At 34.6% G+C, this 121,896-nt stretch overlaps 7 protein-coding genes and 4 pseudogenes across 10 annotated transcripts; 10 read left to right on the top strand and 1 right to left on the bottom strand.

The window, feature by feature from the left end:
* The first annotated feature begins 437 nt into the window (after positions 1 to 437).
* LOC117916384 (ruBisCO large subunit-binding protein subunit beta, chloroplastic) lies at positions 438 to 6,120 on the top strand. The gene is made up of 15 exons (XM_034832351.1): positions 438 to 541; positions 1,705 to 1,958; positions 2,079 to 2,204; positions 2,677 to 2,806; positions 2,917 to 3,020; positions 3,165 to 3,407; positions 3,502 to 3,736; positions 3,986 to 4,155; positions 4,251 to 4,328; positions 4,421 to 4,492; positions 4,602 to 4,706; positions 4,864 to 4,956; positions 5,048 to 5,140; positions 5,691 to 5,814; positions 5,922 to 6,120. The coding sequence occupies exons 2-15, from the start codon at positions 1,719 to 1,721 to the stop codon at positions 5,933 to 5,935; spliced, it is 1,827 nt and encodes a 608-aa protein (XP_034688242.1). The 5' UTR covers positions 438 to 541; positions 1,705 to 1,718; the 3' UTR covers positions 5,936 to 6,120.
* A 2,679-nt stretch (positions 6,121 to 8,799) lies between these two features.
* Positions 8,800 to 16,787, top strand: LOC117915631 (pumilio homolog 12). Of its 2 annotated transcripts, none has more exons than XM_034831242.1 (7): positions 8,800 to 9,127; positions 9,750 to 11,420; positions 11,536 to 11,698; positions 12,342 to 12,505; positions 15,109 to 15,361; positions 15,954 to 16,068; positions 16,175 to 16,787. In XM_034831242.1, the coding sequence occupies exons 2-6, from the start codon at positions 9,850 to 9,852 to the stop codon at positions 16,059 to 16,061; spliced, it is 2,259 nt and encodes a 752-aa protein (XP_034687133.1). In that variant the 5' UTR covers positions 8,800 to 9,127; positions 9,750 to 9,849; the 3' UTR covers positions 16,062 to 16,068; positions 16,175 to 16,787. The 2 variants fall into 2 exon arrangements, with proteins under 2 accessions (XP_034687133.1, XP_034687134.1); XM_034831243.1 differs by lacking the exon at positions 8,800 to 9,127 and adding an exon at positions 9,139 to 9,502.
* Positions 16,788 to 17,891: 1,104 nt separating this feature from the next.
* Positions 17,892 to 20,900, top strand: LOC117915593 (protein MET1, chloroplastic). Its single transcript, XM_034831189.1, has 7 exons — positions 17,892 to 18,432; positions 19,115 to 19,221; positions 19,407 to 19,501; positions 19,633 to 19,709; positions 20,057 to 20,177; positions 20,348 to 20,407; positions 20,493 to 20,900. Exons 1-7 carry the CDS (start codon positions 18,047 to 18,049, stop codon positions 20,634 to 20,636), a joined length of 990 nt encoding a protein of 329 aa, XP_034687080.1. The 5' UTR covers positions 17,892 to 18,046; the 3' UTR covers positions 20,637 to 20,900.
* A 687-nt stretch (positions 20,901 to 21,587) lies between these two features.
* On the bottom strand, positions 21,588 to 23,816 carry LOC117917114 (annotated as a pseudogene).
* Positions 23,817 to 25,016: 1,200 nt separating this feature from the next.
* LOC117915861 (receptor-like protein 46) lies at positions 25,017 to 27,943 on the top strand. Its single transcript, XM_034831592.1, has one exon. The coding sequence runs from the start codon at positions 25,200 to 25,202 to the stop codon at positions 27,645 to 27,647; it is 2,448 nt and encodes an 815-aa protein (XP_034687483.1). The 5' UTR covers positions 25,017 to 25,199; the 3' UTR covers positions 27,648 to 27,943.
* Positions 27,944 to 30,468: 2,525 nt separating this feature from the next.
* LOC117917113 lies at positions 30,469 to 33,291 on the top strand (annotated as a pseudogene).
* A 6,478-nt stretch (positions 33,292 to 39,769) lies between these two features.
* On the top strand, positions 39,770 to 42,975 carry LOC117915916 (receptor-like protein 46). The gene is made up of 2 exons (XM_034831662.1): positions 39,770 to 40,359; positions 40,827 to 42,975. The coding sequence occupies exons 1-2, from the start codon at positions 39,792 to 39,794 to the stop codon at positions 42,809 to 42,811; spliced, it is 2,553 nt and encodes an 850-aa protein (XP_034687553.1). The 5' UTR covers positions 39,770 to 39,791; the 3' UTR covers positions 42,812 to 42,975.
* Positions 42,976 to 76,876: 33,901 nt separating this feature from the next.
* Positions 76,877 to 82,454, top strand: LOC117916701 (annotated as a pseudogene).
* An 8,499-nt stretch (positions 82,455 to 90,953) lies between these two features.
* LOC117916032 (receptor-like protein 46) lies at positions 90,954 to 94,135 on the top strand. Its single transcript, XM_034831836.1, has 2 exons — positions 90,954 to 91,533; positions 92,001 to 94,135. Exons 1-2 carry the CDS (start codon positions 91,209 to 91,211, stop codon positions 93,977 to 93,979), a joined length of 2,304 nt encoding a protein of 767 aa, XP_034687727.1. The 5' UTR covers positions 90,954 to 91,208; the 3' UTR covers positions 93,980 to 94,135.
* A 7,020-nt stretch (positions 94,136 to 101,155) lies between these two features.
* LOC117916030 (receptor-like protein 46) lies at positions 101,156 to 114,108 on the top strand. Of its 3 annotated transcripts, XM_034831833.1 has the most exons (3): positions 101,156 to 101,739; positions 102,208 to 104,119; positions 113,863 to 114,108. In XM_034831833.1, exons 1-3 carry the CDS (start codon positions 101,172 to 101,174, stop codon positions 113,930 to 113,932), a joined length of 2,550 nt encoding a protein of 849 aa, XP_034687724.1. In that variant the 5' UTR covers positions 101,156 to 101,171; the 3' UTR covers positions 113,933 to 114,108. The 3 variants fall into 3 exon arrangements, with proteins under 3 accessions (XP_034687724.1, XP_034687726.1, XP_034687725.1); XM_034831835.1 differs by lacking the exons at positions 101,156 to 101,739; positions 102,208 to 104,119 and adding an exon at positions 110,912 to 111,332 and having other exon boundaries at positions 111,944 to 114,108; XM_034831834.1 differs by lacking the exons at positions 101,156 to 101,739; positions 102,208 to 104,119 and adding an exon at positions 110,912 to 111,495 and having other exon boundaries at positions 111,963 to 114,108.
* A 7,674-nt stretch (positions 114,109 to 121,782) lies between these two features.
* Positions 121,783 to 121,896, top strand: part of LOC117916031 — a 2,645-nt pseudogene continuing 2,531 nt past the window's right edge.

Raw genomic sequence — 121,896 nt, 5'->3', positions numbered from 1 at the left:
ATCCATTTTTAAATTATATAATCTTTATATAGAAGAGGAAAAATAAACTAAATAAGTGTGAAGAAATATGTCATTTTAGGTAACTTTTCTAAGGAAATTTATGAGATATTGGTTGAACATGGTAAAAGAAAAAGAAAAACATTAGGATATAAAAAATATACTACCATTGGGATATATATATATATATATACACACAATCAATTTGAGTGGACCTACCCTAGAAGTGAAGGCCCATGCTGGTCAGGCCCACAAACCTCCTAATGTGAATGGGCCTGTAACCCAATCGGGCATCAGGATTACAGTTACAGTTGTAACCAAACAACCACATTCTTCCATTGCGCCAATGTTCTAGAGTGTTCTATTATTTGAATCCAACGGCTGAGATTAATCAGAAGCTTCAAGAGCAAAAAGGGCCGTTTCCTTATATCAAAAGGGTAAACCTAACGCTAGGTCGCTAACTTCATAGTAGTCGCTTCAGATATACCTACGCACCCCCGGCGCCCCTTATCCATACCCCTCTTAAACCCTAGCTTCTCTTCCGGTAACGCTTTCTTAAACCCTAATTCCATCACTCGTCCTCTTTTTCTGCTTTTCAATCTTTATTTTCTCTTTTTTATGTTAAGGCACTGTTTGTTTCGTACGAAAATCATTTTCACGGAAAATCTTCGTGTATGCTTGTTCATTTTCGTGCATTTTATCGGGGAAGTGGTGCTTTCTAGTCTTGCAGTTGTAAAGGACCTAAGCGGAAGTGAATTTAAAGAGGAAAAAGTGGAATTTCTGATTTTGTGTCATTTGTTGTCTAGGTCCTAGAAATATTTGGTTTGGGGTAGTTATTCTTGTGGATTCTAATGGTGATTTTAGCAAATTTATCGGGTTTTAATATGTAATAGTTAGATTACTAGATTTGTGGATTTTCACTGTGTTTTTTAGTTTTTTTTTTTGTGAAGTGAGTTCATTGATCATGTTGAATCATGTTACCATAGAACATTATGGTGAAGTGGGTTTGGCTAAGTTTAAGCGTTTAAAAATGTAATATCTTCATGATGCTGACGAGAAGGCATCATTTAGTTGCAATTTTCTAACTTAGTTTTCTTGTTTTCGAGTGAAAATTTTTTTTTGCTGGTTTTTTGTGGTTTGGTTGTGAAATAATTGAGGATGAATTTTTTATGTCCTGTTGTAAGAGACAAAGGCTCTATTCTATTTCATTTTGGGTTTTAATTCAGAAGCTTGACTTTTGTAAGTTTGAGCTAGCAGCTGTTGAACTCAGGACTGAATTACAGGTTGCAAGGTTCCTACAGCTATTAGTGGAGCTTTTGCAGAGTTGGTTTAATTGAACCCCTCCCCCTTTAATTTGGGAGGAAGTTTTGGTTGAAATATGCATGTCTGTCTCCTCATTCATCTAATATTAGATAAGTACTTCAATGACTAGGCATACCAACATCACTAAGCAGCTTATCAAGATTTGGGTTTTTGATAAAATAAGCAAAGAACATGGGAAATTTTTTTGGGATAGAACAATCAAAGTAGCTGTTACTGATAGGGTGCAGAAGACAAGTTTATTATAATAAATAAGGGGTTATTAATAAATAAATAAAAATTAGAATCGTTTCTCAGTAGTTGATTTTCATCTCTGTCTTCTCTTTCATTTCTTCCCTTTCTGATGTTGAGATTATTAAAGGGAAAATATATTGAATTTGTTGTCAGTTTTTAAGGAGTAAATGGCATCGGCTTTCACTACCATGTCTTCTGTTGGCTCCTTGGCTGCTCCTGGTGGTCGTGGGATGGAAAAGAAACTTGCAACTTCATCAGACAGATTATCATCTTTTGCTTCCATATCTTCAAGCTCATTTGGTAGGAGACAAAATGTTGTTCTACGAAGGACACGATCTCCCAGGATCAATGCTATGGCAAAGGATTTGTATTTCAACAAAGATGGCTCTGCTATCAAGAAGCTGCAGGTGAGTTTGTGTGTAAAACACTTTTGATCAATATGTTCTGAACATTTTGTTGATTCCTATGTATTAGACTTTCTGATCATTATCTCTTAAGTCCTAACATCTTTCAATTTCCTTTTTCAGACTGGAGTAAATAAACTTGCTGATCTAGTGGGAGTTACACTTGGTCCAAAAGGCAGGAATGTTGTCCTAGAGAGCAAGTATGGCTCCCCAAAAATTGTTAATGATGGTGTAACTGTGGCCAAAGAGGTATGTTAAGTTCTATTAATTTTTTTAAGTTCTAGTTTTGCTTTTATAAGTTGAATATGGAACAAAGCCAGCAGGCTATAAGTTTTGTCAATGTCTCTTTATTTACCCTTTAGTGAATGGTTTGATTTCTTAGTCTCTCAAAATGGGAATGAAAATAATTAGGCAATGGGCTTTATAATAAGGAGGATCCTAGCATTGATTTTTAACTTATATGCGTAATATGTATTACAAAATCGTATGGTGTAAAATCTTTTTCTGCTTGTTCGCTTAAAGAGCTGCAGCTCAAATGTAAGTTTTCACATATTCTTCCATGATTCCAATTGTTCAATCTCAATAGCATTCCATTAGTTCAATCTATATATATATATATATATGTCTACCATCTGTCCTTGACGTTGAGATTGTCTCCAGTGAATATCTCAACACAAATTTGTCTGTGAGGCACTTATTGATGTTTTGTTATCACCCATAGGTTGAGTTGGAGGATCCTGTTGAGAATATTGGTGCTAAATTAGTGAGACAAGCAGCTGCCAAGACCAACGACTTGGCTGGGGATGGGACAACAACATCTGTTGTTCTTGCACAAGGGCTTATTGCTGAAGGTGTCAAGGTCTGTTTTTGCTTAACTCTTTTGTTTGGTAAACATGAAGAACATAGTAATCTAAGGAAATGATAACACTGTGTTTGTTGCTAACTAAGATCATTCATTCAGGTGTCAAGGTGGTAGCAGCTGGTGCAAACCCTGTTCTAATCACTCGAGGCATTGAGAAGACCACAAAATCTCTAGTGGCTGAGCTTAAGCTGATGTCAAAAGAGGTAACTGAGAAATACTATTTTAAGGTCTTGCGTTGATTGAGAATTATGTCTCTAGTCTAGTCTTAAGTTCATTTGAAATTTTAAAAGTTCATTTTTACTTTCATCTAGAATGTCTAGGATCTAAACAGTAATATGGTATCACAGGTTGAAGACAGTGAGCTAGCAGATGTTGCAGCTGTTAGTGCAGGAAACAACCATGAAGTGGGAAATATGATTGCCGAAGCAATGAGTAAAGTGGGTCGAAAGGGTGTGGTGACCCTTGAAGAGGGAAAAAGTGCAGAGAACAGCTTGTATGTTGTTGAAGGAATGCAATTTGACCGTGGTTATATCTCACCTTACTTTGTCACCGATAGTGAGAAAATGGCAGTTGAATTTGAGAACTGCAAGGTTTGCATTTCTCTTATAATTTAGGAGAGTTAATATGGTACTTCTGCAAGTTGGTTCTTTCTGGCTTTCTAACTGACAAATTTTGTTCATGTAGTTGCTTCTTGTAGACAAGAAGATAACAAATGCAAGAGATCTCATTAATGTTCTGGAAGACGCTATTAGGGGTGGATACCCAATCTTGATAATTGCAGAAGATATTGAGCAGGAAGCTTTGGCAACACTGGTTGTGAATAAGCTTAGAGGGTCATTGAAGATTGCTGCACTTAAAGCCCCTGGATTTGGAGAGCGCAAGAGCCAGTACCTGGATGACATTGCAATTCTGACTGGAGGTTAGCATAGATAACATTTTCACTATTTTTTTTTCTTCTTCTAAATTTCATTTTACTTGAGAGTTTTATTCTAATATTCTGTCATTATTATATTTGCACATTTTTTTCTTTTATTTACATTTGTCTGTTATTATACTATTGTTAAAATTTATTGCCCTTTTAATAGTGGATTAGTGGTCTTATTTATTTGGTTGTTTTCGGCTTCATATATATTCACAATGCTGACATTTTACTCTAATGAGCTTGTAGGAACTGTAATTAGAGATGAGGTGGGGCTCACCCTAGACAAAGCTGAGAAGGAGGTTTTAGGCCATGCTGCAAAGGTGGTGCTTACCAAGGATACAACCACCATTGTTGGAGATGGGAGCACCCAGGAAGCAGTAAATAAGCGAGTTGCACAAATTAGAAACCTCATTGAGGTATCTCTCTGTCTCTCTCACTCGCTCACACACACACAGAGTAAATATGTGTTTGCTGAACTTTGTTGATCTTTCTTACATATGTGTTGATTCAGGCAGCAGAGCAAGAATATGAGAAGGAAAAACTTAATGAAAGAATTGCAAAATTGTCAGGTGGTGTTGCTGTGATTCAGGTAAATTCTTAGTTAGTCCAGTTAAAATTTATAAATGATTTCATCATTGCAGGTTCTTAGTATCTATTAATTATTCATTGAACTTTTTGAAGGTTGGAGCACAAACTGAGACAGAGCTTAAAGAAAAGAAACTGAGAGTAGAAGACGCTCTCAATGCAACAAAGGTAATTTCTTTCATGAAATTTTGGCACTGAATTGCTAGTTGCTAATATTCAAGAGTGATGGCACAGCCAGAACAGTGTTAAGTAGTATGGCATTTTCAATGATTTTCAGGCAGCTGTTGAGGAAGGGATTGTTGTAGGTGGTGGGTGCACTCTCCTGAGACTTGCCTCAAAGGTGGATGCCATCAAGGACACGCTTGATAATGATGAGGAAAAGGTGATACTTGTGGCTGTGTTCAATATGGGATTTGTCCAATACCTTGAGTTTTGGTTTTCCCAATAGTTTGAATCATGCTGAATGTGTTCAAAATGTGTCAATATATTGGTCAGGATATAGTGTTTATCCTCTTAAAGTGGACTTGAATTGATTGCAGGTTGGAGCTGATATTGTCAAGAGAGCTTTGAGTTACCCTCTGAAGTTAATTGCCAAAAATGCTGGTGTTAATGGAAGTGTGGTCAGTGAGAAGGTATATTGATTATACAATCAATGAGTTTCCAGGAGGTCCATGATCTCTGTTTCATGATGTATATGTGTTGACCAAATGGGAGCTTTTTCAGGTGCTCTCCAGTGACAATCCAAAATATGGGTTCAATGCTGCAACAGGAAAATATGAAGATCTAATGGCTGCTGGAATAATTGACCCTACTAAGGTGAGTAGTTGCTCTTATTTGGTGGTACATGACATGTGGTTGACCTCTAGTTATTGAATTTTAATGCTGATGCTTTTTCCTGCTTTAAGAGCTATGCAGTTTGGAAATTAAAACTGTACCCCAAATCTATTGAAAATATAAACGCACCTTTGTCCTTTGGCAATCACAAATCATTAGAACAAGCTAGGGGAAAACCTCAAGAAACAACCTTGATTGTATGATGATGTACAGCAGCTCTTTTTCATGCCTTGTCTCACCCTGGAGGACCATGGATGACGACTTAAGCAAAATGTTTCTCCCATAAAACAAAAAATGAGATAGAAGTTGGTATCTACAGATTTCATTGTTTGTTAAAGTCGAGATGCTAAATAGATCCAGACAAACGTGTGTTTGGATTTGTTCATTCAAATGTCTGTTTGTTGGTTAACCACTTCGGGTACATATTTGTTGAACATATTTGTTGAACCATCCACCATTTTTTCAGGGTTCCAAATCCTACTCATTAGGTGAATCTGAAAAACATGTTTCTTTTTACGTTTTCCCGTTGCAGGTGGTGAGGTGTTGCCTGGAGCATGCATCATCAGTGGCCAAAACTTTCTTGATGTCAGATTGTGTAGTGGTGGAAATCAAAGAGCCTGAACCAGTGGTTGCAGGAAATCCCATGGACAATTCAGGTTTGTAGCTGGAAAACAATGTTTTATTCCTGTACAGGGGTTAGGAGCTGGAGACAAATTCAATAATTATCAAACACTTGGAACTCATTTGTCTTCATTTGTTACAGGTTATGGATACTAGGTTGACAACCCAGCAGAATGATGATAGGCACTTGGTTTTAATTTTTCACCTCTTTATTTTTGGGGTAGAATTGAATGGTTTTATGGTGGTAGAAAATATAACTCCAGGTGAGATTGGGTCGCCGGAGTTCGGCTTGTATCGACTTGCAATTCAGTGTATAAGGTTATAAAAACCATTTTTGCATATGCTTTTTGTCAAGTATTTTTAGAAATGGAAAATATAAGATTTATACTGAGAACCAGGACTTGTGAAAGAAATTAAATTCAGGCGAAATTAAACCTGAAGAAATAATAATTCACAGAATTTGACTATATATTAATTTTACAAATGTTTTTACTCCTATAAAAAATATTAACATTATAGTGAGGTTTAAGCGTCAAATATTTAATATTGTGGTCTCTCCTGAAAAAACGACATAAAGCCGGGCAAGTATGAACACTAAAGAGTCGGTGTTTCTTTCCGTTTGTTTCGCTCAGATTTCCGACATAATCGGTCTGAGCCTGAGGGTTGAATATTTCTTTATACAATATTCATAAAATTCCAATAAAATAAAATTCGCTTAAAAGAGTGCTTTTAATAATAATAATAATTTAAATAAATTTTTAAAAAAAAACTTTTTCATATATTTTATTTATATAAGAACTTCTACTTAAGCATAGGAAAATTGTAAATTTATAAATTGCATATTATTCCAAATATAATCCACAATTGCTCAATGCCTGCCATATAAGATTAAGATTCTAAAAAGAGAAAAAAGTATTAAAATTTGTTAATAATAAGATGCATCCAAATATGAAATAGATTCATTTTGAGAATTTTAAGTCATAATACACTACATTTGTGACATTCTTGTACTAACTAAATTGTTAACGAGTTATTTGGAATCATTCATTATAGGAAATAATGCTAAAATAGCTTGCAATGGTGTACTAAGACACTTTTAATCTTTAGTTTTTTCTTAATTGCACTCTAAAAATAAATATTCGCTTAGGTGACGGTTGCATGTATTTATTATTTGTTATTTTTAAAAATTTATATAACATCTAGGAAGTCAAATATAAAAATAAATAAATAAATAAAAATAAGATTTGATTCACTAATATAAAAATATATGAAAAAAAGAATCTCAAAAATTTTAAATCAGTATTATATTCATCTATTTAAATATAATTTGAAATATATATGTACTTTTTAATGATTCATCTAATTATTCTCAAAAATGTTATTTTACTTGTCATGTTATTCAAATCAATTGACAATTATACTCTTTCTTATAAATGTTTTCCTTTATTTTATATATTTTATTATCTCGTATGATTCTTATTTTAGTTTCTTAAAAGTTTAGGAAATATTATGAAAAAAAAAATCATATTTAAATAAGATTAATATTTTTTTATTTCCTAAAATTTTAAGAGGAAATATTGTTAAAAAAATCCTATTTAATCATAATTACTAATTCAAAAAGTAATAAGGTTGTTTATTAAATAATAAATTTAGTAATATATAATTATTTTAATTATGACTAATTTATTTAATATAAAATAATTATTTATTTATTTTTATACTTATATATCAAAGTACAACCATATTGTAAATCATTTTATATCCGAAAAACTCTTACAACAAATTTTATTCGGTATTATATTAAACAATTATTAATATTACATAATAAATATAAATTTGTTATTGGTTTATTTATTATCGGGAATATGGATTTATTTTTAACTTATTAATGCTAGAATAAACTCTTTTTTTTCCCCCAAATTCTTACTTGATAATGTTTCTAGAGAAAAAAAATTCCCAAATAATAAAATATCTGAAAGAAATGAAACATATATATGGAGGAGTCTAGTTATTAATTGATTTGGATGACATGGTAAGTAAATAAATATTTTTGAGAATAATCGAATGAATCATTAAAAAGTGCATGTATTTCAAATTATTTTTAAATAGATGAAGATAATACTAATTTAAAATATTTGAGGTTATTTTTTCTAAATGTTTTCATGTTAGTGAATCAAATCTCACATTTCAAAAAAATAAAAAATAAAAATCAACTTACCTTCATACTTAACAATTACTTGTAAAACATATTTTATTTTTAAAATTATTATCTTTCTAAAACTTATATTTTATAAATAGGATTTCTTCCTATGTTGTGTTTTAAAATTTTGATAAAAAAAATAAAATATATGTAAAGCTTTATTTGATAACTATTTTCAAAAACAGTTCTCTTATATTTTGTAGAACAAATGACTGTTTTGATATTTTTCTATATTTTAAAAATAACTTTTATATATAATACTTTATTTTTAATCATTTTTCATAAAAATAAGCCATTTAAAAAATTTAAGAAAAAAAATTAAAAAATCACTTACAATGTTTTCAAAAAAAGTTTTGATGAATCTTTTAAAAATATTAAAAAAAAAAAACATTTTTACTAAAAGCATTTCAAATGGAAAACACCGCTATGTGCATTCTAAAATATTTGAATATAAATTAAAATTTTGATAATGTTTTTGATATGTAATATAACAATAAAAAATAAAAAAAAAATAGTTTCTCTTAAAATTACTCCCAAGATTGAACTAGAATAATAAATAAAAGAATAAAAAGTAGAACAGACCTTTTTACAAGGAATAGAAAAAGAAGGAGATAAAAATATAATAAAATTAAAGGGAAGTATACTTACTATTTTAATAGTGGATTAATTAAGGGGAAAGGGGAATTAGAATAAAGTTTTTATAAGGAATGAAAGGAGGAAAGAAACAAAAAGGAAAGAGAGGAGAGAGAAAAAGGAAAAGGAAAAAAAAATGCATAGAGCATTTCATGCATGGGGGGTTATATGATGATGATATGGTGGATTTGGGTATTGTGGAGTTGGTTTGGTTTGGTGTTTGGAGTTTATGTGAATGTGGAAAATGCCAATGCCCAATGCAAATCCCCTTTGACATATTGATTCATTTCATTCATCCCATTCATCCACTCCTTGCTTTCCTTCTTTCTTTCTCTCCTTTGAAAACCTCTCCTTCTTCTTCACGCCTCCTCAACTCATGACCTCACCAACAACAACACCTACACTCCCACTCCCTTTGCATTTCTCTTGATTTTCACCAAAACCCCACCTCCTAAATCCTCCCTTTTCCATGTTCCCCTGCCCATTACTCTTTGGTTTTCTGATTTCATCACTGGGTATGTCTTCATTTGCCATTGCTTTCTCTGTCACTGCTCTTTGGATTTCTTGTGTGCTGTTTCCCGTTTTGCCCTTTTTGTTGTTGGGAATCTGGGGTATGGCTCTTTTGATGATCAGTGCTCATCCGATCACCTGATTGTACCCGATTTGGTTTGTTTTCTGTGTTGGACGTGGAATTCGAGGAACTACAGTGTCATAGCCTTAGAAGAGTCTGATGATGATGAAAATGGCGTCGAGTCTTCTTTTGGGGTTTTTTTGACATTGGGGTTTTAGCAATGTGTGATTTCTTGATGGTGTTTGATCAAGTTGGACAAATGGGTTTTCATTATGAAAATGATATTTTGTTTCTTCAATCTTCTTTTCTAAGAATTCTGGTATGATTAATTGATCAATTGATTTTAGAGTTTGGCTGCATTGATAATGTGTTTGGAGCAATTGATATTGTGAGATTTGGTATCAATGGTGTTTTTCTCTTTGAGAATTGATTTTGCCTAGAAATTAATGATTTTGCGAAGTTTTGCTAGTCGAGAATTAATTTTGATAGAACTTGTCAAGTTTGGAACCATGGTTAATAGATTTGATAAAAATTAGTTTAATATTTATTGAGTTTTTGGATTGTAGGTGAGGTTTCGGGATATGGAACTGTGTTGCATTGAAGTGTATTTCTGTTGATCTGCATTGCCTGCTAGATTTTGCTTTTTGCTCGGTTTGCAATTACAAAATGGAAGGAAGAACTGAACTTGATGAAATTGAGAAGCTTCTTGGTGAAATACCTAATGCTACTTCGGGGCATCAACATTTCGAGGAATTTGGACAATGCAATTCTGATTTAAAAAGACAGTCTTTGGGTGGTAGCTTTCCCATTGAGCCATCCATACCCGTATGTGTGAATTTCCCTAAAAGGTCTCTCAATGAGAAATTCCAAAATTATGGGAGTTTGGATGAGGGGAAATTATCAGTGAATAAAAGCATTGAATCAGAGGAACCGAGTCTACCTGATGACCAGCTCTGGATATCTGCCTTTGCAGAATTAAGCTTTAAGGATGGGGTGAGAATGGAAGCTGTGTGTTCTCCTTTGGTTAATTATAAAGCCTTACCAAATCAAACTATTTTATTTCAAGGGCAATGCCCTAATAGTTTAAAGAGAACCTCTTCCAATTTGGATCCTCAGGTGATGGTTGTTCCCTCTTCCCAATCACCAAATCCTCCATCTAGTGGTTTCAATAATTTTGATGTGAAAAATAATAGCCAAGAAAGTTCAAATTTGCTAAAACTCAATGTACCTGAACTCAAGAAGCAGCAATTTGGTAATTACCCACCAATTGAAAATTTTTCCAATACAGAGCCATTACCTCATGGAGTGCGAGGTTTTCCGTTCTTTCCAAATGTGCCCGTTCCTGGTGCTGGGTTTCCTGCTTATTTACATCCACAACAGTTAGGCCAGCATAAATTTGATTGGATGCATGTAGAAAAGGAACATTACCATAAGTTGCATCAGCAGTACCGTTACCAGGTTCAGAATATGGGGCGGGGAGCACAGCATCCTATTCAAGCAAATGGGAATGTCGCAACTAGGTTAGTGAGTCAGGAGATGAGGCAACCATATTTTGAAACCCCCCACCAATTTGAAAAATCTCATCAAGAGTCATTTTGGAACAAATATAGAATAGTGAAAGGTTTAAATGAATCCAATCCTGGTCTTTCCTCCACAGATTTTAATGCAATCCATGTTTTGGACAAAGTTGGGAAAATGACTATTCCTGAAAAGATTCTAACAAGATCAAATGGATTGAACTCTCTTAGAACCATAAAATTTGGGTCCATCAGAGAAAATGAAGCTGGTACCCATGTCAATCAAAATGGAAGAGTTATACCAAATGGCCATTTCCGCCAGAGGTTATCCTCTCCAACTGCAGGGCACTTACAGTTAGATAGCTTGTGCACTTGGAGTTTGTCAACTGATACTGCACACCTGAAGACTAATATTTTGAGGCCACAGCCTCAAAAATATAATTCTGTGGATGAAGTTGTTGGTAGGATATATCACATGTCAAAGGATCAAAATGGATGCCGCTTTCTACAAAGAAAATTCACAGATGGTTCTCCTGAGGATGTGCAAAAGATTTTTCTGGAGATTATTGATCACATTGTTGAGCTCATGACAGATCCTTTTGGAAATTATCTTGTTCAGAAGCTGCTTGAAGTGTGTACTGAAGATCAGCAGATGCAGATACTTCATGCAATCACTAGAAGAGCTGGAGACTTGGTTAGGATTTCATGCAACATGCACGGGTTTGGTCTCTATCTTCACATGCACTCTCTTCACATAAACACGTTGAGACATTTTTGGTCACTTTATTCTTGTAATATGTTTAGTTATCTTGTGAACTTTTATTTCCAAATGCAGGACACGGGCTGTTCAGAAGGTTATTGAAACCCTTAGGACTTCAGAGCAGTTTTCCATGATTGTTTCCTCCCTCAAGCCCGGTATAGTGACTTTGATAAAAGACATGAATGGTAACCATGTTGCCCAATGCTGCTTGCAGAACTTAATGCCTGAATATAGGGAGGTAAGGAATGATCATGTCGCTTTATGCATGTTTCTTGGAAGTTTAAACATGATAAAATATTGAACAGGTCAAAGAGGGATTTTAGTTCCATAAATTAGTAGGTTGAACAGTGATAGAGCTTCATGCAGCTTGTCTCAGGTTTGTTGCATTTGAGGAGTGTTTGGATTTAACTCTCTTTTGTGTATTTGAGAAGGGTATCTTGGAATAAGATCCTTGATGTGCGATTGAACATTGTATAAAAATCAAATCCTAATAAAACATAATATATAAATTCATATCCATGTAGCCAAAATTGAAACCATTTTAGTATGGATCAAGCTCATGAATGTAACAGAGCCTCCAATAGGGCTTGGGCTGAGTTCCCGAGCCTAAAACCCATATATATATGTAGCAATTCCTCTCTAATTATCTGTTTGTGCTTTCAATTGCTATGGAGAGCAAAATGGAACCATATCATTGCTTGTGATTTCCAGATAGCTTTTAACTGAAGAAATTATATTTTCACCATTTTCTTACCTACATGTTGAATTTTACAGTGTATTAAAATTATAAACTAAACCAAGTTGTAACATTGAATTTCACACTCTCAATATTTTCTTCAGTGATGATTGAAATTTGACGCTCATGATGGTTTCTTCTGCAGTTCCTTTTTGAAGCTGCAATTACCAATTGTGTTGAGCTTGCGACAGACCGTCATGGCTGTTGTGTGCTTCAGAAATGCCTTGGCCATTCTGCTGTTGAACAAAGAGATCGTATAATCTATGAGATTACTTCAAATGCTCTGATTCTTTCCCAGGATCCATTCGGGTACTTATTTTCTTTCAAAATTCTCCTATGCTATCTCATAGAGAGATTGCTCATGTGTTTACGGAGCTGTGTGATTGTTTCCATATCACTCCTTGTCTGGGTGTTTGGATGCACGGTCTACACATCCATCACTCTAAGACATGGATTAATGTGACTGTCCATGATGAAGGGCAGATATGGCCATGTATAGGGTAAATTGGCTGAAAAGGTATTCCTTTCCCCAGACAGATGGTGTAAAGCATTTTTCAGTTGAGTTGATTTGAGTTACTTGAGCACAGTCAGACCATTTATTCTTTTATAGCATTTAAATTTAATTGTGTTTTTTGACATTTGTCCAAAATGTTCCTGCCTGAGAATAAGAAGTCTTCTGTTTCAAGACACAAGTTGGGAACAAGTTCATGTTGTCGATTGTCCATAAGTCTTTACACTTAATTGATAAAGCTTTTCAATTCATTCTTACAACTTGTTCTGGTTACAAGGGTACATTTTTGTGGCAATATCTAGGATTACATTCTGGGTTCTGTGTTACTATAGGATATCCACATCCATCAACCAAAAGGATGGGTGGTGAATGATGATATGGAAGGAAAATCTGGTTTTAGACTCAATTGAAGCTTTTAACTCTTCAACAGTAGTACATGAAGTTGCTAGTGATATCTCCTGTGATGGTTTCAGTGGATGGCATGTTGCTTACTGTTGTTTCCAGATGCTTGTCTCATAATTCTCTTGTATGTAAATGATATGCTTGTTGCAGGTTTGAGCATGCCTCATTTTTTGAATCTCATACAATAGTGGTCTAAGTAATATATAATGAAGGATTTGGATGTTTCAATGTAAATTCCAAGTATAATAATCAGCAAAGACAAGGTAAACCAAAAGTTAAAATTGTCATTGGAAGTATGTTGCTGAGATACTTAAAGATCAACATGAAAGGTGCTGGGCTGATTAACACTTCATAGCAAGCCACTTCAAACTTCTGAAGGAACAGTGCACAGTCATGTTGGTGGATTGGGATACATGAATAGTGTACCATGTGCCTCAGGTGCACGTAGTTAATGTATGGGGCAGGGGTTGGGCTGTGGTGGAAGGGGGAATTTAGATATTGTTCAAGCAAAAGGGTTGTTAGCAGATTTCTCTAGAATCCATTCACCTTCATCTATACCAGATTGAATATTACAAGCAGTGGGGTTTGTTTGCAGATCTGTGAATAATTATGGCAAAGAGCTTTAGAAAGTGGTTAAGTGGATTTTCAGATAGCTTAGTGATACTGCAGTTTTGGTGCTGTGTTTTGGTGGATAAACAGAATTAGAATACATTAATACGTTGATTTAAACATGTTAGGGGATGTTAGTGCACAAAAAGCATTAGAAGGTATCTATTTCTTCTGGGCATTTTAGTATTGACCAAATAGAGGGCTCAAGGTTGCAATGTGCCAGACATAAGATGTCAAAAAGGAGTGGTTTAGTTTTCCTTTTTTTTTTTGGAAAACTTAGATTACTAATCCCTCTTCTGGAATGAAAATCTCCCTCTTTTATACCCATAGTGGAGTATGCCCATTCTTACATTTTAAGTGACAATGGGGGTGAAGGGTGTCATGGGTCACTAGATACTCTTACTAATAAAGGTGCTTTTCTTATGAAAGAACAATAATTCCCATTGGGGGAAAACTTGTTTCACAGGACTGCCTAAAAGAGACTTCTAGTATTAAAAATATGATGTAACTTAATCAAGGACCATGGCAGAAAATCCTGACAGAAGTGAGTGTGTTGCTGCAAGAGAAGCATGCTAGGCAATGGTATGGGTTACAGCTCTCATGATAGAGTTAGGTGAGCAACAAGAAAATTGGAAACTATTCAGTGAGATTTGGAGTGCAATTCATGTGGTGAGGACTCAGTTTTTCTTCAGAATATGAAATATATAGACATCATGTACACTTTTATGATCATTTGGAGGGTGGAAAAGATTCATACAAGTCAAAACCCTGCAGATACATTAATGAAGGTGGTTATAGTGAAAAAACTGAAGCCTTGTTTAGCTTATTCAATCCAATTTGTGATATTTGATTTAGAATATGTCCAGATTTAGGTAGACTTCATCTAGTTGGGATCAAGTCCTTTTTCGCCTATTGTGTATAATAGGTTTCTATCCATATCCTTCACTTCTTGAAGAGATTCTCTTGATAATCTGAACCAAGGATTATATAAAATGAAATATCCATTTTGAAATTGATAATTGAAATTGAACTTAGATAAACTTATTCAGGATTCTTTTGATTGGGATCAAGTTTCAATCCTGACATATATAATTGGATTCAAACTCAGACCTTGCAAGGATAGCAACCAATCTAACTGTTTACAGCTCTAAGCTAATTCTATGGTGAGGGAGCTTAAGAACCTCTGCTTTGGGTATGAGGGATGAAGTGTATATCGCTCTCCTTTCAGGGATGTCTTTGATATTTTGGCAAAGATCGTGTAATAAGAAATACAGACCATATATCATTTTGAATTTGATTTATAATGCATCTTAATGAGGCATCCAAATACCAAATTCCATAAGCATGATTGGATCTCTTGGGCTTAGAAATATTGATTTCTTTTGTGCAGGAACTATGTTGTGCAATATGTTTTTGAGTTTCCATGGGCGATAGTGGATGTTCTTGATCAATTGGAGGGTAACTACGGGGACCTGTCCTTACAGAAATATAGCAGTAATGTGGTTGAGAAATGCCTGCAACATGCGGGAGATGAACATTGCCATTGTATTATCCAGGAGCTAATAAATAACCCTCGAATAGATCAAATAATGCAAGATCCATATGGCAATTATGTTATCCAAGCAGCATTGAATAATTCAAAGGTCAGTATCCCTTTGCAAGTAGAAAATTAGGATGGCATCATATAATTTCAGATCAGTTAATTGTTTCTTCTTCTTTTTTTTTTTCATTTTATTTTATGTGGATGTGTGTATTTATATCTTTTTTTCACATGTGTCATATGAGTCAAAAAATTATCTCTATAATCCTTTTTTTTTTTCATAATAATGATATCCCATTTGTTCTAAAAATCCCAGTGGAAGTTGTGGTATGTTTCATTTTTGTTGTTTTATAGTTCCTGATGGAACCCTGTTCTGGTTTCGAGGCTTAGATGGAAGCAAGATTTAAGACAGTTACAGTTTGCAGTCTGGAGAGTCATTGCAGGAGATGGAAACAGGAAGAAAATATGTTGTGTTATATGAAAAAAAAAATCCGTTTTCATTGATGGTTACATCAGTCTGAGAAACAGGTTTCCTTAAATGTCAGAGTTGTTTTTAATTTCCAAATGTAGGAAACCCAGGAAGTTCTTTAAATGTAGATGTTTACCATAAAAATTAAACAACCAGCTGATGTTGGGAAAAATTGAATCTTACCAGTTCTGAATTTGCCTTGATGGTATGTTCTCTTGTTGAGCAGGGAGCCATTCATGCTGCACTTATCGAGGTCATAAGGTCTCATGTTCATGTTCTTCGCACCAGTCCATATGGGAAGAAAGTCCTCTCATGCACTAGTCTGAAGAAATAATTTATTTGTATGATCCTAACTATCCTTCCTAACATAGTTTTCAAGCTTTGTCATATTTATGGGGTCAGTGCAGCCAAATCTTTCTTTTAACTCTAGTTTCTTTTGTTCCATAGGTTCCTGTAAATTTTGTAATAAACAGGTAAAGGATTGCATTGAACTCTTCTCCTTCGAGATTCCAAGGTTTTGAAGATTGAACTTGAAAAGAAAGAAGTTCGAAGATGCCTCAATAGATTCATCTGAATGGACAGAAGGTGCCATTTTATTTGTTTGTCCCCTTTGGAATTCAGATTCCCTTAGAACTATTTCAGAGCAATTTTTCTGTTGCATAGACCAGCATTTTTTTTTCTTTTTCTCTTTTGCCATAGAAATAAGTGAGATGCGAGGAAATGTAGAGTTCTAACTTATGAGGAAACTGTTTGTATCATGCTGGGGGGCTTTTCAAATGAAGCTCTTGGCTTTTGGCAGATGGTTGCAGGCTAGTCTGGCCTTCATGCCAGACATTCACTCTATTGATATGTACATCCCATGTTTATAGGTTGCTTTGTTTAAGTTCTCCTAAATACGCTTCTATTATTTAAGCTTGTACCCTCCATTTGGTTCTTTGGATGGTCATTCCTCAACAAATGAGGTGATTCATTTGTTCTTTTACTTGAAGAGACTTTGGAAGTCTGTAAGCAACTGGTGATGCAGAAGCAATGGGTGGTTATGAACTTGTGAGTTGCACTATGGGGTGTTTGGTCCTCTTTGTGGGGGCTTGCTCTGATGGGGTTTTGGGTGGTGGTCTAACGAATGTGGATTATGGTTTTTGTTTGAAGGTTTATATTGAAATGATGAGTGGATCGAGCTCTTTGAGTAGGCATAATTTTTGGGTAGTTTAAAATGAGCATAATGCAGGTAATTTTGGGGCCAATCACTCTGATCTACAACATTGTCATAAGAAGGCAACTCATGAATTGAGTGCAGGTTTGGTTGAGAAATAATAATGCTAGCACAACTTATAAAAATTGCATATCAGTGATGTGTTATCTGCTGATATGGCTAAGCATTTAGAGAGAAAGTAGAGAAAGCATCTTTTTTGAACATTTAGCCTATGTTTGGAGGGAAAACATGAAAGGAAAGGTCACAGAAAGGAAATAAAAAGAAGATTTAAATTAATAAAATATGTTTGAATGTTATATTTAATTAATTAATTAATATATACATATTTTTTTTATATTTTTCCTGATAAATCAAATATGAGAAATAATTTTTTTAATACATATTTTTTTTTTCTTCTTTTAGTATTTTCCAGATCAAAACAGAGTCACAGGAAAATGCCACTCAGTAGTTTAGGTGAAGTGGGGTAAAATTACAAAGAAATGTGATTTGAGCACAAGGTCCAAACAAATGAAGCCTTCACCCAGGTGAAGGGACAAGTAAATGAGGCTTATTTTGATTGGTCATCACTATTTTGTATGGTACCAAAAAATGGTGTTTTGATGCCATAGAATAATCCTAAAATTTATTAAACTGTGTTTTAACAATGAGGATTAATATGCTCAAGGTAGTTGCTTTCATTTTTTGCTTACCTCATTCTTCAATAATGTTTTTGGCAAGCCTAACAATGGTCGATATTTTGCAAGAATTTTTTCTTTTTTTAATTTAAATTTTAATGACTGAGGAGAATCTAAGTATTCCAAAAAAAAAGAATAAAAGAATTTCATAGGGATGCTCCAAACAGTTTGAAGTTTCCAGTCACTCATACAATGAAACGTGGCAACACAACACAAGACTCCCTCAGAGCCACTAGTGATTTACCTGTAATCTAAGCCTATGGCTCATGCCTCTTCTCTCCCTCCTTCTCTCTCTTCCAAAAAGTCTCCCCCCAACTGCCCAACTCACTCACCACTCACCACTCACTCATCTACATATTCTTCATCATCTCTCACCTCTGAACGCTACACGAAAACCCCACTTTCAGCAACTCAATTTTGATCACATACACCATGTCTTTAGCTCCTAGTAGTTATGCATCTCTCTATTCTTCGCCACCATTGCCTAGAACAGTACCCATGAGGCAGAGCTCATTTTGTAAGCTTCCTTGTTCCAACCATTCTTCAATCCCCACTGGTTTGATCAGTTTTTGCAATACCCACTTGGTGAAACCCTCCATTTTGGTGGTTAGAGCATCAGAGACTGAGCCTTCACAGACCTCCAAATCTGAGAGTGAGGAAGAGAAGTATGAAGAGTATGAGGTGGAATTGGTGCAGCCTTATGGGTTGAAGTTTGCAAAGGGCAGAGATGGTGGGACTTATATTGATGCCATTGCTCCTGGGGGATCTGCTGACAAGACTAAGATGTTCACTGTTGGAGATAAAGTACTTGCCACCAGGTTTTGTTTTTCCTCTCTTGCCATTTCAATTTATTCTTTCAAAAGCTATAAAATGGTTCAAAATTTGTCTAAAATTGGCTTCAAAATGAGCATAAAAAGGGATCCTTTAGACAATGGAGAGGAATGAAAAGCAGAAAAGTTGTCTGGGTTCAATTACTTATCAGTATTCTATGAATTCTGTACGAGAATTATGGACTTATATAGGGGTGAAGTTGCTGGACTAAGTAAAGAAAATCAAGGGTGTGGTGTGTTGGTCACAAATTTGGTCTGTCCTTAGAGAATTTCTGGGTTTTCAGTGTTCAGGATGATAATTGGCATTAGGGAAGAAATGAGCAGGGGCATACCATTTAATAAGATGGAACTTGTTTCTTTTAAGAAGCAAGAAGGGAGCTGAATTGAGACCATAGGAATTTGGGATTAAGGATTTGTTGTGTGAGCTGAGAATGGCTTAGGGGTGCAAAATTTAGGTCTTGTAGCTACTTCTCTAGATATTTCGTCTTGTCAGAAATTTCTAAAAGCTCAAAATTATGGATACATCGGCTTTCATTTACGTTTCATTTTCTTGATGGTTTTTTTTTTTTTCTCTGTGTTTTCTTATAATTATCTTCCTTTTTCTATTTATGCTTGTTTGTCATGGATCCATGGTTGAGACTGTGATTAAGAAGTTGTAGAATGCATGCAGTGCAGTATTTGGAACGGAAATTTGGCCTGCTGCTGAATATGGGAGGACGATGTACACCATCCGCCAGAGAATTGGCCCATTACTCATGAAAATGCAGAAGAGATATGGTGAGCCCATGATAATTCCTGATTTTCTGTACAATAATCTTCAATTCAAGACTCATTCAGGAGAACACGCATATGCACAAGCAGAAGCATAAGAACAAGATCATTTAGAATTTGAACTGTAATAAATTTGAAGAAAATTTTTGTCTGAAACTTATAGCTTATTGATCATGTCACATTGTTTCCAGGGAAGATGGATAATACAGGTGAGTTGACAGAAAAGGAGATTATCAGAGCTGAGAGGAACTCTGGTGTAATAAGCAATAGAGTGAGGGAAATCCAAGTGAGTGTCGGCCTTTTCAATTCAGCAATGTAAAATCCTATTGAAGATGATACAATTTCTGTCCTTTGTTTCGTCTTCTTTGGGTGAAAGTAATATGCCAATATGGCACTTGAAACTTGGAATAATGGCAGATGCAAAATTACCAAAAGAAAATGGAACAGAAGGAACGCAGAGCAAAGGATCTACGTGAAGGTCTTCAGCTTTACAGGTGAGACTCTGGAAATTTAAATCGACTCTTTTCTAGTCTTGTTTTGTTGTGTTTGGATTTCTTCCCTTCATTTTCTTTTTCTTTTTGTTCTGCTCTATAATTATGCATATCACTAGGAGGTCAGACCGCAGCTTTTGTCACAAATTTCAATCTGAAACTGTTAGTCATTCTAAGTGTCTGAAACTTTCCGTGACAACAAGATTTCATTTTTGGTGACCCAGGAAGCATTTTTGGGCTTATCCTTCCTCTTTCAAGGGGCTCTTGATGTATGGTAGTTTTCGGGATTATAGGTGGTTGAAGTTTCATGCATTCTAACAGTACTGTTTTTTCTTTGATTACAATAAAAGGAGTGCCAAATATGAAGAAGCACTTGATAAATTTGAGTCAGTATTGGGATCAAAACCAGACCCAAATGAAGCTTCTGCAGCAAGTTATAATGTCGCCTGTTGTTACTCTAAGCTTAATCAGGTACAATTCATTTTCTTGTTCTAATTTTTATTTTGTCATGCCAGTATCACGGAGCAGGAAAAATCTGGGACAGTTCATATGTTGTTTTCCTATTATTTATGCAAGTCCATGCTGTTTCTTAGATATTCTTCAGTCAGAATCCATTCATTTTCCTTGCTTTTTTTCGACAGATACAAGCTGGGCTCTCTGCTCTTGAAGATGCCCTGGAAGCAGGATACGAAGATTTCAAGGTAATTAAAAGAATAATAAAAAGTATTGTGATTTGTTTACACCGTAATGCTTATAAAACTATCTCAACTGCTGCTGCCATTACAGACAATCCGGACAGATCCTGACCTTGCCAACATAAGAAAATCTGAGGAGTTTGAGCCTTTGCTCAAAAGGTTTGATGAATCATTTATCAACGAGAATGCCATCAATGCCATTAAATCCCTGTTCGGCTTGCTCAAGAAGGAATAAAGACATGAATGAGCTTCACCGATTTAAAGGGCTGCTTTGATGCTTGCATTGGAGTGCACAACAATGCTGACACAGAGAAGGAACCAACCATCTGGTACTTAAAATTGGTGGTTTCTTCTGTTCATTTCTGTCTATAGCTTTAGATCAGGATGATTTTTGAAAGAAGAATTTGCTTATTTCAATTGTTTCTCATTAGCCTATTATCTGTAATTTTCTTCATGGAAAGGTTAAAGGAATTTATAAACAAAATTTTTTGATCATCAAGATCCAATGCTTCGAATTCACATACAAGCAAGCACATTCACATACTCACTCGTTCACAAACTTACAACGGTTGGTTTGATCCTACCATCCATGTTTCATTTATTGTAGGACAGATACCTTTGGATATGAGTATGTATTCTGACAGGGCAAAATACTACTATACACATGGCTCATAGATCCTACTATACGCACTTGTCTTTATACATGTTTCATTGTACTGGATACCAGAGAGGGAACAAGGGTAACTGGCATGAATTAGAGTGGAAACTTTACACCCTATGTGCGCTAGGACCCAACCTTGGTCTGGCTCGTGCCTGCCTGTCCTTGACCTGCTTTACATTCCTAGTCACTGCCACTAGTGATATGTGGCATGTCCTGTACATATATAGAAGAGGAAACCATAGTTGCCTGGGATATAAGAAAAACTTTTACCAACAGAATCATTATTAAGATAATGGCATCATATTATATAACTCGTGAACAATTTTTATTAGTTTTTACAGTGTCATCTGCAGATTGAATGATCCATTACTCTAAAAATGCCGATTCTGAATATGTAAAGGGCTACAATCCTACTAACCAATTTGAGGCATACTGATTTAATAAACTTGTGGAAGTGGTACCAAATACAATCATAATAAGGTAATGTACATAAGCTTTTTGCTGACTCATATCTCAAGCCTAGTATCAATGAGGATGAAGACGGATAGGAAGTCCTTCCAATGGTGCAAGCATGGGACTGTGCCCAATTTTCTCATCAGGATTCAGTAAATCCCAAGTGAACCTTTTCGCTATGTTGTGCATAAACACAAGTATTTGTAGCCGAGCAAACTCTTGTCCCAAACACATCCTAGGCCCCCCTCCAAATGGAACATATGAAAATGGGGCAGATCCTGCTCCTTCAAACCTTGAAGCATCAAAGTTATCTGGATTTCGGAAGAAAGCTGGATCCCTCTGTGTTGAACCAGTACCCCAGTAGAGCTGCCCAGCAAAGCAAGAAAACCAGTTGTTTAAAACACTAAAACACACAATCAGTAGAAAATTCCATGAAGAGCAATTCCACAAGGAAGGAAAATGTGGTTCTTGACATCACTCAAACCTTATTTTCTCATCTTCCTGGTTTCAGAATAGAATTCAGTTGTAAATCCTATTTAAAGATCCAGAAGAGTGAGAGGACCTTCCATCCCTTGGGAATGTTATAACCAGCATAGGAAAAATCAACTAGAGCCTCTCTGAAAGCGCCGCTTGCTGGTGGTCATAGACGCATTACTTCTGATGCAACATGCCATGAGTACCTCATCTTCTGTATGTCCTTCCATTGCAACAACTCCCCTGGTTCTTTTGACTCTGAAATATCAATTTGCTCTGCATGGAAACCACATAACTCAAAAATTTATCCATAAACTTTGTTTAAATTGTTCAGGAATGTTGGATCATGTTTGTTATTGGACTTATAATTCTGTGATATTTGCTTCATTAAGAAAGATCAATTCAATCCTTTACTGACCTCTCAACACCTTAGCATATACTTCGGGCAATTCTCCTAGATACTTGATGAGTAATGTTATGGCAGAGGCAGTAGTGTCGTGTCCTGCAAAGAGCAGTAGCAGTATATATCAATAATCTCCATCTCGGTCAAAAACCTTCAACTTGCATCTGCAGTTACAAGCAAATGTGACAACAGGTCTTGTGTAGCTGATGCCGTTTTCTCTTCCAAGGCCACTCTTCTTTCCATGGCCATGACTCGAAGCTCCTCCCTAATTGCATTTGCAGCTTTTGTTGCATAGTAAAATTTTGTGCCTGGGAAGTTGATGGGGAAATCAATGACCCCTTTGAGAAACACATTGAAGTGAGCTGCTAGCTTTGAAATATCTCCTGGGTCATCCATGCTTGCAAATAAGCGACATGCCAACTCAAATGTGTAGAGCTTGATAATTGGGTACACTTGCATCTCCTCGTTTCCTTCCCAGTGAGTCCTGATATGGTGTTGGGTCACCAAAATCCATTGTTTCCACATACCTCTTGAGTGCATCAGGATTCAGAAAAGTCAGCAGCATCCTTCTCATCCTCTTGGCTTCATCACCTGTTGCAGTAACCAAACATGACCTGAACAGCTTCCTCACTGAGGTCGGCCACCAAACTGAGACCAGCTTATTCTCATTCCCAAACAAAAACTTGTTCCCACCTGGTCCACAGAACACCATCATGGGCTCTCCAAGCAGTGAGGTCTTAAAGACCCCAGAGTCGTATTTATCCATTCTTTCCCTTATGAATCTTTGGGGTTCTCCATCCTCACCTGAGTGGAGAAACACTAGTGTCTCACCTATAAGAGGCCATCCCAAGCTTCCTGGAGGAAGGTTTGAAAACTTTCCTGCTTTGAGGATCTTGGCAATGAAATGAAGAGAGAAAAGAGTGAGAATTACTGCTGCAATGAGTGCAAACTCCACGGTTGTTGAATGGTTGAAGAAGCAAAGCTGCTTTTATATCATTCATTACCATGCATATCTAGATCTTTTTTCCCTACAACCTTTCACATTCTGAACCTTTACCCTCAAGGGATAATGTACAAATTCAATTTGAATGGTAGTACTATATTGAATTTGATTAAAAATTCTTAGGATTCATAGAATTGTATGAGACACTGATGAATAAAATTATTCAAATAATAGTTTCTGAATTTTATTTCAATATTCATACCATAGGTTTTAACCCTTGAGTCTTGACAGCTACATTACTAAATAAATAAGGAGCCCATTGAAGTCTACTATTTTTCCTCGTATACCACAGAAGTTGAAGAATATCATTTATAGCATATAGGTCCAAATGCCGGGTCAAAATGGGCTTTGGCACATGTTGCTGCTTGGGGCAATATGGACAGACAATGAGACCAACCACAAGCATTCTGCCATAACTCATCAGATATTGGGGTTCAGTAGGCCTAAGAGAGGGTGAAAACATTAGTTTGGTCATGGGGTTTGCAGTTCAACATTGACCTGAGCCACCAGCCTCCCCAAGCAAGTACTAGGCAGAAGGAAGATCAAAGTTACAGGCAAGGAAAAGCGATGTAAATTGAATATGAAGCAAGTTCTCGGCATAAGTTTTGAATGGACTTCATTTGAATACTAATGCCGTGGAATATAAATAAAGGCTTGCTGATTTTGCTGTATTTAGGAAAAAGCTTTGCTTCTCTTGAGGTTTTGTACCATAGTTGGGTGGGCTTTATCCTCTACGGAAACAAACAGCAGACAATGTGGGGTGAGTGGTGGTGAAAACATTAGTTTAGTAAAGTGGCTCTGCATTTTCCATATTGACCTGATCAGATTACCCTTCCTAAGGTAGAACCAAGGTTACAGGAAAGAGAAAGATATAAAAAACATATAGTGCTAGAGGTATAGGTCCAGTGGAAAATCCATTAGCGAATCAGCCAGGATAAGTACATTACAACGTTTAAGGAGACAATTGAAACCTACTATATTTCTTGTCAGACAAGGCAATCCTATTTATAATATAAATTGAGTGTCTGTCTTTCTGGGTAGTCCTGGAATATGAAGAAACAAACAAAAAACAACTCGCAATTAGCAGTCAGAATATTGAGGTAACGTGTCTCCTTCATGAAGCTTAACATTAGTTTAGTAACAGGGTACTTGTATTTCCATATTGACAAGACCAAATGATCATTTCTAGGCAAGTATTAGGCAAAAGGAAGATGAAAGTTACAGGAAGGGGAAAGGGAAAGTGATGCAAATTGTATAATATAGGACTAGGAGTATAGGTCCAAAGGAAAATTGAGCAGCAAATCAGCCTACATTATTAAATAATTATTTGCTTCTAGAACCACTTATGGCCCACACGCTATATATCTATATATATATATTGGAACTAAGAAGAGTTATAAACAGAAATATGAGTTTTTCCATGGGTAAAGGTTTGAACAAATAAAGGTAGATTGGCAGTATTATACCCACCTACCAGGCTACCACCCCCAAGAATGAAAATTTAATGTAATTAAAAACATTAAGAAAAGATATGAAATTTTGTCAGCTCATATCTCCAGTCAGCCTTGTTGAATCATTTTCTGTTAAAGAAAAAAGGAAGTCAAAGATCTCGGAACATGCTAGCCAGTGTGCCTTCCCATCTCTTTCCCTCTCCACCGATTTCTGTTCATTGACTTTCAGTCCATGGAATTGACATCTCAGTGAGTAGCCTGGCTTTAAGAATCGATATATTCATGATCACACTCACTCATCCGCCCAACTTTATTACCATTCATTCAACAGCCAAAGGAAAAAAAACCCAACTATGGCCAACCTAGGTCTGCTGCTTGGATCTATCTTTCTCTCCATCTTCATCCTGCCCTGTCTCTCTTGTCCTGAATACCAAAAGCAAGCTCTTCTCCAGTTCAAATCCTCCATCCTTGCCAGTAATTCTTCATTTAACAGTTCCACCTTTGGCCTGGAGTCATGGAACTCAAGTTCGAGTTGTTGTCAATGGGATCAAGTCACTTGCAGTTCCCCTTCAAATTCAACTTCAAGGGTTGTGACTGGTCTCTATCTCTCTGCCCTTTACACCATGCTGCCTCCACGGCCCCAACTGCCTTCCACTGTCTTAGCACCCCTCTTTCAGATCAGAAGCTTGATGCTGCTTGACATCTCATCCAACAACATATATGGTGAAATTTCATCTGGGTTTGCTAATCTCAGCAAGTTGGTTCATCTTGACATGATGCTGAATAACTTCAATGGTTTCATTCCTCCTCATTTCTTTCACCTCCGACATCTTCAGTATCTTGATTTGACTAACAATTCCCTCCATGGTAGCCTAAGTCCTGATGTGGGCTCTCTCCAAAACTTGATGGTATTGAAGTTGGATGAGAATTTTCTCAGTGGAAAAGTTCCTGAAGAGATTGGAAACCTCACAAAGTTGCAGCAGTTGTCCCTTAGCAGCAACCAATTTTCAGATGGTATTCCTTCTTCAGTTTTGTATTTGAAGGAGCTGCAGACATTGGACTTGAGCTACAATAAGTTATCCATGGAGATTCCAATTGACATTGGAAATTTACCCAACATCTCCACTTTGACATTGAATGACAACCAGTTAACCGGTGGAATCCCCTCTTCAATCCAGAAACTGAGCAAGTTGGAAACACTTCGCTTGGAAAACAACTTGCTCACAGGGGAAATTTCATCCTGGTTGTTCGATTTGAAGGGCCTGAAGAACTTGTATCTTGGAAGCAATAGTCTGACTTGGAACAACAGTGTGAAGATTGTACCGAAGTGCATTCTTTCTCGATTATCTCTGAAGTCTTGTGGTGTTGCAGGAGAAATTCCAGAATGGATTTCTACGCAAAAAACTCTTGACTTTCTGGATTTGAGTGAGAACGAGCTCCAAGGGACATTTCCACAATGGCTTGCTGAAATGGAAGTTGGAAGTATAATTCTATCGGATAACAAACTTACAGGTTCTCTTCCACCTGCTCTCTTTCAATCTCTAAGTTTATCGGTCCTTGCTCTCTCCCGAAACAATTTCTCTGGGGAATTGCCGAAGAACATTGGAGATGCAGGTGGCCTCATGATTCTTATGTTGGCTGAAAACAACTTTTCAGGGCCAATTCCTCAGTCCATCTCTCAGATATACCGCCTATTGTTGTTGGACCTCTCCAGCAACAGATTTTCTGGGAAGACTTTCCCAATATTTGACCCTGAGGGATTTCTTGCTTTCATTGATTTCTCTTCCAATGAATTCTCAGGAGAGATTCCAATGAGCTTTTCGCAAGAAACCATGATTCTTGCATTGGGTGGAAATAAGTTTTCAGGGTCCTTGCCTTCGAACTTGTCTAGCTTGAGCAAACTAGAACACCTCGATCTCCATGACAACAACCTTAAAGGTAATTTACCAGAATCTCTCTTCCAAATCTCTACTTTGCAAGTTCTGAGCTTGCGGAACAATTCCCTTCAAGGTTCAATCCCTGAAACTATTTCCAACCTTAGTAGCCTCCGAATTCTTGATGTTTCAAACAACAACCTCATTGGAGAAATCCCCAAAGGGTGTGGTAATCTTGTTGGAATGATTGAAACTCCAAATCTGTTATCTTCAGTCTCTGACATATTTACCTTCTCAATTGAGTTCAAAGACTTGATAGTGAACTGGAAGAAATCAAAGCAGGGTCTCTCAAGCCGCTACCTTGATATCTACACTCTGTTCGACTTGTCGAAGAATCATCTCTCAGGTGAAATTCCAGCTTCTATAGGTGCTCTTAAAGCTCTGAAGCTACTCAACGTTTCTTACAACAAACTGTCTGGCAAGATACCAGTAAGTTTTGGTGATTTAGAGAATGTAGAGAGTCTGGACTTGTCGCACAACCAACTTTCTGGTTCAATTCCTCAGACGCTAGTAAAGTTGCAACAGCTTAGCAATTTAGATGTGAGTAACAACCAGTTGACAGGTCGGATTCCAGTAGGTGGTCAGATGAACACCATGGCAGATCCAATCTACTATGCCAACAACAGTGGGTTGTGTGGTATGCAGATTCGTGTGCCATGTCCTGAAGATGAGCCACCACCATCAGGGTCGCCAGAACATCATTCCAGGGATCCATGGTTTTTATGGGAAGGTGTGGGGATTGGGTACCCAGTTGGCTTCCTGTTAGCAATAGGAATCATATTCCTTACAGGCTATTTTACCCCACCACCATCAACAAACAGCAGGCATCGTCGACGCCAACAACGTCCAATCAGGCGAAGAATTTAAACCAGACTGTTCCAGGTCTTGACCATCTTTGATGTCCATATTGAAAGCTCTGTTTCTTAGGATAGTGAAGAACTTTGGTGACTAGCATTAGAAAACAACTTTCTTAGTGAATGTGGAATAAACTTGAAAGAGAACTGAAGAAGTGATGGAATATTATAGTGAGTCATAAATGAAGTGTAATATGTATAGTTTCATTATGAAGTTTGAGAGAAGTACCATATATTGCATTATCTCAAAGAGAAGGATCCCACTTACCAATTATGCAGGGCAGTGGTATTCCACCAAACTCTTCTTAATTGCCTGATGTTTTTTTCGGTTCCTATTTATTTTTTGTTATCACTCCAACCCATGTGGAAAGAAAATGTCCTATTTCTTCTCATAGTCTGTTTCTAAGCAGAGAGGAAAATACCAAGTCATGAATGCTCTGCTGAACATTGCTTCAAACTGGAAATAGGACGAGGTTTCATTAGTAGATGGGCAGGGAGAAATTAGTCAGAATCAGTTCTCAGTTCTCAGTTCTAACAGGACAGTTTTCCTAATAAGGGTGAGCTGCAGAATTGATATTCATATCCATATCTACAAGCTACACCAGGGAATGTACTGTTGTCAAATTGCTAGGGCCCAAATTGTTGGGTAAAAGGTCGGTTCAACGAATGAACAGATCATCTGATTCTCAGATTTTCAGTTGATTACATCTTTATGAACTGAAAATGAGAATGTGAGGGGAATTTTCTAGTCCTAAATTTCCACTGCAATTTGGGACATCGCGTATTTTCAAATAGCATTTCTAAGCATGCTTTGGGCAAGGTAAACTTGAAGCTCTTATAACACAGACTCACTCTCCCTCTTGGTGGTTCCTCTCTTCTCCTACTTCCTCTTCACTATTCTCTTGAGTTTTCTCTCCTCCCAGACATGCCCAAATGTAAAGGAATGCACAGATTCATCACAAATGAGTTTAACCCTCAATTTCTAGACTCTACCCAATGGTTAAGAGTCCATGCTATAATTGAACATTTTTTTAAACTTCCTCCCTGCATATAAATTTACCAGCTACAATATTGAGATGAAGGTTTAAATTTGTACAAGATTTCATAAAGGTCTTCTTTATGAAAATTAAACCTCAGGCATGATTGATGCCAACAACGTCCAATCAGGTGAAGAATTTAAATTGGACTGTTCCAAGTCTTGACCATCTTTGATGTTCATATTGAAAGCTCTGTTTCTTAGGATAGTGAAGAACTTTGGTGACTAGCATTAGCAAACAACTTTCTTAGTGAATGTGGAATAAACTTGAAAGAGACAACTGAAGAAGTGAATGGAATACTATAGTCAAGTCATAAATGAAGTGTAATATGTATAGTTTCATTATGAAGTTTGAGAAAAGTACCAATATTCCATTGAAAAAATTGAGAGTGTAGGAAGTTGAGGAGACAGTGGAACAACAAGGTCAGCTACAACTGTTGCATAATCTCAAAAATTTGAGAAGGATCCCACTTTCCAATTATGCAAGGCAGTGGTATTCCACCAAACTCTGCTTAATTGCCTGATATTTTGTTTAGTCATAACCAGTTTTCAGCTATAACAGGACATTTTTCCTAATAAGGGCAAGCTGCAGAATTGATACTCATATCCGTATCTTCAGGCTACACCAGGGAATGTACTGTTGTCAAATTGTTAGGGCCCAAATTATTGGGTAAAGGGTCGATTCAACGAATGAACAGAGCATCTGGTTCTCAGATTTTCTGTTGATTACACATCTTTATGAACCGAAAATGAGAATGTGGGGAATTTTCTAGTCCTACTGGAATTTGGGACATTGCATATTTTCAAATAGCATTTCTAAGCATGCTTTGAAGTTTGGCCAATATAAACTTGAGGCCCTTATAGCACAGACTCGCTCTACCTCTTGGCAGTTCCTCTCTTCTCCTACTTCCTCTTCACTTTTCTCTCCTCCCAAACATGGCCAAATGTAGAGAAATGCACAAATTCATCACAAATGAGTTGAACCCTCAATTTATAGACTCTACCCAATGATTAAGAGGCCATGGTATAATTGAACATTTTTTTAAACTTCCTCCCCACATTTAAATTTCCCAGCTACAATATTCAAAAGAAGGTTTAAATTTGTACAAAATTTTGTAAAGAACTTTATTACCGTACGAAAAAGAATCAGGGTTGTTACAGTGTTGGAGAAAACTGAATATAAATTGAACACAATGGAAGCTAAAGAAGAAACATGTAGGAAACCTGGAAGTGCTTAAGACATTATTTATGCTCATCAATAGTGTGATGTACTGAGAACAAAAATAAGGCACTGATAACTTATTTTGCAAAAAGCTTTTACTGTCTTGAAAGCTTGTGCCATAGGAAATAGGACTGAGAAAGAATGAGTTTCTGGGTAGCCTGGTAATATGATAACACAAACAACAAACAATGTGTGATGTGCCCAACTTATCAGAATATTGAGTTGGTTTGCTCGTCTCCTTCTGGAGGAGTAAGCAATGTTGAAAACATAAGTTTACAAAAGAGGCCGGCATTTTCCATATTGGCATGACCAAATGAGCCTTTCCAAGCAAGCATTAGGCGTAAGGAAGATCAAAGTTACAGGAAAGGGAAAGCTCTGACATTGGATGAGTCGATATGCTTAAGCCGGCCTTGTTATATGATTTTCTGGTCGAGTAGAAGGAAAATTAAAAACCTGGGAAGATGCCAAGCAATTGACAATTGACATTTGAGAGCCCAACATCTATGATTTGATTAAGCATATTCTCCCCAGTAGTTAATACTATTTCACTGGACAAGGAAGGAAACGAACCCAGCAATGGCCAAGCCAAGTCCACTGCTTCAGTTCTACATCTTCACCTTCTTCTTCCTCTTCTTCAAGTTGACTTGTCTCTCCTGTCCTGATCACCAAAAACAGGCACTTCTCCAATTCAAGTCCTCCATCCTTGCTATTGGTTATACACTTCAGGACTTCGACTCATGGAACGACTCTAGTTCAAGTTGTTGTCTTTGGAATCGAGTCACCTGCAGCTCCCTTACAAATTCAATTTCAAGACCTATTACTGGCCTCTATCTCTCCTTTTTCATATCTGTGTCTCCAAAGTACCTGGTGCCTTCCACTGTCTTGGCCCCGCTCTTTTGGATTACAAGCTTGATGGAGCTTGACATCTCCCTAAATGGCATACAAGGTCAAATCCCAGCACTTGGGTCTGCTAATCTCAGCAAATTGGTTTACCCCAATATGATGGAGAACAAATTCAATGGACCCATTCCTCCTCAAATATTTCACTTAGAATATCTTCAGCATCTGGATTTGAGTACTAATTCCCTTGGAAGGTAGCCTAGCTCCTGAAGTGGGCTCTTTTTCGGAACTTACAGGTACTGAGGTTGAATAACAATTTTCTCTATGGAAAAGTCCCTGAACAGATTGGAAACCTCACAAAGTTGCAAGAGTTGTCACTCGCAGGTAACAAATTTTCGGATGGTATTCCTTTTTCCATTTTGTATTTGAAAGAATTGGTAGTATTAGACTTGCGTGACAATGTTTTGTCCATGGAAATTCCCACCGACATTGGAAATTTATCCAACATCTCTGTTTTGAAATTGAGTAACAACCAGTTGACTGGTGGAATCCCCTCATCAATGCAAAAACTGAGCAAGTTGGAAACACTTTACTTGGAAAACAACATGCTCACTGGAGACATTCCATCCTGGTTGTTCCATTTTGAAGGCTTGAAGGACTTGGATCTTGGAGGAAACCATCTGAAGTGGAATAACAGTGTGACCCTAGTACCCAAGTGTATGCTGTATCAATTATCTCTCAAGTCACTCGGTCTTGCAGGAAAAATTCCAGATTGGATTTCTACACAAAAGACTTGATATTCTGGATTTGAGTGACAACCAGCTCCAAGGAACACTTCCACAGTGGCTTGTTGAAATGGGACTTAAGAGGCATAATTCTATCAGATAATGAACTTACAGGTTCTCTTCCACCTCTTCTTTTTTCTCGAGTAAGACCTATAAGAGTCATTGATCTCTCAAGGAACAATTTCTTTGGAGAGTTGCCCGAAATCATTGGAAATGCAAGGTCGCTTAATATTCTTATGTTGGCTGGGAACAACTTTTCTGGCCCTATTCCTCAATCCATTGCTGATATTCCTCACCTGCTACTGTTGGACTTGTCTAAGAACAGATTTTCTGGCAACACTTTCCCTGTTTTTTGATCCTAAGGTTATGTTTGGTTCCTGGAAAATACTAAGGAAAGAAAAAAAATGTAAAGGAAAATGATTTTTTTATGTTTGGTTCTCCTATGAAAAACATCAAAGAAAATCAAATATGATTAAAATTAATTAAAAACTTATGTATTTTTAAATTATTTAATCTTTATATTGATGAGTTAAAATAAATAAAATGAGTTTGAAGTAATAAAAAAAATAATTTATTAACTTTTAATCTATTTTTTTATTTTCCTTCACTTTTTATTTCCTTCTGCTTTTCCTTTGTATTTTCTTTCCCTTGCATTTTCCTTCAAATTTTCTGGGAACCAAACATAGCCTAAAGGATGGCTTACTTATGTCGATTTATCTTCCAATGAATTCTCAGGAGAGGTTCCAATGACCTTTTCTCAGGCTACTAGAGTTCTTGCATTGGGAGGAAATAAGTTTTCTGGGGGCTTGCCTTGGAACATGACAAGGTTGAGCAATCTTGAACGCCTTGAACTTAAAGACAACAATATTTCAGGTGAATTGCCAAAATTTCTGTGTCAAATCTCCACCCTGCAAGTGTTGAGCCTACGAAACAACTCTCTTCAAGGTTTAATCCCTGAAACTATTTTAAACTTCAGCAACCTCCGAATTCTTGATATCTCAAGCAACAACCTAATTGGAGAAATCCCCACAGGTTTGGTTATCTTGTTGGAATGATTGAAGTACCAAATCCTCTATCTTCAATGTTTTATACAGTAAGCCTTATATTATCGAACCCGTCTTGGAGCTATGAAGTTGATTTCTCTCTTGGGTTTAGGGACTTGATAGTGAACTGGAAGAAGTCAAGACAAGGTCTCTCCAGCCAAAGTCTTAATAGATACACTTTGTTAGACTTATCAAATAACCAACTCTCTGGTAAAATTCCAGCCTCACTAGGTGCCCTTGAGGCCTTGAAGCTACTCAACATTTCTTACAACAAACTCTCAGGAAAGATACCAGAAAGTTTTGGTGATATAAAGAATCTAGAGAGTTTGGACTTGTCCCACAACCAACTCTCTGGTTCAATTCCTCAGACCCTGACAAAGCTGCAACAACTTACTATTTTAGATGTGAACAACAATCAGCTGAAAGGTCGGATTCCGGTTGGCGGACAAATGGACACAATGCTGGATCCAAATTACTATGCCAACAACAGTGGGTTGTGTGGTATGCAAATTCAAGTGCCATATCCTGAAGATAAGTCAGCAGCACCAAAGCCGCAGGAGCATGATAACAAGGAGCCATGGTTTTTGTGGGAAGGTGTGGCGACTGGGTACCCAGTTGGCTTCTTGTTAACTATAGGAATCATATTTCTTATAGGCTATTTTTCCCCACCAACCCCTCCAAACAACCGCCACCGCTCACACTCACATAGAGCGATTAGGCAAAGAATTTAAACAAGAAAATTCCAAGACTTTACAAGCTGTAAATTTCCAATAGGATGGTGAAGACCTTTGGTCAAAGTGTAGGCATTGTATCAAGTATACTACGGGAATACAGTGGTCAATCATAAATGAAGTGCATCTTGCATGTAAACCTGGCTAATATCAACATATATAGGATATTATTATTACATGTGTTTTCCTTATCTAAATTCTAGTAATTTAAAAGACTCGCTTTGTATGCTTTCCTTAAGGTGAACAAAGCTATTCTTCTTTTATAATTAATCAACTTCTTAAATACATAATAATGTTTCAGCCATTCTTAATATTGATTTTGGATTTAGCAAAAAGCTAATACTCTCTTGAGGGCCAGTGGCATAGGAAGTAGGACTGGGAGAGAATGGGTTTCTGGGTAGCCGTGCGTCAATATGAAGATTTAGTTTGCTGATGTTCTAGTCCTATGTATATATATAGGAGTAAGCAAGTACTAGCTAGGCATAAGGAAGATGAGAGTCCAGTGGAATATATGTTTTAATGGTAAATGTTGTGTGCCTACATTGTAATGCTGATGACTCCAAGAATGAAATCTTTAATTAAATTAATTAAAAAGAGACTGAAAATTACAACATTGGATATATATGATCATATCCTTAAGCTGGCCTTATTATCAGATTTTCCATTCAAGAATATGTATATCTTTCTATAAATTGATAAGGCATATTCCAGAGCTATTATTGAGGGTGAAAGTTATTATGTTTCAACAAGGAGTGAAAGATGCATTGAAGGATGAATCGGAGCTACCGGTCACCATGATGGCAAAAGAGATGAGAAAGCTTACCATTTGATCATTCTAGTTCTTAGAGATAAAGCTTTGAGGGAAGTCTTAGAAGAAACTATAATTGAGGGTGTTCGGAACAAGCTTGAGCAACTAACTTTATATGGAGAACTCACTTTCAAACAGGTTATATTTGAAAGAAAGACTATGGATTTAAGATGTAGGAAGATAGATCAATTGCAGATAACTTTGGTGATTTTGCTAAAATTGTGCTTGAGATGTCTAATATAGGCATCGAAGTGGATGATGAAGATAAGGCAGTCTTGGTGTTGAACTCTTTGCCTAGTTCGTATTCCGGCTTCAAGGAAACTATGAAGTATGGTAGAAAACCTTAACACTTGAAGAAGTTCAAAATGGAGAAGGCTTGTTTATCAAGGGAAGGTTAGATAAGAGAAACAACAAAGGAAAGGCTTCATCATGGTCCAAATCTCATGGCAAAAGGAAGTCTAAGAAAAAGGAGGCATCTAAGGAAGAAGGTAATGCTACAATGGTTTCAGATGGTTACGACTTTGTTGAAGTTTTGACTATTACCACTAAAAACACGGAGAACGAATGGGTTTTGTCCAACAAGAACTTATTTATGTGATTACCAAAAATTAAATGGAGGTAGTGTTTATTTGTAGAGTCATTGGTATAAGAACAGTAAAAATCAAGTCTACTGATGGGACAGTTAGGTTCCTAAGAAATATGCTACATGTACCCGATCTTATGAGAAATTTAATAACTCTTGGGGTGTTAGATGATGCTAGAAAATGGTTCTTTGAAGGTGTTAAAAGGATCTTTGGTGATCTTTAAGGGTGACAAGATAAATGGGTTTCACATTTTTTGCAGGAGGAGATTCTAAATGATTCTACAAATGAGGCTGTTAGCACTATTTCAAAAAAATACTAAGCTATGGCATCTCAAATTGGGACATATTAGTCAGAGAGGGTTATAGGAAATTGTTAAGTAAAGGCTTTTAGGTAATGTTTTCAGAATCGGACCGGTCATTGAACCGGAAAAGTTACTGATTCACGATTCATTGGTCGGACCAGCGGTCGTGACGTCATAAATATATAATTTATAAATTATTAAAATTTAAAATAATTATAAAAATAAAAATAATAATTTATATATTATTTAAAAATTAAAATTTTATTTTTGAAAATCAAAAAATTAGTTTCAAATTTAAATTTTAAATTAAAATCATAATTTTAATTTAAAATTCATTTTTAAATAAAAACTTATTTTAAAATCAGAAATTTATTTAAAATTGTAATGTTTTCATTAATTTAAATTAAAATCATAAGTTTTAAACATGAAGTAAAAAAATAATAAATATAAAAGAAAATAAATAATAGTGAGATGAGGTAAAAAATAATTAAAAAAAAAAAATCTCGAAGAAAGGAGGGGACGGTCGAGCAAAAAGGGGAATAGTTTTTCGAGCTTAGGGGTTCTAGTGGGGTTGTTGGGGGGGGGGGGGGAGGGGGGTTTTCTAGCAACACGGGGTAGGAGGAGGGGAGGTTGGTTTTTTTAGCGCAGGGTGTGGGCGAGGGGGTGTTCTGACGGGCAAAAAAGGAAGTTTTTCTAGCAATGGGGGTTATTGGGATTGGGGGGGGAGGGGGTTCCAACGAGGTCGCGGGGGTCTTGTCGATGGGAAATGACGATAATGGGAAAAAAAAAAAAGTTGAACCGGATGGTTCGAAGGGAGCCGTTCGGTTCACTGGTCGGACCACCGGTTTAACTGGTCCAATTTCGATCCAATCACTTTTCGGTCCAATTGATCGGATTAGACTAGAACTATGACCGACCGGTGGTTCAACCGGTTCAATTTTTAAAACCATACTTTTAGGCAATGACAAGATTAAGGATTTGGAATTTTGTGAACATTACATTTATGGAAAAGCTCACAAGGTGAAGTTCAGTCATGCAATCCATATATAGAACCAAAGAAACTTTGGATTATGTACATTCAGATTTACGGGGACATGCACCAATGATTTCTCATGGCAGCAACATGTACTTTCTTACCATAATTGATGATTGTTCACGAAGGGTATGGGTGTGTTTGTTGAAACACAAGAATGAGGCATTCGATAGGTTCAAGACATGGAAAAATCTGATTAAGAACCAATAAAAGAGTTAAACGTCTTAGAACAGATAATGGACTTGAATATTGCAATGAAAAAGTTTGATGATCATTGCAAAATTCATGGCATAGTTTAACATAAGACAGTGAGAAAAACCCCTCAGCAAAATGGCTTAGTTGAGAGAATGAATAGAACCCTTTTAGAAAGGGTGAAGTGCATATTATCAAATCCAATGGGTGAAGTCAAGAACCTTTTTCTTTATCCAATATGGGATATTACAATATACCATTTGGGACAATCTATTATTAACCATACAGACACGTTATAAAGTCATGAAGGTCTTTAGGTGTAGAATTGACAATATAACACGTCATTACATCATGTCCTAAAAATCAATCACCACTATCAAAGCCACAAAAACATGATAACAAGAAGTCGTGGTTTTGATGCAAAGAGATATGGATAGGGATTGGATACCCACTTTATTTCATGCTACAAATAGTAATCATCTTCTATGTTGGCTATTTTAGTCTCACCACCTTCAAACAACCATCATCGTAGTCATAGTCACCCACAGTACCACTCAATGAAGCAATGGATTTGAACTAGAATAGTCCACCTCCTCACAAAATTTTCTATCTATAGTGAAAACTTTGGATCCTAGGATGATGAAGGCCTTTGGTTAAAGTTTAAGCATTGAATCAAGCATAGTTAATTTGGTGACCTAGTATTAGCAAGCAGCTTTCTTAGTGAAATGTATTGAATTTCCTACTTTAATTTCTTTATTTGTGATGTGATGGTATTTAAGCATATTTCATGCAAATGAATTTCATGAAAGTATCATGGTCTTTGTTAGTAGAACTGTTATTCTGAAAGACGAATAAGCATATCAAAGGAAGAAGTAGGCCCCATTTATTAGAAAATTAAAGTCCAAAAAGTACTCCTCCCCTAACTTACATATTTAGAAAAAATGTTTCAATCCCATATGCATATGCATTTCAATTGAAGTCTAACCCTAACCCCAACCCCAAGCTAAGAGCATGCTTTTCAATTTCTACCAAATGATGGCAGACTTCCTTTTTGACTTAGAAAAGTAGAACCATCACCATAGGACAATTTCAATTGAATTCTAGCCCTAACCCCAACCCCAAGGTAAGAGCATGCTTTTCAATTTCTACCAAAGGATGGCAGACTTCCTTTTTGACTTAGAAAAGTAGCACCATCACCATAAGACAATTTCTTTTCCTCAACCCCACGGCAACATAAATTTAGGCTCTTTTAATATCAATAGTATATGAGTCCAAAGTTCAAACCATTAAAAAATAAAAAAATAATAATAAAATTCATCAAAATAGGTCTAATTGATTCAATTTTCAACAACTACCAAGGTTGTTGTAGTCTACAAATGGTAAAAATCAACTTAATTGATTTGATTTTCATTTTTGTGATCTTCCATCTTATTAAAAATCAAATCAAACTAATATTTTAGAATTTATATTTCTTAGGATTAATAATTGTTAGATGATGAAAGAGGTTTTTAAATATTTATTACTATATATATTTTGTAAGCTTTATGGAAATATTTTATTTTTATTAAGTTATAGTCATATAAATGTCTAAATACATTCATTATATTTTTTATTATTATAAGAATGACCTTCTAAAGCCACACCCAACCCCATTAATTTCCACCACAAAAGAACCATTTTTATGTCAAATATTTCTTCTACTTTCAAATATAATTATTTTAATTGCATAAGAAGTTTGATAACCATTTCTCTAAATAATCATCTCCTATTTGCTAATCATTTAAGATTGTATTTTGTGTTTTCAAAAAATAAATCAAATTATATTTTACAAATGACTTTTTGATTATATGGTAAAATCTTCTAACAATTCATAAAATACCAAAATTTCATTTTTCACCATTTTTAATTTTATTTTCCAAAACTCAAATTCCATGTTTTCAACAATACTAATTAAATAAATTCATTGTTTAATTTTCAATTATTATATCAAACATGTTTTCACTAATTCCATTTTTAAAATTCATTTTCAAAAAATATTATTTTCATATATCAAGTAGATTTCAAATCTCGAAAATTTAGTAATACAATTTTATTTTTTGAATTGAAATTTAAAATACAATTTTTAAATTCACCATCAAACTGAACTTTAATATTTTTTCAAACTTTTTTTAAATAAAAAACCAATTAAAAATTCAATGAATTAATTATTTTGGTTTTGAATAAAAGATGCAAAAAAAAAAAAAAAAAAATAATATTATATAAATTTTCTATAGTATAATATTTTCTATCTATGGTGACAACTTTGGATCTTAAGATGATGAAGGCCTTTGGTTAAAGTATAAGCATTGTATCAAGCAGAGTTAATTTGTGTTTCGGGAGCCCATTCCTTACTTAATATTATCGTTTTGAAATTAGAAAGATGCTTCAATCCCATGTGCACACGCATTCCAATCGAATTCTAACCCCAACCCCAAGGTAAGGGCATGCTTTCCAATTTCTACCAAAGGATACCAGACTCCCTTTTTGACTTGGAAAAGTAACACCAACACCATGGGACAATTTCTTTCCCTCAGCCCCACGGCAAGGTAAGCCTTCCTAAAAATCTCTATTTGAATTAATTATTTTGGTTTTGAATAAAAGAAGAAAAAAATTATATTAATATTATATAAAATTAGGTTATAACTATCTTTGAGGAAGTCGTGGCATGCTACAAATATCTGTCATCTCTTTAATTTCCACCAAACTTTTTCTTCATTTTGACTTGCATTATCAATGATAATGGACATTTCACAGCTTGCAAGAAAGCAACAAACCTTCCCATGACAACAAAAAAACGGATGTTTTGGTGTCATATTTCTTCATTTTTCACAAACAACTCAATTAATTTGTAAACATAATAAGAAATTATTTAGTTGAGTTTAATAATAATAAATGAAATCATAAAGTAGTTCATTCAAAATTCTTGTCTTTGATGGTTTGAAACTTTTCTTAATTATTTTCAAAATTCATAATATTGAATTAGTTATTTTGATGTCCAATAAATTGAGCATGAAAAAAAAAGGAAGCCACATAAAATGAATATATAGTACTACTTAGAAGTAGACAAAAAATTTAGGGAATTAATTATTTTATTTTTAGTTTAAAATATCAAAATAAAAAGAAAAAACTCCATCCTACCTTGAAACTTGGGACCATCAACCATCAAATATTATTGCCAAACTAATTGTAACAAGCAAATGCAGTATATACAAAATTTTCATGAAATAAACGTAATATAATATGAGTCAAAAGATGGATACTTGTACTAAATGTTACATTAATCAAAATCTTATTGTTAATATTGTCTTTCATTTGGTTCTATATTTAATTTTTTTTTTCTAGAGATTTAAAATTTTGGATCACAGTTTTTTATATTATATAAATTGAAACATGACTTAAAAACCCAAACATTTTCCATTGAACCAAGTCAACTCAAGAGTCACCTAGCATTCCAACCCAATGGGCTTTGCCATGTCTTTATATTCATCCAAGATAGCCTCCTCCATTAATTCACCAGCAAAGAAATTAGCAAGAAACTCATCGATGGCGAGGCCATGCCCACTGCTTGCCTTCTGTGGCCTTTTCCTCTTCTTCTTCTTCTTGCCTTGTCTATCTTGTCCTGCACACCAAAAGCAAGCTCTTCTCCAGTTTAAGTCCTCCATCCTTGCTATTACTTCTTCATTCAACAGTTCCAACTCTCTGTTGCAGTCATGGAATTCACATTCAAGTTGTTGTCGATGGGATAGTGTTGAATGCAGTCATCCTCCAAATTCAACTTCAAGAACTGTGATAGGTCTCAAACTAATAGAGCTTTTCACCAAGCCCCCGGTGTCGTCCACTATCTTGGCACCCATTTTTCACATCAGAAGCTTGGAGAGGCTTTACATCTCAGAAAACAACATGCAAGGTGAAATCCCGGCAGTTGGATTTGCTAATCTTAGCAATTTGGTTTACCTAGATTTGTCGTGGAATAACTTCAGTGGATCCGTTTCTCCTCAGCTCTTTCACTTACCACTTCTTCAGTATCTCTTTTTGGATGGTAATTCTCTTAGTGGAAAAGTCCCTGAAGAAATTGGAAACCTCTCCAGTTTGCAGGTGTTATATCTCTCAGGTAACAGATCCAATTAACTTCATTAATTTAAGAGTGCTTGATCGTTTAGTTACTACTTACTAACTTTAACCTTCATCAATGGCAAGCAACATCTACGAAAGTTAAAAGTTAAAAACAACTTTATTATAACTCCTCAAGTAACCATATTTCATGGTACTTATCACTCCTGATATAAACATTCTTAATGAACCACACACTATCAGTCTTAACAACCACTCATGATACTTTAGTTTGGATTATAAATCTTATAGCTTTGGGGTAATAAGAAATACTTGGCATACTCTTAACCAAGAAGCATTGAATTACAATTATACCTGATATAACACAACTATAAAGTGTATAAATAGTTTAGTAGCAATAATATATAACATTTACCATCTTAAAATATAATTATCAGACAACAACATACAAGGTGAAATCCGTTGGGTTTGCTAATCTCAGCGATTTGGTTGGTCTATATATGACAGGGAATAACTTCATTGGATCCATTCCTTCTCAGCTCTTTCACTTACCACTTCTTCAGTATCTCTATTTGGATGGTAATTCTCTTAGTGGAGAAGTTCCTGAAGAAATTGGAAACCTCTCAAGGTTGCAGCTGTTATCCCTCTCAGGTAACAGATTCTCAGATGGCATGCTTATTTCAGTTTTGTCTTTGAAGGGGTTACAACTCTTGGACTTGAGTGACAATGATTTATCCATGGAAATACCCACTGAGATTGGGAATTTACCCAACATCTCCACTTTGGTGTTGAGGAACAATCGGTTGACGGGTGGAATCCCTTCGTCCATGCAAAAACTAAGCAAGTTGGAAAGGCTTTACTTGCAAAACAACTTGCTAACCGGAGAAATTCCATCTTGGTTATTTGGTTTCGAGGGCATCGTGGGTTTGTATCTTGGAGGAAACCGTCTAATTTGGAATAACAGTGTGAAGATAACACCAAATCTCAGTCTAGGCCTTCTGTCTCTGAAATCTTGTGGTCTTGTTGGAGAGATTCCAAAGTGGATTTCTACCCAAATGAGTCTTTATTTTCTGGATTTGAGTAAGAACAATCTCCAAGGTGCATTTCCACAATGGTTTCTTGAGATGCCACTTGAATATTTGTTACTATCAAGTAATGAATTTACAGGTTCTCTTCCACCTGGTCTTTTTTCTGGACCTTCTTTACTCGTGCTTGCTCTCTCAAGGAACAATTTCTCCGGGGAGTTGCCCAAAAACATCGGAGATGCAACCTCCCTAGATATTCTTACCTTGAGTGAGAACAACTTTTCTGGGCTTATTCCTCAATCCCTCATCAAAGTTCCCTACCTACAATTTTTGGATCTATCCAGAAATAGATTTTTTGGCCCATTCCCAGTTTTCTACCCCGGAGCACGACTATCTTATATTGATTTCTCTTATAATGATTTCTCGGGAGAGGTTCCAACAACCTTTCCTAAAGAAACAATATATCTTGCATTGGGCGGAAACAAGTTTTCAGGGGGCTTGCCTTTGAACTTGACCAACTTGAGCAAGCTTGAACGCCTCGAACTTCAGGACAACAATCTTACAGGTGAGTTACCAAACTTTCTCTCCCAAATCTCCACTCTACAAGTTTTGAACCTCCGGAATAACTCCTTTCAAGGTTTAATCCCTGAAAGTATTTTCAACCTCAGTAACCTCAGAATTCTTGATGTCTCAAGCAACAACCTAACTAGAGAAATCCCCAAAGAGTCTCGTAACCTTGTTGGTATGATTAGGGCACAAAATTCACCATCATCAATCATTCCGACAATCGCTATGCCTAATATTGAAGACTGGTTTACCCAAGAAGTGACAATCTCTCTGGAGATCGAGGACTTGATAGTGAATTGGAAGAACTCAAAGCAAGGTATCCCTAGCGACAACCTTAACATGTACACTTTGTTGGACTTATCAAATAACCAACTCTCCGGCCAAATTCCAGCCTCGTTGGGCGCTCTTAAGGTCTTGAAGTTACTCAACATCTCTCGTAACAAACTCTCTGGGAAGATACCAACAAGTTTTGGTGATTTAGAAAATATAGAGAGTTTGGACTTATCTCACAACAAGCTCTCTGGTTCAATTCCTCTGACCCTAACAAAGCTGCAACAACTTACTATTCTAGACATGAGTAACAATCAGCTCACAGGTCGGATCCCGGATGGTGGGCAAATGGGCACAATGGTATTGGATCCAAACTACTATGCCAACAACAGTGGACTGTGTGGTATGCAAATTCATGTGTCATGTCCTGACGATGAGCCCCTACGACCGACAAAGCTACGGGAGCATGATAATAAGGTGCCATGGTTTTTATGGGAAGGCGTGTGGATTGGGTACCCAGTCGGTTTGTTGTTAGCAATCGGAATCATATTTCTTACTGGGTATTTTACCTTACCACCGCCTTCAAACCGTCGACATCGCCCACATCGTCTAATCAGGCGATGGAATTAAACTGAAATATTCGATCCAGGTCGGTCTTCACAAATAGGGAATTTCATAGGATGGCGAAGAACTTTGGTTAAGTAAAAGTATTTGTGTCAAGCAGACTTGGTTGAGTAGTATATTAGCAAGCAACTTTGTGAGTGAAATGTGAAATAAAGTGCATTTTCTATATAGTTTTATTTTGTTGATATGCTAGTATGCATAATGCAATTATTTACTTATTCTTCTATTAAATAATATATATATATATATATAAAATTAAATTTCTCGACTACATAAAATCTTATGTGCATCCATCATAAATAGGATATCTCATCATTAATTCTATATCTCAACTCCTATTCATTTGTTTCAAACTATTTTCAAAGCTTAGAACGGTTTTATTTGTTTAAAATTTTTATGTACTTTTTAAATGAATGATATGGATTTAAAGTAATATATAAAAATAATAGTATTTACATTAAAAGAAATTATATTTGTATCCACTAAATTTCTTTTTATATCTATCTTATTTACACATTCATTTTAAAATATTAATCTTATTAATACATCTATTTTTACAAATATCAAATAGATCTAAAAATCATTATTATTTTTCTTTTCCACATTCATCTTTTGTCCTTTTTTCTCTCAAATTTTTCCTTCTCAACAATAAACAGTAAGAGAAAAACATCTCTTCGGGCTCATTTGTGTGGATCCCGCATTTCGGCTCATGCGTCTCACACTTGATGGCGAGCTCGATTTTTGTTTTGAAAAATTATGATTTTATTTATTAAAAGAATGACTTGGAGTCGCCACTTATTTTTGTTTTATTTTTAAAAGGGTAAACAAAATAAGAAAGAAAAACCCTAAATGTGACTCCTTATTTGGAAAAGGTGGTCTACAAAAAACCGGATCGGGTTCGGGGGTCAGGTTACTTATCAGGAAGGTATGGTAAGGACTGTAGCACTCTTCTAAGTCCCTAAAGTCGGGTATTTACTAATAAAATGAAGCAATCGTGGCAATTGATGAAGGAATCAATAAATACTCAGAGTGATCATGCACATGTGAGAATCTAAACATGTATACAGAAAATGACCCAAGCGGATATGGATGCGTACCTGGGCAGTGATCCATAAAGCGCTATCAAGAAGTGAGGTTAGTGCACAATTAAGGAATAATTTCGAGCATGTCATAGAGCAGAATAAAATCAACCATGCATGACAATTAAATCAAACAAACAATCAATCAATCAACATAAGATCATGTATGTGGGATCCCCACCAAAGCCGGATTATTTTTGCATGGACCAAATCCGTAAATTCCATTATTCAAAATTACAAAATTTGATTCTTTGCTTATTTCAAAACATTTTTAAAACAGAGGAGGTGTGAAAATGGCTTGCCAGAAAGAAAGTGGCAACCAATTTTTATTGGAAATGGGACTCTTGGGTGATCTGAAAAATTCTAAGGATGAAAGATAGGACGCTTTGAAATGGTTAAAAAAAAAGAAGTTATAAAAAAGGATCCGGACATGTCTAACGGGGGAAGTTGAATCGCCCCCCTCTCCCATCCGGCGTCAGGCGCTGGATGTGAGATATTCAGAGAAGGTTGAACGTCGAACGGACAGAATTCCGGATGTGAGACATCCGGAGAAGGTGGAACGTCGGATGAACAGAATTCCGGATGTGAGACATCCGGAGAAGGTGGGACTTCGGCCGGACAGAGTTCCGGATGTGAGACATCCGGAGAAGGTGGGACTTCGGCCGGACAGAGTTTCGGATGTGAGACATCCGGAGAAGGTGGGATGTCGGCGGACAGAATTCCGGATGTGAGACATCCGGAGAAGGTGGGACTTCGGCCGGACAGAGTTTCGGATATGAGACATCCGGAGAAGGTGGGATGTCGGCGGACAGAATTCCGAATGTGAGACATTCGGAGAATGTGGGACTTCAACCGGACAGAGTTCCGGATGTGAGACATTCGAAGGAGGTGGGACTTCGGCCGGACATAATTCCGGATGTGAGACATCCGGAGAAGGTTGAACGTCGGCCGGACAGAATTCTTTCCCGGGCAGAATGAGCTATGCCGCGCGTCGCAAGAGGGAGAGAACCATGTGGCATTTTTTTAGGGAGGATCCCACAGGTAAGTGAAGGTTTAAAGAGAGAAACGGGTTTCGTGGTGTGGTTAAATGGGTGTACGCATGGGTATGGTAGAACATGGTTATGAGTAGCATGAAGGATGGGTATGGGTTGTACGGATATGGAGGCTTGGGTGAGTGGTTTTAATGGGTATGTGAAGGAATGAAGGATATCATGTACCCGTGAGACTCCATGTAAGTGAGGGAGTAGGATGGAAAATGAATGAGAGGAAAATGGGTGTGGTGGAGGATGCTTGATTTCTGCAAGCTAACGAATCTCCTCTCCAGAAAATGCCTAGAATAGAGAGGAAAAGCGAAGAAAAAGAAAAAAAAAATAAAGAAAAAGAACAAAAAAAAAGAAGAAAGACAGAGCCATGTATAAGGGAAGATAATACCACTAAAACCAAGCTCTGCATCACGAAGACCAAAAGAGCTTTCAAAAGAGTCTGGTGGGAGGATCTCAACGAACTTAACACACAAACACAAAATATATCCAACATGCAGCTCATACGGGAGAAAACCAAGATCAAATAAACAAAAGTCAGAAACAGGTTTTTTTCTTTAGGTAATCAAAGCAATCATCTGAATATCAGCAAGGAACGTAAGGTGATCCTCGAAAAATAAGATAAGATAAATTAAGAGATCATCAAACCTGATTGATTCTTCTCCTCTCTCTCTAAAAAAATGTTTTCCCCTTACCCCCCCTCTCTTACCATGAATCCTGGCCAGATGGGATAGGCAGCCAGGAAGCTGAGGGCTTGATGCCGGCTGCAGCAGGCGTGCAGCAGCAGGGAGAGTGGTTGGGCAAGCCATGCTTGCTGACCGGTGAATAGGAAGGCAAAAAAGTGGCTTGCAAGGGAAGACACCAGAAAAAGGCTAGGAGGAGGAATGGGTTGGAAAAGGAAGACAGAATGAGTAAGGGGGAAGACAGAAGGAGTAAGAGGGAAAACAATTTTTTTTGGAGAGATAGGAGAAGAATCAGTCAGGTTTGATTATCTCTTACTTTATCTTATCTTATTTTTTGAGGATCACCTTATGTTCCTTGCTGATATGCAGATGATTGCTTTGATTTCCTGATGAAGTAAACCTGTTTCTGACTTTTGTTTATTTGATCTTTGTTTTCTCCCGTATGAGCTGCATGTTGGATATATTTTGTGTTTGTGTGTTAAGTTCATTGAGATCCTCCCACCAGGCTATTTTGAAAGCTCTTTTTGGTCTTCGTGATGCAGAGTTTGGTTTTAGTGGTATTATCTCCCCTTATACATTGCTCTGTTCTTTTTTTTTTTTTTTCTTTTTCTTCGCTTTTCCCCTCTATTCTTGGCATTTTCTGGAGATGAGATTCGTTAGCTTGAGGGTGAAGCAAAGTAGCAAACTGCCTAGGTATATTTTGCAGAGTGAGTAGAGAAATAGCTTGTTAGTTCGATTTAGTTTAACTTGTCTAAGCAAAGGCTTCATGTTCCCATGATGAATAACACAGTTACCACATGCCTACGCCTTCTTCACTGTTCGCATCAGCCATACTCATTTACTCACTCAAGCTTGCAGGAATCAAGATCCTCCACCACACTTATTTTCCTCTCATTCATTCTCCATCCCACTCACTCACTTACATGGAGTCTCACGGGTGCATGCTATCCTTCACTCCTTCACATACTCATTAAAACCACTCACCCAAGCCTCCATATCCATACAACCCACCAAACCCATTTCTCTCTCTAAACTTTCACCTACCTGTGGGATCCTCCCTAAAAAAATGCCACGTGGCTCTCTCTCCCTTGCACACGCAGACGGTCCCCCTTTGCGACGCGTGGCATAGCTAATTCCACCCGGGTAAGAATTTTGTCTGGCCGACGTTCCACCTTCTCTGGATGTCTCACATCCAAAATTCTGTCCGCCGACGTTCCAACTTCTCCGGATGTCTCACATCCAAAATCCTGTCCGGCCGACATTCCACCATCTCCGGATGTCTCACATCCGGAATCCTGTTCGGCTAACATTCTACTTCTCCGGATGTCTCACATTCAGAATCCTATCCGGCCGACATTCCACCCTCTCCGGGTGTCTCACATCCGGAATTCTGTCCGGCCGACGTTCAACCTTCTCCGGATGTCTCACATCCGGAATTTTGTCCGGCCGACGTTCAACTTCCTTCGGATATCTCATATCCAAAATTCTGTCCGGCCAACATTCCACCTTCTCCAGATATTTCACATCCAGCGCCTAATGTCGGATGGGAGAGGAGGGCGATTCAACTTCCCCGGTCAGACATGTTCGGATCCATTTCCGCCCACAATCAAAAAGCAAACTCCTATAATACTGACGACCAAGTCTCTTGAATTGTCACTCTCTCTATGTTTCATCTTTTTTTTTTCTTATGAATAATCTCTCATACTCCTGTTTCTTACATCTTTTTCAAATTCAAGCTTTTAAATAGTTTTCCAATCTCTAAACCCTTTCAATAATTGTAGTTTTTTTAAATTCTTATCCTTAGGGTTTTAGGTCCTAAAAATCACATTTTTAATAAAAATTGGTTGCCACTTTCTTTATGGCAAGCCATTTTCACACCTCCTCTGTTTTAAAAATGTTTTGAAATAAGCAAAGAATCAAATTTTGTAATTCTGAATAATGGAATTTACGGATTTGGTCCATGCAAAATATAATCGGGCTTTGGTGGGGGCCCCACATACATGATCTTATGATCGATTGATTGATCTGATTGATTGACTTAGTTATCATACATGATTTATTTATCCTGCTCTCTGACATGCATGCTATTATTCCTTAATTGTGCACTAACCCTCTCTCTTGATAGCGCATGGTGGCTCGTCGCTCAAGTACGTATTTATTCCCATTCTAGTCTTTCTATATTCTTGCTTTGATTCTCATATGTGCATGATAGTTCCGGGTATTCATTGTTTTCCTCATCAATTGCCACGTCAACTTCATTTTATCAGTAGAGACCCGACTTTAGGGACTTAGAGGGGTGCTACGGTCTTTACCGTACTTTCCTAATAAGTAACCTAACCCTCGGACCCGATCCGGTTTTTCACAGACCACCTTTTCCAAAACAAGGAGTCACACTTAAGGTTTTTCTTTCTTATTTTGTTTACCCTTTAAAAATAAAACAAAAATAAATGGCGACTCAAAGTCATTTTTCTTAATCGATAAAGATCATTTTTCGAAAACAAAAATCGAGCTCGCCATCGAGTGTAAAACGCATGAGCCAAAATGCGGGGTCCACAAAATGGCGACTCCACTGGGGATCGTTTAGAGGGTCAAGCTTGAACTTAAAGTGAAGCAAATGGGGTGTTTGGTGAGTCAATCAGTGGGTACTCATCTCTTGATTGCACATTGAGAGTTCTCGAGTTTTCACTTTGGGATATTGACATGTTGATCATGTTGGTTGATTATTTTGATTGGGGATTCTGATATAGCAAGTTTCTTCACGCTTCATTGATATATTTGTTTGAGATATTTGACATGCTGATTATGATAATTGATTCGTCTTGATAGAGGATTCTGAGATAGGTATTTTCTCTATGCTTCATTGTCATATTCGTTGAAGATATTGACATGTTGATTGCATTGATTGCCTATCTTGTTTCGCTTAGCATAGTGATTCCGATATTTGCCATGATTGTTTTGATCGCCTTGCATGTATAGATTCATTGTTATATATTGATTGATTTGACACGTTGTTTCACTTGCTTATATATTCTCTTGATCGTCTTTAGGCATGGCGTTCTTATCACTATTCATCCTGATTTTCACGGCTTGTATGTATACATGAGTGATATATCCTATACTCTGCCTGACTACATGTCGCATGAGTGCCCCTCTTCTGCTTGATTGCATGTTGCTTGTCCGTGTGGGCCGCACATCTATCCCCTTACATCCAAATCTCTGGTTTTCGGTCATTTCCTTCATTTTGGTTCTCACTATTGCAAGTGTGAGGCCTTCTGTGTGCTTGTTCTCTGACCGAGCCAGAGATTAGGAGTAGGGTCTAGTGACGGGCTATACCGATGTCTGGGAGCGTTCTGGAGGAGACCGACATATCGATGCTGATTGGAGTCCGATCATTGAAGACCTGTATAGCCCCGAGCTAGGTTTCATGGATAGTTGTGCGACCAGTGTGTTTCCTCTTCTGCTTTAGCTTCCTAGGGTTCTCGGATACACCCACACCGTTCACTATGCACTCTAGTTGACCGTTGACTGTTAAAAGTTTGAGAGGTTTCACCATAGGAACCCCCCTGGGATGTCGAGGTAGTGCATGTGTGGATGTGATGACCACCTTGCATGGAAGCGCCTCGTCTCTTCGGAGGCGTGCAGAGGGTTGCGTACCATCGGAGGGTATGATCGTTTCTGCTAGGGATCTTTTAAAGTCCACCCATATCCATTTAGAGCCACCTTCACCTCGTAGGTTGAGCCGTAGATCCTTCGATTAGGACTCCCTCCCTACACGTGGGTGCATCTGAGGGCCTTCGGCACCTCTGTGGTTACAATTCAGATTTGACACTCCCTCTTTTTAGTCTCCAGTTGAGAATGCTCGGAGATCGGTATGAGTTTGAGTATCGGTTGGATCACCTTTCGTCTTGTCGCCTTAGTTTGTGTTTTTCACTTGATGAGTTTAGCATGTTTTCTCTCTAGGGTTTTCGTTCTCATTTCTTGGCTCAACACACCCCTTCACTTTGTTGTCACTCACTCGATACTTTGGGATATATTCATTGATCATCTTTTTACACTGTACACCTATCACGGGCTCAGTACCTCATTTTTTGTTTGATCCTTGGTTCGATTTTCAATTCGATGCTCATATTTTCATTACAGAAAGATGAAAGACACATTTTCATATTCACACATTTTTCGGGAGATTCGCCTGGATCACCTTATCATTTTCCCTTTTATGGATCTCGAATTGAAGGTTGAATCAAGGATATTTTGGTCTAGATTGAGTATCGATCTCGTGATAGTGTTGTTCTTCACACCCCATTCACTTTCTTCGCACCTCGATCATTTTCTGGATCATCGATAGAAATTCTTTAGTCATATTTGCAGTCATCTCATGTTGGACACTCCTATGACTCTAGAGTTTCTATCGTACATCCGGATTTTTGATTGTCACCATATGATTGTGTATCACACCCTGTCATGTAGTGGGTTGTATTGTATCATGCATTGGTCATTGTTCGTTGCATCTCGTGTCGTTGCATGAGTCGTTTTGCTCAGGTTCTTTTGTAGGGGTCTGTTTGTAGTCCCAGTCTTGGTTCAGTGCCCTGGGTTAAGTGAGAGATAGGTTGATTCGTATCGTTGAGGTAATATAGACGGATTCACAGTCAGTTTCGATTGGTTATCTTATCACTTCTGTGGTTTCGATCCAGGGGCAGTGATCAGTTTGAGCTAAATGATGGATACTCAGCAGAGTAAACACGTAGTGCTCGAGGACACATCATCTGATTTAGTGGCACCACCTGTTCTACCTATTCAGATACCAACTACACAGACTTTGCATGATCAGGCTACCGTCATCCCACCTATTGTCACACCAGTTACCATTATTGAGGATCCTCGTTCTCGTATGGTCAGACTCGAGCGGAGGATTAGACAGATGAGAGATCCTGATGAGATGATTTCATGGGATGAGCCTGACGATGTGCCAGTGGCCACTTTGCCAGTCGGTTTCAGGATGCCTGATATAAAGAGATATACGGGTGTTGGATGTCCTCGTATTCATCTCAGACTTTATAGCACAGTTATGAGGGCTCTTGGTCTGGATGAGGCACAGTTGCTCACTTTGTTCCCTTTGTCATTGAGCGACATGACGCAGAGATGGTACGCTTCATTAGAGACATCTCGTCGGAGAACTTGGGAAGACTTAGCACAGGAGTTTCTGAGATAGTATTCATTCAGCGGTGATACGAGCGTTACACATAGAGAGCTCGAGCTTCTTAGACAGAGATCAGATGAGCCTATTTCTTCTTTTATCTCCTGCTGGAGGGAGAAGGCCGTAGAGATGATTGAGCGACCTACCGAGAGAGATCAGATGAGCATGTTTTTGAGAAGTTTGCATCCTAGGTTTGCTCGACATCTGACAGGAGTCCCATTCCAGGATTTTAGATCATTGGTTCAAGCTTTGTTCGATGTAGACAATGGCATATCTAGAGGATTGTCAGATATTATTCCTTCTCCGGATACTGAGGGGAAGGGAGTTGGTGGATCATCTGAGAGCTATGGAGACGTATGTTCTGCAGACTTTCAGCATCGACGGCCTAGTTATCATCCCTATGCGAGATCATTGCAGATACCCAGGAGTGATTTCCCGCCTTTACAGCATCATCATCCTCATTCAGTTCAGCAGTACCCTTCTGTGCATTCTCATACTGTCACGGTGCGACCTTCATTTCAGTTTCACCGTCCACAGACTAGTATCCCACGACATGAGTAGTTTCATCCCCATCGACGACATCGAATGACTTATTCTGATCTGGGGATGTCTTTGGATAGAGCTTTTGAGCGACTCAGAGCTACTGGTTTTTTAGTACCATTGGCCCCTAGGCCACTCCCGAGTACCTTACTTCCACGTTTTCGTGCTCACTAGTTCTGTACATTTCACTAGATGGCAGGCCACCGTACTGATTATTGTGCTTCTCTACGTCATACCATACAGGATCTTATTGACAGTGGTGCGGTTAGCTTTCCTGTATCGACCACAGATACTGATCTTAGTCCAGATATGACTGCGGATTCCTTTCCAGCTTAGTCCACACATGCAGTTCCTCCTCCTTCGGGCTTATACCATCACGTTTGGACACCCAGGGCACTGATATTCACAGGACACTTTGATATTGCAGACCTTGTTGGTGTATTTTGGGACTACTTTGTTAGTTGGTCGTTTGAGTTTTTGTTCTCTTTTACTTTTTATTTGAGTCTTGTTTTATAGTTAGCGATTCGAGTCGTACTCTGTGTTTCGAGAGTAGACCTTATTATCTTATTTTTCGCATGATGTACTCTCATTTCACTTAGTGATATTTTTGTTTTCTTGGGTATGTGTTTTTGTCTTCTTTTTAGTATTATCATTGTTTCGTATCATGCATTTTAGGTGTTGTTATTTTCAGTAGCGTCATGTGTTGCTTTGTTTTGTCCCGTGCATGTGTTTGCCTTAGAGTCTTGGACAGTTTTAGTGTCGTGACTGGTCCCCGAGCAGAGATTGATGGCATGATGGTTATGATATTTTCAGAGTACAGTGAGATTAGACTTCTTCGGTTGAGGTTCACCATGTCGGACGAGATCGTACCCATTACTCTTACTACTCTTTACGAGATGATGGTGGATTTGACATGGAAGGTTGAGAGGATTGAGCTTATTTTGTCGGAGTATCCATCGTCATCGAGAGGAGCTCCAGGAATAGCGAGGCCTTCATTGCTACATTTGACTTCATCGGCATCTGTTACTTTGGGTGCCTCACATCCATGGCCTCACCCACACTCAGTGCTCCAGCAGCATTCCTTATCCATTTCATTGGCTACGTCGACACGACCTCCATCCCGGTTTCAGGGCCCTCCAGTTATCACAATTCCTCATGAGCGACTTCACCCTCGTCGATGATGTCGAAGACACTTTTCAAATTTGAGCACACCCTTGAGTAGAGTTTTTGAGACGTTCCAAGCCATGAGATTTTTGGCTCCTCTGGCTCCTAGGGCACTTCCAGATCCTGTGCCTTCACAGTTTCGACTTGATTTATATTGTACGTACCATCAGTCAGTAGGACATCACACTGATCATTGCACCGCTCTACGACATGTCATACAGGACATTGTTGATTCTGGGACGCTTGGGCATCCTCAGTCTGATATGTTTCCTATTCCTACCTCAGCTCAGGCCATGCATGCAGACGTTCCTTCACCAGCAATCCCTGATCTTATTGATTTGGGCGATTGACTCATGATTGGCTTGCCTTGGTACAGTGGTGCTCAGATTTTGTTCCTTCTATGGCCAGAGATGTGATGACAGGACCAGTCACTGTTTTTGTTTTTGTTTGTTTAGTCTTGTTCTACCTTTGACATTTAGAGACTATAACTCGATTCTTGAGTATTGTCTTTGTTATCCTTCCTTTTGCATGATGTACTCATCGGTTGTCCCATTGGATGTCTTTTCCTTTATGGACATATGCTTGCATTTTGTGATATGTTTTGTATTTTTGACTTGAGGCATCTCTTCACTTGCACGTTATGGTATTGAGGCTTGACCTGTCATGGGGGATATTGAGCTTATTAGCCTAGGATCAGAGATTTGACCTAGGAAGTTCGAGACTGTGACACATCTTCTTATGATCAGAGCAGTACCTTGCTCACTTCCCACACCTTGACTTTGTTTTGACCTACATCCATCCATTGTGAGCTTTGCACAACATCACCCTTGAGACCATTATATGACCTTTCCATCCTCGGTTTTTTCTAGCTTTACACATCCTCTCTCTTATTCGACCAGGTAGAGTGTGAGGAGTTTGAGCCCAGGGTTGATCTTGCATGGCGAGGTTTAGCTTATGATCTTTGGGTGGTTTACGATATGTGGATTGGTCGATTGCTTGATGAGACTGTCACTTTTTTTGTCGTGAGTATAGAGATTGATCTTATATGATGAGAGTTGGCTCGTGATGGGCAGTCGCGCCTGATGACATCACTGTTTACTGTACTTTGAGAGGATCATCTTTGAGATTATCATGGAGCATTTGGAGTACGGTTGGTGCATGATTCTATAGGGTTGACGTGGTTATATCAGATGGACATCGATATTTAATATTGATCATTTAAGGGCTTGATAGCATGATGTCTGAGACCGTGGTCGCAGGATGGGTGGCTTTCATTTCGGTTAGCTCATACCTTATTACCTTTATTGACATCATAGTCCGTTGCTAGCCCATTGAGCCTCGCATGCGCATTATAGTCTTTCTTTCTTATCGCCTTGCTCATATTTTCACACCGGGATAGGGGCCCTTTAATGTATGCATGCATTGTTTGGGATTTTCATGAGCCTTGGACCTAGGGGCACGTTTTTCTCATTATCTTTTCCTATCACTGTACCTCTGTATTTTCATCTCATCTCGTTGGTTGTGTTCCTCATCTCTTCTTCCTTATCCTATCTACTACTTGTTTGTTTCATATTTCTCTTCACCTTGAGTGGTGATCCTCCTCAGTTCATCACATAAAGGATAGTCACATCATTTCCACTATCTATCTCGCGGACACTGGTTTAGAGATCCTTAGTTTGAGAAGGTCATCTTGTCAGAGAGAGTTTGTTTGTTACCTTAGCACTTGGGAGTGTGTCCATTTGTTATTGATATCATCTTTGGGGTTCATTTGTTCACGTTCGGGGTACGCGTATTTGTATATATGTAAAAAAAAAAAAAAAAAAAAAAAATTAATATTATTATTATTAGTACATGTGTGTATGTGCATAGTGTTCTCGATCATTGAGTATGTATATTGACGTCTGGGGGTCATTTTCATCGAGTATGTTCGTTATTGAGAGTTCGTATGTGAGCTCTCTAAGATCCCATGATTATTAGTATTAATTTGTCATATCTATTTTGTGAGAGAGATGAGTGACCTTCTCCTAAGGACTCTGAGTCATTGTCCTTTCCATCATTACATTCATTGTTGATGTGACTTCACTTCATGTTTGATCTGAGTCAATCACTACCTTTCTTCATATATTCATTGTTTCGCTGTCATTCTTATCGTTGCTTGTGTTTCACCTCATTCACTTCACATCTTATTCTTTCCTTACAGCAACCCATCTCGGGTTCGATACTCAATTCACGCCATTATTACACATATCATTATCAGTTCGTTTTGCTTCATTTGTCTCCTTATCGACATCATATTCACAATAGGCATCTTCAGGTCTATGGCTCACGATATTTTCTATACATGCTGCATTGTATACATGAGGGCACGGGTTTTGATCCTTGGGTATTTGAGCCTAGTTTCCCTTCATTTCTATCACCCTAGCCTTCGTTACATCCTGAGTCTTAAGACCACCATGAGGCCATGACATCACACATTGTGTTTAATAGCTCTTATGTGAGCGATACTGTAGACCCTCAATTTTGTCTCTTTAGCACATGTCTTTAAAATTCGTTTTCAATGCTCCACAATAGTTCCTTGGTGGCCCATGGCTACTCATACCACTTACCTTTCTCTGAGTCACCTTGGAGACTTTGGTTGAGGGATTATTTGATCCCTTATTGTGACCCTTGGCAGCCCTAGCTTAGACTTAGGTTTTTTCGTTCATTTTTAGGATAGCTTTTAGATACACTTGGCCCATTAGGCACTTTTAGACTCACTTTTTGTATGACTTACACGGTTGCATGACTCGTGGGGCCCAGTTTTTGTTAATTTGTTTATTTTTATTTCTTAGTTTTAGTTTTATGATTATCAATCTTATTTTTATTTGTTTTCTTCCTCTTTATATGATTTTTCTTAACTTGATTATTCATTATATATATATATATTTTTTATTATTGTCCTCTAGTTTGTTTACTTATTTAGTTACTCATTCAATTATTTACTTTCAAAAATTTCATGCTTTTGCAAGGAAACTTACCATTGGAGTTTAAAGAAAGTGGGACTCCCCTTGGAAGGTTTTGGAGGGGAATTCGAAATTGGGAAGATTTGCTTTTGAAGGAGAAGACTAAAAAAATAAGGAAACAAAATATTCTGCAAGAAGGGGCTGCCATATATAAAGAAAAATTTTAAAAGAGAGAAAAAGGGGGGGCATAGAGAAAGGGCACGCATTGAGGAGACGCATTGGAGAAAGGATTGAGAGAAGGAATTCTGGAATTTTTTGGGGGCTGGAAGAGAGGAGATTCAGGGATCGTTTAGAGGAAAAGCACAAGGGAATTGGAGAAGAGAAGAATTGCAACCAAGGCTGCCCAGGTATGCTTCTCGTCACTCTTGGAATTCTTATCCATATTCGATTTCTCCGTGCGTTTGTTTCTGAATATTTAATATACTGTTGATTGGGGTGGACGAAAAGGGCCACAAATTGATTTGTTGAGATTGGTTGCTCACTTGTTTGCCCTGTTTTGGATTCTGATTCTCTTATATGTCATTGATGTCGTCTGAAATTCATGACTCCATGCCTGAATTTGATCATGTTCCTTTTTGTTTAAATCCCATTCTGCATTTTGCTCTCTATCCATAGCCCACAGATTTAATATTTGAAGTGGAACTATTTATGTTTATTGACCAAAGTCTTCCGCTCTCTTCTTCTCTGAGTTTTACATTTTTTTTATTTGTTCTCTATCCCTCTTCCTACACGGTATTTGAATCTATTTGAGGTGCTTACGGTGTGTTTGAAGAAATGTCCAGAGATGAAGATTTGATTAATTCCTTACCTTCCTGTTTTGGATCAATTGGGTTTTATGATGAAGTGTTGGTTCTCTTTGAGCAAAGACTAGATGTGGTTCTGTTACTTTCTTTGGATTCTGCGTTTCATGAAATTATGGCCTGTGGTGAATCGGGATACTTGAAAAAGGAGCCATCAAGTCAGCAGCACCAGATTTTGATGAAGATCGCTGCCCTTGGTCAGTTTCAGCTGACATCTGATCTAAGCAGTCAAGTAAAGGCCGAGCTTGGAGGGGAACGCCATAACGAAACTCTGAATTCACAAGCTTCTGATCAGTTTCAACTTTCTAAGTTGTAGAATCAAATCCAGCAGAATTCTTCCGAAGACCATTCTGGAGGTTCTCAGCTGCACTCTCTACCATCTGGGATGCAGGATATACGTTCATCAGTGGCCTCATCGACACCATGTTCAGACTAATGATGCAGTCTAGGAAGTACAATTCTCAGATGCTGGCTGTTCAAGTCAGTACCAATAAAGACTGCTTTGTAAAAATCTGGAAAGAAAGGATTTATGTTCAAAGCATAGAACGTTCTGGTCGTGTTTGGGATGCAAAATTGAGGATTAAAGAGGGCTGCAGAAATGGTAAACAGTTTGACTTTCTGGTGAAGTTTATGGTCATCTCGCTGTCGATAATAAATCCTCTATGCTGGAACGAATCCAAATATTTGCTCATGAGGACAAAATCCATAGGAAACCATTTCATCACTGGTCCCATGTATGTGTATGACTCAAATTGGGATGGGTCAGATTGGGTCACTGATGGAGGATGACTTCAACATGAATGGTGATAGCTCTGTCCAGCTTCTTGTTGCTGCACATGCTGTTAATAATGCTCAAGCCATTATTATGTCTCTTTTGGAGGAGTATGAGAATATTCTTGATAAAAGGCCTAGGTGAATTCTATGCTAGGAAGGCAATGGACAAGTCTGTGATGCTGAACTGCAACAAGGTTCACCGAGCATGCATGGAAAGGGAAATTATTTCAATGCTTGATCATCCGTCCCTTCCAATGTTGTACTCCCCTTTTCAGGTTCTATGTTGCAGAGGTCGTGATTGGCTTGGAATATCTTCACTGTTTAGGAATGGTTTATCGAGATTTGAAGCCTGAAAACGTGATACTGCAAAATGAAGGTCCATGGTATGAGCTATTGGTCATTCCTCTACGGTTTGAGCTTCTTTGTAGACATCATAAGAATGCTGTAGGGGAGTAGAACGCTGTAATTCTGGGTAGATAGGCAACTTTAATGATGGACAGTATGAAGCTGCTGCACAGCTTCATTCTCAAGCTCAGCAGATTAATGTAGTTCTATATCCTAAAGATGCTACAGAAAGTGGAAATCTTTTGAGACTAAAGCAACATTTTTTCTATGCAATGCCTCACTTTAGGACATCATTTTCAGATTCGAGGAGAAGATGCTTTTTTTTTTTTATTTATGGGGACTGCCATCATTGATTTGAATACCAAATGCAGGGATATAGATCAAGTTGTGAAGGAATTTTTGTGAATGCCAATCTGCAATGTAGTTTCCCGGACTATCATCATCTCTGGTTTTGTTTAGAAGGATGACGACACCAATTAATAAATGAGATATGCAGTGAAAGGGGTAACAATGGGGATGGTGATCCTTGTCATGATAAGGGTTTTGAAGGTCATGATTCATGCTTCAAATGCTCAGAAGTATGCGATAGTTTTGAAGTGAACCAGAAGTCATTGCCAAGGAGAAAAGGTAAAGGTTCCAGAGTTAAGCATGCAGGCGACAAGGGCTTATTTCAAATCATTTATGTTATTATCAGTTCTCCGTTAATTCACGTTCTGTTTCATATTTTCAAAAGAGCAAGTGCACGTGGCTGCCCTATTAGAAAGCACTTTGCAGCAGCGCCTTACCCTAGAGTAGAGACCGGTATAAGAAAGCAAGGTCTTATTGCTTCATTTCTTCCTACTTATGAAGGTGGATTATGCCCACTCCTATAAAGAGCAATTCTGAACAGAACGGGAACCTGTGTTCGGATCTCTTCCAAAACAGAGTCCCTTGTTTGGCGCGCGCTGAGGCTTTTCTTTCTTAATAGAGAGCAGGATATATCAGCATTTCTACTAGTTGATTTGGAAATAGTGAAGTATCCAACTTATAATTGCATAAATTCAGAACATATCTTCCCAGGCTTGAATGATTTACTTATTTATGAAGAAACCATTGGAAACGACGCTGACCTGGGTGGACAGATTCAAGCAATTCCGACCTGACCAGGCCTGAAACGTTCAGTGAGGGTTGGTTGGTAGAAGTGACAGTAATAGAGGACATTTAAATAACCAAGCATCAGGACTTATTCACGAAGCTGATGCGTTAAAACTTGAAAGACAGCGAATCCAATTGGCTCGTACACTCTACCAGGATGCCAGTATATATCCCTTGGACGTTCCATTCAGTGCAGTTGAAGCACATACTGAAATGAATCTATTGAATGAACATGTAATGAGTGTATTATCAAGGAAAACAGTCCTACTCATGACCTACCAAGTTGATTTTCTTCCTGTTTTGGTTCTGTTTTGTTAATGTCGGATGGGGAAATCCTACATGCGGCACCTTATCATCAGTTGTTGACGTTAAGCCAAGAATTTCAAGACTTTGTGACTGCACACTAACAGACTGCTGATTCTGAAAGGCTTACAGAGGTTGCTCTACCTCGTAGATGTGAAAACCTCTACAGGAGAGATCAAAAGAACTCATATTTAGAAAGAGTTTAATGCGTCTGGATGTGATCAATCAATCAAGCAAGAAGAGAGAGAAATAGGAAATCCAGACTTTAAGCCCTACATGCTGCATCTAAGTCGAAATAAGCAATTCTGGCTCTTCCCCACAGAGAGGGATGAAGATCACGGGAGTCCATAAGATGATGATGATGGTTCTGAGTATGAAGGTGATGACACGGATGGTTCAGATGCTGGAAGCAATCTTTACAAGGATGAAGATGACAGTTCAGGAACTTATTGGGAAGTCAGACTGAATAGATTGGACTTGCTATCATGTTGAACTCATGAAGTTTTATATGGAGATTCAGCTACAGTTCTATGTCCAGCAAAGGCCATTGTTCAAATTAAACCTTTTGGAGTGGAAGTCCATTGCATTGCCATAGATTACGAGAATATGATAAGCATAATAGGCTTAAGGCCTGGAAACACTGCCATAGATTCAAGATGGAATAGGCCAAATTGTCATTCAACCACTAACTACTCAAGAAAATCCTAACAGCTCCAAATGACATCAGTAATGAGCAGATCATCCAACCTTGCGCCCTCCATGTGGTGGACCTAGTTCATAGAACAGAGCAGAGAGAAGAAGCTTTCAGGAAGAATAAGAGGATAGTGGAGCTTGGTGTCTTCTTGGCAGCCACTCTCGAAAGTCCAGAAATGCAGGATCCATCCGAAGGTCTCTAGCTTACTGCTCATTTGCCTTCACACACGCGACTAAGTTGATGAATCCTTTTGACTGAGGGTTAATTTCTGATTATGGGCAATTTGATATACCTGAAAGATGGGGATTTACCCGAGGAACTGGACATCTGAAAATCAATTAAGACGCGAGTATGAAGTTGAAGAAAATTGTTTGTGAGCTAGTTGACAATAGAAACAGAATTCAGATGTTAGTATAAGGGAATTTAATTCTACACATTCTCAAACCAGATGTGGACCCAGAATTCATAAAAGGTTATCACATGTTAGAGTGAAGCCATCTGTCAGAAATACTTACAGTCTATGAATCTTCGCATGAGATTCTAGAATTTAAATTCAGAAATACGAGGAAGGAAGATCTTAAAAGAGGAAACAGTGGCTGGTACAAGGATGTCTCATTAAGAATTGTTGAAAGCCATATTCCAGAAATGAGTAGGCAGGTTGGCTTGAGACAGTCTGTAAAAGGCAAGCATCCTTCTTCTGACCATAGAAGACCAAAAAGCTCCAGCTTCAACTCTCCTATGTTAAAATCAGTTTGCGAAATGGTGGTCACCTTGGCAGCATCGACCATGCTAAAAATCCTTCAATGCTCCTGCCCCTTTTATTCCGACCCTGAACTAAGGAAAATGATGCAAAACCCAGAATTTCATTGCTTGCTAACTCCACCAATGAAGACAGGAACGTTAACTACGATGAACAATGAGAAGCTTAAATGTTTGGGAAAATGGCCCTGAGAAATCAGATATGGAGATTCCGGAAGTGAAGAGAATTCATAAGGATGCAGCAGGCTGAAAATATTAAAGAGGCAAACAATGTGTCAATCTTTTTTTTTCGAAAAGGCAATGGAATTTTGCTTCAGCAAAAGAAATTCAAGAGCTGGGATATCAGACTACAGTCAAATTAAATATTGTGAAACCAGATTGGTCCATGGCAACAATGAGGGTATGTATTCCAATGGAGCTGTTGAATCAAGCCTTGATGGTGAGTAAATAATGCTGAATGCAGGAAATATAACAGTGCAGAAAAGTAAGAATTTTGAGCTTTATGTTTGGTGTTTGACCAATGTTGGGGAGAATCCATTTGAGCTTACGGACCAAGTTACCTTATACATGGAAATGCTTCTGACCATTGAATATCCTGACAACAAATTGGGTCCTTCTATCCCGAATTCTGAGACTCCATTCCATCATGGCTATCTTGCTATACACACCTCCTCCTCTATTTGCTTCTTTGAATGGGAATTTATTGTTTTAAATTGAATTTTTGAATCATTTTTCAACTCAACATTCTCAGCATTGAAAAATCCATCTTTAATAATCCTTTGCTGCCATTTTTTCCTCTCGGCATGCACTTTCACTATTTTCTTTGACTTTCAACCATTTTCTTGATCTTCTTGATTTTTTCACAAGCATGAACAAACTTCATGATTTCAAACAATGGAATTCATTGAATCAACTCATGCGAAAGTAATATGGACTTTGGTGGGGGGTCCGACATTCTTGATATCTTCACTAATATTGATTTTAAAGATGATTGTTTGGTATTTAATTGATCTTGATTCCTCTTGGAGATATGCTTGAATTTGTTTTATATTTGTTATTGGGTTAACCTTGATTCCCATAGAGGAGTATTGGCTTGCTATCCAGGTACGCTCTCTTCTCATCTATTTCCTAGAACTCTATGGACTTGTATGCCATTGATGACCATATCCATATTTGACGTGATTCTTGGATGTCTTGATATATGCCTGATTTGCTTGAATAAAACAAATGTTGTGTGCTACATTTCTACACTAACTTTTATGTTTTATGATAGCGCTTGAAGAGCGGTTCAGGTACGCACCCTAACTCTCCCTTATTGCAATTTGATTGTGTTTGGCATGCCACTCTCTAAAATCACCTATCCTATTTAGGTATCTATAATTAACTGATTAATTGCCACACTTCCCTTAATTTTGTCAGTAGAGACCTTTTTAGGGCTTAGAGGGGTGCTACCTCCTAGAGGTACCTTCCCAATAAGTAACCTGATCCCCGGACCAAGACTCGAGTTTTTCAAAGACATGCCTTTTTTCCAAAAATTATGGAGTCACATTTTAGGGTTTTTCTTTCTTGTTTTATTTTCCCTTTAAAATAAAAATAAAATAAGTGGCGACTCCAACTTTTCCAAAAATTATTTTTCACAAACAAAAAAGCGAGTCTCGCCGATCGAGTGGGGACGCACGTGAAAAATGCGGGTCCACAGATACTTAGGATTGATTTGGGAACATTCTGTTTGTGATGGACCAGGAGTTATGGTATGACCCTACACTGGGGCATAGCCATCTCAGAGAGTTTTTTTCTATCGGATGACCATTATGTCGAGGCATACTCTTCTCAATCGATGACGGATTTTTGAGCCACGTCCATTCCTCGGAGGATATCAGATGTCCTTTTTCACATTGGAGCATGAGACATGATTAGCGCATTTCATCTAGAGTACTTTACACAGGGGCATACCCCTTTCGGTCGATGATGTTTTTTTAGCATAGATGTTCCTTGGAGGCGATAAGATTCATTTCACATTGGAGTATGGGATATGATTGGGTGATTTCTTTGATGTGATCATAGGAGCATAGCCTTCTCATCATTGTTGACATATTTATGAGATGATTGGATCAGGACACGGACACTTATGAGAGCATACAGCGGAGTTTAGTCACTTCAGGGTTTGCCCTATACTGGGGCATAACCCTTTCATTGGCGGTTGATCTTAGAGATACCAATTCACATTGGGACATGCTCTTTCTTTAGAGGAGGTCAGATACTCTCTTCACATTACCACGATGACTTTGAGAAGCAGAGTTTCATTTCGATCAGATGATGTATGATTGGTTATACTCTTCTCATGGATGTTTGTTTTGGAGATGCTTACACTAGGGCATAACACTCATCTTGGTGATGATTTTGTGAGATGACAATTTATACCAGACGCTTACCTTCCAGAGATTATCTTGTACTGAGAGCTTATCCGTTTCGAGATGATGCATTCACATTGGGGCATACCCATCTTGCTGATTTTGACATTGAGATTCCACCTCTTGTTTATGATTGTTGCTTTCGATGGATCATAGAGTTGTTGGCACCTTGGGTTCAATCTTCTCGACGTGCTTGGTCCGACTTAGGTATCCACTTTCCTTTGTTACACACCTATACATCCTACATCGGACTCTGTTATACCTGCACCCATCTTATCAGAGCCTTACATCTTTTGAGCCTACATATTTCATCATCTTACTTGACTTTATCCCTTTCTCTTGATCAGAGGAAGATGTAGACTAGTCTTGAGCTTTCTGGTTGAGTTTTCACATGCCTTTGGACATTAGGTTCAACATCTCTCATGATGGTAGGACCTATTAGATTGTTGATGCACTTGTGATGATGTACTCATATTGATAGTTGATATGTCGTGTCTTGATTTGCTTACATTTCAGACTTAGAGTCTTGTTTAACATTTGTTTGGGCCATTATTTTAGTTTTGCTTGGTCAGCGTAGTATCGATGATGTTTGGTCTTGTTTTAGCATGTGTTTATTGAGGTTCTGTATGTGTTTTTCATTGCATCATCATTGAGCATATCCCAGAGTATCTTGTTTGGTGACATTCTATGTCTTATGTTGGTTACTATCTTACACTGGGGCATACCCCCATCTTTCAGTTCATCGGATGTTTTGCAAATTTTTCTAACTACTTAATCTACTTCTTGATCTTTATGGGTCGTCACACTAGGGCATACCCCCATCCTTGAGTTCATCAGACCTTTTGAGGACTTTCTCACTACTCAGTCTATTTCTTGATCTTTGCGAGTCGTCATATTGGGACATCCCCCCTTTAGCGCTTTTCTACTGGGGCATACCCCCTCTCTTTGGGTTTACCGTGTCTCGTGTTGATTTCATGGTTATCAGACCCATTTGTCGATCTTTATGAGTTATCACCTAGGGCATCCCCCTACCATCATCTTATTTAAGGCATCCCCCTATTGTCATCTTATTTAAGGCATCCCCCTATTGTCATCTTGTTTAGGGCATCTCCCTTCCGTCAGTTTGTTTAGGGCATCCCCCTTTGTTTCGGTTTTTCACCACCATAGATTAGACATCTATGAGCTTTGATCAGTTTTTCACCATCATAGATTTTCATCTATGAGCATTTGTTTCAAATTCACCACCATAGATCAGACATCTATGGGCTTTGATCAGTTTTTCACCCTCATAGATTTTCATCTATGAGCATTTGTTTCAGATTCACCACCATAGATCAGACATCTATGGGCTTTGATTAGTTTTTCACCCTCATAGATTTTCATCTATGAGCATTTGTTTCAGATATTTCACCACCATGGATTTTCATCCTTGGGCTTTCAGATTCACCACCATAGATCGGGCATCTATGGGCATTTCAGTTATTTCACCACCATGGGTTCTCATCCTTGGGCTTTTGAGATTATCACCGCCATGGATCTTCATCCTTGGGCTTTTGAGATTATCACCACCATGGATTTTCATCCTTGGGCTTTCGAGATTTTCACCACCATGGATTTTCATCCTTGGGCTTTTGAGAGTTTCACCACCATAGATCGGCATCTATGGGCATTTTTATTGTATCACCACCATAGGTCTTCACCTATGGGCCTTCTAGTTTAGTGTTTAGAGTTAGCTTTTTGGTTTGGCTTCCAGAGCCATTATTTTTCTCAGTTTAGCATTTAGAGTTAGCTTTTTGGTTTGGCTTCCAGAGTTATTATTTTCCCAGTTTAGCATGTTAGAGTTAGTTTTTTTTGTTTGGCTTCCAGAGTCATTTTTCTTCTAGTTTAGCGTTTAGAGTTAGCTTTTTGGTTTGGCTTCCAAAACTATTATTTTTCCAGTTTAGCATGTTAGAGTTAGTTTTTTTTTTGTTTGGCTTCCAGAGCCATTTTTCTTCTAGTTTAGCGTTTAGAGTTAGCTTTTTGGTTTGGCTTCCAGAGCTATTATTTTTTCAGTTTGGTGTTTAGAGTCAATCTCGTCATTCAGAGTCATAGCTCCTAGCATTCATATTCACTGGCATTGCACATCTCACCTTCAGGGTTTTGCATTCGTCCTCGATTTTCCTCGCTTCGTTACTCGGCGCTTATCACATATTCATCTCGTAGTCCACATAGGGTGGTCTCCTTTGGACATGTTCTTGTACGAATTCCAGGGTGGTTTGACCGTTACTCATCTTTGATATGGTTTTTCGAGTCATTTTTGGAGACGTCTTAGAGGGAGCCTAGGTCCTTAGTGTAGCTTCAGAGGCGCTTTAAGACATCATTTTTCCTTTTAGGATTAGAGCTTTTATGTTCGTTTGTTGGCCTGAGGGACTTTGCGGTTCACTCGTGTCCCTATGGAGGTCTCCTTGGTTCTTTGGTAGAGTTCACTTCATTCCACTCACTATTCACACTTTCTTTTCATTCCAGTGTTCATATTCCTTACACTCGTGAACTCTACCGAAGAGAGGCATATTTGTAGACCCCCATTTGGGGCTCATTTTTCAGCAGCTCAATTTTGCCAAGTGTCACTATCCCGGTGGCCACATGTCGCCTCCTGGTTGGTTGTTGTGGAATCAGCTTAGTGGAGTTGATGGACGAATGAGAAAGCGACACCTGTTGGAGAATATTCAGAAGAGCTGTTGAGCTGTTAGAGTGAAGTTTGGTTATTTTTTTGAAAGTGTGAGGGGGACCCCCCTCTCTTACCATGAATCCCGGCCAGATGGGATGGGCAGCCAGGAAGCTGAGGGCTTGATGCCGACTGCAGCAGGCGTGCAGCAGTAGGGAGAGTAGTTGGGCAAGCCATGCTTGCTAACCAATGAACAGGGCAGAAGAGTGGATTGCAAGGAAAGACAGGAAAAAGAAAAGAAATGAGGGGATCGTTTAGAGGAATGGCGGGGGAGAGAAAGAGATGAGGAGTAAGGGGAAAACATTTTTTTGGAGAGAGAGGAGAAGAATCAATCAGGTTTGATGATCTCTTACTTTATCTTATCTTATTTTTCGAGAATCACCTTACGTTCCTTGCTGATATTCAGATGATTGCTTTGATTACCTAAAGAAAAAAACTTGTTTCTGACTTTTGTTTATTTGATCTTGGTTTTCTCCCGTATGAGCTGCATGTTGGATATATTTTGTGTTTGAGTGTTAAGTTCATTGAAATCCTCCCACCAGGCTCTTTTGAAAGCTCTTTTGGTCTTCGTGATGCAGAGCTTGGTTTTAGTGGTATTATCTCCCCTTATACATTGCTCTGTTCTTCTTTTTTTTTTGTTCTTTTTCTTTTTCTTCGTTTTTCCCCTCTATTCTTGGCATTTTCTGGAGAGGAGATTCGTTAGGTTGAGGGTGAAGCAAAGTAGCAAACTGCCTGGGTATATTTTGCAGAGTGAGCAGAGAAAGAGCTTGTTAGTTCAATTCAGTTTAACTTGTCTAAGCAAAGGCTTCATGTTCCCATGATGAATAACACAGTTACCACATGCCTACGCCTTCTTCACTGTTCGCGTCAGCCATACCCATTTACTCACTCAAGCTTGCAGGAATCAAGATCCTCCACCACACCCATTTTCCTCTCATTCATTCTCCATCCCACTCCCTCACTTACATGGAGTCTCATGAGTGCATGCTATCCTTCACTCATTCACATACTCATTAAAACCACTCACCCAAGCCTCCATATCCATATAACCCACCAAACCCATTTCTCTCTCTAAACTTTCACCTACCTGTGGGATCCTCCCTAAAAAAATGCCACGTGGCTCTCTCCCTTGCACACGCAAACGGTCCCCCTTTGCGACGCGCGGCATAGCTCATTCCACCCAGGTAAGAATTCTGTTCGACCGACGTTCCACCTTCTCCGGATGTCTCACATCCGGAATTCTGTCCGGCCGACATTCCACCCTCTCCAGATGTCTCACATCCAGAATCCTGTCCGGCCGACATTCCACCTTCTCCGGATGTCTCACATCCGGAATCTTGTTCGGCCGACATTCCACCCTCTCCGGATGTCTCACATTCGGAATCCTGTCCGGCCGACATTCCACCTTCTCCGGGTGTCTCACATCCGGAATTCTGTTCGGCCGACGTTCAACCTTCTCCGGATGTCTCACATCCGGAATTCTGTCCGACCGACGTTCAACTTCCTTCGGATATCTCACATCCGGAATTCTGTCTGGCCAACGTTCCACCTTCTCCGGATATTTCACATCCAGTGCTTGACGCCGGATGGGAGAGGAGGGCGATTCAACTTCCCCGGTCAGACATGTCCGGATCCATTTCCGCCCACAATAAAAAGCAAACTCCGATAATACTGACGACCAAGTCTCCTGAACTGTCACTCTCTTTATGTTTCATCCTTATTTGTTTTTCTTATGAATAATCTCTCATACTCCTGTTTCTTACATCTTTTTCAAATTCAAGCTTTTAAATAGTTTTCCAATCTCTAAACCCTTTCAATAATTGTAGCTTTTTTAAATTCTCATCCTTAGGGTTTCAGGTCCTAAAAATCACATTTTTAATAAAAATTGGTTGCCACTTTCTTTCTGGCAAGCCATTTTCACACCTCCTCTATTTTAAAAATGTTTTGACATAAGCAAAGAATCAAATTTTGTAATTCTGAGTAATGGAATTTACGGATTTGGTCCATGCAAAATATAATCGGGCTTTGGTGGGGGCCCCACATACATGATCTTATGATCGATTGATTGATCTGATTGATTGACTTGGTTATCATACATGATTTATTTATCCTGCTCTCTGACATGCATGCTATTATTCCTTAATCGTGCACTAACCCTCTCTCTTGATAGCGCATGGTGGCTCGTCACCCAGGTACATATTTATTCCCATTCTAGTCTTTCTATATTCTTGCTTTGATTCTCATATGTGCATGATAGTTCAGGGTATTCATTGTTTTCCTCATCAATTGCTACGTCAGCTTCATTTTATTAGTAGAGACCCGACTTTAGGGACTTAGAGGGGTGCTACGGTCTTTACCGTACCTTCCTAATAAGTAACCTGACCCCCGAACCCGATCCGGTTTTTCACAGGCCACCTTTTCCAAAACAAGGAGTCACACTTAGGGTTTTTCTTTCTTATTTTGTTTACCCTTTAAAAATAAAACAAAAATAAGTGGCGACTCCAAGTCATTTTTCTTAATCGATAAAGATCATTTTTCGAAAACAAAAATCAAGCTCGCCATCGAGTGGGAAACGCATGAGCCGAAATGCGGGGTCCACAATTTGTTATGTTAATTTAAAAATACAAAAAAACTTATTCCATGGTATCCAAACATGAAAGGTCAAATCCTACAAATATCCGACCTTAGTGTGTTGAACATTAAGGATGAAGATGCATGTGTATTTTTTTTTTTTTTAGGGATAATAGATTAAAAGGGATGATATCATCCCTACTTTGGAAACTAACCCTTCATATTTTTTCAACTTCAAAAATATTCATTTTGGACAAAAATACCCTCTTTTTTTTTTTTTTTTTTTACAAGAATAACTTTTTTTTTTAAACACACATGTAAATAGTGAAAGTGTTGAAGGATATTTATATCAAAAATAAATTATTCTTCAAGTTCAAAAATAAGATCTTTTCATCCCTTTTAATCAATGAATCCTTTTTTTTAAGTATAATTTGACTATTTCATCATAGGACATTTTTGTCCTAAAAATTTCATCATTTAGATGGATGTAAAGAAAAATTCCATTGATGCAAGTATAATTTATTTTACTTTAAATCTATTTTTTATTTTCTCTTCTTTCATTTTTTTTTCTTCTACTTTTTCTTTCTATTATATTTCCTTCTTATTTTACCTCAAATTTTCTAGAAATCTATCATAACCCTTAATAAAAGGAAAGGAAAGTCAAAGAAATTTTATTTTTCTTGCTCATGATGCCCAAGTTATGAATGGGCCGTCCCCGAGGCCCAATTTATAAATAATAAGGTCCTCTTCTGCAAATCTCCCCTCACGCATCCTCTTCTAATTTCTTCATGTGAGATGACTTCTCTCAACAATACCATACATTTTACAATTAAGTATTAAGTAGTTCACGTTTATATCCAATGCAAAAAAAAATTAAATATTAAAAACTGAAATATATTTTCATAAATTTCATTTTAAAATAATTAGTTATTTTTAGTTTAAGTTTTAAAATTATTATAAAAAAAATCATGCTTAAGGATTCAATATTTTTTTTAATTAAAATTATTACTTAATTTTTTCATTTTTCAAAACTCATTCATGTTATAATTTTTAATTTATCGTCCTTATCGTATAAATATAAATGTAGGACAAATGAGCTTATTACTAAATATCATTGAAGAAAAATATGTAAATTTATTAATTAAATTTTTTTTATATCTACCAAACAATCTTAAAAATTAAATAATTAATTTTTATGTCAGTAATGAGAACATAATTTAATCTAAAATTACTTTATCCATATGGAGTAATAGTTGATGAAATTAACCCTTAAAAATAATCTTGACTTTTTTGCAATAAAAAAGATTCTAAAAGGTATATGAAAATTATTTTTAAAAGAAATGTAAGAGTTAGTTATAATAAAAATTGTACTAGAGAGCTGGTTATGGGATAAGTAGTAGAGAGTGTGTTGTAGGCAAGGATGAAAGTGTCGCAATATATCTGCAGTAAGTGGGAGAGAAATTCCGGCTCGGCTCAGCTCAGCAATTTTTCACCAGCAGATCAATATTTTACCAATATTTCTACATTTTACCCATATTTTGGAGGTTTTGACCAAAATACTTCTTCATAAGAAAAGAATACCTAGTTTACATCTATTTAAAAAATATTGTTCATTCTAGTTCCTTTCATACACGTCCATATCCACATATATTGTTTTACATGAACTTTTTTTAGAATAAATGTTGCTACCAGATTTTGAGTTCCAAATTGTCATGTGAATTTATTGATTTTTGTTTCATGCCTTATTTTAAATATTTGTATGTCTTCTATCTTACTTCATACTAGTCATTTCTTATCTCTCAAGCTAATGATATCATCATCTTGTCTTTCCTCATGTTCCATGAAGCTTGACTCTCACTTTCGCATTTAACACTTCTCGAATTTTTCACATTCACATTTTAAAACAATTTTTCAACTTGCACCATTTTTCTTTCCTTAAACCTTAGATAAATCTCAAAATAAAAGTTAAACTCATGGCTAGAGCTTGCTTTGGGTCAAGTAAGATGATTTAAGTGTTTTATGGTATATAACATATATATATGTTATTGGAACACATATTTTGGCTCCAATTAATAAACAAATTCTCACACTAGAGTCGGGGTTCTACTTTAATATAATTTATAATGACTCAATCTCAATCATGAAGATATTGTCCACTCTAAATCCAATGGTTTCTCACTATTTTAAAATGTATCAACAAAGTTAAGAAGAATTCATACATATATAATGTCAATAACTTTTTTCTCTATCTAATGTGGGATATTACAATATACCATTTGTGACAATCTATTATTAACCATACATTGTAAAACCGTGAAGTTCTTTAGGTGTAGAATTGACAATATAACATATCATTACATCATGTCCTAAAGATCAATCACCACCATCAAAGCCACAAAAACATGATAACAAGAATTTATGGTATAGATGGAAAGGGATAGAGATAGGAATTGGATACCCGCTTTGTTTCATACTACAACTAGTAATCATCTTCTATGTTGGCTATTTTAGTCTAACCACATTCAAACAACCATCATCGTAGTCATAGTCACCCATGGTACCACTTAATTAAGCAATGGATTTGAACTAGAATAGTCCACCTCTTCACAAAATTTTCTATCTATGGTGACAACTTTGGATCCTAGGATGATGAAGGCCTTTGGTTAAAGTATAAGCATTGTATTAGCAAGCAACTTTCTTAGTGAAATGTATTGAATTTCCTATTTTAATTTCTTTGTTTGTGATGTGATGGTAGTTAAGCATTTTTCATGCCAATGAACTTCATGAAAGTATCATGGTCTTTGTTAGTAGAACCATTTTTTTGAAAGACGAATAAGCATATCAAAGGAAGAAGTAGGCCCCATTTATCAGAAAATTAAAGTTCAAAAACCGGCTGTTTCAATCCCATGTGGACACGCATTCCAATTGAATTCTAACCCCAACCCCAACCCCAACCCCAAGGTAAGAGCATGCTTTTCAATTCTACCAAAGGATACCACACTTCCTTTTTGACTTGGAAAAGTAAACACCACCACCATAGGACAATTTCTTTTCCTCAGCCTCACGCCAAGGTAAGCCTTCCTAAAAGTCTCTATTTGACACGGCTCCTCCCTCTACCGCTGAATTGCAGGATTTTTCTCAATAGTACGGTAATTTAAAAAAGTTATGCTTAAATTACTGTAGTAGAAGAAGTTATTACAAATATACGGTAGTTTTTGCCACCTAGGAAAGAGGATTTGCCACTTAGGAGAGAGGAGAGAGGAGAGAGGTTCAGCGGATTTTTTTTTTTTAAACCAAAATCATCTTTTCAAATTTCAAAGGGAAATCGTCTTTTCAAAAGACGAGTTCCATGAAAAAAAAAATTAGTATTTAAAAAAATTCCCCATTTACAAGGGAACTCGTCTCTTGAAGAGACGAGTTCCTTGAAAAAAAAATATTTTTTTTTTAAAAAAATCCCAAATTATTATTTAAAAAAAAAACAACAATTCCTCGAGGGAAAGAGACGAGTTCCCATGGGAAAGTTCCTTAAAAAAAATATATATTTTTTTTAAAAAAATCCCAAATTATTATTATTTTTTTAAAAACAACAATTCCTCGAGGGAACTCGTCTCTTGAAGAGACGAGTTCCCATGGGAAAAAAAAAATATATTTTTTTTTTTAAAAAAATTCCCAAATTAAAAAAAAAAAAAAAAAAAAACAATTCCACATGAAGAGACGAGTTCCCATGGGAAAATTTTTTTAAAAAAAATATTTTTTTTTTTTATAAAAAGGTTCCCAAATTAAAAATAATAATAAAAAAAAAAACAATTCCACAAGGGAACTCGTCTCTTGAAGAGACGAGTTCCAAAAAATACCCAAATAAAAAAATAAAAAAAAAATTCTTCAAGAAACGAGTTCCCATGTGAAATTTTTTTTTATTTTTTTATAAAAAAATTCCCAAAAAAAAAAAAAACAATTCCACAAGGGAACTCGTCTCTTCAAGAGACGAGTTCCCATGGGAAAAAAAAATACCCAAATTAAAAAAAAAAAAAAAAAAAAAAAACAATTCCTCAAGGGAACTCGTCTCTTCAAGAGACGAGTTCCCATGGGAAAATTTTTTTTTTTTTTTTTAAATATTTTTTTTATAAAAAAATTCACAAATTAAAAAAAAAAAAAAAAAAAAAAAACAATTCCACAAGGGAACTCGTCTCTTCAAGAGACGAGTTCCCATGGGAAAAAAAAATACCCAAATTAAAAAAAAAAAAAAAAAAAAAACAATTCTTCAAGGGAACTCGTCTCTTAAAGAGACGGGAGTTACCATGAAAAAAAAATATTTCAAAGTTCCCATGAAAAAAAATTAATATTTTTTTAAAAAAAAATCTTCAAGGGAATTCGTATAGACGAGTTATCGTGAAAAAAAAAAATTTAAATCTCAAATTAAAAATATATATTTTCAATGTCATTAAAGCACATGTAATGGCTTGTTCTGCTCCAAAAATAAAATTATTTCAAACAAAAATTAGATTTTTAGTACATGAAATTTTTCAAGGAAAAACAAAACCGATTCAAAGTTCAAAAGATGAAATAAAAGATAAAAAACAATTGCAAAGATTTTTAGGTTGTTTAAATTATGTTTTTTATTACTTCAAAGATTTGAGAATGAACCCTTATATAAAATACTTAGAAAAATACACCTGCATGGACTGAGCATCAAAAGTCACATCAAATGTCATGAATAGTAGTGAATGGTAGAATTTGTCTACTTTCTACTACTTTGCAAGCAACGTGGAGGATGGGAAAGTAAAGTGAATTTTTCTCTTTTCAAGTCTTTAACAAAGAAAAGAAATTCTCCCTCTGCAGACTTCAGTACCCACTGTCTCTACACGTGATGGATTTCAAACTTTTTCAAGATTGCAGATTCAATAGAATTTCAAGTCTGAATCCTCGCCTATAAATAGCCTCAACTTTCTTCATCAACAGAGAAGAGAGCTTCAAGAGCAGAAAAAGAGCAGAAAAAATTTAGAGAGTGCAAAATTTTGAGAGTTCAAAAAAGTTTCTCTTGTAATTTTCTTTAAAAAAATATATATTTTTTTTCCATGGGAACTCGTCTATTGAAGAGACGAGTTCCCTTGAGGAATTGTTTTTTTTTTTTTTTTTTTAATTTAGGAATTTTTTTAAAAAAATTTTCCCATGGGGAACTCATCTCTTCAAGAGACGAGTTCCCCTTGTGGAATTGTTTTTTTTTTTTTTTTTTAATTTGGGAATTTTTTTTAAAAAAAATATATATTTTTTTTTAAAAAAATTTTTTCCCATCGGAAACTCGTCTCTTGAAGAGACGAGTTCCCCTTGTGGAATTGTTTTTTTTTTTTTTTTTTTTTTTTTTTAAATTTAGGAATTTTTTTAAAAAAAAAATTTAAAAAAAAAAAATTCCCATGGGGAACTCGTCTCTTGAAGAGACGAGTTCCCCTTGTGGAATTGTCTTTTTGTTTTTTTTTTTTTTTTTAATTTGGGAATTTTTTTTTTTTTAAAAAAAAATTTTCCCATGGGAAACTCGTCTCTTCAAGAGACGAGTTCCCCTTGTGGAATTATTATTATTATTATTATTATTTTAATTTAGGAATTTTTTTTTTTTAAAAAAAATTTTCCCATGAGAAACTCGTCTCTTGAAAAGATGAGTTCCCCTTGTGGAATTGTTTTTTTTTTTTTAATTTGGGAATTTTTTTAAAAAAAATATTTTTTTAAAAAAAAAATTTCCCATGGGAAACTTGTCTCTTGAATTTCCCTTGTGGAATTTTTTTTTTTTTTAAGGAATTTTTTTTTAAATATATACCTTGAGGAATTTTTTTTTTATATATATATTTTTTTTCATGGAACTCGTCTCTTCAAGATACGAGTTCCCTTGTAAATGGGGAATTTTTTTAAATACTATTTTTTTTTTTTCATGGAACTCGTCTCTTCAAGAGTCGATTTCCCTTTGACGAAATTTGAAAAGATGATTTTGGTTTAAAAAAAAAATTATCCGTTAAACCTCTCTCTTCTCTCCTAAGTGGCAAATCCTCTTTCCTAGGTGGCAAAAACTACCGTATATTTGTAATAACTTCTTCTACTACAGTAATTTAAGCATAACTTTTTTAAGTTACCGTACTATTGAGAAAAATCCCTGAATTGCAACATCAATCTAGAAATATTATAAATTGAAAGAATTTTTAAGATATTTTAATATTAATAGTTATATATACATATACACATAAAAAAAAATCTCCGTCCATAAAATATATGAGTGCAAAATTGAAACCATCAAAAAAATCGAACAATCAATCAAATTCATCAAAACATGTTCAATTGATTCAATTTTCAACAACTACTAAGGTCGATTCAATCTATAAACCATAAAAGTCGACTTAATTGATTCGATTTTTATTTTCCTGATATTTTATTTGATAAAAGTTGAACCAAATTAATATTTTAGAATTTATATTTCTTGTGATTAATAATTGTTAGAGGATGAAAGAGGTTTTTAAATATTTATTACTATATATTTTTGTAAGCTTTATTGAAATATTTTATTTTTATCAAGTTATAGTCATATAAATGTCTAAATACATTCATTATATTTTGGGTTAAAGTTATAGTCATATAAATGCCACACCCAACCCCATTAATTTCCACGACAAAATAATTATTTTTATGTTAAATATTTCTTCTACTTTCAAATATAATTATTTTAATTGCATAAGAAGTTTGATAAATATCAAATTATGCACCATTTCTCTAAATAATCATCTCATATTTGCTAATCATTTAAGACTGTATTTTGTGTTTTCAAAAAATAAATCAAATTATATTTTACAAATGATTTTTTGATTATATGGCAAAATCTTCTAACAATTCATAAAATACCAAATTTTCATTTTTCACCATTTTTAATTTTATTTTCCAAAACTTAAATTCCATGTTTTCAACAAAGCTAATTAAATAAATTCATTGTTTAATTTTCAATTATTATATCAAACATGTTTTCACTAATTTCTCATTTTCAAAAAATGTTATTTTCATATATCAAGTAGATTTTCAAATCTCGAAAATTGGTAAAAAAAAAATTAGTAAATAATTTTTAAATCCGCTATCAACTATAACCTTACTTTTTTTCAAACTCTTTTTTAATCAAAAACTAGTTAAATTTTCAATGAATTAATTATTTTGGTTTTCAATAAAAGATGCAAAAAAAAAAAAAAAAAAAAAATGTTTGAACATCCTAACTAAGAAATTGGAACCATAAAATGTTATGTCAAAAATTGTTCTTACTAATTATTGTAGGGACCCATCCCTGATGACACGTGGCACACGTCCCCTGACGATACATGGCACGTAATCCTATCCGGAGCATCTACATCCGGATCTCCCAAGAGTACACGTGGCGCGTTCTCCTATCCGGACCCCCTGAAATAAAGAGCACACGGAACTCGCAAAACATCCTATCCGGACCACCGCCATTACTCATCCGGCGACCTTTCATATTCCACCCGGATATGTTCATCTGGATCACTGGTCAAACCAAGCATGCCTCACTACGTCATTCTGACATCCTGTCACAAATCATATTCCGATGCCTGCAGAGCGAAAAGACAGAAGTGACAGCAAGTCACTTCCCACGATCTCTGACAACCGTTCGTAGGATGAGGATGTCCCTGCCACCACCTAGTGGCATCATGGTAAACCAAAAAGCCTTCCATCATTTATGGAGGAGAGAGAGTCTCTAAATGATATATATATATGAACCTTCGTGCAAAGAGAAGGTAAGCTTTTCAATACCTAGTAAAAGGCCAACTGTGTCATCTGCTCTTATCTCTCTTCTCATGGCTGACAAAACCATCGGAGGGTGCGTCCGGACACCCTGTCCGGACGCCTTTTGCAGGAACAGCTGAATCAGGAATTTACATTGGTTGAGATCGTATGTTCATTCATTGGGCAACTACGTGGATCATTGAGAATACGAGGCCTCAACAATTATAATAAAGAGTGTTGTGGTATCATCATTTTAAGAAAATATGTATATTAAATATTATATAACATGATATATTTATTATTTATAATTATCTTCGAGAAAGTCAAAGTCGGATGCTACAAATATCTTTGTCATCTCTTTAATTTCCACCAAACTTTTTCTTCATCTTGACTGACAGTCATGAATGATAATGGACATTTCACAGCTTGCAAGGAACAAGAAAGCAAAAACTTTCCCATGAAAAAAAAAAAACACGGGTGTTTTAATGTCCATATTTCTTCCTTTTTCACACACAACTCAATTAATTTATCTAAAAAATTTTAGTAAACATAACAAGAAATTATTTAGTAGCATAAGGTTGGAAGCATATATAAAAGCGACATAATTTGAATATTTATAGTACTAGAAATAAATTGAATCTAAAATTTAACGAATTAATTATTCTACTTTTACTTTAAAATATCAAAAGAAAAAAAAAATCCTTCCTAACCTGAAACTTGGAACCATCAAATATTATTCCTAACTAATTGTAACAAAAAAAATGCAGCATACATAAAATTTTCATGAAATGAACATAATAAAATATGAGTCCAAAGATGGATACTCGTATCAAATGTTACATTAATTAAAATCTTATTGTTAATATTGTCTTACATTTGGTTATATATTTTAAATATTATTTTTTATTTCTTTTGTTTTTATAGAGATTTAATACTTTGGATCACACATTTGATATTATATAAATTGAAAACATGACTTTAAAAGCCTAGCATTAGAAGTCAACTCAAAAGTCACCTAGCATTCCAAGCCAATGGGCTGTGCCATGTCTTTATATTCATCACCGTAATCATATGCTTACTGTCACCTCCATTAATTCACCGGCAAAGAAAGTAAGAAACTCATCCATGGCGAGGCCATGCCCACTGCTTTCCTTCTTAAGCTTTTTCTTCTTCTTCTTCTTGCCTTGTCTATCTTGTCCTGAAGACCAAAAGCAAGCTCTGCTCCAGTTTAAGTCCTCCATCCTTGCTGCTACTACTTCATTCAACAGTTCCAATTTTCTGTTGCAGTCATGGAATTCAAGTTCAAGTTGTTGTCGATGGTCGTGGGTTGACTGCAATGATTCTCCAAATTCAACTTCAAGGGTTGTCATTTCTCTCAATCTAATGGGCGGCCTTGCTATTTATCCGTCTCCAGAGCCCCCGCTGCCGTCCACTATCTTGGCACCCATTTTTCACATCAGAAGCTTGGAGGAGCTTGGCATCACAGACACCAACATACAAGGTGAAATCCCGGCAGTTGGATTTGCTAATCTCAGCAATTTGGTTGGTCTATATATGACAGGGAATAACTTCAGTGGATCAATTCCTCCTCAGCTCTTTCACTTACCACTTCTTCAGGATCTCTCTTTGGATGGTAATTCTCTTAGTGGAAAAATCCCTGAAGAAATTGGAAACCTCTCAAGGTTGCAGGAATTATTCCTCTCAGGTAACAGATTCTCAGATGGCATGTTTCTTTCAATTTTGTCTTTGAAGGGGTACTTAGAATTATTGGACTTGAGTCACAATGATTTATCCATGGAAATACCCAAAGAGATTAGGAATTTACCCAACATCTCCGGGGTTGAACAAATCATGCATATCAGACCCTAATTTTACACAAATCATAATAGTCAAGAATTTTATAATGATCTGATTTTCTTAGTTTTATTATTGAGGAAAAAAATAAAATCGATAGGGAATTTTTTAAGAGACCAAAACAATAAGCATAGTAAAAAATAGAAATTATGTTTCTCTCCCTTAACCCTTTCACTCTTTAAGTTTTTTTTTTTTTATACATATTATTGATGGAATAGAACACTTATCTTGTAAATTGGAGATAGAACTACTTTTTTTTTATAAAATTAGAAGTGCACTTTTCATTAAAGTACCTTCAATTTAAGAAACTAGCTAACTTCTCAAAAAATGACCAATAGGATTTTAACTTTATTATCTATTAAATCATAATATTTACTTTCATATTTGAATAAATATTACATAATGATATACATGGGGCCACATAAAATTCTTATATTCTCCCACTTGGCCCATGTGATATTCTTTCATGACTTAATAAATAAAACATAATGCCTAAAACATGAAACCAAAACACTCTTATTTGATCACATCATAAATTATAATTATAATTAACTAATGAGAATCCTGACGATTGTACATCACTATTTCAATATAGTCCCTCCCATGTACTACACAATTAACTCCCATTTAACATGACTTGTAAATGAGAAGTAAAATAATAATCCATAATAATGTCTTTGTCAAAGACTTTCCTTTTCACATTAATCTGTTTGCAATTATGTATACAAAACAAATATGAGGAAATTTCATAAACGTATAATAAAGCTCTAGAGTATTTGAAAAATAATCATCATCGTGTGATCAATATTGTAATGTGTCTAAGGTGATGTTTGTTTTTTGACTAAATAAAAAAAGTCAAAATATTTGACTTTTTCTATTAAGATAAAAGTAATTTGTTGACATCGTCCAATATAACTTAATTGAACATATTGATAACAAGTTCATTTTAGTTATATTGAATGATGTCAACAGACTGCTTTTAACTTAATAGAAAAAACCAAAATATTTGGTTTTTTCTATTAAATTAAAAAACAAACACCAACTAAGACTCATAATTTCCTCGTGGTATTCAATATCTTAGTAGCATTTCTTTCATCATTAGGTCTTCAACCATAACATGCAATCAATTAATTTAACACTCTTGTCTTTTAATTATCTCATCATATAAATAAAACCTTAACCTTATATCCCAATGATCATAAAATATTTGTTGTTGAAAGAAAAGTGACAACATACGGATTGGCAATAAAGTCAACAAATCCAAGTCCTAAAATAATATTCCGCAACCATAATTCATAATTTGTGACACATTATGCCACAATACATATTTGGATAGAAGACGGTCATGTCTTTTCCATAATATTGTTCATTTGCATAATCTTTCACTAATAGGAACAAATAACAAAAGTAGACTTTCAACTATCATTCAACATAATTAAATCTAAAATTAAATAAAAAGGATGCAACATTAAGCTTCCTCTCTCATAACACTTTCAATCCATCAAATATCTCAAAAACCTTTAAATATATATACTTTGTGAGACAATCTAACAATTCATGTAACTTCACATAGGATTTGTTATCTCATCACATAATATTGTCTCTTTTATATATTTTACCATTAAATTTTGAGATTTTATTTCACAATCTAATGCAATAAATAGAAATGCAATAATAACTAACAAGACATTACCAATATAAAAAATAAGTCTTATCCTATTGATCTTTGGATATATTCACTAAATGATAGTGATTTTCTTAAATCCAAAGAACATTATGATATCATAAAGTTTAAGATATTACAAAGGAATATTAAAATTTGTATATCGAAATTGACTTTCAATAGTAGTTTTAATTGACAACTACAAGTTCATATCTTAAATTTAATCATTAAATATGAGCCACTTAATAAAAATATGATATTCTCCCACTTGGCTCACATTTTACTTTGAGAAACAAACTTGAAGTATCAAATAAACTAGAAATCGAACATTTCATGCTAAACTTCTAGCTTGAAAGATCTTATTATGTGGTTATAATACCACATGATTGATACCTGGAATAATGTATATTTTTCCCCTTGTAAATATATATATATATATATATATATATATATATATATATATATAAATTTATGTCATTCCTAATATATAAAAGATCCGACTAACTTCATTAATTTAAGAGTGATTGATCATGTAGTTGTTATTTACTAACTTTAACCTTCGTCAATAGTAAGCAATGTCTTTAAAAGTTATAAAGTTAAAAACAATTTTATTATAACTCTTCAGGTAACCATATTTCAAGGTACTTATCACTCTCGCTAATAATATAAACATTCTTAATAAACCATACATTATCAATCTTAACAATCACTCATAATACTTCGGTTTGGATTATAAATCTTATACCTTTGGGGTAATAAGAAATACTTGACATACTCCAACCAAGTAGCATTGAATTACAATTATACTTTATATAACACAAGTATCAAGTGTATAAATAGTTTAGTAGCAATTATATATAACATTTACCATCTTTAAACATTATTGTCAGAGAACAACATACAAGTTGAAATCCGTTGGGTTTGCTAATTAATCTCAGCAATTTGGTTGGTCTATATATGATAGGGAATAACTTCGGTAGATCAATTCCTCCTCAGCTCTTTCACTTACCACTTCTTCAGTATCTCTTTTTGGATGGTAATTCTCTTAGTGGAAAAGTCCTTGTAGAAATTGGAAACCTCTCAAGTTTGCGGACGTTATCCCTCTCAAGTAACAGATTTTCAGGTGTGCTTCTTTCAGTTTCGTCGAAGGGGGGGTTAGAATTCTTAGACTTGAGTGACAATGATTTATCCACGGAAACACCCACTGAGATTGGGAATTTACCCAACATCTCCACTTTGGCGTTGAGTAACAACCGGTTGACGGGTGGAATCCCCTCATCCATGCAACAACTAAGCAAGTTGGAAAAGCTTTACTTGCAGAACAACTTGCTAACCGGAGAAATTCCATCTTGGTTGTTCCATTTCAAGGGCCTCCGGGATTTGTATCTTGGAGGAAACCGTCTAACTTGGAATGACAGTGTGAAGATAGCACCAAATCCAAGGCCATTTCACTTGTCTCTGAAATCTTGTGGTCTTGTTGGAGAGTTTCCAAAGTGGATTTCTACCCAAACGGGTCTTGATTTCCTGGATTTGAGTAAGAACAAACTCCAAGGAGCACTTCCATAATGGTTTCTTGAAATGAGACTTAATGGTTTAATTCTATCGGATAATGAATTTACAGGCTCTCTTCCTCGTCCTTTCTTCTCGTCTTATTTATGCATGCAAGGAACAATTTCTCTGGGGAGTTGCCTAAAAACATCAAAGATGATGCAATCTTCCTAAGGATTCTTACCTTGAGTGAGAACAACTTTTCCGGGCCTATTCCTCAATCCCTCATCAAAGGTCCCTACCTACAATTATTGGATCTATCTAGAAATAGATTTTCTGGCCCATTCCCAGTTTTCTACCCCGAAGTACAACTAGCTTATATTGATTTCTCTTCCAACGATTTCTCGGGAGAGGTTCCAACAACCTTTCCTAAAGAAACAAGATTTCTTGCATTGGGTGGAAACAAGTTTTCAGGGGGCTTACCTTTGAACTTGACCAACTTGAGCAAGCTTGAATGCCTCGAACTTCAGGACAACAATCTTACAGGTGAGTTGCCAAACTTTCTCTCCCAAATCTCCACTCTACAAGTTTTGAACCTCCGGAATAACTCCTTTCAAGGTTTAATCCCTGAAAGTATTTTCAACCTCAGTAACCTCAGAATTCTTGATGTCTCAAGCAACAACCTCACCGGAGAAATCCCCAAAGAGTCTCGTAACCTTGTTGGAATGATTGAAGCATCAAATTTGCCATCGTCAATCCTTCAGAAAATCGCTTTAGATTTTACTGAAAAATGGTCGAGCCAAGAAGTGGAAGTCTCTCTGGAATTCAGGGACTTGATAGTGAATTGCAAGAACTCAAAGCAAGGTATCTCCAGCGACAACCTTAACATCTACACCTTGTTAGACTTGTCAAATAACCAACTCTCGGGCCAAATTCCAGCCTCGTTGGGCGCTCTTAAGGCCTTGAAGCTACTCAACATCTCTCACATCAAACTCTCCGGGAAGATACCAACAAGTTTTGGTGATTTAGAGAATATAGAGAGTTTGGACATGTCCCACAACAAGCTCTCTGGTTCAATTCCTCAAACCCTTACAAAACTGCAACAACTCACCATTCTAGACATGAGTAACAATTAACTCACAGGTCGAATCCCAGATGGTGGGCAAATGGGCACAATGGTATTGGATCCAAACTACTATGCCAACAACAGTGGATTGTGTGGTATACAAATTCATGTGTCATGTCCTGAAGATGAGCCCCCACCACCGACAAAGCCACAGGAGCATGATCAGAAGGAGCCATGGTTTTTATGGGAAGGTGCATGGATTGGGTACCCAGTTGGCTGCTTGTTAGCAATCGGAATCATATTTCTAACCGGGTATTTTTCCTTACCACCACCTTCAAACCGTCGGCATCACCCATAACGTCCAATCAGGCGATGGAATTAAACCAGAATATTCGATCCAGGGGCGGTCTCCACAAACAGTGAATTTCATGGGATGGCGAAGGCCTTTGGTCAAGTAAAAGTATTTGTGTCAAGCAGACTCAGTTGAATAGTATTAGCAAGTAACTTTGTGAATGAAATGTAAAATAAAAAAGTGAAATAAAGTGGATTTTATATGTAGTTTGATTTTGTTTGATAAGCTAGCGTGCATGTCATTTCATGTATAATGTATATATTTACTTAGGTGGTGTTTGTTTTTTTTTATTTTTTGCTGAAAACAATTTGTTTTCAGAATTTAGGTTGTTTGTTTTTTTATTTTTTCTATTTTTTCATAACTTATTATAAATTTTTTACTAAATAGCAAAAATCGGTGGTGTTAGTTTTTTTACTTAATTCTAAATAGAACCTTAATACTTAATAGTGTTAAATATTAGGTTGTTTATTTTTGTAGTATTTTATTTCTATTAAATATTAAAAAGTAAAAAAAAAACCAATATATTATTTTTTCTATTTAGAAAAAGTCACATATTTTGGCTTTTTCTATTTAGTAAAAAGTTTATAATAAGTCATGAAAAAGTAGAAAAACAAATAACGTAAATTCTAAAACTAAATTACTTTCAGTAAAAAGCCAAAAAAACAAATACCACCAATGTGTAACTTTTTCTAAATAGAAAAAATAACATATTGGTTTTTCTTTATTTTTTAATACTTGATAGAAATAAAATACTACAAAAACAAACAACTTAATATTTAACACTATTAAACATTAAGGTTCTATTTATTATTAAGTAAAAAAACAAATATTACCTTAGTCTTCTATTAAATAATTTATTATTTATGATTATATATATTATACTTGATCTTGAGTAAATTTGTCAAAAGCATAATTGAAGTTCCAAAATTTTAAATGAATTCTTCTATCATATAAAAGTTGATGTACATTCCACATACATCATATATCTCATCATCATTAATTATATATCTCAATTCCTATTCATTTTTTCAAGCTATTTTTGAATATTAATAGTTAAGATTAGAAGAGTTTTATTTATTCAAATTTTTTATTTACTATAAATGAGTGAAATGTGTTTAAAGTAATATATAAAAATAATTTATTTATAATTAAAAAATTATATTTATAGTCATCAAATTTCTTTTCACATCCATCTTAAAATATTAATCTTATTAACATATCCATTTACAAATTTTCAATATATCTAAAACATCATTATTATTATTCTCTTACATTCATCTTCTTCTCATTTTTTTTCTCTCAATTTTTTTCTTCTCAACAATAAACCCCAAGAGAAAACATCTTTTAAGGCTCATTTGTTATGTAAATTTTATAATAATAATAATAAACTTATTATAATAATAGTTGAAAAAGAATTAGGAGGAATTTAGAAATAATTTTAAAATGAGAAATCCTAAAAAATACAAGATAAATAAAAGGAAAAAAGAACTCATTTCATAGTATCCAGACCTGAAAGGTTGAACACTATGTAAATGTTCAACCTTAATGTGTTGGACACCAAGAAGAGAGATGTAGATTGATGCAAATATAATTTATCTTACTTTAAATCTATTTTTTATTTTTTCTACAATTTCTTCTTTTGTACTTTTTCTCTCTATTTTCTTTCCTTCTTATTTTTCCTCAAATTTTCTAGGAAATCTAACATAACCCTTAATAGAAGAAAAGGAAAATCTGAGAAATATTGTTTTTCTTGCTCATGAAGCCCAAGTCTTGGTATGAATGGGCCTTCATTTAAAGGCCCCATTTGTAAATAATAAGGTACTCTTGTGCAACTCTCCCTTAACAATCCTCCTCTTCTGATTTGTTCATGTGAGATGACTTCTTTCAACAATACCATACTTTTTACAATTTTTATGATAATATTAAAAACTTCATAATCATAGGTTTCTTTGCTTGTTAATTAAATAGTTCACATTTATATCCAAGGCAAAAAAAAATTTTAATATTAAAAGTGTGGGGGGTTCTCCTCCACGTGTCCATTTCAAATTCAAGACCCCTTGGCCGTTTAGGACAAGTATGTAACCCGTCTGGGATCATTTCGTCCACACCAAGAGAAGTTTCGTCTAGTACCAAAAGTAAAAAGACCTCTTGGTCGTCTATGACAAGTATGTAGCTCGTCTGGGATCATTCCGTCTAGGCCAAGAGAAGTTTCGTCTAGCACCAAAAGTGAGAGGATTCTCTTCTCCCACAAGGCCAGACAAAATTGGCAACCTATACTCTCGGACAGGAAAATCTGTCCAATCAAGCCTTTAAGACTTCTAGCATGTATGATCAATCACGCTTGACATATGAGCGGCTGACGGGACTCCATTTACACCTACAAGTTAATGTCAATTAATTGTTGTACATAATCCTAAACATTGGCAGGCTAAATGGACGGTCAACTGCACGGTTCGAGATTTTGGCATGTCAACATATGGCACTTGCCAGCCCAAAACAGGGGCTTGTGCCATGTGCTGAAATGGCTGAGTACGGGTTGTGTTGTAACATTTTTTCTCTCTAGTGGATTGGTTCTTCTATTGCTCTCATGTATGTAGGCTAGGGAAAGCTGAACCATGTAAATCCTCTGTTATGCTTTTTGTCATTTGCTTTTTTTTCTCATTAGATCATTGATTGTTTGTTCATTGAGAAGCATCATTTTCTTTCTAGTTTTTAACAAATTGGTATCAGAGCTTAGTTGATGTTTAAGATGAGATCAATTAAGAGTGAGATCAAAAAATTCACCGAGAAAAATGATTTCAATGTTTGGAGAATGAAGATGAAAGTTATTCTGTTTCAACAAGGACCAAAAAATGCATTGAAGGATGAATCGGAGCTACTGGTCACCATGATGGCAAAAGAAATGAGAAAGCTTACCATTTGATCATTCTAGTTCTTAGAGATAAAGCTTTGAGGGAAGTCTTAGAAGAAACTATAATTGAGGGTGTTTGGAACAAGCTTGAGCAACTAACTTTATATGGAGAACTCACTTTCAAACAGGTTATATTTGAAAGAAAGACCATGGATTTAAGATGTAGGAAGATAGATCAATTGCAGATAATCTTGATGATTTTGCTAAAATTGTGCTTGAGATGTCTAATATAGGCATCGAAGTGGATGATGAAGATAAGGTAGTATTGGTGTTGAACTCTTTGCCTAGTTCGTATTCCAACTTCAAGGAAACTATGAAGTATGGTAGGAAAACCTTAACACCTGAAGAAGTTCAATATGCTCTTAGATCAAAAGAATTGGAGCTAAATAATTAAAAGTCAAATGGAGAAGGCATGTTTATCAAGGGAAGGTTAGATAAGAGAAACAACAAAGGAAAGGTTTCATCATGGTCCAAATCTCATGGCAAAAGGAAGTGTTATCTCTGTCAAAAAGGACATTTTAAAAGAGATTGTCCTGAAAGGAAGTCTAAGAAAAATGAGGCATCTAAGGAAAAAGGTAATGCTACAATGGTTTCAGATGGTTATGACTTTGTTGAAGTTTTGACTATTACCACTAAAAACACGGAGAAAGAATGGGTTTTGTCTAACAAGAACTTATTTATGTGATTACCTAAAATTAAATGGAGGTAGTGTTTATTTGTAGAGTCATTGGTATAAGAACAGTAAAAATCAAGTCTACTGATGGGACAGTTAGGTTCCTAAGAAATGTGCTACATGTACCTGATCTTAAGAGAAATTTAGTATCTCTTGGGGTGTTAGATGATGCTAGATACCTGAAAATGGTTGTTTGAAGGTGTTAAAAGGATCTTTGGTGATCTTTTAAGGCTGACAAGATAAATGGGTTTTACTTTTTGCAGGAGGAGATTCTAAATGATTCTACAAATGTGGTTGTTAGACTATTTCAAAAAACACTAAGCTATGGCATCTCAGATTGGGACATATCACTCAGAGAGGGTTATAGGAAATTGTTAAGCTAGGGCTTTTAGGTAATGTTTTCATAATCAGATCGGTCATTGAATCAAAAAAGTTACCGATTTACGGTTCACTGGTCGGACCAGCAGTTGAACCAGTGACGTCATAAATATATAATTTATAAATTATTAAAATTTAAAATAATTATAAAAATAAAAATTATTAATTTATATATTATTTAAAAATTAAAATTTCATTTTTTGAAAATAAAAAAATTAGTTTCAAATTTAATATTTAAATTAAAATCATAATTTTAATTTAAAATTTAAAATTTTAAAATTCATTTTTAAATAAAAACTTATTTTAAAATCAGAAATTTATTTAAAATTGTAATGTTTTCATTAATTTAAATTAAAATCATAAGTTTTAAACATGAAGTAAAAAATAATAAATATAAAAGAAAATAAATAATAGTGAGATGAGGTAAAAAATAATTAAAAAAAAAATCTCGAAGAAGGGAGGAGAGGGTCGAGCAAAAAGGGGAATAGTTTTTCCAGCTTAGGGGTTCTAGTGGGGTTGCTGGGGGTTTTCCAGCAACATAGGGTGAGAAGAGAGGGGGTTGGTTTTTTTAGCGCGGGATGTGGGCGAAAGGGTGTTCCGACGGGCAAAAAAAGAAGCTTTTCTAGCAATGGGGGCTCTGAAAAGAAAAAAATGGAAGTTTTTCTAGTGTGGAGATGGGGGGTTCCAGCGGGGTCGTGGGGGTCTTGCCGATGGGGAACGACAATAGTGGAAAAAAAAAAAAAAAAGTTGAACCGGATGGTTCAAAAGGAGCCATCCGGTTCGCCGATCAGACCACCGGTTTAACTGGTCCAATTTCGATCCGACCACTTTTCGGTCTAATTGATCGGATCAAACTAGAACCGTGATTGACCAATGGTTCAACCAGTCTGATTTTTAAAACCATACTTTTAGGCAATGACAAGATTAAGGATTTGGAATTTTGTGAACATTACATTTATGGAAAAGCTCACAAGGTGAAGTTCAGTCATGTAATCCATATATAGAACCAAAGAAACTTTGGATTATGTACATTCAGATTTATGGGGACATGCACCAATGATTTCTCATGGCAGCAACAGGTACTTTCTTACCATAATTGATGATTGTTCACGAAGGGTATGGGTGTGTTTATTGAAACACAAGAATGAGGCATTCGATAGGTTCAAGACATGGAAAAATCTGATTAAGAATCAAACCAATAAAAGAGTTAAACGTCTTAGAACAGATAATGGACTTGAATATTGCAATGAAAAAGTTTGATGATCATTGCAAAATTCATGGCATAGTTTAACATAAGACTGTGAAAAAACCCCCTCAGCACAATGACTTAGTTGAGAGAATGAATAAAACCCTTTTAGAAAGGGTGAAATGCATATTATCAAATCCAATGGGTGAAGTCAAGAACCTTTTTCTTTATCCAATATGGGATATTACAATATACCATTTGGGACAACCTATTATTAACCATACAAACACGTTATAAAGTCGTGAAGGTCTTTAGGTGTAGAATTGACAATATAACACGTCATTACATCATGTCCTAAAAATCAATCACCACTATCAAAGCCACAAAAACATGATAACAAGAAGTCGTGGTTTTGATGGAAAGAAATATGGATAGGGATAGAGATAGAGATTGGATACCCACTTTGTTTCATGCTACAAATAGTAATCATCTTCTATGTTGGCTATTTTAGTCTCACCTCCTTCAAACAACCATCGTCGTAGTCATAGTCACCCACAATACCACTCAATGAAGCAATGGATTTGAACTAGAATAGTCCACCTCTTCACAAAATTTTCTATCTATGGTGAAAACTTTGGATCCTAGGATGATGAAGGCCTTTGGTTAAAGTTTAAGCATTGCATCAAGCGTAGTTAATTTGGTGACCTAGTATTAGCAAACAGCTTTCTTAGTGAAATGTATTGAATTTCCCACTTTAATTTCTTTATTTATGATGTGATGGTATTTAAGCATCTTTCATGCTAACGAATTTCATGAAAGTATCATGGTCTTTGTTAGTAGAACAGTTATTTTGAAAGACAAATAAGCATATCAAAGGAAGAAGTAGGCCCCATTTATTAGAAAATTAAAGTTCAAAAACTAGCAGCAGTTTATTGGAAATGTAAAGTCTAAAAAGTACCCTTTCCCTAACTTACATATTTAGAAAAAAGGTTTCAATCCCATATGCATATGCATTTCAATTGAAGTCTAGCCCTAACCCCAACCCCAAGTTAAGAGCATGCTTTTCAATTTCTACCAAATGATGGCAGACTTCCTTTTTGACTTAGAAAAGTAGAACCATCACCATAGGACAATTTCAATTGAATTCTAGCCCTAACCCCAACCCCAAGGTAAGAGCATGCTTTTCAATTTCTACCAAATGATGGCAGACTTCCTTTTTGACTTAGAAAAATAGCACCATCACCATAGGACAATTTCTTTTCCTCAACCCCACGGCAACATAAATTTAGGCTCTTTTAATATCAATAGCTCAATTTAGACTCTCTCTCTCTCTCTCTCTCTCTCTCTCTCTCTTTCTTTATATATATTGTCCTTAAAGTATATGAGTCCAAAGTTCAAACCATTAAAAAATAAAAAAATAATAATAAAATTCATCAAAATAGGTCTAATTGATTCAATTTTCAACAACTACCAAGGTTGTTGTAGTCTACAAATGGTAAAAATCAACTTAATTGATTTGATTTTCATTTTTGTGATCTTCCATCTTATTAAAAATCAAATCAAACTAATATTTTAGAATTTATATTTCTTAGGATTAATAATTGTTAGATGATGAAAGAGGTTTTTAAATATTTATTACTATATATATTTTGTAAGCTTTATTGAAATATTTTATTTTTATTAATTTATAGTCATATAAATGTCTAAATATATTCATTATATTTTTTATTATTATAAGAATGACCTTCTAAAGCCACACCCAACCCCATTAATTTCCACGACAAAAGAACCATTTTTATGTTAAATATTTCTTCTACTTTCAAATATAATTATTTTAATTGCATTAGAAGTTTGATAAATATCAAATTATGCACCATTTCTCTAAATAATCATCTCCTATTTGCTAATCATTTAAGATTGTATTTTGTGTTTTCAAAAAATAAATCAAATTATATTTTACAAATGACTCTTTGATTATATGGTAAAATCTTCTAACAATTCATAAAATACCAAATTTTCATTTTTCACCATTTTTAATTTTATTTTCCAAAACTCAAATTCCATGTTTTCAACAATACTAATTAAATAAATTCATTGTTTAATTTTCAATTATTATACCAAACATGTTTTCACTAATTCCATTTTTTAAATTCATTTTCAAAAAAAATTATTTCCATATATCAAGTAGATTTCAAATCTCGAAAATTTAGTAATACAATTTTATTTTTTGAATTGAAATTTAAAATACAAATCTTAAATTCACCATCAAACTGAACTTTAATTTTTTTTCAAACTTTTTTTAAATAAAAAACCAATTAAAAATTCAATGAATTAATTATTTTGGTTTTGAATAAAAGATGCAAAAAAATATATATATATATATATTAATATTATATAAATTTTCTACCTATGGTTACAACTTTGGATCCTAAGATAATGAAGGACTTTGGTTAAAGTATAAGCATTGTACTAGCAAGCAACTTTCTTAGTGAAATGTATTGAATTTCCTATTTTAATTTCTTTGTTTGTGATGTGATGGTGGTTAAGCATTTTTCATGCCAATGAACTTCATGAAAGTATCACGGTCTTTGTCAGTAGAACCATTTTTATGAAAGACGAATAAGCATATCAAAGGAAGAAGTAGGCCCCATTTATTAGAAAATTTATTTTGGCTTTGAATAAAAGATGAAAAAAATTATATTAAATTAGGTTATATATCTATTATTTATAACTATCTTTGAGGAAGTCGTGGCATGCTACAAATATCTGTCATCTCTTTAATTTCCACCAAACTTTTTCTTCATTTTGACTTGCATTATCAATGATAATGGACATTTCACAACTTGCAAGAAAGCAACAAACCTTCCCATGACAAAAAAAAACGGATGTTTTGGTGTCATATTTCTTCATTTTTCACAAACAACTCAATTAATTTGTAAACATAATAAGAAATTATTTAGTTGAGTTTAATAATAATAAATGAAATCATAAAGTAGTTCATTCAAAATTCTTGTCTTTGATGGTTTGAAGCTTTTCTTAATTATTTTCAAAATTCATAATATTGAATTAGTTATTTTGATGTCCAATAAATTGAGCATGAAAAAAAAGGGAAGCCACATAAAATGAATATATAGTACTACTTAGAAGTAGACAAAAAATTTAGGGAATTAATTATTTTATTTTTAGTTTAAAATATCAAAATAAAAAGAAAAAATTCCTTCCTACCTTGAAACTTGGGACCATCAACCATCAAATATTATTGCCAAACTAATTGTAACAAGCAAATGCAGTATATATAAAATTTTCATGAAATAAACGTAATATAATATGAGTCGAAAGATGGATACTTGTACGAAATGTTACATTAATCAAAATCTTATTGTTAATATTGTCTTTCATTTGGTTCTATATTTAATTTTTTTTTTCTAGAGATTTAAGATTTTGGATCACAGTTTTTTATATTATATAAATTGAAACATGACTTAAAAACCCAAACATTTTCCATTGAACCAAGTCAACTCAAGAGTCACCTAGCATTCCAATCCAATGGGCTTTGCCATCTTTATATTGATCCAAGACAACCTCCTCCATTAATTCACCAGCAAAGAAATTAGCAAGAAACTCATCGATGGCGAGGCCATGCCCACTGCTTGCCTTCTGTGGCCTTTTCTTCTTCTTCTTCTTCTTGCCTTGTCTATCTTGTCCTGAACACCAAAAGCAAGCTCTTCTCTAGTTTAAGTCCTCCATCCTTGCTATTACTTCTTCATTCAACAGTTCCAACTCTCTGTTGCAGTCATGGAATTCAAATTCAAGTTGTTGTCAATGGGATGGTGTTGAATGCAGTCATACTCCAAATTCAACTTCAGGACCTATGATTGGTCTCTATCTAATGGGCTTTTTCACCAAGCCCCCGGTGCCGTCCACTATCTTGGCACCCATTTTTCACATCAGAAGCTTGGAGTTGCTTTACATCTTAGACACCAACATACAAGGTGAAATCCCCGCAATTGGGTTTGCTAATCTCAGCAATTTGGTTGACCTAGATTTGTCGATGAATAACTTCAGTGGATCCGTTCCTCCTCAGCTCTTTCACTTACCACTTCTTCAGGATCTCTATTTGGGTTATAATTCTCTTAGTGGAAAAGTCCCTGAAGAAATTGGAAACCTCTCCAGGTTGCAGCAGTTATCTCTCAGAGGTAACAGATCCAATTAACTTCATTAATTTAAGAGTGCTTGATCGTTTAGTTACTACTTACTAACTTTAACCTTCATCAATGGTAAGCAACATCTACGAAAGTTAAAAGTTAAAAACAACTTTATTATAACTCCTCAAGTAACCATATTTCATGGTACTTATCACTCCTGATATAAACATTCTTAATTAACCACACACTATCAGTCTTAACAACCACTCATGATACTTCAGTTTGGATTATAAATCTTATACCTTTGGGGTAATAAGAAATACTTGGCATACTCTTAACCAAGAAGCATTGAATTACAATTATACCTGATATAACACAACTATAAAGTGTATAAATAGTTTAGTAGCAATTATATATAACATTTACCATCTTTAAATATAATTATCAGACAACAACATACAAGGTGAAATCCGTTGGGTTTGCTAATCTCAGCGATTTGGTTGGTCTATATATGACAGGGAATAACTTCATTGGATCCATTCCTTCTCAGCTCTTTCACTTACCACTTCTTCAGGATCTCTCTTTGGATGATAATTCTCTTAGTGGAAAAGTCCTTGTAGAAATTGGAAACCTCTCAAGTTTGCGGACGTTATCCCTCTCAGGTAACAGATTATCAGATGTGCTTCTTTCAGTTTCGTCGAAGGGGGGGTTAGAATTATTGGACTTGAGTGACAATAATTTATCCACGGAAATACCCACTGAGATTGGGAATTTACCCAACATCTCCACTTTGGCGTTGAGTAACAACCGGTTGACGGGTGGAATCCCCTCGTCCATGCAAAAACTAAGCAAGTTGGAAAAGCTTTACTTGCAGAACAACTTGCTAACCGGAGAAATTCCATCTTGGTTGTTCCATTTCAAGGGCCTCCAGGATTTGTATCTTGGAGGAAACCGTCTAACTTGGAATGACAGTGTGAAGATAGCACCAAATCCCAGGCTAGGTCAACTGTCTCTGAAATCTTGTGGTCTTGTTGGAGAGTTTCCAAAGTGGATTTCTACCCAAACGGGTCTTGATTTCCTGGATTTGAGTAAGAACAAACTCCAAGGAGCACTTCCACAATGGTTTCTTGAAATGAGACCTAATGGTTTAATTCTATCAGATAATGAATTTACAGGTTCTCTTCCACCTGGTCTTTTTTCTGGACCTTCTTTAAACGTGCTTGCTCTCTCAAGGAACAATCTCTCTGGGGAGTTGCCCAAAAACATCGGAGATGCAACCTCCCTAGAAATTCTTACCTTGAGTGAGAACAACTTTTCTGGGCCTATTCCTCAATCCCTCATCAAAGTTCCCTACCTACAATTTTTGGATCTATCCAGAAATAGATTTTTTGGCCCATTCCCAGTTTTCTACCCCGAATCACAACTATCTTATATCGATTTCTCTTCTAATGATTTCTCGGGAGAGGTTCCAACAACCTTTCCTAAACAAACAATATATCTTGCATTGGGCGGAAATAAGTTTTCAGGGGGCTTGCCTTTGAACTTGACCAACTTGAGCAACCTTGAACGCCTCGAACTCCAGGATAACAATCTTACAGGTGAGTTGCCAAACTTTCTCTCCCAAATCTCCACTCTACAAGTTTTGAACCTCCGGAATAACTCCTTTCAAGGTTTAATCCCTGAAAGTATTTTCAACCTCAGTAACCTCAGAATTCTTGATGTCTCAAGCAACAACCTAACTGGAGAAATCCCCAAAGAGTCTCGTAACCTTGTTGGAATGATTAGGGCACAAAATTCACCATCATCAATCATTCTGACAATCGCTATGCCTAATATTGGAGACTCGTTTACCCACGTGACAATCCCTCTGGAGATCGAGGACTTGATAGTGAATTGGAAGAACTCAAAGCAAGGTATCCCTAGCGACAACCTTAACATGTACACTTTGTTAGACTTATCAAATAACCAACTCTCCGGCCAAATTCCAACCTCGTTGGGCGCTCTTAAGGCCTTGAAGTTACTCAACATCTCTCGTAACAAACTGTCCGGGAAGATACCAACAAGTTTTGGTGATTTAAAAAATATAGAGAGTTTGGACTTATCCCACAACAAGCTCTCTGGTTCAATTCCTCAGACCCTAACCGAGCTGCAACAACTTACCATTCTAGACGTGAGTAACAATCAGCTCACAGGTCGGATCCCAGATGGTGGGCAAATGGGCACAATGGTATTGGATCCAAACTACTATGCCAACAACAGTGGCTTGTGTGGTATGCAAATTCATGTGTCATGTCCTGAAGATAAGCCCCCACCACCGACAAAGCCACGGGAGAATGATAATAAGGAGCCATGGTTTTTATGGGAAGGTGTGTGGATTGGGTACCCAGTCGGTTTGTTGTTAGCAATCGGAATCATATTTCTTACCGGGTATTTTACCTTACCACCACCTTCAAACCGTCGACATCGCCCACATCGTCCAATCAGGCGATGGAATTAAACCGGAATATTCGATCCAGGCCGGTCTTCACAAGTTGGGAATTTCATAGGATGGCGAAGACTTTTGGTTAAGTAAAAGTATTTGTGTCGAGCAGACTTGGTTGAGTAGTATATTAGCAAGCAACTTTGTGAGTGAAATGTGAAATAAAAAATTGAAATAAAGTGCATTTTCTATATAGTTTCATTTTGTTGATATGCTAGTTTGCATAATGCAATTATTAACTTATTTTTCTATTAAATAATATATATATATATATATATATATATATAATTAAATTTCTCGACGACTAGGTAAAATCTTATGTGCATTTTCATCATAAATAGGATATCTGATCATTAATTCTATATCTTAACTCCTATTCATTTGTTTCCAACTATTTTCAAATATTAATTGTTAAGCTTAGAACGGTTTTATTTGTTCAAATTTTTTATTTACTTTTTAAATGAATGAAATGGGTTTAAAGTAATATATAAAAATAATAGTATTTACATTAAAAGAAATTATATTTATATCCACCAAATTTCTTTTTATATCTACCTTATTTACTCATCTATTTTAAAATATTAATCTTATTAATACATCCATTTTAACAAATATCCAATAGTTCTAAAATATCATTATTATTTTTCTCTTCCACATTCATCTTTTCTCCCTTTTTCTCTCAAATTTTTCCTTCTCAACAATAAATAATAAGAGAAAAACATCTCTTAGGGCTCATTTGTTATGTTAATTTAAAAATAAAAATAAAAAACTTATTTCATGGTGTCCAAACATGAAAGGTCAAACCGTACAAATATCCGACCTTAGTGTGTTGAACATTAAGGATGGAGATGCATGTGTATTTTTTTTTTTTTTTAGGGATAATAGATTTTAAAAGGGATGATATCATCCTCACTTTAGAAAACTAACCCTTCTTATTTTTTCAACTTAAAAAATACTTATTTTGGACAAAAATACTCTCATTCTTTTTTCTTTTTCTTTTTCTTTTTGCAAAAGTTACATTTTCTTTTAAAACACACATGTAAATAGTGAAAGTGTTAAAGGGTATTTATATCAAAAATGAATTATTCTTCAAGTTCAAAAATGATATATTTTCATCCATTTTAATCGATGAATCCTTCTTTTTTTTTAAGTATAATTTGACTATTTCATCATAGGACATTTTTGTCCTAAAAAATTCATCATTTAGATGGATGTAAAGAAAAATTCTATTGATGCAAGTATAATTTATCTTACTTTAAATCTATTTTTTATTTTCTCTTCTATTATTTTTTTTTCTTCTACTTTTTCTTTCTATTATATTTCCTTCTTATTCTGGGAATCTCCCCTCACGCATCCTCTTCTAATTTCTTCATGTGAGATGACTTCTCAACAATACCATATCAATAGTTCACGTTTATATCCAATGCAAAAAAATTTAAATATTAAAAACTGAAATATATTTTCATAAATTTCATTTTAAAATCATTAGTTATTCTTAGTTTAAGTTTTAAAATTATTTAAAAAAAAAATTCATGCTTAAGGATTCAATATTTTTTTTAATTAAAATTATTACTTAATTTTTTCATTTTTCAAAACTCATTCATGGTATAATTTTTAATTTATCATCCTTATCATATAAATATAAATGTAGGACAAATGAGCTTATTACTAAATATCATTGAAGGAAAATATGTAAATTTATTAATTAATTTTTTTTTATATCTATCAAACAATCTTAAAAATTAAATAATTAATTTTTAAGTCAGTAATGAGAACATAATTTAATCTAAAATTACTTTATCCACATGGAGTAATATTAGGCTCTGCGTTGATGAAATTAACCCTTAAAAATAATCTTGACTTTTTTGCAATAAAAAAGATTCTAAAAGGTATATGAAAATTATTTTTAAAAGAAATGTAAGAGTTAGTTATAATAAAAATTGTACTAGAGAGCTGGTTATGGGATAAGTAGTAGAGAGTGTGTTGTAGGCAAGGATGAAAGTGTCGCAATATATCTGCAGTAAGTGGGAGAGAAATTCCGGCTCGGCTCAACTCAGCAATTTTTCACCAGCAGATCAATATTTTACCAATATTTCTACATTTTACCCATATTTTGGAGTTTTTGACCAAAATACTTCTTCATAAGAAAAGAATACCTAGTTTACATCGATTTAAAAAATATTGTTCATTCTAGTTTGTTTCATACACGTCCATATCCACATATATTGTTTTACATGAACTTTTTTTAGAATAAATGTTGCTACCAGATTTTGAGTTCCAAATTGTCATATGAATTTATTGATTTTTGTTTCATGCCTTATTTTAAATATTTGTATGTCTTCTATCTTACTTCATACTAGCCATTTCTTATCTCTCAAGCTAATGATATCATCATCTTGTCTTTCCTCATGTTCCATGAATCTTGACTCTCACTTTCGCATTTAACACTTTTCGAATTTTTCACATTCACATTTTAAAACAAATTTTCAACTTGCACCATTTTTCTTTCCTTAAACCTTAGATAAATCTCAAAATAAAAGTTAAACTCATGGCTAGAGCTTGCTTTGGGTCAAGTAAGATGATTTAAGTGTTTTATGGTATATAACATATATATATGTTATTGGAACACATATTTTGGCTCCAATTAATAAACAAATTCTCACACTAGAGTCGGGGTTCTACTTTAATATAATTTATAATGACTCAATCTCAATCATGAAGATATTGTCCACTCTAAATCCAATGGTTTCTCACTATTTTAAAATATATCAACAAAGTTAAGAAGAATTCATACATATATAATGTCAATAACTTTTTTCTCTATCTAATGTGGGATATTACAATATATCATTTGTGACAACCTATTATTAACCATACATTGTAAAACCGTGAAGTTCTTTAGGTGTAGAATTGACAGTATAACATATCATTACATCATGTCCTCAAGATCAATCACCACCATCAAAGCCACAAAAACATGATAACAAGAATTCATGGTATAGATGGAAAGGGATAGAGATAGGGATTGGATACCCGCTTTGCTTCATACTACAAATAGTAATCATCTTCTATGTTGGCTATTTTAGTCTAACCACATTCAAACAACCATCATCAAGTCATAGTCACCCATGATACCACTTAATTAAGCAATGGATTTGAACTAGAATAGTCCACCTCTTCACAAAATTTTCTATCTATGGTGACAACTTTGGATCCTAGGATGATGAAGGCCTTTGGTTAAAGTATAAGCATTGTATTAGCAAGCAACTTTCTTAGTGAAATGTATTGAATTTCCTATTTTAATTTCTTTGTTTGTGATGTGATGGTAGTTAAGCATTTTTTCATGCCAATGAACTTCATGAAAGTATCATGGTCTTTGTTAGTAGAACCATTTTTATGAAAGACGAATAAGCATATCAAAGGAAGAAGTAGGCCCCATTTATTAGAAAATTAAAGTTCAAAAACTGGCTGTTTATTGCAAATGTAAAGATGTTTCAATCCCATGTGGACACGCATTCCAATTGAATTCTAACCCCAACCCCAAGGTAAGAGCATGCTTTTGAATTCTACCAAAGGATACAACACTTCCTTTTTGACTTGGAAAAGTAAACACCACCACCATAGGACAATTTCTTTTCCTCAGCCCCACGGCAAGGTAAGCCTTCCTAAAAGTCTCTATTTGACACGGCTTCTCCCTCTACCGCTGAATTGCAACATCAATCTAGAAATATTATAAATTGAAAGAATTTTTAGGATCTTTTAATATTAATAGTTATATATACATATACACATAAAAGAGTAATGTACCTTCTCGGTCCATAAAATATATAAGTGCAAAGTTGAAACCATAAAAAAAATCGAACAATCAATCAAATTCATCAAAACGGGTTCAATTGATTCAATTTTTAACAACTATTAAGATCGATTCAATCTATAAACCGTAAGAGTCGATTTAATTGATTCGATTTTTATTTTCTTGATATTTTATTTGATAAAAATTGAATCAAATTAATATTTTAGAATTTATATTTCTTGTGATTAATAATTGTTAGAGGATGAAAGAGGTTTTAAATATTTATTACTATACATATTTTGTAAGCTTTATTGAAACATTTTAGTTTTATCAAGTTATAGTCATATAAATGTCTAAATACATTCATTATATTTTGGGTTAAAGTTTTATAATTTATTTTCAATTTTAGTTTAATATTAACCTCTTTCTAAAGCCACACCCAACCCCATTAATTTCCATGACAAAAGAACTATTTTTATGTTAAATATTTATTCTACTTTTAAATATAATTATTTTAATTGCATAACAAGTTTGAGAACCATTTCTCTAAATAATCATCTCCTATTTGCTAATCATTTAAGATTGTAATTTGTGTTTTCAAAAAATAAAACAAATTATATTTTACAAATGACTTTTTGATTATGTATATGGATCTTCTAACAATTCATAAAATACCAAATTTTCATTTTTCACCATTTTTAATTTTATTTTCCAAAACTTAAATTCCATGTTTTCAACAAAGCTAATTAAATAAATTCATTGTTTCATTTTCAATTATTATATCAAACATGTTTTCACTAATTTATTTTTTAAAAATCATTTTTTAAAAAAAAAAAAAAAGTTATTTTCATATATCAAGTAGATTTTCAAATCTTGAAAATTTAGTAAAACAAATTAGAAAATAATTTTAAAATTCACTATCAAATAGAACCTTAATTTTTTTCAAACTTTATTTTTAATAAAAAAAAACCAATTAAAATTTCAATGAATTAATTATTTTGGTTTTCAATAAAAGATGCGAAAAAAAATTCTATTAATATTATATCAAATTAGGTTATATATTTATTATTTATAATTATCTTTGAGGAAGTCAAAGTCGCCTGCTACAAATATCTGTCATCTCTTTAATTTCCACCACGCTAGTACATTACCAATGTTTGTAAAAAGTACCCTTTCCCTAACTTACATATTTAGAAAAAATGTTTCAATCCCATATGCATATGCATTTCAATTGAAGTCTAGCCCTAACCCCAACCCCAAGTTAAGAGCATGCTTTTCAATTTCTACCAAATGATGGCAGACTTCCTTTTTGACTTAGAAAAGTAGAACCATCACCATAGGACAATTTCAATTGAATTCTAGCCCTAACCCCAATCCGAAGGTAAGAGCATGCTTTTCAATTTCTACCAAAGGATGGCAGACTTCCTTTTTGACTTAGAAAAGTAGCACCATCACCATAGGACAATTTCTTTTCCTCAACCCCACGGCAACATAAATTTAGGCTCTTTTAATATCAATAGTTCAATTTAGACTCTCTCTCTCTCTCTCTTTCTATATATATATTGTCCTTAAAGTATATGAGTCCAAAGTTCAAACCATTAAAAAATAAAAAAATAATAATAAAACTCATCAAAATAGGTCTAATTGATTCAATTTTCAACAACTACCAAGGTTGTTGTAGTCTACAAATGGTAAAAATCAACTTAATTGATTTGATTTTCATTTTTGTGATCTTCCATCTTATTAAAAATCAAATCAAACTAATATTTTAGAATTTATATTTCTTAGGATTAATAATTGTTAGATGATGAAAGAGGTTTTTAAATATTTATTACTATATATATTTTGTAAGCTTTATGGAAATATTTTATTTTTATTAAGTTATAGTCATATAAATGTCTAAATACATTCATTATATTTTTTATTATTATAAGAATGACCTTCTAAAGCCACACCCAACCCCATTAATTTCCACGACAAAAGAACCATTTTTATGTTAAATATTTCTTCTACTTTCAAATATAATTATTTTAATTGCATAAGAAGTTTGATAAATATCAAATTATGCACCATTTCTCTAAATAATCATCTCCTATTTGCTAATCATTTAAGATTGTATTTTGTGTTTTCAAAAAATAAATCAAATTATATTTTACAAATGACTTTTTGATTATATGGCAAAATCTTCTAACAATTCATAAAATACCAAATTTTCATTTTTCACCATTTTTAATTTTATTTTCCAAAACATAAATTCCATGTTTCCAACAATACTAATTAAATAAATTTATTGTTTAATTTTCAATTATTATATCAAACATGTTTTCACTAATTCCATTTTTAAACTTCATTTTCAAAAAATATTATTTTCATATATCAAGTAGATTTCAAATCTTGAAAATTTAGTAATACAATTTTATTTTTTGAATTGAAACTTAAAATACAATTTTTAAATTCACCATCAAACTGAACTTTAATTTTTTTTCAAACTTTTTTTAAATAAAAAACCAATTAAAAATTCAATGAATTAATTATTTTGGTTTTGAATAAAAGATGCAAAAAAAAATTATATTAATATTATATAAATTTTCTATAATATAATATTTTCTATCTATGGTGACAACTTTGGATCCTAAGATGATGAAGGCCTTTGGTTAAAGTATAAGCATTGTATCAAGCAGAGTTAATTTGGTGACCTTTGGTTTGTGATACTTTCATAAAAATGAAGAAGCATTTTTATTTTCTTAATTATTGTGATACTTTAAATGAAATCATAAAGTAGTTCATTCAAAATTCTTGTCTTTGATGGTTTGAAACTTTTCTTAATTATTTTCAAAATTCATAATATTGAATTAGTTATTTTGATGTCCAATAAATTGAGCATGAAAAAAAAGGGAAGCCACATAAAATGAATATATAGTACTACTTAGAAGTAGACAAAAAATTTAGGGAATTAATTATTTTATTTTTAGTTTAAAATATCAAAATAAAAAGAAAAAATTCCTTCCTACCTTGAAACTTGGGACCATCAACCATCAAATATTATTGCCAAACTAATTGTAACAAGCAAATGCAGTATATATAAAATTTTCATGAAATAAACGTAATATAATATGAGTCGAAAGATGGATACTCATACGAAATGTTACATTAATCAAAATCTTATTGTTAATATTGTCTTTCATTTGGTTCTATATTTAAATTTTTTTTTTCTAGAGATTTAAAATTTTGGATCACAGTTTTTTATATTATATAAATTGAAACATGACTTAAAAACCCAAACATTTTCCATTGAACCAAGTCAACTCAAGAGTCACCTAGCATTCCAATCCAATGGGCTTTGCCATGTCTTTATATTCATCCAAGACAGCCTCCTCCATTAATTCACCAGCAAAGAAATTAGCAAGAAACTCATCGATGGCGAGGCCATGCCCACTGCTTGCCTTCTGTGGCCTTTTCTTCTTCTTCTTCTTCTTGCCTTGTCTATCTTGTCCTGAACACCAAAAGCAAGCTCTTCTCCAGTTTAAGTCCTCCATCCTTGCTATTACTTCTTCATTCAACAGTTCCAACTCTCTGTTGCAGTCATGGAATTCAAATTCAAGTTGTTGTCGATGGGATGAGGTTGAATGCAGTGGTACTCCAAATTCAACTTCAAGAACTGTGATAGGTCTCCAACTAATAGAGCTTTTCACCAAGCCCCCGGTGTCGTCCACTATCTTGGCACCCATTTTTCACATCAGAAGCTTGGAGCGGCTTGAGATCCCTGAGAACAACATCCAAAGTGAAATCCCGGCAGTTGGATTTGCTAATCTCAGCAATTTGGTTGACCTAGATTTGTCGTGGAATAACTTCAGTGGATCCGTTCCTCCTCAGCTCTTTCACTTACCACTTCTTCAGTATCTCTTTTTGGATGATAATTCTCTTAGTGGAAAAGTCCCTGAAGAAATTGGAAACCTCTCCAGGTTGCAGCAGTTATCTCTCTCAGGTAACAGATCCAATTAACTTCATTAATTTAAGAGTGCTTGATCGTTTAGTTACTCCTTACTAACTTTAACCTTCATCAATGGTAAGCAACATCTACGAAAGTTAAAAGTTAAAAACAACTTTATTATAACTCCTCAAGTAACCATATTTCATGGTACTTATCACTCCTGATATAAACATTCTTAATGAACCACACATTATCAGTCTTAACAACCACTCATGATACTTCAGTTTGGATTATAAATCTTATACCTTTGGGGTAATAAGAAATACTTGGCATACTCTTAACCAAGAAGCATTGAATTACAATTATACTTGATATAACACAACTATAAAGTGTATAAATAGTTTAGCAGCAATTATATATAACATTTACCATCTTAAAATATAATTTATCAGACAACAACATACAAGGTGAAATCCGTTGGGTTTGCTAATCTCAGCGATTTGGTTGGTCTATATATGACAGGGAATAACTTCAGTGGATCTATTCCTCCTCAGCTCTTTCACTTACCACTTCTGAAGTATCTCTATTTGGATGATAATTCTCTTAGTGGAAAAGTCCTTGTAGAAATTGGAAATCTCTCAAGTTTGCGGACGTTATCCCTCTCAGGTAACAGATTATCAGGTGTGCTTCTTTCAGTTTCGTCGAAGGGGGGGTTAGAAGTCTTGGACTTGAGTGACAATGATTTATCCACGGAAGTACCCACTGAGATTGGGAATTTACCCAACATCTCCACTTTGGTGTTGAGTAACAACCGGTTGACGGGTGGAATCCCCTCGTCCATGCAAAAACTAAGCAAGTTGGAAAAACTTTACTTGCAGAACAACTTGCTAACCGGAGAAATTCCATCTTGGTTATTTGATTTCAAGGGCCTCGAGAGTTTGTATCTTGGAGGAAACCGTCTAATTTGGAATGACAGTGTGAAGATAGCACCAAATTCCAGGCTACGTCGACTGTCTCTGAAATCTTGTGGTCTTGTTGGAGAGATTCCAAAGTGGATTTCTACCCAAACGAATCTTTATTTTCTGGATTTGAGTAAGAACAATCTCCAAGGTGCATTTCCACGATGGTTTCTTGAGATGCGACTTGAATATTTGTTTCTATCAAGCAATGAATTTACAGGTTCTCTTCCACCTGGTCTTTTTTCTGGAGCTTCTTTAGGCGTGCTTGCTCTCTCAAGGAACAATCTCTCTGGGGAGTTGCCCAAAAACATCGGAGATGCAACCTACCTAGAAATTCTTACCTTGAGTGAGAACAACTTTTCTGGGCCTATTCCTCAATCCCTCATCAAAGTTCCCTACCTACAATTTTTGGATCTATCCAGAAATAGATTTTTTGGCCCATTCCCAGTTTTCTACCCCGAATCACAACTATCTTATATCGATTTCTCTTCTAATGATTTCTCGGGAGAGGTTCCAACAACCTTTCCTAAACAAACAATATATCTTGCATTGGGCGGAAATAAGTTTTCAGGGGGCTTGCCTTTGAACTTGACCAACTTGAGCAACCTTGAACGCCTCGAACTCCAGGATAACAATCTTACAGGTGAGTTGCCAAACTTTCTCTCCCAAATCTCCACTCTACAAGTTTTGAACCTCCGGAATAACTCCTTTCAAGGTTTAATCCCTGAAAGTATTTTCAACCTCAGTAACCTCAGAATTCTTGATGTCTCAAGCAACAACCTAACTGGAGAAATCCCCAAAGAGTCTCGTAACCTTGTTGGAATGATTAGGGCACAAAATTCACCATCATCAATCCTTTCGACAATCTTTATTGGTTTTATTGGAGACAGTTTAAGCCAAAAACTGACAATCCCTCTGGAGATCGAGGACTTGATGGTGAATTGGAAGAACTCAAAGCAAGGTATCCCTAGCGACAACCTTAACATGTACACTTTGTTAGACTTATCAAATAACCAACTCTTCGGCCAAATTCCAGCCTCGTTGGGCGCTCTTAAGGCCTTGAAGTTACTCAACATCTCTTGTAACAAACTCTCCGGGAAGATACCAACAAGTTTTGGTGATTTAGAAAATATAGAGAGTTTGGACTTATCCCACAACAAGCTCTCTGGTTCAATTCCTCAGACCCTAACAAAGCTGCAACAACTTACCATTCTAGACGTGAGTAACAATCAGCTCACAGGTCGGATCCCAGATGGTGGGCAAATGGGCACAATGGTATTGGATCCAAACTACTATGCCAACAACAGTGAACTGTGTGGTATGCAAATTCATGTGTCATGTCCTGAAGATGAGCCCCCACGACCGACAAAGCCACCGGAGAATGATAATAAGGAGCCATGGTTTTTATGGGAAGCTGTGTGGATTGGGTACCCAGTCGGTTTGTTGTTAGCAATCGGAATCATATTTCTTACCGGGTATTTTACCTTACCACCACCTTCAAACCGTCGACATCGGCCACATCGTCCAATCAGGCGATGGAATTAAACCGGAATATTCGATCCAGGCCGGTCTTTAGGAATTTCATAGGATGGCAAAGACTTTTGGTTAAGTAAAAGTATTTGTGTAGAGCAGGCTTGGTTGAGTAGTATATTAGCAAGCAACTTTGTGAGTGAAACTTGAAATAAAAAATTGAAATAAAGTGCATTTTCTATATAGTTTCATTTTGTTGATATGCTAGTATGCATAATGCAATTATTCACTTATTTTTCTATTAAATAATTAAGTAATAGAAAAATAGAAAAATAGGATAAATTGAAATAATTATTCACTTAATTATATATATATATATAATTAAGTAAAATCTTATGTGCATTCATCATAAATAGGATATCTCATCATTAATTAATTCTATATCTTAACTTCTATTCATTTGTTTCAAACTATTTTCTCATATTAATAGTTAAGCTAAGAACGGTTTTATTTGTTCAAATTTTTTATTTTCTTTTTAAATGAATGAAATGGGTTTAAAGTAATATATAAAAATCATAGTATTTACATTAAAATAAATTATATTTATATCCACCAAATTTCTTTTTATATCTACCTTATTTACACATCCATTTTAAAATATTAATCTTATTAATACATCCATTTTTACAAATATCCAATAGTTCTAAAATATCATTATTATTTTTCTCTTCCACATTCATCTTTTCTCCCTTTTTCTCTCAATTTTTTCCTTCTCAACAATAAATAGTAAGAGAAAAACATCTTTTAGGGCTCATTTGTTATGTTAATTTAAAAATAAAAATAAAAAACTTATTTCTTGGTGTCCAAACATGAAAGGTCAAACCCTACAAATATCCTACCTTAGTGTGTTGAACATTAAGATGGAGATGCATGTATATTTTTTTTAGGGATAATAGATTAAAAGGAATGATATCATCCTCACTTTGGAAAACTAACCCTTCATATTTTTTCAACTTAAAAAATACTCATTTTGGACAAAAATACTCTCATCGTTTTTTCTTTTTTTTCTTTTTTGCAAAAATTACCTTTTCTTTTAAAACACACATGTAAATAGTGAAAGTGTTAAAGGGTATTTACATAAAAAATGAATTATTCTTCAAATCCAAAAATGAGATCTTTTCATCCATTTTAATCAATGAATCCTTTTTTTTTTAAGTATAATTTGACTATTTCATCATAGGACATTTTTGTCCTAAAAAATTCATCATTTAGATGGATGTAAAGAAAAATTCTATTGATGCAAGTATAATTTGTCTTACTTTAAATCTGTTTTTTTATTTTCTCTTCTATTATTTTTTTTCTTCTACTTTTTCTTTCTATTATATTTCCTTCTTATTTTACCTCAAATTTTCTAGAAATCTATCATAACCAACCCTTAATAAAAGGAAAGGAAAGTCCAAGAAATTTTATTTTTCTTGATCATGAAGCCCAAGTCTTGGTATGAATGGGCCTTCCCCCGAGGCCCAATTTGTAAATTATAAGGTCCTCTTCTGCGAATCTCCCCTCACGCATCCTCTTCTAATTTCTTCATGTGAGATGACTTCTCTCAACAATACCGTTCAGGTGTTCAAGTCTGATATGGCCACAGACGGCGGCAACGACGTCCCTCTGCCGGATGTCATGAAGGCCTCCATCCGGCCAGACATCGTCAACTTCGTCCACTCCAACATCTCCAGAAATAGCCGCCGACATTCCATTTAGATCTATATTTGTTTTTTGACCTAAAAAAAATAACACCACCACTACCTCATAATTTTCATATTAATTACTATTTGTTCCCATGGGTGCCCACCAGATCCATAATCAGACCCTACATATTTTCAAACATTTGTTGCAACTTTGTTAGGGTATAACGAATTGTACTTGAGAGCTGGCTATGGGATAAGCAGTAGAGAGTGTGTTGTAGGCAAGGATGAAAGTGTCGCAATAAATCTGCAGTAAGTGGGAGAGAAATTCCGGCTCGGCTCGGCTCAGAAATTTTTCACCAGCAGATCACTATTTTACCCATATTTTGGAGTTTTTGACCAAAATACTTCTTCATAAGAAAAGAATACCAAATTTACATCGATTTAAAAAATATTGTTCATTCTAGTTCGTTTCATACACGTCCATATCCACATATATTGTTTTACATGAACTTTTTTTAGAATAAATGTTACTACCAGATTTTGAGTTCCAAATTGCCATGTGAATTTATTGATTTTTGTTTCATGCCTTATTTTAAATATTTGTATGTCTTCTCTCTTACTTCATATTAATCATTTCTTATCTCTTAAGCTAATGATATCATCATCTCGTCTTTCCTCATGTTCCATGAATCTTGACTCTCACTTTCTCATTTAACACTTTTCGAATTTTTCACATTCACATTTTAAAACAATTTTTTAACTTGCACCATTTTTCTTTCCTTAAACCTTAGATAAATCTCAAAATAAAAGTTAAACCCATGGCTAAGGCTTGCTTTGGGTCAAGTAAGATGATTTAAGTGTTTTATGGTATATAAATTATATCATATATATATATATATATATATATGTTATTGGAACACAGATTTTGGCTCCAATTACTAAACAAATTCTCACACTAGAGTCGGGGTTCTACTCTAATATAATTTATAATGACTCACTCTCAATCATGAAGATATTGTCTACTCTAAATCCAATGGTTTCTCACTATTTTAAAATGTATCAACAAAGATAAGAAGAATTCATACATATATAATGTCAATAACTTTTTTCTCTATCTAATGTGGGATATTACAATATACCATTTGTGACAACCTATTATTAACCATACATTGTAAAACCGTGAAGTTCTTTAGGTGTAGAATTGACAATATAACATATCATTACATCATGTCCTAAAGATCAATCACCACCATCAAAGCCACAAAAACATGATAACAAGAATTCATGGTATAGATGGAAAGGGATAGAGATAGGGATTGGATACCCGCTTTGCTTCATACTACAAATAGTAATCATCTTCTATGTTGGCTATTTTAGTCTAACCACATTCAAACAACCATCATCGTAGTCATAGTCACCCATGGTACCACTTAATTAAGCAATGGATTTGAACTAGAATAGTCCACCTCTTCACAAAATTTTCTATCTATGGTGACAACTTTGGATCCTAGGATGATGAAGGCCTTTGGTTAAAGTATAAGCATTGTATTAGCAAGCAACTTTCTTAGTGAAATGTATTGAATTTCCTATTTTAATTTCTTTGTTTGTGATGTGATGGTAGTTAAGCATTTTTCATGCCAATGAACTTCATGAAAGTATTATGGTCTTTGTTAGTAGAACCATTTTTATGAAAGACGAATAAGCATATCAAAAGAAGAAGTAGGCCCCATTTATTAGAAAATTAAAGTTCAAAAACTGGCTGTTTATTGCAAATGTAAAGATGTTTCAATCCCATGTGGACACGCATTCCAATTGAATTCTAACCCCAACCCCAACCCCAACCCCAAGGTAAGAGCATGCTTTTGAATTCTACCAAAGGATACAACACTTCCTTTTTGACTTGGAAAAGTAAACACCACCACCATAGGACAATTTCTTTTCCTCAGCCCCACGGCAAGGTAAGCCTTCCTAAAAGTCTCTATTTGACACGGCTCCTCCCCCTACCGCTGAATTGCAACATCAATCTAGAAATATTATAAATTGAAAGAATTTTTAAGATATTTTAATATTAATAGTTATATATACATAAACACATAAAAAAAAAAAGTAGTGTATCTTCTCCGTCCATAAAATATATGAGTGCAAAGTTGAAACCATAAAAAAAATCGAACAATCAATCAAATTCATCAAAACATGTTCAATTGATTCAATTTTCAACAACTACTAAGGTCGATTATATCTATAAACCGTAAAAGTCGACTTAATTGATTCGATTTTTATTTTCCTGATATTTTATTTGATAAAAATTGAATCAAATTAATATTTTAGAATTTATATTTCTTGTGATTAATAATTGTTAGAGGATGAAAGAGGTTTTTAAATATTTATTACTATATATTTTTGTAAGCTTTATTGAAATATTTTAGTTTTATCAAGTTATAGTCATATAAATGTCTAAATACATTCATTATATTTTGGGTTAAAGTTTTATAATGTATTTTCAATTTTAGTTTAATATTAACCTCTTTTTAATTTTATTATTATAAGAATGGCCTTCTAAAGCCACCCCCAACCCCATTAATTTCCACGACAAAAGAACTATTTTTATGTTAAATATTTCTTCTACTTTCAAATATAATTATTTTAATTGCATGAGAAGTTTGATAAATATCAAAATATGCACCATTTCTCTAAATAATCATCTCCTATTTGCTAATCATTTAAGATTGTATTTTATGTTTTCAAAAAATAAATCAAATTATATTTTACAAATGACTTTTTGATTATATGGCAAAATCTTCTAACAATTCATAAAACACCAAATTTTCATTTTTCACCATTTTTAATTTTATTTTCCAAAACTTAAATTCCATGTTTTCAACAATGCTAATTAAATAAATTCATTGTTTAATTTTCAATTATTATATCAAACATGTTTTCAGTAATTTCTTTTTTAAAAATCATTTTCAAAAAAGGTTATTTTCATATATCAAGTAGATTTTCAAATCTTGAAAATTGGTAAAAAAAAAAAAATTAGTAAATAATTTTTAAATTCACTATCAAATAGAGCCTTAATTTTTTTCAAACTCTTTTTTAATCAAAAACCAGTTAAATTTTCAATGAATTAATTATTTTGGTTTTCAATCAAAGATGCAAAAAAAAAAAAAGTTTGAACATCCTAGCTGAGAAATTGGAACCATAAAATGTTATGTCAAAAATTGTTCTTACTAATTATAATAAAGAGTGTGGTATCTTCATTTTAAGAAAATATGTATATTAAATATTATATAACATGATATATTTATTATTTATAATTATCTTCGAGAAAGTCAAAGTCGGATGCTACAAATATCTTTGTCATCTCTTTAATTTCCACCAAACTTTTTCTTCATCTTGACTGACAGTCATGAATGATAATGGACATTTCACAGCTTGCAAGGAACAAGAAAGCAAAAAACTTTCCCATGAAAAAAAAAAAAAAAAAAACACAGGTGTTTTAATGTCCATATTTCTTCCTTTTTCACACACAGCTCAATTAATTTGTCTAAAAAATTTTAGTAAACATAACAAGAAATTATTTAGTAGCATGAGGTTGGGAGCATAAAAGCCACATAATTTGAATATTTATAGTACTAAATAAATTGAATCTAAAATTTAGCGAATTAATTATTTTAATTTTACTTTAAAATATCCAAAAAAAAATATCTTTCCTAACCTGAAACTTGGAACCATCAAATATTATGCCAAACAAATTGTAACAAAAAAAATGCAACAAACTGAACTTTAATTTTTTTTCAAACTTTTTTTAAATAAAAAACCAATTAAAAATTCAATGAATTAATTATTTTGGTTTTGAATAAAAGATGCAAAAAAAAATTATATTAATATTATATAAATTTTCTATAATATAATATTTTCTATCTATGGTGACAACTTTGGATCCTAAGATGATGAAGGCCTTTGGTTAAAGTATAAGCATTGTATTAGCAAGCAACATTCTTAGTGAAATGTATTGAATTTCCTATTTTAATTTCTTTGTTTGTGATGTGATGGTGGTTAAGCATTTTTCATGCCAATGAACTTCATGAAAGTATCACGGTCTTTGTTAGTAGAACCATTTTTATGAAAGACGAATAAGCATATCAAAGGAAGAAGTAGGCCCCATTTATTAGAAAATTAAGATGAAAAAAATTATATTAATATTATATATTTATTATTTATAACTATCTTTGAGGAAGTCGTGGCATGCTACAAATATCTGTCATCTCTTTAATTTCCACCAAACTTTTTCTTCATTTTGACTTGCAGTATCAATGATAATGGACATTTCACAGCTTGCAAGAAAGCAACAAACCTTCCCATGACAAAAAAAAAAAAACGGATGTTTTGGTGTCATATTTCTTCATTTTTCACAAACAACTCAATTAATTTGTAAACATAATAAGAAATTATTTAGTTGAGTTTAATAATAATAAATGAAATCATAAAGTAGTTCATTCAAAATTCTTGTCTTTGATGGTTTGAAACTTTTCTTAATTATTTTCAAAATTCATAATATTGAATTAGTTATTTTGATGTCCAATAAATTGAGCATGAAAAAAAAGGGAAGCCACATAAAATGAATATATAGTACTACTTAGAAGTAGACAAAAAATTTAGGGAATTAATTATTTTATTTTTAGTTTAAAATATCAAAATAAAAAGAAAAAACTCCTTCCTACCTTGAAACTTGGGACCATCAACCATCAAATATTATTGCCAAACTAATTGTAACAAGCAAATGCAGTATATATAAAATTTTCATGAAATAAACGTAATATAATATGAGTCGAAAGATGAATACTTGTACGAAATGTTACATTAATCAAAATCTTATTGTTAATATTGTCTTTCATTTGGTTCTATATTTATTTATTTTTTCTAGAGATTTAAAATTTTGGATCACAGTTTTTTATATCATATAAATTGAAACATGACTTAAAAACCCAAACATTTTCCATTGAACCAAGTCAACTCAAGAGTCACCTAGCATTCCAATCCAATGGGCTTTGCCATGTCTTTATATTCATCCAAGACAGCCTCCTCCATTAATTCACCAGCAAAGAAATTAGCAAGAAACTCATCGATGGCGAGGCCATGCCCACTGCTTGCCTTCTGTGGCCTTTTCTTCTTCTTCTTCTTCTTGCCTTGTCTATCTTGTCCTGAACACCAAAAGCAAGCTCTTCTCCAGTTTAAGTCCTCCATCCTTGCTATTACTTCTTCATTCAATAGTTCCAACTCTCTGTTGCAGTCATGGAATTCAAATTCAAGTTGTTGTCGATGGGCTGAGGTTGAATGCAGTGGTACTCCAAATTCAACTTCAAGAACTGTGATAGGTCTCCAACTAATAGATCTTTTCACCAAGCCCCCGGTGTCGTCCACTATCTTGGCACCCATTTTTCACATCAGAAGCTTGGAGTGGCTTGACATCGAAGAGAACAACATACAAGGTGAAATCCCCGCAGTTGGGTTTGCTAATCTCAGCAATTTGGTTGACCTAGATTTGTCGACGAATAACTTCAATGGATCCGTTCCTCCTCAGCTCTTTCACTTACCACTTCTTCAATATCTCTCTTTGGATGATAATTCTCTTAGTGGAGAAGTCCCTGAAGAAATTGGAAACCTCTCCAGGTTGCAGGGGTTATATCTCTCAGGTAACAGATCCAATTAACTTCATTAATTTAAGAGTGCTTGATCGTTTAGTTACTACTTACTAACTTTAACCTTCATCAATGGTAAGCAACATCTACGAAAGTTTAAAGTTAAAAACAACTTTATTATAACTCCTCAAGTAACCATATTTCATGGTACTTATCACTCCTGATATAAACATTCTTAATGAACCACACACTATCAGTCTTAACAACCACTCATGATACTTCAGTTTGGATTATAAATCTTATACCTTTGGGGTAATAAGAAATACTTGGCATACTCCTAACCAAGAAGCATTGAATTACAATTATACTTGATATAACACAACTATAAAGTGTATAAATAGTTTAGTAGCAATTATATATAACATTTACCATCTTAAAATATAATTATCAGACAACAACATACAAGGTGAAATCCGTTGGGTTTGCTAATCTCAGCGATTTGGTTGGTCTATATATGACAGGGAATAACTTCAGTGGATCTATTCCTCCTCAGCTCTTTCACTTACCACTTCTTCAGACTCTCTCTTTGGATGATAATTCTCTTAGTGGAAAAGTCCTTGTAGAAATTGGAAACCTCTCAAGTTTGCGGACGTTATCCCTCTCAGGTAACAGATTATCAGGTGTGCTTCTTTCAGTTTCGTCGAAGGGGGGGTTAGAATTCTTGGACTTGAGTGACAATGATTTATCCACGGAAGTACCCACTGAGATTGGGAATTTACCCAACATCTCCACTTTGGCGTTGAGTAACAACCGGTTGACGGGTGGAATCCCCTCGTCCATGCAAAAACTAAGCAAGTTGGAACAACTTTACTTGCATAACAACTTGCTAACCGGAGAAATTCCATCTTGGTTATTTGATTTCAAGGGCCTCGAAAGTTTGTATCTTGGAGGAAACCGTCTAATTTGGAATGACAGTGTGAAGATAGCACCAAATTCCAGGCTAGGTCTACTGTCTCTGAAATCTTGTGGTCTTGTTGGAGAGATTCCAAAGTGGATTTCTACCCAAACGAATCTTTATTTTCTGGATTTGAGTAAGAACAATCTCCAAGGTGCATTGCCACAATGGTTTCTTGAGATGCGACTTGAATTTTTGTTTCTATCAAGTAATGAATTTACAGGTTCTCTTCCACCTGGTCTTTTTTCTGGACCTTCTTTACACGTGCTTGCTCTCTCAAGGAACAATTTCTCCGGGGAGTTGCCCAAAAACATCGGAGACGCAACCTCCCTAGAAATTCTTACCTTGAGTGAGAACAACTTTTCTGGGCCTATTCCTCAATCCGTCATCGAAGTTCCCTACCTACAATTTTTGGATCTATCCAGAAATAGATTTTTTGGCCCATTCCCAGTTTTCTACCCCGAATCACAACTATCTTATATCGATTTCTCTTCTAATGATTTCTCGGGAGAGGTTCCAACAACCTTTCCTAAACAAACAATATATCTTGCATTGGGCGGAAATAAGTTTTCAGGGGGCTTGCCTTTGAACTTGACCAACTTGAGCAACCTTGAACGCCTCGAACTCCAGGATAACAATCTTACAGGTGAGTTGCCAAACTTTCTCTCCCAAATCTCCACTCTACAAGTTTTGAACCTCCGGAATAACTCCTTTCAAGGTTTAATCCCTGAAAGTATTTTCAACCTCAGTAACCTCAGAATTCTTGATGTCTCAAGCAACAACCTAACTGGAGAAATCCCCAAAGAGTCTCGTAACCTTATTGGAATGATTAGGGCACAAAATTCACCATCATCAATCCCTGTGGGTTATGTTTACAAATGGTCAATCCTAGAACTGCAAATCCCTCTGGAGATCGAGGACTTGATAGTGAATTGGAAGAACTCAAAGCAAGGTATCTCTAGCGACAACCTTAACATGTACACTTTGTTAGACTTATCAAATAACCAACTCTCCGGCCAAATTCCAGCCTCGTTGGGCGCTCTTAAGGCCTTGAAGTTACTCAACATCTCTCGTAACAAACTGTCCGGGAAGATACCAACAAGTTTTGGTGATTTAGAAAATATAGAGAGTTTGGACTTATCCCACAACAAGCTCTCTGGTTCAATTCCTCAGACCCTAACAAAGCTGCAACAACTTACCGTTCTAGACGTGAGTAACAATCAGCTCACAGGTCGGATCCCAGATGGTGGGCAAATGGGCACAATGGTATTGGATCCAAACTACTATGCCAACAACAGTGGACTGTGTGGTATGCAAATTCACGTGTCATGTCCTGAAGATGAGCCCCCACCACCGACAAAGCCACAGGAGAATGATCAGAAGGAGCCATGGTTTTTATGGGAAGGTGCATGGATTGGGTACCCGGTTGGCTGCTTGTTAGCAATCGGAATCATATTTCTAACCGGGTATTTTACCTTACCACCACCTTCAAACCGTCGGCATCGCCCACAACGTCCAATCAGGCGATGGAATTAAACCAGAATATTCGATCCAGGGGCGGTCTCCACAAACAGTGAATTTCATGGGATGGTGAAGGCCTTTGGTTAAGTAAAAGTATTTGTGTCAAGCAGACTCGGTTGAATAGTATTGGCAAGTAACTTTGTGAGTGAAACGTAAAATAAAAAAGTGAAATAAAGTGGATTTTCTATGTAGTTTGATTTTGTTTGATACCCTAGCATGCATGTCATTTCATGTATAATGTATATATTTACTTAGACAGTGTTTGTTTTTTTTTTACTTTTTGCTGAAAACAATTTATTTTCAGAATTTAGCTTATTTGTTTTTCTATTTTTTTCATAATTTATTATAAACTTTTTACTAAATAGCAAAAGTGAAAATATGTAACTTTTTCTAAATAGAAAAAATAATATATTGGTTTTTTTTTATTTTTTAATACTGGATAGAAATAAAATACTACAAAAACAAACAACCTAATATTTAACACTATTAAGCATTAAGGTTCTATTTATAATTAAGTAAAAAAACAAACATCACCTTAGTTTTCTATTAAATAATTTATTATTTATGATTATATATATTATACTTGATCTCGGGTAAATTTGTCAAAAGCATAATTGAAGTTCCAAAATTTTAAATGAATTCTTCTATCATATAAAAGTTGATGTACATTCCACATACATCATATATCTCATCATCATTAATTATATATCTCAATTCCTATTCATTTTTTCAAGCTATTTTTGAATATTAATAGTTAAGATTAGAAGAGTTTTATTTATTCAAATTTTTTATTTACTATAAATGAGTGAAATGTGTTTAAAGTAATATATAAAAATAATTTATTTATAATTAAAAAAATTATATTTATAGTCATCAAATTTCTTTTCACATCCATCTTAAAATATTAATCTTATTAACATATCCATTTACAAATTTTCAATATATCTAAAACATCATTATTATTATTCTCCTTTACATTCATCTTCTTCTCCTTTTTTTCTCTCAATTTTTTTCTTCTCAACAATAAACCCCAAGAGAAAACATCTTTTAAGGCTCATTTGTTATGTAAATTTTATAATAATAATAATAAACTTATTATAATAATAGTTGAAAAAGAATTAGGAGGAATTTAGAAATAATTTTAAAATGAGAAATCCTGAAAAAATACAAGATAAATAAAAGGAAAAAAGAACTCATTTCATAGTATCCAGACCTGAAATGTTGAACATTATGTAAATGTTCAACCTTAATGTGTTGGACACCAAGAAGAGAGATGTAGATTGATGCAAATATAATTTATCTTACTTTAAATCTATTTTTTATTTTTTCTACCATTTCTTCTTTTGTACTTTTTCTCTCTATTTTCTTTCCTTCTTATTTTTCCTCAAATTTTCTAGGAAATCTAACATAACCCTTAATAGAAGAAAAGGAAAATCTGAGAAATTTTGTTTTTCTTGCTCATGAAGCCCAAGTCTTGGTATGAATGGGCCTCCCTTTAAAGGCCCCATTTGTAAATAATAAGGTACTCTTGTGCAACTCTCCCTCAACAATCCTCCTCTTCTGATTTGTTCATGTGAGATGATTTCTTTCAACAATACCATACTTTTTACAATTTTTTTGATAATATTAAAAACTTCATAATTATAGGTTTCTTTGCTTGTTAATTAAATAGTTCACATTTATATCCAAGGCAAAAAAAAAATTTAATATTAAAAGTATGTGGGGTTCTCCTCCACATGTCCATTTCAAATTCAAGACCCATTGGCCGTCTAGGACAAGTATGTAACCCATCTGGGATCATTTCATCCACACCAAGAGAAGTTTCGTCTGGTACTAGAAGTAAGAAGACCTCTTGGTCGTTTATGACAAGTATGTAACTCGTCTGGGATCATTCCGTCTAGGCCAAGAGAAGTTTCGTCTAGCACCAAAAGTGAGAGGATTCCCTTCTCCCACAAGGCCAGACGAAATTGGCAACCTATACTCTCGGATAGGAAAATCTGTCCAATCAAGCCTTTAAGACTTCTGGCATGTATGATCAATCACGCTTGACATATGAGCGGTCGACGGGACTCCATTTACATCCACAAATTAATGTCAATTAATTGTTGTACATAATCCTAAACATTGGCAGGCTAAATGGACGGCCAACTGCACGGTTCGAGATTTTGGCATGTCAACATATGGCACTTGCCAATCGCCCCAATATGTGATGATTGCCCAACCGTCTTAAGAACAATCATCATTATAAAAAAAGTTAAAGTACATAGTCAACACTACAGTGGCATTGTCATCAGCTCTATATAAACCCCTTCAAAAAACACGAACAAAGTATATATATTCATTCTCTCTTACAAAATAGTTAGAACTATTCATGTCTGACTTTAACTTCGGAAAGGCGTGCCCGGACTATCCGTCCGAACATATTTTTTGTGCAGGAAAGAAGGTCGTATGGCTCTTGTACAATTGAACAGAATCCTCAAGAAGCACGAAGTAAGAAAGAAGTCCATCTGACTTCAACGAAACTAGACGAACCTGTTTCCGGTTGGCTTGCCACCAACAAAAAGCTCAAAAATTGTTAGATGATGGAAAAGGTTTTTAAATATTTATTACTAAGCTTTATTGAATTATTTCATTTTTATTAGGTTATAGTCAAATAAATTTTTATAATTTAGGTTAAAGTTTTATATTGCATTTTCAACCTTAAACTCAAGTTGGTTTTAAATATGTTATGTCCCAAAATTATTCTTACTAATGATAGTAAAAGAGTGTGATATCAGAGTTTTGGGTCAAAATGACCCATTTTTGAAACTTAATGTTGAAAATGGGCACATTTTGAAACTATTGTTCAAAATGGCCTCTTTGATGCCACATAGGCGCCACATCATTAAAAAATATTTTTTTTTTCGTCTTTTGCACTAAAGCCGCAGTTGGGAAACGCGGCTTCATTTTTGCACTAAAGCCGCAGTTGGAAAATGCGGCTTCATTTTTGCACTAAAGCCGCAGTTGGGAAATGCGGCTTCATTTTTGCACTAAAGCCGCAGTTGGCAAACGCGGCTTCATTTTTGTACTAAAGCCGCATTTGCCAAATGCGGCTTCATTTTTGCACTAAAGCCGCATTTGCCAAACGCGGCTTCATTTTTTAACTAAAGCCGCGGTTGGCAACTGCGGCTTTAGTTCATTTTTATTTAAATTTAAAATTTAATTAAAAAATTATTAAATTATAATTTATGAATGAAATTTAAAAATATACTTAATTAAATAATAAATTATTTATATTTAAATTTAAAATTCTAGTATTACTTCAACAAACATAAATTGATAAATAGAAGATATTATAAATGAATGTTTTATTTATTAATAAATTAATAATCTTAAAATAATAAATTTATATAACATATAAATAATATATAAAATTGTATAATTTATTAATTTAAGATATTTAATTTGTTAATTTTTAAGATATTAATTTATTTATATTATGATAAATTTATCTTTATCGAAATAATAGTATAGTAGTTAATAACTGAGATTTCAATTATAATATTTTTTTTTTACTTTCCAATTTAATTAAAAACTATTAAATCACAATTTATGATTGAAATTTAAAAAATATACTTATATAAAAAATTATTTATATTTAAATTTAAAAATCTAGTATTACTTCAACAAACATAAATTAATAAATAGAAGATATTATAAATGAATGTTTTATTTATTAATAAATTAATAATCTTAAAATAATAAATTTATATAACATATAAATAATATATAAAATTGTATAATTTATTAATTTAAGATATTTAATTTGTTAATTTTTAAGATATTAATTTATTTATATTATGATAAATTTATCTTTATCGAAATAATAGTATAGTAGTTAATAACTGAGATTTCAATTATAATATTTTTTTTACTTTCAAATTTAATTAAAAACTATTAAATTACAATTTATGATTGAAATTTAAAAAATATACTTAAATAATAAATTATTTATATTTAAATTTAAACATCTAGTATTACTTCAATAAACATAAATTGATAAAAAGAAGATATTATAAATGAATATTTTATTTATTAATAAATTAATAATCTTAAAATAATAAACTTATATAACATATAAATAATATATAAAATTGTATAATTTATTAATTTAAAATATTTAATTTATTATTTTTTAAGATATTAATTTATTTGTATTATGATAAATTTATTTTTATCGAAATAATAGTATACTCTTAAGCCGTAGTTGTCATATATAGATTTTTTGACAAAAGTAGTTAATGAAATTAAATACAAAAAATGTATTACAAAATATAATTTTTAATAGTTTAATCAAAGTCACAAAAAAATCCAATAAACATTAATATAGTGGAAAATAAATTGAGAAACTGTTGAGCTTACTACTATGTCTATTATTGCATAATTTGACGTATTTTATTTTATTTTATTTTGTGGTCCAATAAAATGTTTTACATGTGTTTGGACTACAAACACGTGTAATTTATTTTTCTAATTTGATAATGAGGATGAAATTAACTTTTAATATTTTATTGATAAAATGAAATTAATATTTTTATATTAAAAAGTAAATTTTAAAATGAGATTTTTTAGTGAACCTTGTAAAAAAAATAATTTTTAATATCTCATAAATAAAAACCATATCATTATTATATTATTTTATATATGGAACATTCAATTAAAAACTTTGATATTCTATTTGATGTTATTTTAAAGATCCTGAAAATCATACTTGATAACCTTCTTAACTTACAGAAGTTGGTAGACCGATAGGACTCGATCCAGAGAAAGTTTATAGATAAATAAAGACTCAGTGGACCAAAGCCATGACAAGCATGAGCCTGTTGAACACAGTGAAAAAGGCAATTTCAGGTGACCATTTTCAAAAGCCTATCAATCAAAAACCCAGAAAAAAAAAATGGTGAAATAAATATGAAGGGAGTGAAGAAAAACCCAAATCCAAATTCAGAGAAACTTGGAAACACAAAACGAGAAGACCCATTGCGGGAATTAATTGGGCCTCAATGAGAATGTAAACATCAACCAGAAAACTTCCTAGATAAGAAAAATAGGTGTTGAAGAAAATGAGGGGGAAAACCGAAAATCTTAACTATTGTTGCAAAAACAACTAAAAAAAATCGATACTGATCCAGGGAGAAATAGTAAAACAAAGAAAAAGAAAAAAAAAACAAACATCTACAAAACCCCATTTGATAAAATCAATGAACAGACCTTCAAAATCCAATCGACAGCCTCTCTCCTCACACCCAGGTCCAGTCCCCACTTCTCAACCTCCCTAGATAATCATCTCTAGGCATATACTCCCCCTCTCTCTCAACCATTTCTCTAAGACGCTCTTCGCTAAGCATTGGGAACTCAATCCAGGAATCCGATCTACTGTTTCTAAAAATCGGGTTTTGATAATGGTTTTGAAAATTCCAAGAAAGAAAAAACTCATCAATGGCGTTACAATTAAGATCATCAAAGCACACAGTATGGGTTTCTGAGCAAAGAAAGCTTGAGATTGAGTAGTCAAAACCACTTTCCATTGCAGAAACCTCAATGTGGCTTCAGAACCAGCAATACCTCATCAAATGAGAATAGTAGACAAGGATTTTCCTGGGTTCTACCATGCTAGAAATGGAGATTTGGAGAGAGACAGAGATAGGGAGAGCCTGGAGAGAGAAAGGAGCGTTGAAGAGAGTGTTGCAAAGGACGGAGCTTTATATGCGAGAAGTGAACATCTGTCTTTAAGGTAATGGAGAGATTTGGGAGGAGAGAACCAAGAGCTGCTCGGGCTAGGGTTTTGGAGGAAAAAATACAGAACGGGATGGGAAGAGAGAAGGGATGAAGTTGGTAAAGTGAAAAAAAATAGTATAATAAATTGAGTTTTATGCTGATGTGGATTAAGGGGGCTATTTTGAACATTAGTTTGGAAAGGAGCCCACTTTTAATATTAAGTTTCAGCAAAAGCCCATTTTGACCCAAAACTCGTGATGTCATCGTTTTAAGAATGAATACATAGAGAGAGAAAGACGTGTCACCTAATGTGTACAATATTTATTATCTTTGAAGAAGTCAAAGTCAAAAGGTCTCGTCACATGCTACGAATGCAAATATCTTTGTCATCTCTTTAATTTCCACCCAACTTTTTCTTCATCCAGCTTGCAAGGAAGCAGCAAACCTTCCCATGAAAAAAAAAAAAAAAAAAAAAAAAAAAAAAACAGATGTTTTAATGTGCATGCTTCTTCCTTTTTCACGTACAAAGTGAAATCAAGATTTTGTTTGACTATTTTTAAATTTTTTTTTTAGTTATTTCATTTATTTTATAAGAGTTATATAAAAATAGAATCCTATACATTAAAATTATCTTTAAAACATATTTAATAATTAAAAAATGGATTAAAAAATATTTTTAAAAACACTTTTTAAATAAAACTCAAATGTCTTAAAATGATATATTTCTCTAACTGGTTGTTGTCATGTTGAGGTTGTGATACCTCTTTAAATTGATCAAAGACCACGGATATAAAATTCATTGATCATTCATATAGTGAAGCTATATGCATGTCGTTTTGTCTAGCTCAACACAAGCAATTTGACCAAATACCAAAGTCATTCATTTTAAGCCTTATTGAAATCACTTCATAGATGGAGAGAAAATATATGAAAATTATTTTATTTTTGTCAACCAAAGGAATTTGAACCAATAACAAAGTCATTTTATGTTGATTTTTCTTATTATTTTTTAAGCATTTACCCAATAATTTGATCTTTCTTAAGTTATGTTTTAAAGAGCTTCTTAAACTTGAATATTAAATACAACTTTTAAGAGTGTTTAAATAATTAAATTTTTAAATCATGGTCTTACACTTCTCAATGGATTACATTTATGATAAAATTTTAAATTATTCTCTTACATTTATAATGAAAATGAGATATATTTTAATTGTTTTTACTTTTTTTTTAAAGATTATTTAAAAAAAAAAAAAAACAATTGTACAACGACAAAGAAAGATTGAATTAAAATATTACAAATAAAAAAATATTTTTAAGGAATATTTAAAAATACAAAAAATTAAAAAACACTCCAAATTTTTAAACAAACTTTGCTCAATATGAAAATACTCCAAAATAAATCATGTGTTTTTGGGTAGCCTTGCAATTGTGCCATCAATACATATATACCAAATAGCATACAATTTGCAAAATCGTGGGAATAATAGTTAAGAAATTTGTTTCCCTCCTGAGGCGTGATAGAGGGTTTAGCAATGTGGCTTGCAATTCCACATTGACTCAAAATATGAGTTTTTTCTTATAGATATGAAGGTTAGCATAAATGAAAAGGGTGCACGAAAACGACATAAATTGAATATATAGAACTACCTAGAAATAGATCCAATGGAAAAAAATTAGTGAATTAATTATTTCACTTTTACTTTAAAATATCAAAAAAAAAAAAAATATTCCTTAATGATTTGAAACTTGGAACCATCAAATATTGTGTCAAACTAATTGTAACAAAAAATGCAGCAAATATAAAATTTTCATGAAATAAACATAATAAAATATGAGTCCAAAGATGGATAGTTATGGTATGAAATGTTACATTAATTAAAATCTTCTTGTTAATATTATCTTTACATTTGGTTATATATTTAAATATTATTTTTATTTATTTTGTTTTACTAGATTTAATATTTTTTAAATATCACTCTTTTTTATATTATATAAATTAAATAACATCACTTTAAATAAATAAAAAACAAAAAACCAACCTTATTATTACATTTTCCATTGGAATAAGTTACCTCAAAGGTCACCTAACATCCCAAGCCAATGGGCCATGTCTTTATGTTCTTCGCCATCATGGTGCACGCAGTCCACCTCCATTAATTCGCCAGCAAAGAACGCAAGAAACTCATCTATGGCGAAGCCATGCCTGCTGCTTGCCTTCTGTA

The sequence above is a fragment of the Vitis riparia genome, chromosome 6, assembly GCF_004353265.1.
Source record: "Vitis riparia cultivar Riparia Gloire de Montpellier isolate 1030 chromosome 6, EGFV_Vit.rip_1.0, whole genome shotgun sequence".
Lineage (NCBI taxonomy): Eukaryota > Viridiplantae > Streptophyta > Magnoliopsida > Vitales > Vitaceae > Vitis > Vitis riparia.
Note: the sequence above shows the minus strand (reverse complement) of the source record. Positions and strands in the feature narration are given on the sequence as shown.

What these genes read in the sequence shown, in the direction of transcription:
- LOC117916384 (XM_034832351.1), top strand. Translation starts at nt 1,719, where the DNA reads ATGGCATCGGCTTTCACTACCATGTCTTCTGTTGGCTCCTTGGCTGCT. An exon ending in TTGAATTTGAGAACTGCAAG is followed by an intron (nt 3,408 to 3,501) that starts GTTTGCATTTCT and finishes TTGTTCATGTAG; the next exon opens with TTGCTTCTTGTAGACAAGAA. An exon ending in TTGATAATGATGAGGAAAAG is followed by an intron (nt 4,707 to 4,863) that starts GTGATACTTGTG and finishes AATTGATTGCAG; the next exon opens with GTTGGAGCTGATATTGTCAA.
- LOC117915631 (XM_034831242.1), top strand. Translation starts at nt 9,850, where the DNA reads ATGGAAGGAAGAACTGAACTTGATGAAATTGAGAAGCTTCTTGGTGAA. An exon ending in ATTTCATGCAACATGCACGG is followed by an intron (nt 11,421 to 11,535) that starts GTTTGGTCTCTA and finishes TTCCAAATGCAG; the next exon opens with GACACGGGCTGTTCAGAAGG. An exon ending in TAATGCCTGAATATAGGGAG is followed by an intron (nt 11,699 to 12,341) that starts GTAAGGAATGAT and finishes TTTCTTCTGCAG; the next exon opens with TTCCTTTTTGAAGCTGCAAT.
- LOC117915593 (XM_034831189.1), top strand. Translation starts at nt 18,047, where the DNA reads ATGTCTTTAGCTCCTAGTAGTTATGCATCTCTCTATTCTTCGCCACCA. An exon ending in GTTACTCTAAGCTTAATCAG is followed by an intron (nt 20,178 to 20,347) that starts GTACAATTCATT and finishes TTTTTTCGACAG; the next exon opens with ATACAAGCTGGGCTCTCTGC. An exon ending in CAGGATACGAAGATTTCAAG is followed by an intron (nt 20,408 to 20,492) that starts GTAATTAAAAGA and finishes CTGCCATTACAG; the next exon opens with ACAATCCGGACAGATCCTGA.
- LOC117915861 (XM_034831592.1), top strand. Translation starts at nt 25,200, where the DNA reads ATGGCCAACCTAGGTCTGCTGCTTGGATCTATCTTTCTCTCCATCTTC.
- LOC117915916 (XM_034831662.1), top strand. Translation starts at nt 39,792, where the DNA reads ATGGCGAGGCCATGCCCACTGCTTGCCTTCTGTGGCCTTTTCCTCTTC. An exon ending in GCAGGTGTTATATCTCTCAG is followed by an intron (nt 40,360 to 40,826) that starts GTAACAGATCCA and finishes TATATATGACAG; the next exon opens with GGAATAACTTCATTGGATCC.
- LOC117916032 (XM_034831836.1), top strand. Translation starts at nt 91,209, where the DNA reads ATGATTGGTCTCTATCTAATGGGCTTTTTCACCAAGCCCCCGGTGCCG. An exon ending in GCAGCAGTTATCTCTCAGAG is followed by an intron (nt 91,534 to 92,000) that starts GTAACAGATCCA and finishes TATATATGACAG; the next exon opens with GGAATAACTTCATTGGATCC.
- LOC117916030 (XM_034831833.1), top strand. Translation starts at nt 101,172, where the DNA reads ATGGCGAGGCCATGCCCACTGCTTGCCTTCTGTGGCCTTTTCTTCTTC. An exon ending in GCAGCAGTTATCTCTCTCAG is followed by an intron (nt 101,740 to 102,207) that starts GTAACAGATCCA and finishes TATATATGACAG; the next exon opens with GGAATAACTTCAGTGGATCT. An exon ending in GGAATCATATTTCTTACCGG is followed by an intron (nt 104,120 to 113,862) that starts GTATTTTACCTT and finishes ATTTCTAACCGG; the next exon opens with GTATTTTACCTTACCACCAC.